This window comes from Heloderma suspectum, chromosome 4 (assembly GCF_057233095.1).
Source record: "Heloderma suspectum isolate Gila_16-S chromosome 4, 16-S_ref, whole genome shotgun sequence".
Taxonomy (NCBI): domain Eukaryota; kingdom Metazoa; phylum Chordata; class Lepidosauria; order Squamata; family Helodermatidae; genus Heloderma; species Heloderma suspectum.
Genome location: NC_139461.1, coordinates 239252112 through 239367110, shown reverse-complemented (window position 1 = coordinate 239367110; position 114999 = coordinate 239252112). Strand labels below are relative to the sequence as shown.

The 114999-nt window shown below is 45.2% G+C and overlaps 1 long non-coding RNA gene across 2 annotated transcripts; it reads left to right on the top strand.

The window, feature by feature from the left end:
• The first annotated feature begins 34314 nt into the window (after positions 1 to 34314).
• On the top strand, positions 34315 to 104369 carry LOC146348326 (uncharacterized). 2 transcript variants are annotated; one of them, XR_014789925.1, is made up of 5 exons: positions 34336 to 34497; positions 80152 to 80218; positions 98818 to 98910; positions 99487 to 99517; positions 102820 to 104369. It is a non-coding gene; the product is annotated as an uncharacterized LOC146348326 (long non-coding RNA). The 2 variants fall into 2 exon arrangements; XR_014789926.1 differs by lacking the exons at positions 80152 to 80218; positions 98818 to 98910; positions 99487 to 99517; positions 102820 to 104369 and adding exons at positions 63960 to 64094; positions 70341 to 70704 and having other exon boundaries at positions 34315 to 34497.
• Positions 104370 to 114999: the final 10630 nt, after the last annotated feature.

The window sequence follows — 114999 nt, the reverse complement described above, 5'->3', positions numbered from 1 at the left end:
CATAAGCACTCCACTTGTATCAGAAAAGCAGAGCCTTTATGAACATTTTGTTAGCTACCTTTCACCCCCCAAATCTAAGCTCATACTAGGTTAAACTTCATGTTGCACTTAGCGCACCTTGGCATTTGTGGGTATGCAGTGTCAGACTCTGGGCATATTAGCCCCCACTGATCATTGCTGCAGGTGTGGATCTAATTCACTTGATGTGGGCCTGCCCAACAGTGGTCCCCTTTGGGGCTGGCACTTGGACATGATACTCAGCTCCTCCTAAACATTTCAAAGGATCCACGCCATGCTTGATTGGAACCCAGCAGACTGGACTCACATGCATACCCAGAAGACATGGCTAATGAGATCATTTTAATCAATCAATCAATCAATCAGCAACATTTATATACCACCTCATTTGAAAGAAATCCTGAACCACTAAGCATATGGTTAGGCACTGGAAGTCTCAGTCCACACCGAACCATACAAGGCGGGCTGAAAAAGCGCAAATGCACGCAGCTTGGAGCAGTTGGCATAGGCAAGGCAAGTTGGAAAAATTCAATAGTGTTTGGAGTGGATTTTTCCAGCTGTACATGGACTAGATACCACTTGGACAATGCCGGAGAGGGATGTCACTTGTGTGGATTTTAGCTATAACTCAGGAGTGTTTGGTATGATATATATTTTTGCTGCATATACATTTTCTCCTTCTTTTGTTTAGTTATTTGATGCTATATATTGTGTGTGGAAGGAGGGAAATGGGTGGAGAACTGGGGATCATTTGATTATATATACAATCAAAAACCTTTCAATAAAATATGAACAAACAAACTCACACACACAAGATAGCACCGAAGAGGGCCTCAATCTGTATCTGGAACACAGCATAGGTGGTAAGGCATTAACCCTTTCCCCGAGTCCTGGTCCCACTGACACCGCCCCCCTGCAGCAAAGAAGCTGATATTGGTGCCAAAAGCAGCTTGTGTCCCAGGGCAAATAGCACTTTGTAAGGGAGAATTTTCATCAGAACCACAGAGTGGGGGGGGTGCCTATCCCCTCCGCACCCTACCCCCACCTGTGCCATAGTTTGGATCTGGGTTGGGGGATTTTTAAAACAAGCACACATGCAAAACGTGAAAATGCATTTAATGTAACATGCTAGTTTGGCCCTCAGTATTTCAGCACTGTATTGCATAAACTTTTATTTGGAATATCATATCCACTTGCCATCATTCATATTCAGGATGGAGAAATTCAGCCTGGAATCCAGGCAAAGAAGAACAACTGGAGTGACCAAAGGATTCAAATTCAACAAGAAATTACAGTCACTAGTCCTCCATGTCATTCATTCATTCATTACATTTCTGTACTACCCAATAGCCAAAGCTCTCTGGGCAGTTCACAGCATGATGAAAGATAATATAAGACCTCTGACATTCAAGAATTTAAAACAGTTTAAAAACTAATTAAAAACAATTAAAAATAAAAGTACCAGGACATGATAAAAAACTGAACTGCCCCATCATATGCCATCAAAGCCCTGGGAGCAGAGGAAAGTCTTAACCTTGCACCAAATAGATGAAAATGTTGGTGCTAGACAGACTTCACTGGGGAGAACATTCCACGATTGGGGGGCTACCGCCGAGAAGGCCCTCTCCCTTGTTGCCATCTTTCAGACCTCCCTTGGAGGAGGCACCAAAGGAGGGCCTCAGATGTTGATTGTGGTGTCCAGTTGGGTTCATGCCTGGAGGGGTGCTCCATCAAGTACTGCAGTCCAGAGCTGTGTGTGGTTTTATAGGTCAAGACCAGCAGCACCTTGAATCCGGCTTGGAAACGTACAAGCAGCCAGTGCAACTGGGCCAGAATCAGTGTTATATGCTCAGACCTTCTGGTCCCCACTATCAATCCAGTTGACACAAGCTACAGCTTCCAAATGGTCTTCAAGGGCAGCCCCACATGGCGCACATTGCAATAATCTAACTTAGAGGTAACCAGAGCATAGACTACTGAGGCCAGGCTATCTCTGTCCAGACAGGAGCACAGTTTGGTTACCATCCAAAGCTGGGAGAAGCCACCTGAGCCTCAAGTGACCATGATGACTCCTTCAGGGGCAGTGCAACCTCATCCAGAAGAAGTTGAGCAGCCTCCATTTGGCCAAAATGTGTTACTCATGTGAGGGGGGATCATGTGAATACTGCAGAATGGGGCTGCACTTACCCCCAGTGTAAGGGAAAAACTGGAGGCTAAAATTTCAGGGTCCCTGGTATTGGGAACCTACGCACACCTACTTTAAACAGCCTGAGTTTGGCCCTGATGTGGTAGGCGTGGTTCCTTTGGGGAGTGAGACCAGAGTGTTCACATTCACCCAGATTTACTTAAATGCTATAAATAACGACTTAACTAAATGCATTTATTAAAGAAAGATAAAGAAAAGTTTAACAAGCACACACAAACCTTCAACCAAGAAAAGCCATACTCACAAAGCGCTACTCTACCCAAACCAGTAAAGGGACTCTCTCCCACTCCGAACCCTGGCTTCAACCATGGCCTATAACATAGACCACAGTGTAGCAGGCTTGGCCCACAGTATAGAAAGAAGACCTAGATCTCTTCTGTGCACCCCATTATATACCCTCTCAAAGTTGGTGTCCCCCTTCTAAAACATATTCCAGAATCTTTACAACTATTGGTCCATGTCATTCTATACATCCCATCTCATGACACATTTCCCAAATATTCCCTCCTACTCTTGTTTACTGTAAAACAGGTCTAAGTTCTCCTTTTATGTGGTCAACAGCTCCTTTTTTCTTCCCTTTATTTACAGACAGTGGAATCCTAAACCACAACGTGTTTTTATCTATGACCCCTTACCTTTCACCCAGTTTCCTTATAAGGAAGACACAGGTGATAAAGTTGGAAGGTTATCAAAACATCTCTTATCAGCATTAGCCTCTAGCACACTTTTAATACAGTGGATCTTACTCCCCTACTCGTCCCATTGCCCATTAGCTTTAACTCCCTCCCCATATTGTACTCAAATGTAAGTTGCAAGGCCCAAGAAAATCCTTACAAGTCCCCCCCTTGATACTCATAAAACCACATGATGAAAGAATTTTGGTTTGATGATGTATCAATCTCCTTTTCCCCTCCTCTGCTTTGCTCAAAAATACCCCCGTAGCTTTCGTGCCCCCATATAAATTCCGTAACCCCTATAATCTCTGTAACCTCTATAAACTCCATAACCCCTCCTTTTCTCACTTGGTCTCACTTGTCCTCCATACCCCCCCCTTCCCCACTTTTAAGGCGTCCCTTAAAAGTTTCAAAAACTTCTAACTTCAACAAAAAGCAGCACAAGTAAACACTCACTCTGGAACACGCTGCGATCTAAATCCCACAAATAAGAACCACCTGCGGAAGGATCATTAATCTGTAAGGGAAAACTGGAGGCTAAAATTTCAGGGTCCCTGGTATTGGGTACCTAGGCACACCTACTTCAAACAGCCTGAGTTTGGCCCTGATGTGGTAGGCACCAGCACTAGACACATGACTTAGCTCCACCTTCAGAAGTCCACCTGTTAGCATGGTCATCTGCAGGGAAGAAGCTACACATGAGCTTCCACATGATTGAGGCTTCCGACTGTGCCGGTGTTCTGATCACAGGGATTCTGCTCATGCGTAGGTGTCGTCCCTACAGATGATAAGGGTAACACGTGGCCATCCGCTGGCAGGGAGAAACTGCATCTCCAATGGGATGGGTGGGGCCAGGACCACTGTCTCACTCCTCAGTAATCACATGGTGCCGCTTCATGCAGGCAGCACATGAAGGAGGTGCCACATTCCTTTGTCCTCCCCCTTCACAATCAACACACTCCAGGATACCAGGCTACAGGTTCATTAGTTAACACCAGGTTCCTTACAAATGCAAATTCTAGGGATGTATGAAAGTCACTTACCTTTTAACAAAATTGATTTGCGGTGGGGGGTAGGCGCTCCGTCCCTCCCTCCCGAAATTCTAGCCGGGGGGTAAGCGCTCCATCCCTCCCCCCCCCGAATCCTGGCCGGCCGGGTCCGCAAATGGCGGCGGCCGTAGTCACCGCCATTTGCGTCCCTGCAGTCAGCCGTGATAGGCTACGTAAATGTTTACGTAGCCTATCACGGCTGATTTAAAAGGGAAAAAAATGCGCATACGCAAATGGCGGCGCCCATGGGCGCCGCCATTTGCGTTCCTTATTTTGACACGTCTTAGTCTACGTAAACATTTACGTAGACTAAGACAGCGAAAATAAGGGGAATAGTCTACGCTATTTGCGTTCCCCTTATTTTCGCCGTCTTGGTCTACCTAAATGTTTACGTAGACTAAGACTTGTCAAAATAAGGAACGCAAATGCCGCCATTTGCGTATGCGTGTGTGTGTTTTTTCTTTTAAATCAGCCGTGATAGGCTACGTAAACATTTACGTAGCCTATCACGGTATTTTTTAAAAATCTAGCCATGATTGGCTATGTAAATCTTTACGTAGCCTATCACGTTTTTTTGTTTTTTTTACTGGAAATGGTGGTGGTGGCAGCCGGTCGGAAGACCGGCCGCCGCCGAACCACCGCCGAACCGCTGCCGAACCGCTGCCAAACTGCCGCCGGAGCCGCCACCGCCAGGAAGATTTGCCCAAGGTAAGTCCCGTCCCGGGGGTGGCTGGGGGGTGGCAGACCGTTTCGCCACCGATTTCAGGGGGCCGAATGTGCTGGCATTCGGCCTCCCCGAGATTCGTGGCGAAATTCTCTGACATCCCTAGCAAATTCTAGGAAACTCTCAGGCTACAAAGGAAACAGCTACTCCACACAATTACGAATACCAATAGAGGAGCTGAAGTGGAAGTTCGAGAAGGTGCCGGCAGTTTGAACAAGAACTTCCTGGCCAGACTAGCTTAGGGGGGGTTGCTCTTATGTAGGCTATCACGCATAGCCAACCTGGAGGAGCGTCTGAGCTCCACCTCTGACTTTTCCTGCTTCGCTCTGCGATGGACCCTAACATCCCTCAAGTCACGCCCCTCACTCTCCTCCCCCCCACCCAGGCCTGATTCTCATGGAGAACATAAAACTGTGATTCGCCCAGCAGCCCTTTGATAAGCTTTTCTTGCTGGTAACTGGTGGCATTAACTCTGCTGTGTCATGTTACCGGAAGTATTGTGCTGCCATTTTGCATCTCTGATGTATTCTGATTCTGCAAACACGTTCCTCTCTTCCTTCAGAGATTTAACTAGGGATCTGGGGCAGTGAGGGTTGAAACCTGACATGTTCTAACACATATATTTGGAGGCTGGCAGAAGTTTAAAAAGGTTTCCCAAAGGCAAACATAGGGACAAGTATAAGAAATAGGCCCTGTCCCTTGTCAGTAGGAACCATTCTGGAGTGTATGCACATTTGAGTAAAACAGGTCATGGGATTGAGAATAAAATGCTGAGGGTGCTCCCAGATGGAGGGCTCCTAGCAGTACCAATCAAAAAGCATTGTGTAGCTATTCCACCTTTCCCTCCTTACTGGATTTTTAGCAGAAAGAGAAAAAGATGGAAGGAGTGGAAAAAGCATGGGAGGGTTACTAGTTGAAGATGGTCTCATCTGAAGCCCACCCACCAACCCCGGGTTAAAATTCCATAAATGAGACAGCGTGATTGCACAACAAAAGCCTGATCTAGAAGCACCCTGACTCTAGTTAAAGGCATATAAGCGGTCCTCTTGTGACAGAGCTGGGGCTCTGCATGGACAAATCAGTCAGTTTTGCTTTGGAATTTTTTAAATCTTAAGTTCTTTTCCATCTTGTATATGAAGAAATGTGTGCATTTTGGTAAATGCACATCAAAGATGAACCAAAATAAAACTCTCATCCATCTGTACTCGCCAAATTCAAAAGGTACAACTATTCCCAGCCACGCAGCTGTTAAAGATGAGGAGCCTGTCAGAAAAAAGAGGTGGGAGCCCAAAGCACCACAAACAGGGCTGAATGCACAGGGATTCAGACACAGGCTTTTAAGAGCTAAGCACTTGAAGCTCTATGCCTAGATAAACAAATCTCTCAATTTTGTTTTCTGCGATGTTTGATTTTTTTCTTTCTGTCACACTTACTAAGAAATTTGCAGATTTTGGTAAATTGTTGTCAAAAATGAACTGAATGCATTTTTCATCTATCACAAGCTGGGGCCAGGGCAGAAGCAAGTAGGCATCAACATTAAAGAGGTTAGTAACTGAATAAGCTATGAAATTCCAAACACTGCAGCATAGCAAAGGAAGACAGGCAGACATAGCCAAGTAAGTGCTTTGTAAAGGAAGCTGGGGCAAAATCAATTCATATTAAAGTGTTTGCAGGTTCCAATGAAGAGGAATTATTGTAACTAACTGCTAGGATTATATATTCTGCAAACCTTTTAGAAGATTAGTTTTAAATGCCCAAGTGGAAGACTACTGTGCAACACGGCATTGTGCTTATGGACAACTTAAAGAGGGGGTGGGACTGCATCACATCTGCCTTTATAAGTCCATCATGCACTTCCCATGACTTTCCCTACTTCTCTTCTATTACCTTTGAATGTCCATCTTCTACATTCACACTAGATCATTTAGACATAGGATATGTACCCGTGCCTAATGTGCAAGTTCAAATCAGTTAGAAAACACATATAACAAATAGCTTCCAGGTGCTGCTTTCTCTCTGGAAGTCTGGTTGTCAAGGGGGTGACCATTGGTAAAACCAACAACAGCCATTCAGGTTAATCAAGAGGCCAAGTGAGATGTTTCCAGAAGGAAGATACTTTCAGTGTGAGGAGTGCTGTCCAAACACTGGCAAGGCATAGGGGGAATGTACTGATCCGAGTGCCAATCCGAACAGCAGGCTGGGAGATTAGCAGGGTCAGCATGGGCATGCAGGTCATATGAGAAGTTGCACAAAACAAACCAATCAACCTTGTGCCTCATTTTATTCTGAATCCTGATTTCTGTACTTCTAGTTTAGTGTTAGGCCTGATCGCATGGACTGGGTTAAGTAATATTGGGTCCTTGTAGGTTGGATGCAGCCATAGAAGCAGCAGACATAGCTTTGATGCACCCATAAACAGCAACTATAGCGCCACTGCACATTGTATGCAAATGTGTGACTGTAGCACAATGGCCCTTTTTAAATATTAGTTTGGGAGGTGGTGATTGAGAGCAAAGAGGTGATCTGGGGAGGGGACACAACCCTCTCCTCACCCACAGTTTCCAGACTCCAGAGCAACTCCCCTAAATGGCTTCTCCCCCACCCCATGGGTTCCAAACATACATCTGCCCTTGGAAGCAAAGGCCCTCACAACCTCTCCTCATTGCCTTTAAAAAAAAAAATCCATCCATGGAATCCCAGAAAGCATAATATTTCTCTGGAAACTGTGGCCACCTGAGTTTTTGAGGGGTGGGGTGGGAGACTGGAAAAAAAGTCAACTTGATTGGCTGTGTATCCATTGATAAAAGAGAAGCCTAAAGAAGCACCGGAGCTGAGGTGGTTATATCAGGCTTGGACTGCTACTGTTGGTTTGGAACTAATAGTACGTTTGCTTGCTTTTACATCCCTGTCATTCCTTTTCACCCTGAACATTTGTAAAATAAAAAATGTAAACACACCCACTGCAAATTTCTAGGGCATTTGTCCTCCACAAGACACTTTTCTTAGGCTGACCAGGAATTTCCATTGCTTAGGAGAAGCAAAACATCTCTCTCTTTCTTTCTCTCTCTCATGCTCACACACACTAATTTCACTGCTGCCTGCTCTAATGCTGTTAACTCTCCCCTCCCTGAATGCCTGGGAGAATTCTCCCTCCCCACACACCTGGCATTTCATTGTTTCTAAACGGGCAATCCAGATATGGTTGCTGAACAAGCTATTAAGTAGCGGCAGGCAGGGTCAAGAAGGGTCCCTTGCTTCTCTCTTTCCCTCCCTTTGGTTAAAACCCATCCCGTCTAGCCTTCTAACACCTGTTGTACATCTCCACAGTGACATCTGCTGGCCAATTCTGTGAAAGAGACATGTCTTCAAGCAAAGCTCAAAGGAAATGCTTACCAAAAATATAGGAAAAAATGTAAAAGATTTGTCCAAATGCCAGATCTTCTACACCCACCTTCCTAAAGCTAGTGCCCTCCAGATGTGTTGGACTGCAACTTCCATAACTCAGCCAGCATGGTCAATGGCCATGTCTGCTGGGAACTGTGGGAGTTGCAGTCTAACACATCTGGAGGGCACCAGGTTGGGGAAGGCTGGTGTATATCATCTCTATAGCTCCACCTGGTGGGGAATTCTAGTAGTGCAGAAGTTTCACCCAGCGCAACAGGCCATTGCCTTACACATCATCTTCCTCTTGGTAGAAGGTATCTAAGATCTACAATGCAGCCATACCTCCTCCCATCCTCCTAGTTCAGGGGTGGGCAATACACAGCCCACAGGCTGCATATATCCCCTGCTGCCCAGGGCTGGCCCTACCATTAGGTCAAGTGTAGCACTTGCCTCAGGCGGCAGGTGCTGGGGGATGGCAGCAAGGTACAGGAGGAGAGTGCCCCCTAAGTGAGCCCACTACCTTCAGGTGCAGTGGAAGATGCTGTTCTGTTGCCAGTGTTGAGGTAACATTCAACTGCCAGTCCAGTAGGCTTTTGAGGGTGGAATGGGAAGGGGCGCCATCTTGTCCTTTGCCTTGGGCAGCAAAATGTCTTGGGCCACTGCTACCGCTGGCCCCCTCCCCCGCTGCCAATACAAAATGGCAGGTGGTTGAGCCTCCTTTTGTATCCATGCTTGGACTAGATGGCCCTTTAGCCCCTTCCAGCAATAATTCTCTGAGTAATCCCAGGCCAGATCTCCACTGCTCGTTTCTTCTCCTCTGCAAGCAGTAATAAGCCAGTCTGCAGGCGAGGACTCTGTCATTACTCCTGGGGAGGGGGAGGGATTGTAGTCAAATGCAGTGTTGCTATGGCTCCCAAGGAAGAGAAGAATGCCTGTGCAGTAGCTATGGAGACTCATTCCTACAGTCCCTCTTGGTGCTTTAATGATGCTGGATGGGACACAGATCTTTTGCCTCTATTTGAGGGTAACAGTCTAACAGAAGTAAACCCTCCTTTGCAGTAGAACAAGCCTAAGTGACCGTTTTCCAGCCAAAAGCGTCAAGACGTTTCTCCTCTCACACACCTCCATTTAATCAATTTTCCTGGAAGAGGAGGAGCTGCCACCACAGCAGCAGGGGAAAAGCCAGAGCCAGACAGGGAAGGGAGAACTGCCGGATCAACCAGTGAACGCCATGTAGCCCCGTCGGCGGGAGGAAGCTGCATGTGGGACGTAAGGGCCACAGGCTCCCCAGGGGAAGTGTCCGAGTCCTCCCATGCAGAAAATGTCCAGACTACTGCACGCAACACATTTCTGTTGTAATTGCTTAGTTTTATAGTCACGAAGTGATGAGCAGCACATGCAGATTCATCGCAAGGCAGCTTCTCTCCTTGGGAACGGAGTGAATGGTGCAAGGTTCTCACTTCTGCTACGCGCATAGCTGTTCCGCAACAGAGGGTGTAGGGCCAGCCCTGCCATTAGGGAGAGTAAGGTAGCTGACTTAGGTGGCAGACGCAGGGGGTGGGGGGCAGTGGCTCCTCGGCTCCTCTAGCAACTCTGCAAAACAGATACCAGTTATTAGAGTTTGTTATTAGACTGGGATATGCACCTTAAGCATTGTCTATAGGAGGTCCTGATTAAGACTATGCATAGTCGAAACGGGAATATACCAGGGTTCCATATACTGATATGACTCATGTGGTTGTTATATGACATTGGTATGATTGTTTGTGTACCATCAGGTGCTTTATTTATAAACATTATCTAAAATTATCTTAGTGCAGTTATCTTAGTGCAGTTCTCTGAGGTCTCTTGCACCTTGAGGGTGCAATCCTATGCATGTTTAGACAGAAGAAAGCATGGCTGGCTGGGGCATGCTGAGAGTTGTAGGACTTTTTTTCTGTCTAAACATGCATAGGATTGTGCCCTGAGTGTTTGTTGTGAGCTCCTCTAGCAACTCAACAGGAGAGGCCTTTTTTGCATTTAGGCTGTTATTTCTATAGATCAGGTTACACAGATACGCATTTAAATGCCACACCACAAACCATTGGCTTCTTCACAGCAGGGACCCCTCAACTTGACTCTGGGAAGGTAACTTTAAGTTAAAATCCTTTCAGTGTTGTAGTTCCCAGCAAAAGATTGTCATACATGAACTCAACACCAAGTTATCAGAAACAGCAGTTCATAGAGTGATTGAGAGAATTCAGACCTGGTAGGTATCCAAGCATAACAGATGTTGATCTCCATGAGGTCTCAGTAGCTAGGGCCTAGTAGCCTACTTCAAATACCAGGGCAGGCCTAGTTAACAGCCCTCTCCTGACCACCGTTCCCAATCTGAACCTTCAGCCCATAAACACAGAGAATGCCGCAGGGAGCGTCGTTGCTCCCCCCTCTTGATTTGATGTCTCACCCTGGGTGAGATCCCCAATTCCCCTTGGGGGAGGCACTAAATCATCTTGTTGTTCTCTGGTTCCCATCACCCAGGGCACTAAATCATGGGCATGACATGATGCCTTCTCTTGCAGCTAGGCCAGTTCTGAAGCTACACTCCCCATTGCCATGGAATCAGTTGCAGAGGCAGGCTGCACCAGGTTCCCAGGCCTTGAGGTTTCCATTACAATACTGTAGTCAAAATCATCCCTCTCTGATTCGGAATCGGATCCAGACTCCTCAGTGTTAAGGCCTGCTGTGATGCTTGGGCCAGGCCCCACAGGCATTGGAGGACAGAACTTTCTGTGTATGCCCTAGGATCTGCTCTGCTCCCCCTAAGCTAGCCTGCTGCCCTCAGGGGCAGAAGAGGATGCGGCCCCATCGCCAGTGTTGAAGATTCACGCGCCAGTCCAGTCAACATCTGTATGTGGAGTTTGTAGGTGGAGGCACCATCTTGTCCTTTGCCTCAATCAGCACACTGTCTTGGGTCGCCCCTGGAATCAAGATGCTCTTCTTTCTTATCAGAAAGCCGGCTTTCTGGCAATGAAGCTCACTCCCTGGGTGACTTTGGGCCAGTCACTGACTCTCAGCCTAACCTACCTCACAGGGTTGTTGTGAGGATAAAATGGAGAGGAGGAGGATGTGTGCCTCCTTGGAGGAAAGGCAGGATATATGGGCAACAAATAAATACATTTAAGGCAGAAGCCAAATTACGGTCCAGCAAAATGAGGGGCAACACCTGGCTACCCAGTATATCTATTTAACGGGCTCCCAGCAGGGAGTGCTGCTGTCCAAAATGGGCCACTAAAAATTTTTGCTCATCAATGCCAGACTGCAGCAGCTGCTGCTGCTGCTGCTAAGCATTACATGCTTCCGACTACTTTGCATTCCTGGTAAAGCTTGTGTGTGTTTGTTTAGTGAAGATTCCTGGCTGGAAGGAAAAGTTTATTGGGGAGGGAGGCATATCCCTGTCACACCATAAGACTCAATGTGCAGCAGTGAAGAAGGCACATTCCACGTGAGGCATTATAGGAAAGCGACTGAAAATTAAGCAGCAGCCAGGATCATGATGTCTTTATCCCATTTCCTGCATCTCATTTTCCAAAGCAGTGAGAAATTTAAAGGGAAGCACCATCTGGGTTTGGTTTCCTTTGGATGAGAGAACACTGGAGACTTAGGGTGTTTTTGTAGTAATAGTAGTATTAGTATTAGTAGTAATAATAGTAATAGTAATAATAATGATAATTACGTAGCAACAACCCTGCACGGTAAGTCAATATTATGATCCCCCATCTTGCAGATGGGGAAACTGAGGCTCAGAAAGAGTGGCTTGCCTAAGCACACCTCGTTAGTTCATGATAGAGGTGAGCTTCAAACTACTATGCTACACAGCTCTGATAGCATGTGATTTATTATAGGAGAGCATAAGTGGAGGCAGAGGCTATCCTAAAAGGCAGCAGATCTGCTCACCCATATCAGATTCCCAGAAGGAGGGTATGTGCCCCAAACGTCCGTTTAGCCAACTCTCGGTGCTTTCTCTCAATTTGCCTCTTTCTGACTCTTACCAATTGCAAAGTGCTGTTTGTCTTTATTACTCACCAATACTTGCCCCAAGCTGTGTGTGTACAACATTCTCCAAGTTCTGATGTGTATATATCATTGAAACACACAGATCCAGATCTATCAGGAAACCATCAGCTAATGATTTCCAGAGGTGTAGCCGGAATAGCCTGCTACAGTAAAACAACAAAGAGTCTTGGGGCATCTTAAAGACCAAGGCATCTTAAAGGTACCAAGGCATATGCCTTTATGGACTAGAGTCCACTTCATCAGATGAATATAAGTTGCAGGTATCTTATGCACATGGTTATGTGGGGAGGGTGTTGTAAACAGTGAAGTCAGTGGGAAATAAAATGCAGAGTGTACAGACAGTGACAATTACATTAACAGTAACCATTACCAAAGCAGTGTTGCCAAACACCCTGTCATTGGTAAACCAACTAGCACATGCCGTGGAATAAAGCCTCATTATCCCAATTCAGCCCAAAGATGATAGAACATAACTTGTCCCCATTCATTCTTTTGTCTAGAGACTGGCCTGCTTGTCCTGTGTAGAATGTGGATGGACATAGCTTGCAGATGATGGTATATATTACATTGGAAGAAGAGCAGGTGAATGAACCCTTGATATTCTGGCTGACGTATTTAGGTCTTGTAACAGTGTTGCCTGAATAGACATGGGGCCAGAAATGGTCACTGGTGGGATTTGGGGTTCTTGGATCTGCCTTGCTTATGAGGGAGATGAGGAATGTGTGTGAGTGTTTTTCATTGTACAGTCATTTGCCTAGTAGCTGGCAGCCTCTCCAGCTTCCCACACATTAATTAAAGCCTAGGGAAGACATCATGAAGTAACTCCTCCCCCACCAGGCATTTTCAGTTGAGGAGGCATGGGCAGCCAGGGAAGCTGCAGAGTGATGGAATGATGTGTAAAAGAAAGAGAGAGAAAACATACAGCATGCTCAGCTGCCTCACAATTATAAGGAAGCTCAAAATACCACCAAACTAAATTCTAAAGTGCCATGGGAATGATGCAAAAACATGGAAGCCTCTTTCACAGGAGAAGAATTTTGGGGTGAAATTGGAAGCCACATATTGGCACAGCATTCACTCCACCTCTTTCCCTGAACTGGATGCTGCCCGCCCTCACACCCACTACAGGGCTTGCAGGGAAGGACTGGTAGTATAAGCATCTGCATTAGAGACAATATGCATCCACAATGAATCCTCAGAAATTTAAGGTTTGGGTCCTGGGGAAGATGCTGAACCCTGAAGAATGACCACTAGAGCTGCACCAAAAAAATTCTGCAGATGTTTTTCTGAGAAAAGTTCTCCGATTTTTCTTTTTCTTACCCCCTAGAAATAGAAGGCCACTTTGCAGTATTTTCTCCAAATTTCCTCCATCATGCGTGTGTGTGTATGGGGGGGTCACCTTTCCCCACTCCCTGATGCCCTGGAATGACAGTAGGTATGGGACATTCTAGTGGATGCAAAGTGGGGGGCAGGCTTCTGACATAGTTGGCACAAAAAATTGTTAGGAAAATAGAAATATGCGGTGCTACAATCACCGTTAATGGTGAGCGCCACCTCTGACAGCTTTTAACCTGCCACTTTACCGAGGCTTCTGCTGCTGGATTCTTTGTGGGGTTAAGATCGACTCCTTTACCTATGTTTTTTTCCTGGGGTTTTTCTTTCTCTGCCTTTCTCTATCTTCTATATCTACACCACAACCACTAGGTGGCATTGTGGTATAGCAGAATTGCAGAATTGAGGGTTTCATGCTGCCATTCCCAGAAATGCCAGACTTTCCTCGCAATGGCATCCGCAAACTACTGTGAGTGGGGAATACCAAGCGCACAATAAATGCCATGTGTAGAAAGTCTCTGAGGCACTGCTGGAGAATTTCTATGCTCCCTGGAAGAATTTGGTGAGATGGTGCCCCAATTTCACTGCCCTCAAATAGAGTGGAGAAATTCAAGAGGAGACTTGCATAATTTTAACAAAGGATATCTATGTGTTTAATTATTTATATTCCATTTTGTCACAAAATTAGATTTTGAATTTAATTAAAATTTTAATTACATTTAAAATTTAAAATGTTATAATGGTAGTGTAATTTACATGAATTGTTTCGATGACTATATTTTGTTTTGAAATGAAGATGAGCTGTTTTGACTTCCTTGTGCTCTCCTTCACTGGAGATATTTAAGCAGAGGCCAAACAGCCTTCTTTCAAGGTTGTTCTAGTTGTGCCCTGCCGTGCAGAGCCTGCATTGATCAGATGCAGGGGCATCATTTAGAGAGGCCCACCTGGGCATGGGCCCCAGATCTTTTTGAGCTGTTCTAATGACCTTTTTTTTTTTTACATTTTGCCATTGACTTGCATTGGAAAACAGAAACGGCCATAACTTTTTTAATTTTGTATGATAAATACATGAAATTTGGAGATCTGGTAGTCCCCATGGAGCTGATTGAATCTGCCCATTTTCAGGCAGTTAGGTTTTTGTGCTAGCCACAGGTAAAATTTGCTATTTTCAAGAAAATCTGTCAAAACAAGGAGCTATATTTTTGTGTGCTTCCACATAAGTGTATAGAGTGTGGAGACCTAGCAGCCCCAGTATAGATGACTGAATCTGCCAAATTTCATACAGTTAAGCCTAGTGGCTTTCGTTCTAGCCACAGGTAAAATTTGCTTTTTTCAAGAAAATGTGTCAAAGCAAAGAGCTATAATTTGTTTGTTCTTCCACATAAGTGCATGGAATTTGGGGACCTAGCAGCCCCCATGGATCTGATTGAACCTGCCATATTTCAGGCAGTTATGTCTGGTGGCTTTTATGCTAGCCACAGGTAAAATTTGCTATTTTCAAGAACATCTGTCAAAGCAAAGAGCTATATTTTTTGTGTGCTTCCACAGACATGGTTGGAATTTGGGGACCCCACAACCCCTGTGGAGCTGACTGAACCTACCAAATTTCAGACAGTTAGGTCCAGTAGCTTTTTTACTAGCCATGCCTAAAATTTCCTTTTCTCAAAGACTAAAACAAAATGTAAAAACTGCCAAGCCTCACAGGGGATTAGAGATCCTAATCAAAAGGTATTTAAGGTGACCCTTAAGAGGTCACTATCTCTAATCTCTGGTGTAGGTTTTTGTTTTGTTTTGTTGAGGTGCAAAAAACTTCTCCCCCCCCCCTACTTTTCTGCTCTTACATGCCCACTGTTGGGAGCTTGCCTGCAATGAAATTTTGAAGAGGGAGAAGGAAGAGAAGAAAGAGCTTCATGTGAAATACTGGTATTTCACACAGCACCTGATTTTACTGCCCCAAAATGGAACCTTTGGCTTCTGAAGAAGTTTAGTAGCTTCAGTACAGCAAAGGATCCAATCAGCCTCCACAAACTTCTTTCTCCCCCTCCATTTTAATTTCTCCTAAATAGCTGTAGGACTCAAATTATTTCAAAAGGAGGGTTAGGACTATGTGGCATCATGATTGAGGAACTGCTAAGGCTTTTAAACAGGTTCTACAGTTTTAAAAAAGCTAGAAAAAGTCCTCAGAAAACTTATCTCATAAAGTTAATTTAAGTACATGCAATCCTTACAAACCCTCCACAGCCTCCTAAATTCCTCTGAAGTATTACCTCTCTGAAAGGAGCCACTTGGCTTACGGAATTCTCTCTACCCACCCACCCCTCCTGCATTTCCAGTCACAATTCTTCTTTTCTTCTTCCCTCCCCTCCCCTCCCTGTCCTTTCTTTCTCTTCTTTATGCCACTAAGGGCATATCTTGGGGAATTCTTAAAGAGAATTCTCTTCGGTGAGCAAGAGAAGTTCTGAACTGTATTTGACTTTATACAAACAGACAAAAGGGTTGGGTTTTCTCCTTCTCACTCAAGTCTTTGAGAAAAGTTGTTTTACATGGTTGCAGAGAAACAAATCTGGGGCTGTTTTGTTTGTCATTTGCCATTATCCAGCAATAGGAAGGGCTGTAGTTCGGTAGCTCAGTGGCAGAGCACATGCTTGGCATGCAGAAGGCCCCAGGTTCAATCCCCAGCGTCTCCAGGTAGGGCTAGGAAAGAATCCTGCCTGAAACCTAGGGATGGCGGAGAATTTCTCCCCGAATCTTCGGGGGGCCGAGCGCCAATGCATTCGGCCCCCCGAAATCGGCGGTGAAATTCTCCACCCCACCCCCCCGTGATGGGACTTACCTATGGCGAATGTCCCTCCTGGCAGCGGGTCCCGGCGGCGGTTCGTCAGCCTTTCGTCGGGGGCGGGGGTGGCAGCCAGTCTTCCGACCGGCTGCCGCTGCCGCCATTACAAAGTAAAGTGTAAAAAAACCCCAAAACCCCATGATAGGCTACGTAACGATTAACGTAGCCTATCACGGCTAGATTTCCAAAGTCAGCCGTGATAGGCTACGTAAATCATTACGTAGCCTATCACGGGTGACTCTGAAAAAAAAAAAGCGCGTACGCAAATGGCGGCGCCCTATGGGCGCCGCCATTTGCGTTCCTTATTTGGTCCCGGTAGTCTACGTAAAGATTTACATAGACTACGTAGTCTACGTAAATCTTTACGTAGACTACCGGGACCAAATAAGGAACGCAAATGGCGGCGCCCATAGGGCGCCGCCATTTGCATACGCGCTTTTTTTTTTCTTTTCAAAGTCACCCGTGATAGGCTACGTAACGATTTACGTAGCCTATCATGGCTGACTTTGGAAATCTAGCCGTGATAGGCTATGTTAATCGTTACGTAGCCTATCACGGGTTTTGTTTTGTTTTTACTTTTTGTTTCGCGGCCGGGGAGACGGGGCGCTTCTCCCCGGCCTGAACTTCGGCCGGGTGAGGCGGAGCGCCTCCCCCCCCGGCCTGAATTTTGGCCGGGCGAGGCGGGACGCCTCCCCCCCTCACCTGAACTTCAGGGGGAGAAGCGAAGTGCCTCCCCCCCACCCCGAAGCACCCCTGCGAAAAGGTAAGCGACTTTCGTACATCCCTACTGAAACCCTGGAAAGCCACTGCTGCCAGTCAGTGTCGACAATACTGTGCTAGATGGACCCAGGGTCTAACTCAGTATAAGGCAGCTTCCTATGTTCCTATGAACAGAAAGCTTTAATAAAAACAGGAGTTTTGGGGTTGTTTTTTTAAGTGGAGGTGAGATAAATTGTTGTTCAGTCGTTCAGTCGTGTCCGACTCTTCGTGACCCCATGGACCATAGCACGCCAGGCCTTCCTGTCCTGCGCTCTCTCCCGGAGTGTGCTCAAGTTCATATTCATTGCATTGGTGATGCTATCTAGCCATCTCATCCTCTGCCGTCCCCTTCTCCTTTTGCCTTCAGTCTTTCCCAGCATCAGGGTCTTTTCCAGTGACTTTTCTCTTCGCATTAGGTGGCCAAAATATTTGAGTTTCAGCTTCAGTATCTGTCCTTCCAATGAGCACTCAGGGTTGATTTCCTTTAGGATGGACTGATTTGACCTCCTTGCAGTCCAGGGGACTCGTAAGAGTCTTCTCCAGCACCACAGTTCGAAAGCATCAATTCTTTGGTGCTCAGCCTTCCTTATAGTCCAGCTCTCACAGCCATACATTACTACTGGGAAAACCATAGCTTTGATTAGACGGACCTTTGTTGGCAAGGTGATGTCTCTGCTTCTTACTATGCTGTCTAGGTTTGCCATAGCTTTCCTCCCAAGGAGCAAGCATCTTTTAATTTCATGGCTACAGTCACTGTCTGCGGTGATCTTGGAGCCCAAGAAAGTAAAATCTGTCACTGCTTCCATTTCTTCCCCTTCTATATGCCAGGAAGTGATAGGGCCAGATGCCATGATCTGAGTTTTTTTAATGTTGAGTTTCAAACCAGCTTTTGCACTCTCCACTTTCACCCTCAACAAGAGGCTCTTTAGATCCTCTTCGCTTTCTGCCGTTAGGGTGGTATCGTCTGTGTATCGGAGGTTGTTGATAATTCTCCCAGCAATCTTAATTCCGACCTCTGATTCATCCAGCCCGGTGTTTCTCATGATGTACTCTGCATATAAGTTAAATAAGCAGGGTGACAATATGCAGCCTTGTCGTACTCCTTTCCCAATTTTGAACCACTCGGTTGTTCCATGTCTGGTTCTTACTGTTGCTTCTTGACCCTCGTACAGGTTTCTCAGGAGACAGGTAAGGTGGTCTGGTACTCCCATTACTTTAAGAATTTGCCACAGTTTGTTGTGATCCACACAATCAAAGGCTTTAGCGTAGTCAATGAAGCAGAAGTAGACGTTTCTCTTGCTTTCTCCATGATCCAGCGAACATTGGCGATTTAATCTCTAGTTCCTCTGCCTCTTCAAAACCCAGTTTGTACTTCCGGTAGTTCTCGGTTCGCATACTGCTGAAGCCTAGCTTGTGGGATTTTGAGCATCACCTTGCTGGCATGTGAAATGAGCGCAATGGTGCGGTAGTTTGAACACTCTTTGGCGTTGCCCTTCTTTGGAATTGGAATGTAAACTGACCTTTTCCAGTCTTGTGGCCACTGTTGAGTGTTCCAAATTTGTTGGCATATCGAATGCAGCACTTTAACAGCATCATCTTTTAGGATTTTAAATAGCTCAGCTGGAAGACTGTCATCTCCGTTAGCTTTGTTGTTAGTAATGCTTCCTAAGGCCCACTTGACTTCACTCTCTAGGATGTCCGGCTCACGTTTAGTGACCGCACTATCATGGCTATCAGGGACATTCAGCTCTTTCCTGTATAGTTCTTCTGTGTATACCTGCAACCTCTTCTTAATCTCATCTGCTTCTGTGAGGTCCCTGCCTTCTTTGTCCTTTATCATGCCTGTCTTTGCACAAAACATTCCCTTGAGATCTCCAATTTTCTTGAAGAGATCTCTAGTCTTTTCCATTCTGTTGTTTTCCTCGATTTCTTTGCATTGTTCATTTAAGAAGGCCTTCTTGTCTCTCCTTGCTATTCTCTGGAACTCTGCATTCAGTTGGATATATCTTCCCCTTTCTCCCTTGCTTTTCGCTTCCCTTCTTTCCTCAGCTACTTGTTAAGCCTCATCAGACAGCCACTTGGCTTTATTGCATTTCTTTTTCTTTGGGATGGATTTTGTTGCTGCCTCCTGAACAATGTTACAGACCTCCGTCCATAGTTCCTCAGGCACTCTGTCTATCAGGTCTAATCCCTGAAATCTATTCCTCACCTCCACTGTATATTCATAAGGGATATGATTTAGGTCATAACTGAATGGTTTAGTGGTTTTCCCTACGTTCTTCAATTTAAGCTGAAATTTTGCAACAAGAAGCTCATGATCTGAGCCACAGTCAGCTCCAGGTCTTGTTTTTACTGACTGCATAGAGCTTCTCCATCTTTGGCTGCAAAGGACATAATCAATCTGATTTCGATATTGACCATCTGGTGATGTCCATGTGTAGAGTCGTCTCTTGTGCTGTTGGAAAAGAGTGTTTGCTATGATCAGTGTGTTCTCTTGGCAAAACTCAATTAGCTTTTGTCCTGCTTCATTTTGTACACCAAGGCCATGCCTGCCTGTTATCCCAGTGATTTCTTGACTTCCTACTTTAGCATTCCAATCCCCTATGATGAAGAGGACATCTTTTTTTGGTGTTAGTTCTAGAAGGTGTAGGTCTTCATAGAACCGATCAACCTCAGCTTCTTCGGCCTCAGTGGTTGGGGCATAGACTTGAATTACTGTGATGTTGAATGGTTTGCCTTGGATTCGTACTGAGATCATTCTATTGTTTTTAAGATTGTACCCCAGTACTGCTTTTCCCACCCTTTTGTTGACTATGAGTGCTACTCCATTTCTTCTAAGGGATTCTTGCCCACAGTAGTAGATAAGATGGTCACCTGAATTAAATTTGCCCATGCCTGTCCATTTTAGTTCGCTGATTCCCAAGATGTGGATGTTCAATCTTGCCATCTCATGTTTGACCACCTCCAGCTTACCTTGATTCATTGATCTGACATTCCAGGTTCCTAAACAATATTGTTCTTTACAGCATCGGATTTTCTTTTCACCACCAGACACATCCATAGCTGAGTGTCCTTTTGGCTTTGGCCCAGCCGCTTCACTCTTTCTGGCGCTACTTGGAAATACCCTCTGCTCTTCCCCAGTAGTATATTGGACACCTTCCAACCTGAGGGGCTCATCTTCCGGCATCATATCTTTTAGCCTTGTGATATGTTCCATGGGGTTTTCTTGGCAAGAATACTGGACTGGGTTGCCATTTCCTTCTCCAGTGGACCACATTTTGTCAGAACTCTCTGCCATGACCTGTCCATCTTGGGTGGCCCTGCACGGCATAGCTTATGGCTTCACTGAGTTACGCAAGCCCCTTCGCCACAACAAGGCAGTGATCCATGAAGGATAAATACTGCTCATTTATACAATCCTATGTATGCCTACTCAGAAGCCCCATTATGTTTAATGAGGCTTTGCCTCAAGAGAAGTGTGCATGGGATTCCAGCACAAGTTACTTTTGTAGGGAGATGTGCACCTTGATGTTCTGCATGTTTACTCAGAAATAAGTCCTGAGTTGTGAACATGGTACTGCAGGCTTAATAAAAGTGCCTACCCAATTCCGTCTAATTAATTGACTACCCTTTCAGCTCAGTCCTATGCATGTTTTGTCATTTGTGTGTGGGGGGGTTGTTTTTTGCATGATCTCTAGCTTCAGTGGTAAGGGAAAGGCACTTAGTACATGCTCAGAGTTTCTCTATAAATGAGTCCTAGTTTTAAAAACAGACTCATTGGCTGAAACCTGGTGAAGTCTTGGCACAAATGAAATTATGGGGAGGAAGATACAATGAGAGCTTGTGCATAACAAGGAGGAGGTAGAGGAGAGTTGCATGAAACAAGAAATCTGTTTTGAATAAGAGTTGCTGGAGGATGGTACGATGAGGTTGCATGGTTGCAAAGAGGGGAATAGAATTGGTAGGGGGAGAATGTAAGTGCTCAGTGGTGAAAGTAAAGCATTCTGCACATGCTCAGAGGCACTCTATATTTAAGAACATAAGAAGAGCCATGCTGCATCAGACCAAGGTCCATCTAGTCCAGCATTCTGTTCACACAATGGCCAACCAGCTGTCCACGGGAAACTCACAAGTAGGACATGAGTGCAATAGCACCTTCCCACCCATGTTCCCCTGCTGCTAACATTGGTGAAATGTAAATAAATCCTAGTAATTCTAAACTAGAATGCATGTATATCCTTCAGAAACTTTGCAGGTTTCTTGCCTGGGAGACACTTCTAATGACCTGTGCATTTTCATACAAATTTACAAAAAACTACTGGGAAAGGGGTGAAGGGAAAGCAAATCACTCCCTCCCCCAAATTGGAGAACTCCTCTTCCACATGAACTGCTGCACCTTGTAAATTCGGTCACGTTTAACCTCAGAACCTGCACCAAATGGGTCCGAAGTACCCCAGTGGGTAACCAAGCTAATCCCAATGGACAAACATCACTACAGACAAAATTGTACATTGAAATCTATTCAAGGCTTTATTTTGGGAAAAATACAAAATAAAGAAAGTGGCATGGTGGTTATATGAGTGTTAGAAACTTTCTCTATAATTACAGGGAAAGAGAATGCAACAAAAATAGAAGATTAATCACAAGAATTGCAATTGCCAAAGCTGGTACTATGAATTTGGCCCATAAGATAACGGTTTGAGCTTCTAACATTGTTATGACTCCTCCTTCTAACTTTCTCCTGTTTACTACTTGTGGTTCAAAGCTAAACTAAAACTACCTAAACTAAGTGTTAACCCTCCCATTACCTCCCCCTGCTTCTTACTTGAATACAAAAGCTATGCTAAAGCATAACTAAGTTCCACAAGGCATATGAAGAATAGAGGTAGGAGTTAGAGTGAAAGGAAAACCCAAGTCCTGGAAATAATTCCATTTGCCACCTCTGAAGATGGGATTCCAAATCCCCTCCTCAGAAATAACCTCCAAGTCTCAAGCTTAGAAAGCACTCTAAGTCCTAAACTCAGAAATAACTCTAAGTTCTACTTGCAGAAAATATCCTAAGTTCCAAAGTCTAAGAGTCTAAAGAGGACCATAGTTACCCATATCCTTGGGTCTGGTGGCACAGCAGAAAGAGTGAAGTAGCAGCAGCAGCAGGAACCAGAGCAACAGGAAGAAAAGCACCCCCTGCCCCTGTGTTCTCATTCCCTGCGCTTTTATACCCCTGCTCTGGTCAAAGTTGGGGCCCAAGGAACAATGAGACAATCAGCTTCCAATCAAAATGGGGTGCACATGGTTAGAGCATTTGCTCACCAATCAGAAACAAGGTGTCTCATCTATCTCCCACAATTTCATGTGTCTTGGGAATGTGTCTGGCACCATTACAAATGGGTTACTTTGAAATGTCCCAAAATATGACCCAAAGTGTGCCTTCTGGGCATATTATCTTGATTGATGCATTTCTCTCTGGTATATCTTCTTTGAACTCCCGGTCATCTTTGGCCATTTTTGGTCATATCCGCCCAAACACCTCCTCCTAGTTGTCACTCATGCTCAGGGCTACACTTCCCCGCCCAGCTAGCATCGAATAAGGACATTCTCTTATCAGCAGGTGTACACCATGAGATGTCAAAACAGTACTTTTCCTCCTCTTAGTAGGCATCTGAGCATGCTCAGTTCTGCTGTTCATCTCACTTAAACACTCTGCCAGCATGTTGTGGCCTTGAGAAAGCTCTGTGAAGCTGCTTGTAAAGGCAGCTGCATTTTTTTTTCCTTTCTGCAAAGACAGTCCTGCAAAATCTCAGTTAGAGCCTCAGTTAGTGAAATAATATCATTTAGCATAGAATCAAATTTCAAGGTCTTCTCACCCAGGGGTCAAGAGTCTGGAATATAAAGCTGGTTACGAGTCTGGGCTCTTGTAGGGGCTCTTCTTGTAGGCCTCCTCCAGATCAAATCAGCCATCTTTACTCTTTGTTAACCCTTTCAGTACCAGATTAACACACCTAGCCTTCAGAAACTTTGCCGGTTTCTTACTTAGGGACAACTCTAGGCTGTTTGTAATTTTCAGAACAATGGTCCACAAGGAAAATAAGGACAGAAGTATGTCCTCTTTTGGAGCCCTCAAAATGTCAAGGCCACCCTTGCACAAAAATCCTTGTAGCTATCATTCTGAAATTTGGAGACATGATCTCCTCTGATGGGGCAATGAATCCTGAAATGTGTATCCAATTCTTCCAAGTAATAAAAATTTTATTGGCAGTTCCCTTAAATATATATATATATATTAAAAAAACCTGCACCTATTTTTCTGACATTGGGCAGGTGTAATCCCCTTCTAGGGGGCTACTATGCCTGAAATGATCATCCAGTTCTGACCAAAAGAAAAAAGTTACTTAAAAAAAAAAAAATTCTAATGGTAGTCAACAGGAAGCATAAAGACTCATTTTTCCGACCCTTGACTCAGGTTTGGTGCTGAGCAGAAATGCTCTGACTACAAATTGGCCTGAACAGAAGCGGGATGTTTTCCAAAATGCTGAATTGGGGTCTGAGTTGAAGTGGGTTGGGGGGTCAGTGCACCCTTCTTATGTATGTAATCTATACACACATGCAAGCACACCACATGTACATGCCACACGCACACATATATATATTTGAGGTGCATTTAGACTCGGATATATATCTATATATCTGCAAATTTGTGTTGTGAGCCTGTGCCCCAGATCTTTTAAGAACCTAGCAATGCCCCTGATCAGAGGGCTCAGTGGGATGACCTCCAATGCCCCTTCCAACTCTGATTCTGTGAATTGGTTCTAGACTCTTTCTTGTAAGGATGCTCTGGTATGCATTCCTGTTTTTGTCATCCTAGTCTTATGTTGTGAGCTGCTTTAGGCACATCTATGTGGTGAATTGGCCCCTAAATTAAACAGAACCACAGAAAAAGCTGCACCTGCTCAATTGTGTCTGTTTCAAAGGACACAGGGCTCTCTTCCAGGAAAAAACGCGGCAGCCTTACTCAGCCAAGGTGGCAGCAAGCACAGCTGACAGTTCTTCTTTGGCCTGGCTGTGTGACATGACGTGACATGGGAATTTCCTTTTGAGGGAAGGGCCTTGTGGGAGGTAAGGGAGCTGCTGCGCTGTGTGACCCTGTTCAGACAGGATGTTTCTTCTCTCGTTAAAAGACTGCAAGGATGATACAGTGACTCTTCTGAATTAATCCGAGCATGTTGGTGCCTCCTGCCTACTTTTTCTTTTTTGACTATTTCCTTGATGAGTATTTTGCAAATTCTTTTTCCACGAGTCCCTGCCAGGCAGAGGCACTTGCCATTCGACCGAGGAGAGGGCTCCTCTGCTCCCAGACTCCCCCTCACCGTGGGAATGGGGGCTGAACTGTGCAAACCACTTCCAGTTCTGTAGACGACAAGGCTGGGTTGAAGGAGATGATTTGACAGACCTGTCTAGAAAGGCACAGGATCTGGGTGCTTGTCTGGATGATGAAAAGCTTCTGGGCTTTTCCTTTATCTGTGGACTCTTGCTTGACCCTACTCAGGGGCACGGGCTGGAGCGGGGGTAGCCATGCAACAAAGACAATTGGGTTTGTGTGGCAGGGGATCATCCGTTTGCTGTATTTTATAAAACAAAAAAGTCAATCTAAAATAAAAGTGTCACAAAAAAAGAGGGACATGGCTACAGGGGAGGAGATAGCCTCGCTGGGTGTCTTCTTCTTCTTCATCATCGGGCTACAGGAGATCTATCAAAATGAAGGACAGATATTTGGTCTGCCTTTGTTGAAGTTTATGCATGATTCTTAGAAAGCTGTATTTTCATGTGTGTGTATATACATAGATCTGAATATATCAGTTTCGCTACATACATATGATGTAACTATATCTATCTATCTATCTATCTATCTATCTATTTATTACATTTCTATACTGCCCCTTGGCTGAAGCTCTCTGGGTGGCTTACAAAAGTCAAAACATTAAAATACAATATACAAAGTTTAAAAATCATTTACATAAAAGTATATGGACAGTATATCCGAACAACATATAACTAAAAACAACTTCGAACCAAAAACAATTCATATGTATGTAGTGAAACTGATATTGTCATATCTATGTAAATACTTTTCTTTTCCTCTTGTTGTGTTGAAGTTTTATAATAAAATTAATTATTAAAAAATCAAAATGCAGTGATCCTATGTACACCAGTTGCTGGGGAACATGGGTGGGAGGGTGCTGTTGCGCTCACGTCCTGCTTGTGGGTCCCTGGTCGACAGCTGGTTGGCCACTGTGTGAACAGAATGCTGGACTAGATGGACCCTTGGTCTGATCCAGCAGGGCTCTTCTTATGTTCTTATGTTTTTAAATAAGATTTAATATATTCTGTTCATTGCTTTGTAAAAATAATAGTTATATTTTCAGATCAGTTTTTAACCACATTAAAAGGGCTAAATGACGGGGAATAGCAGTGATGGGGGATACATCCCCTACACGAGTTCTTATGTGTTTGGTTGGTACAGTGGAGGAGAGCTCAGCTTCAAAATAACAGTAGAAGCAATCATGATCATCCTCAACATAACATTATAATGATGGACCCCTGGAACCAAAGGATGTCAGTCATACCTAAGCCCAGCTGCTCTCGATAGGACTTTAGACAGCTGCCCACATTTATGCAGATGTTCCATGGAATTCAATATGACTCAACAGTACAACTAACTTCCTCTAGGTCAGGCTAGAATGATGAAGGTGATGATGATGATGATGATGATGATGATGATTTAAAAAAATTAGGTGTAGACACTGGGGAGAGGAGTTTGCATCTGTCAGTACTGCCGTGAAGGGCACTATACACTAGACGACACACCCATGAAGTTGTCCACGTTTTCCACATGGGAATGAAAAGAGCAATAGATAGTCTTCTAGAGGAACTCCATGTGGGGAAGAATAACATTTCCCAGCAAGACAGTACTGAGGTTTCATAGAATCATATAATAGTAGGGTTGGAAGGGACCTATAAGACTATCGAGTCCAACCCCCTGCTCAGTGCAGGAATCCAAGTCAGAGCATCGCTGACAGATGGCTATCCAGCCTCGTCTTGAACGCCTCCAGTGTGGGAGAGCCCACCACCTCCCTAGGTCATTGCTTCCATTGCCGTATTGCTCTAAGAGTCAGGAAGTTTTTCCTGATGTTCAGCCGGAATCTGGCTTCCTCTAACTTGAGCCCATTCTTCCATGTCCTGCACTCTGGGATGATCGAGAAGAGGTCCTGGCCTTCCTCTTTGTGGCAACCTTTCCCGTACTTGAAGAGCGCTATCATATCTCCCCTCAGTCTTCTCTTCTCAAGGCTAAACAGGGCTGGGAAAATGTGAGAGCCTCACAAACAGGATGCTGCCTCACAACAGGATGTAGCTCAGCCTTCCCCAACTTGGCACCCTCCAGATGTGTTGGACTGCATGATGGGAGGTGCAGTCCCAACGCATCTGGAGGGGGCCGCATTGGGGAAGGCTGATATAACTGAATCCCCATCAGCCGGTGAGTAACAACTGCACTATTTATTGCTCAAAAAATGCAATTGTCCATGATGGCTTTCCAAATTGGAATTGGAAACGAACTCATGGGTCATGATGTTACACCACCTGCCTTGATATCAGATGCTTACAGCACCCTTGGAAAAAGCCCCATCCAGCCTGTTCTTGAAAACCTCCAAGGAAGGCGATTTCTCTTCACCCTCTCTAGGAGCTTTTCTACACAAGGCTATTAATCGCTGTATCTACTTTCATTTTCATCACAGAACCGAGATCCGAGCTCTACACAAACAGCGTTTCCTTTCCTGCTTTTCCACTACATAACCTCTAGGTGGAGCTGTGCTATAGCAGAATAACGCAAATACAGAAGTTATTCTTCTGCTTTCAGAAATAATACTCTATTTTCCCCATTCTAAAAAGAAAACGGAAAGCACTCTGAAAAAAACTGAAGTGAAACTGGAAGATCACATCATTGTCTAAAGAACCCATAAACAACCATGAGTAAGGAATCACAAGCGCACAATAAATGCCTTGTGTAGAAAAGGTCTAGATGGCTATTCCTCAACTGCTCCTTTCATTAATAAATTTCCCCTAATGTTTAACCAAAAGTATTCCTGACTCTCTGGTCATTTACCCACTGCTCCTTTCTCTGTCCTCAGATGACAAACAATTGTAAGCCTTGAATGCAAATTCTTGGGTTTTGTTCACTCTCACAATTGCCTCCTTCTGCACCTGTGCTCATTCTTTCACAGCAGCATCATACGCAACCAGCTCAGGGACATTCCTTGGAGGTGAACATTTCCCAGCAATCACCCCTTTCACATCAAGCATCACTGACCCCAAGTATATCAGCTGCCCCTCATGTCTCACCTAGTTTAAAGGTAGTAGGTAGGATGGGATGTGTAAAACCTATCCTTTTAGTTCTATGGAGTTTTCCAGTTGGCTTCCTCATACTCTTGGATATCTATGTCAAGTCCATGGAGTGACTCAGAGATTCTTGTTTTTCTGCATAATGTCTGTGCATGTGGAGTGTGTGTGTGTGTGTGTGTGTGTGTATTTTAACCTGGAAAAAATAATTGTGCAAGCTGTTGGGCATTATATTATGTATATATTTAAAGCATTTTTACCCTGCTGTTCACCAAAAGAAGACTCCCAGAGTGGCTTACGAAGATAAATAATGAGATAGTCCCTGCCTTATAATCTAAAAGACATGTCACAAAAGAAAAAGGGATTGGGAGGGAGGAGGAAAAAAACAGCTAGGGGTGATGGGAGTTACAGACCAAAACATTGGGAGGGCCACAAATTGCCCACCCCTGCATTATGGCAAAGGGCCTGTGCTTGCGTCTTGATTAGTTGCAGTAGCTGCAGATGGGTATGCACACGTGAATGTGGATCCTTTTAAGGCTAATGTAGCACTGACAGATGTCCACACAGATATTCACTCCGATGCACATTCTGATATGCATCCACACTCTGCTTTTTCCTCTCTTTGCCTAGCTTGCACAAGAGTATTGTGCATGATTGGCACTGATACTTAGTCCAGTCAGATTTAGGCCTGGTCAAAGTCATTTTGCTTTCTGAAGAGAACAATGGCCCTTTCACCCCATTTCATGTTCAAAAGCCAACTAGGGCTGAATCTACACATAGCAGTTATACCATTATCATACTGTTATCACAACTATTGGTGCCCATTGGTGTCATGTGTACCAACAGATATGATAACAGTATGATAACAGTCAGTTAGAGTATAACTGCTATGTGTAGATTCAGCCTTGATTGGCAGTTGATTCAACATTGGTGATGTGACAATATCCTTCCCCTGAGGGCAACAGGCTAGCTTAGGGGCTGCAGGGCAGACTGTGTGTCACACGCAATTCTGTGTTCCAATAACATTATGCCTGGTGCGCACTGGTGCTGCTGTCCTCCAGCATCTGCCAGCTTGAGATGGCTGCCTCACTCTGGCCAATCGTAGGGCCAACCCTGGCCCAGGTTAGAGATAGCGATGCTCTCATTTTGGATGGCTTTTGCTGTGAGGGAAAGACAGAGTTGTCAGGAGCTCCACCACTTCAGGCCCATCCTGGCCTGCCCAGCTGGTTGTTGACATGGCTGGGCTGGAACGGGCCTGGTGCCACAGGCTCCTGCGCATGATGGCCCAACCCCTGCCACAGAGCCTAGTGGGCTCTTGCTCTCTCCTCTGACAGCAGGAGGGAGGTGAAGGAGGAAGCAAGGACAGACTGGCAAGGGGAGGAGACTGAGGGCTCCTCCACACCGGGCTTTTATCCTGCGACTTAGATTGCTCCTTCATGGAAGTTTGTCAGCTCTTTACATGATGCCGTGGTCATCCCAGGCATCTCCTGCACTAAATGCCCTTTGTTCCATTTCTAAATAGATCGCAGATCATAAGCTATCAAATTACCCCGTTGTGTTCCGCTTGAGTTTCCTCCGTGAAAAGAGTAAAAGCGGCAAGAAGAGATGGAAGACTCAGATATGGGGAGAAGAGAGGGGGAAGGGGAGAGGGGAAAGGGAATCAGTTGTGATCCTGCGTTTAAAACGGAAGCAAAGAGCCCCATTTTAAATGTAGGATTTTAGGCTGGTGTAGAGAGGCCCAGGGAAAAAGAGCAGGCAAAGAGCCGTCATTTCCTCATCAGCCATATGCAATGGATTAGACCTGCCCCAAACAATAAGAGCAGGAGGTCCCATTGCAGCAGCAGCAGGTGCCCTTGTGTCCTGACACCCAGTGTCCTGAACAATTATGAGGTGCGGTGAGCTCCCTTTCCACAGCCCATCTCAAAGAAAAAAGGGTGTCTGACTAGCACTAGCCATAGGATTGCGGCAGTGTCCTTTGAGGCTTCCCCAGGGAAGGGTGCTACGCAATAGGTCTCAAAATGGATGTTGAAATAAGGCTGCATCATTTGAGGGCGGGGGTGAGAGAGAGAATACTTGGCCGGTCTTCAGAAGACCAAACAGCTCCCATGCCGAATAGAAGGAGTCTGAGATGTCATCATACCTTTGGTAAAATTCCAGCCCTTTTTCTGGAACTTTAGGCCAAACCAAGACGACATGTCCATTTATGGAAGGCCAGGTGCAAGGGAGAGACAAGATGACTCATGCTTAAAAAAGCAAACATAAGAATGGCCATCAACAGATTAGAAACAAGAAACAAAAACAGGCTGTTAATCTCTATATTTGGATAACGGCTTTCTAGCAGTTATACATGCAGCTGAGTGGATTATCAATCCTACAAAACTGGAGTGAATCAGTTATGAACCAATTGTAACATCACTTTGAAAACCAGATTAACAAAATATTGAATCCTTGGTGTGCCATTTTACTTCTTAAAAGAATAATTTAGGGGATATGATCAAGTGATCACTTTTGGAACGAACAATAGAGTGACCACTGCATGACAGCATTTTTAAAAGCTGCCTATTTGGTAACTATGACACTCATGGCCAAATTGATTTGGAACCTGTAAATTAACAGGCATTTATAATCATATTTAATCTAGCTAGAAGCCCTGTTAGTCTCTTGATAAGGTCAGACTGAGGCTGCAATTCTATGTACACTTACTTGGATGTAAGCCCCTCTGACCTTAATGGGATTTACATTTGAGTAGATATGCATAGGAGTTTGTCAATAACCTTCCTGATTAAATGGACATCTCTTGTTTATAAGGACCATGTGAGATCCATCATCAGAACTCCCAATTTTTTTAAGACTTCAAACCAGGGCTGAAAGTATGGGGAAGACAGCAGGGTGGGGGTGGGTCAGGTCTGTGGTGCTCAGAAAAGAGGGGATTAACCTTTCCCTTTTGCACCTTTTCCGTGATTTAAATCCCCCCCCCCAGCTGTTATTAGCTGTGGATGTACAGTATGAGTACTTGCCTCTCCCCACCCCTTCATGGCTAATAGCAGTTTGGAGCAAGGAGTGGCATTTAAATCAGGGAAACGGAGGGGGGGGAAGGGTTAACCCCAACCACCAGCAAGGCAGCCTCACTTCAGTTCATCCCTCCCCCATCATGGCTTCCTTTTAATCTAAGAACAATTGATCATTTTCTTTTCCAAGTCTTGTCTAGTTTGGCCCTCAGTCACATGCCTTTCTTTCCCTCGATTGTTACTCTTAATTCATGAAGTTGCTTCGCCATCATCATTTATCTGCCCACTTCATGTGTAAGCAAACATTAATTCCTTGGATCATTGCAACAGGCTGGCTGCAGAAAGGGTAAACCATTTAAGCTTTCTACCTGGTTTGATTTATGGTTTGGGTTTGGGCACTGCAGGGAACCAGAGTGCACTACACTAGTCTGACTCTAGTGGAAGGGAACCCAGTGACCTCTTGCAAGATCTCCACCACCCAACCACATCCAGCTGCTGATTAATTTTCCCATAATACAAAGTAAATGGGATGGCGTTCCATCAGGAAGGTTCCATCAGCAGAACAAATATCTGTGTCCGTGTCAGATATTGAACTTAAGATGCAACATCTCTAGGTGGAGGATTCTCTCTTTTTCTGCTCTCTCTGCCCACCCCAGCACCATTGTGCTGCCTTGCAAAAAGCCCTTCAGCCTTTTTTTCCCCCAGTGGCACAACTAGAGGAGTCTTTATGGGTGCAATCCTACGCATGTTTAGACAGAAGATAGTCCTACAACTCCCAGCATTCCCCAGCCAGCTAAGCTAAGCTGGCTGGGGAATGCTGGGAGTTGTAGGACTGTCTTCTGTTTAAACATGCATAGGATTGCGCCCTTAAAATGGTAAACATTTTTTGTGCATCATTTGCTTACAAAATATTATATTTGGTTTGCTGAAGGCTGTGGGCTTTCGCCTCTCCAACACAAAGTGTTATATCTGCCCTTATACCAGTCTGGCTGTCCTTCTGCAAAAATACCACCTCTTGCCAATTATGCATGAGCTGTATAGATCACCATTACCTTTGAATTGGGACCTGGGTGACTTGAGGCTAAAAGGTGCTTGTGGCAGGATCATTGATTGGCCTTTTACTCATTCTAGGTAAGGGCTGAAAACAGCAGGCCAACGCTGGGCCTTCCATAGTGTAGAGGTGGAAGGCATCACCAATTCCTAACCCATCTGGAGCCTGGGGTGGGAAGCTTCCTTCCCCATAGAATGCTGAATGGGCACAGATGAGGTGCCAAGGACCACAACCACAGCAGCTTCCACATTTGGGAAATTTTCGTATGTCTTGCTCTGCCACAGCAGGAAGTGGTAGGGAGAGTTATGAGGGGCTTGCTAAAATATAAAACAGGAAAGGTATGAGGTGGGAAGAGAGTGCTCACTGATGCTACTCCAAACTATGCAGACAACAGCCATGCACCAGCATCAACGATGGCTCCAGTCTACCACTTGCATCCCATGAGTCATTCGTCCATTGGCACAGAGATGGCATACAGCCCTTGGAGAGTTGCCTAGAAAGCTTGCGAAATATATCATTTCGGGAAGGTTTTCAGTAAATGGATGGGCAGCAGCAGGCATTTATTTGAAATATTTCTTGGCTGCCTTTCAGGGCAGAAGCCCTCCCAAGGCAGCTTACAACAATAAAACACGTAACCATTAAAATATTAAAAGCAGTAAAAACATAAATGCAATAAAAACCAGCCATACAACAAACCAATGATAAAAACCAGCAACAGCAACAACAACAATCAGATCAGGAGAAGGCATTGCATAACATGTCCTATCAGAGGACAAGAGCTTGGACTAGGAGATCCGCTGAACCCCACCCAGTGCCGTGATTCTGTGGACCAGTGCACACGTGCTCTTTTTGATGAGGCTGCTACAAGAAAAAAGAATGTGGCTGGGGGCTGTCCATGTGGCTATGAGGATGTTCACATGCTGTTCCTAGGTCATGCAGGTCTCTCAGAACACATGGGAAATAACTGTGATGGAACTGGAGACTAGCAATGCCAATGAAGTTAATTATTTCTCACATGATCTGATGGACCTATGGTAGAAATGTTATTGTGGCATTAGCTGTACAAGCACAAGGGCTCTTGGGGGAAATGTGCAAATGCAGTCTGTAGCAGGAATGGGCAGAAAGTTGGCCTCCAGATGTTTTGGACTTCCATACACAGCATTCCTGACCATTGGCTATGCTTGCAGGGGCTTCTGAGAGTTGGTGTCCAACACATCTGGGAGTCTAACTTCTGCCCATCCCTGGTCTATAGGTGTGAGTAGGGAATAAAAGTTAATTTAATTTTCCACTTCCAGCATCATGTCCAGCCTCTCTGTTAACATTGCAGTTCTGGCTGCCATGTGGAGCCCCCTGAACATGCGATGATTTTCAGTGATGGCAATGCTGAATAGAATGTCGGAAGAGGCTCTAAGAAATGGGTTGCTATGATTGGGTGTGGATTTGGTCAACTTGTGGATACTGATAGATGATGATGGCTTGCAGCTCCTAGAAGAACTTCCATTTAATATTTTAATCTGTTTCTCATGATAGAGAGAGAGAATTTCTGAAGGATCACTTGTGATGAGTAAATCCATGTCACCCATCTGCAGGCCCACCAGACTTACCCCAATACCTATGCAGTATCACACAAAGCAGGGCTTCATAACAAGGTTGGGGAACATCGAGGGCAGAATTCAATTTTGGAGAAACTCTCAGGAGCCACATTCTAGTGACAGGCAGGCTGAAGGCAAAGGGGGTGGAGCCGAAATACAAAAATACCAGCCTATCGTAGCTGAAAGCACTTACTGCCAGTGACTAAGCTTTAGGAGAAGCATTTCAACCTTTTAGAATGGGGCGGGGAAGCTACACTAAAACCAAATGATTGGTGGGGGGGAAAGGAGTGGAGCCAAGGGAAGGGGTGTGGTCATCTGGGGAACACTGGAACGCCAGATTGGAACTTTAGGAGGGCCGGATTTTCCCCTGTGCCTGAGGTTCCCCGGCCATGCTTTATAACATCCTTCCCCAACCTGGTGCCCTCCAGATGTTTGGACTACATCTCCCATCTGCCCTGAGCATTGGCCATGCTGGCTGAGAATGATGGGAATTGCAGTCCAACAGGGCACCAGGTTGGGGAAGGCTGCTTTATAATATAAGCAGTTCTCCTTTATCCCCTTTCTTCTCCTGGCAGTTTGGAGGGTCCTCTCATCCAGAAGGCCAAAGTGATTAAACGCAAAGAGCACCTTCAGACAGTGAACGAGAGGTTGATCAAGGTTCCTGGGAATAAGGGTGCAAATCAGGATGGGCGGTAGTGGTGTCCAGACAAACAGCCCAGCAGTGCTGCCTTCTGACACACATGCTGGTCATGCCCCCCGCTGGCCACAATTCAGCGAGTGTCAGATGGGGCCTGACGCATGCATCAACATATGTGGGAGGAGCTCCTCCAGTCATGTGAAGGAGGGAGATCCTGCGCCAATCGGAACCCTCTCCCTATTCACAAATGTCGCAACACGCATCTTATGCTTGCCAAATGCACAGCCGGCAGGGGATATGGCTGGCATGTATGGTGGTGGCAGGGCTAGCTTGCACAGCCCTGTGGGCCCCCGCACATGTGATTTGAATGGATGAGGAGGTTCATCTGAGCCTCCTACTGGGGAGAGCCCAGGTTCAAGAATGGCAGGTGAGTGATACTGGGCTGGCACCCCTGGTGCGAAGGAGGGGGAGCCCACAGTGTGGAACTCTAGAATGCAGCCACAGCCAGGTATTATGAGAGTTACATAAGAATCTTTCCCCTTTCACAGGAATCACATGTTGCTGCAGGTAATAACTTGCATAACAGAAGGTGGAAAGGTCACTCGGTATTACTGGAGAATGCGTCATGGAGTTTTCATGGATCAGGAAGCAGCGGACGAGTTCATCCTCAGGACGGGATGGAGAGCAGTAGATTGCAAGCCAGGAGCTGCTGTGAATTCTTGCGGCTTTCCGGAGGAAGCTGGAGGTTTGCAGACCCCAGCCGGTGATTTCAAGATCTGAGGGTAAGTAATCACTGACAGTTTCAGGCAGAGTTGCGACCTCCCTTTTTGTTTGCTTTGGGGTTACTCATCCAGCTGCTGTGGTTGATGGAAGGACAGCTACTCATACCCCTCACATTAGAGCTGTGGCTCATAAAGGAGCGCTGAAGTCCTGATGAATGCTGTGCTGACAATGTCATCCACATTTTCCAGACTATTTGCATTCAGTTTGATAGAAAAGAAATAGCTTTCAGGAAAAAACACATTTAAAGGAGAATAAAATTTTAGAGAAATTCTCTTGAGGGTCCTTGTGCCTGCCTTACTTATGAGGTGGCTGAAGAGTATGTGTGACTCTCCAGTCTAATCCTTATACAGTCATCTGTCTGCTGCCTATCCAGCTTCCTACACTTCATTTAAAGCCCAGGGGAAGACATCATGAAGTTACTCCTCCCCAACCCGGCTTTTTCAGTTCAGGAAGTCTGGACGCTGCAGAGCAATGGAGAGACAACAGAAATTAAAAACACACCTTACATTCTCGGCCACCTTGCAATGATAAGGTAAGTTCCAAAATGCCACCAAAAGAAATTCTAAAGACCTGAGAATGAGACAGAAAAACAGAAGCCTCTTTCATGGAGGAAAGCACTTCAGGGAAATTGGAGTACACTAGTCCTGATTCCTTCGCTTTCCATCTGGTTTGTCTGGCCCAAGGTGGGTGGCTGTTTCAAACTCTAGTGATGTCAATTTATCTGGAGAATCAGATAAAATAATTTGGACCAGATGGGAAAAATAACTTGGACCAGGACAGGCTTTAGCTGGAGGCTGGACTTAGTTTCAGAACTGGTTGTCAGTGTTAGGATGATGATGATGATGCCTTTGAGCATGTGCTGAGTGCCTTTCCCACACCACTGAGTAACCACGAACGATCTCAACTCACCTTGAGTTATGGATAAAGATTTCCATGGTAGAGGATGTGGTTTTCAATCATGCCATTACATCTTGATGTGTGCCATTTTAAGAAGAATTAAGCACTTTGCTTGGTCCAGGGTTATGGCAAAATACAGCTGCATGAACAGCTCACTAATGCCAGTATGAGATGTATTTCACATGCAGAGATACTAAAGGCCCCACATGCCATCAAAGATGCATTAAGATCAGTGCAGTATCAACATTTCCTCCTCCACCCCAATTTGCTTTCTAGAAAGTCAAGGATTCAAATAATATGTATGTATGTATGTATGTATGTATTTACAACATTTACATACTGCTCCACATCTAGACAGATTCCAGAGCAGTGAACAATAAAAGATAAAAAGATAAAATAATAAAACACCATATTAAAATTTTGTTATTTTAAAAAAACACAATACCAGTAAAAACTGTGGCTGGGCAGTCAAGGAAGGCTTCCTGAGATAAAGATGTTTTCAGGAGGCACCAAAAAACAACACAGTGTTGGTGCCTTCCTGACTTCTGGAGGCAGGGAGTTCCATAGAAAAGGGGCCACAACACTGAAGACTCTTCCCCAGGTGGTCTCCAGTTGGGCCATAGGTCCATACAGAACTACCAGGAGCATGCCATCTGATGACCTCAGTGTTCAGGTAGGTTGGTAAGGGAGAAGACTCTCTCTCAGGTATCCTTATCCCATGTTGTTTAGAGATTTATACACTAGTACCAAAACCTTAAACCTGGCCTGGAAGTGATTAAGCAACCAGTGCAGTTCCTTCAGCAAAGTTGTTGCATGCTGAAAACACATAGCTCCTGACAACAGCCAACCTTCTGTATTCTGCACTAGCTCCAGCTTCTAGTGCAGCTTTAAGGGCAGCCCCACGTCGAGTGCACTGCAGTAATCCAGTCTTGAGGTTTCTAGCACCTGTACCACTGCGGCCAAGCTATTTGTGTCCAGGAGAGGCTGTAGCTGACGAACCAGCCGAAGCCGGTAAAAGCCACTCTGAGCCACAGTGGCCATTTGGGCCTCCAGCGACAGTGGTGGATGTAGGAGTACCCCCAGACTGCGCACCTGATCTTTCAGAGGGAGTGCAACCCCATCCAGAACAGGCAGTGAGCCTATCTCCTGGACTCAGGAACCACTCACCCACAGGGCTTCCGTCTTGCCAGGATTCAGTTTCAGTTTATTGTCCCTTATCCAGCCCGTTACTGAGTCGAGGCACTAATCCAGGACTTGCACAGCCTCACCTGATTCAGATCTCACAGGGAGATAGAGCTGTGTGTCATCAGAATACTGATGGCATTTGGCTCCAAATCCCCTAATGACCATTCTCAGTGGCTTCATATAGCTGTTAAGCAATATTGGGGACAAGATGGTACCCTACAAAACCCCATGGCTCAATTGCCAAGGGGCCAAGGAGCAGTCACCCAATGTTACTGTCTGAAATCCACCCCATAGGTAAGATTGGAAGCACTGCAACACAATGCCTCCAATGCTCAGCCCATGGGTTGATCCAGGAGGATATGATGGTCGATGATATTAAAAGCTGATGAGAGGTCGAGCAGAATTAACAGGGTTGCACTGCCTTTGTCCCTCTCTCAGTAAAGGTCATCCATCAGGGTGACCAAGGCTGATTCCGCCCCATAACCAGGTCAAAACACAGAATGGAATGGGTCTAGATAATTAACATTAACCCCCTTTTACAGGTGGAGTGATTAATCACTTTCAGCAACTTTCCCAAAGTCAATCTATGTGAGTCACAGACAGCACCGTTTCTCCAGTGCAGCCTAGCTCCTAAAGTCTGGCCCTTTGCCTGTCTGTCTACAACTCACACAGAGATGTTTAGTAAACAGTGAGGAATGATTTCTGTGGAACTCTTTGGAGTGCCTCATACTACACTTAAGAGCCCTGCCTGACTGCTGCTTTATAGTGACTCAGCTCAAGGCCTGTTGGACCAAAGGCAAACACATGTTAAGGGCAGAAGCTGCAAAATCAGGCCTTGAGCAGCAACAGCCTGACAGAGCAGTCCGCAGCTCCTTTACCTCTTGTCCTCCAAATCTTCCTAACCTGGTCTGCCAGTTCACATGGGAGGTAGCCTTGGCTAATACCATTTGGGCCCAAGTAGATGTGGTGATGGCAAAGGTAACACCTGTGCAATCCAGTGGATCCACATGGGGAACGCATATAATCATTCTTGCAGCTGCAGGGAACTCCAACCATACAACCACTGTTTGTACTGGCAGCCGTGTCACAATAAAACATTTTTTTTTAAACTCTTCTAGCTCCTGAAGGATGGGAGAGCAAGGAAGCATCCCTCCCAGCAACACTCTTAAAGAGTCAGGGTGCTTTCCTATCGTAGGAGCTACCTTCTACCAAGTCAGACCATTGGTTCATCTAGCTCAGTATTACTATCTAGAAGCAGCCCTCTTAGCTATCAAGGAAGGATCTTTCATGGTCCTATGACCTGAGATCCTTCTAACTGGACGTACCAGACGCTGAGACTGGAAATCTGGAACCTCCTAATCCTGCAGTCACTTTACACAGGTTGGTCGAAGCACATAGAGCACTGAAGCAGCTGTATCTCCCATGCTTCTTCATCAGGGTTTCTGGTTTTCAAAATTTACGAGTGGAGGTTAATCTATACAGCTCTGCATATGTGCCAGAATATGGGATGACACTATGCAGGCTGAGTTTGTGTGAGCTGGACTTTACTATATGTCCAGAAACCCATTAATGGGTGCCTATATTTTACTGTACAACCACTGGCCAACTATTAGAAGCCTTTTTAGTGACACAGTGAAATAGGTAGTCATGCATTGAAAAGTTAGGACCAAGAAGTGCAGTGACTCAGAAATGCAGTGATTCAATTACATGATCCCTTTAGTAGTGAATGCAGTACCTGAAAACCTTTTCATTTTGGCATACATGCAGGGTTGCAATGGTTTCACAGTCTCTGTTAGAAGCGTGCAGATTTAAAACCTGTAACTCTAATGTGCATTTGCTAGCTTTTGTTGCTAAAATGAATCCTGAAATTGTTTTAATTTTATCGCAGAGACAAGAAATTATTGCACTCATTTCTGTGCCCAAGCAGAAATTAACGAATGATCGCCTACTCCATTCTGTTTCTCGACAGGGTTTTGCCTGCCCTTTCCCTTTCAAGTTTTCAATCGTACCTTCTGTGACTTTCCCTGCAGTTGTGCCTGGTGTTTTGGGTTGCTTTTGTAAGTAAGCCTTTTGGGCAGGAATCGTTCCAGCTGATATCCAGGGCTGGACGAAGACATTTTGCTGCCTGAGCGGGAGCAGCTAATGGTGCCTGTCCACAGGTGCAGAGCACCTATGCTCAATCAAGGGTGCAATCCTATGCATGTTTAGACAGAAAAAGTCCGACAACTCCCAGCATTGCCCATGCACAGGATTGTGCCCCAAGTTATTTTGGCACCTGAGGCAAAAAATCTGAGAAATACCTCTCCCTGCTCCCTGGCAGTAAAAGTATGACTAACTTAAATCCTGTAAAAATATTTACCTGGCGGATGACGCCGGAAGATGAGCCCCTCAGGTCGGAAGGTGTCCAATATGCTACTGGGGAAGAGCAGAGGGTATTTCCAAGTAGCGCCAGAAAGAGTGAAGCGGCTGGGCCAAAGCCGAAAGGACACTCAGCTGTGGATGTGTCTGGTGGTGAAAAGAAAATCCGATGCTGTAAAGAACAATATTGTTTAGGAACCTGGAATGTCAGATCAATGAATCAAGGTAAGCTGGAGGTGGTCAAACATGAGATGGCAAGATTGAACATCAACATCTTGAGAATCAGCGAACTAAAATGGACAGGCATGGGCGAATTTAATTCAGGTGACCATCATATCTACTATTGTGGGCAAGAATCCCTTAGAAGAAATGGAGTAGCACTCATAGTCAACAAAAGGGTGGGAAAAGCAGTACTGGGGTACAATCTTAAAAATGATAGAATGATCTCAGTACGAATCCAAGGCAAACCATTCAACATCACAGTAATTCAACTCTATGCCCCAACCACTGAGGCCAAAGAAGCTGAGGTTGATCGGTTCTATGAAGACCTACAACACCTTCTAGAACTAACACCAAAAAAAGATGTCCTCTTCATCATAGGGGATTGGAATGCTAAAGTAGGAAGTCAAGAAATCACCGGGATAACAGGCAGGCATGGCCTTGGTGTACAAAATGAAGCAGGACAAAAGCTAATAGAGTTTTGCCAAGAGAACATGCTGATCATAGCAAACACTCTTTTCCAACAGCACAAGAGGCGACTCTACACATGGACGTCACCAGATGGTCAATATCGAAATCAGATTGATTATGTCCTTTGCAGCCAAAGATGGAGAAGCTCCATACAGTCAGTAAAAACAAGACCTGGAGCTGACTGTGGCTCAGATCATGAGCTGCTTCTTGCAAAATTTCGGCTTAAATTGAAGAATGTCGGGAAAACCACTAAACCGTTCAGGTATGACCTAAATCATATCCCTGATGAATATACAGTGGAGGTGAGGAATAGATTTCAGGGATTAGACCTGATAGACAGAGTGCCTGAGGAACTATGGACGGAGGTCCGTAACATTGTTCAGGAGGCAGCAACGAAATCCATCCCAAAGAAAAAGAAATGCAAGAAAGCAAAGTGGCTGTCTGATGAGGCTTTACAAGTAGCTCACGAAAGAAGGGAAGCGAAAAGCAAGGGAGAAAGGGGAAGATATATCCAACTGAATGCAGAGTTCCAGAGAATAGCAAGGAGAGACAAGAAGGCCTTCTTAAGTGAACAATGCAAAGAAATCGAGGAAAACAACAGAATGGGAAAGACTAGAGATCTCTTCAAGAAAATTGGAGATCTCAAGGGAACGTTTTGTGCAAAGACGGGCATGATAAAGGACAAAGAAGGCAGGGACCTAACAGAAGCAGATGAGATTAAGAAGAGGTGGCAAGAATACACAGAAGAACTATACAGGAAAGATCTGAATGTCCCTGATAGCCATGATAGTGCGGTCACTGAACTTGAGCCGGACATCCTAGAGAGTGAAGTCAAGTGGGCCTTAGGAAGCATTAGTAACAATAAAGCTAGCGGAGATGACAGTATTCCAGCCGAGCTATTTAAAATCCTAAAAGATGATGCTGTTAAAGTGCTGCATTCAATATGCCAACAAATCTGGAACACTCAACAGTGGCCACAAGACTGGAAAAGGTCAGTTTACATTCCAATTCCAAAGAAGGGCAACGCCAAAGAGTGTTCAAACTACCGCACCATTGCGCTCATTTCACATGCCAGCAAGGTGATGCTCAAAATCCTACAAGCTAGGCTTCAGCAGTATGTGAACCGAGAACTACCGGAAGTACAAGCTGGGTTTCGAAGAGGCAGAGGAACTAGAGATCAAATCGCCAACATTCGCTGCATCATGGAGAAAGCAAGAGAATTCCAGAAAAACGTCTATTTCTGCTTCATTGACTACGCTAAAGCCTTTGATTGTGTGGATCACAACAAACTGTGGCAAATTCTTAAAGTGATGGGAGTACCAGACCACCTTACCTGTCTCCTGAGAAACCTGTACGAGGGTCAAGAAGCAACAGTAAGAACCGGACATGGAACAACCGATTGGTTCAAAATTGGGAAAGGAGTACGACAAGGCTGCATATTGTCACCCTGCTTATTTAACTTATATGCAGAGTACATCATGAGAAATGCCGGGTTGGATGAATCAGAGGTCGGAATTAAGATTGCTGGGAGAATTATCAACAACCTCCGATATGCAGACGATACCACCCTAATGGCAGAAAGCGAAGAGGATCTAAAGAGCCTCTTGTTGAGGGTGAAAGAGGAGAGTGCAAAAGCTGGTTTGAAACTCAACATTAAAAAAACTCAGATCATGGCATCTGGCCCCATCACTTCCTGGCATATAGAAGGGGATGAAATGGAAGCTGTGACAGATTTTACTTTCTTGGGCTCCAAGATCACTACAGACGGTGACTGTAGCCATGAAATTAAAAGACGCTTGTTCCTTGGGAGGAAAGCTGTGGCCAACCTAGACAGCATAGTAAGAAGGAGAGACATCACCTTGCCGACAAAGGTCCGTCTAATCAAAGCTATGGTTTTCCCAGTAGTAATGTATGGCTGTGAGAGCTGGACTGTAAGGAAGGCTGAGCGCCGAAGAATTGATGCTTTCGAACTGTGGTGCTGGAGAAGACTCTTACGAGTCCCCTGGACTGCAAGGAGGTCAAATCAGTCCATCCTAAAGGAAATCAACCCTGAGTGCTCATTGGAAGGACAGATAATGAAGCTGAAGCTCCAATATTTTGGCCACCTAATGGGAAGAGAAAACTCCCTGGAAAAGTCCCTGATGCTGGGAAAGACTGAAGGCAAAAGGAGAAGGGGACGGCAGAGGATGAGATGGCTAGATAGCATCACGGATGCAATGAATATGAACTTGAGCACGCTCCAGGAGAGAGCGCAGGACAGGAAGGCCTGGCGTGCTATGGTCCATGGGGTCACGAAAAGTCGGCCACGACTGAATGACTGAACAACAACAGGGGTGCAGTGGTGGGGGGTCTCTTTGGGACCAAAACCCAGGACTCTTTTTAGAGCCAGGTCTCAGCCAGGTCCCTCCCACTCCCAGCCTACCGCTGTGGGGCAGGCGGCTGGAAGAGCCTGAGATGCCGTTGGGAGTGGGCGCTGCTGCTGCTGCTCCTACTCTCCCCAAAGCTCCAGGCAGGGGGCAGGAAGAACGGCGAATTCCCCCCTCCCTCGTCCTGAGAGGTCGCCTGGGCAAGGCAGCCTTGCCTGGCAAAGGGTTAATTTACCCTCTCTTGCAGCCCGCCTTCTCTCGCTGGGGAGAGCACGTGAGCTTGCTGGAGACGCTGATCCTGGCCATCAATCCTGTGCTCGCTGGCCAACATCGGACTCAGATAGGTCAGCTCAGTCAGTTTGTTGGGTGGCGGCGGCGGCGGCGGCAGCGGCAGCGGCAGCCAAAAAAGGCAGCGGGATGGGGGTGGACGGGGGGAGGCCAGAGAGAAGGAGGAGGAAGTCTGTAGGAGTGAAAAATAAATGACATTTTAAAAATTAAATCAAAATGATAAGAAATACCTGGGAATAAATCCCACTGAATTCTATATGTTTACCTCCGAGAAGACATGTACGTGAATATTGGGAGCCCTGATGCAGCGGCCGCCTCGCCTGCCTCCACACAGCTCTGGGCAGGGGCCGCAGGACTTCTCCATTGTGTCTCTCACCCAGCCTTTCCCAACCTTGTGTCCTCCCGATGTGTTGGACTGCAAATCCTATCATCCCTCCACCCAGCCAGCATAGCCAATATGCTGCCTGGAGCCAATGGGAGTTGTGGTCCAGCAATCTGGAGGGCGCCAGGTTGGGGAAAGCTGCAGCCTGCTGCATTTCTTCTTGGCTATTCCTGCAGAGGGTGAGGGCCTAAAGTACACACTACCAGTAACCCTGATGGTCTTTAAATACATTTGTTCAGTAAAGCAACTTTTCTCTTGTTTTCCCTCTCCACACACGTGCGTGCGTGCGCGCACACACACACACACACACACTCATTTCCTCCATATATTTGCTTTGCACTTACTTGAGAGTAAGCCCATGGCCATGAGGCCTTATTCTATCCATATGATAGGGTCACTATTTTATCTGAGGTAGAAAAACTACTTTCCCAGTAGTAATGTATGGCTGTGAGAGCTGGACTGTAAGGAAGGCTGAGCGCCGAAGAATTGATGCTTTCGAACTGTGGTGCTGGAGAAGACTCTTACAAGTCCCCTGGACTGCAAGGAGGTCAAATCAGTCCATCCTAAAGGAAATCAACGCTGAGTGCTCCTTGGAAGGACAGATACTGAAGCTGAAGCTGAAATATTTTGGCCACCTAATGCGAAGAGAAAACTCTCTGGAAAAGACCCTGATGCTGGGAAAGACTGAAGGCAAAAGGAGAAGGGGACAGCAGAGGATGAGATGGCTAGATAGCATCACTGATGCAATGAATATGAACTTGAGCACACTCCGGGAGAGAGCGCAGGAAAGGAAGGCCTGGCGTGCTATGGTCCATGGGGTCACGAAGAGTCGGACACGACTTAACGACTGAACAACAACAACAACAACAACAACGAAAAAACACATCATTAATGTTGTCCATATCTGATGTATTATTTATTTAATTATTTGTGGATGTATAGTCTCATCCCAAAGGCTCAGGGCTGGTAACAATATGCTAACCAATCTATTTTATCTTTCCCTGTTGCTGGTCACCAAAAGACAGTTTGAATAAAATATGTCTTTAGCTGCTTCCAGAAGATGCACAGACTTTTGTGTTTACGATATATGTGGTACTTTACAGAGAATCATAAGCAAAAATGTCAGGTCTCTGCCTCTAGAAGCTTACAAATCTAAATTTAAATTTAATTTGTAATCTAAAGTAACAAAGCTGTTTGAGACTTTTGATTATACAAGGTATTACCATCATCATTATTATATTTTCCTTTTTCCTCACACCATTTAGATATAATGTGCCGTTAGGAAGTAAGGGTGTGGAGATGTGAATGGCCTAGACCCTTGTCCTCCTTTTGAAAATATGCTCCCATTGTTTTGTACCTTTTATTTAAAAACACACATAAAGCTGATTTACATACCCTAAACTGAGGTTTTTTTGGGTGGAGGGGCTCATTACTGCATCACCCTTAAAACTCCTGATGCTTAAACTTGTTCTTGGCAGTTCTCCAAACTATACCCCAGTACCAGCAACCAAAGCCAGCTAGAGCACCACCCTATCCCACTCCCACAATCCCAGGGCAGGAAAGGAGAACGGCCACAGCAATACACCAGCTCCCTCAGTAAGGGTGTACAAGACTGGTGTCTTTTGTGCTTTACAATGGGGGGAGGCGGGGGGCTGGAGAAATGTAACGGAAAAGTTTCACATCTTGATGAACATGAAAAAGAGGGAGGCAGATGGGTGGTGCAAATGAGAAGCAAGATGATGTCTTATTCAGGTAATGAATTATTAATATTCATTGTAAGAGTTGGCTTGTGCCAGTTTTTAGGATTTATCACACAATCCTATGTGTGTTTACTCAGAAGTCAGTCCCACTATGTTCAGTTGCCAATTGGGCTTTCTCCCAGGTAAGCATGCATAGGACTGTGGCTTTACCTGCCTTCCCAAGATCTCTGTAAATTTAATTCGAAATAAACGCCCATTGGATTGTACTGTTAATTCTTGAACATTAATTTCTACACTAAGTGGAATTGCCAAATGCAACCTGCTCTGTCAGCTACAATTTTTGGTACAAGGTTGGCATGTCTCTGGGCAAACAAACCCTCGTGGATGGGAGGGAAAGAGAAAAAAATCAGTTGCGGGGAGGGAAGAAAGAAGGGGTGTGCATGTGTGGTTCAATCCAGCTGTCTGTGTGGATGTTTCTGTTGGAGCGGGAGGGGGGAGATATAATGGAGTTTAGGGAAGGCTAGTGGGTAATGTTGGGGCACTAAGGGAGTGTGCAAGGGGGCTGCTTAAATGAGAAGGGATCTATCCATGAGGGCTGAGTTGAGAAGGTGAAGAGATTTGTCCTCCAGATGTGTTGGACTGCAAATCCTATCATCCCTCCTCCCAGCCAGCATAGCCAAAATGCTGCCTGGAGCCAATGGGAGTTGTCATCCAGCAATCTGGAGGGCACCAGGTTGGGGAAGGCTGCAGCAACTGCCCAGAGTTGAGAGATACTTCCATGTTGTTGTTTATTCGTTCAGTCGCTTCCAACTCTTCGTGACTTCATGGACCAGCCCACGCCAGAGCTTCCTGTCGGCCGTCGCCACCCCCAGCTCCCCCAAGGTCGAGTCCATCACCTCCAGAATATCATCCATTCATCTTGCCCTTGGTCGGCCCCTCTTCCTTTTTCCTTCCACTTTCCCTAGCATCAGCATCTTCTCCAGGGTATCCTGTCTTCTCATTATGTGGCCAAAGTACTTCAGTTTTGCCTTTAATATCATTCCCTCAAGTGAGCAGTCTGGCTTTATTTCCTGGAGTATGGATTGGTTTGATCTTCTTGCAAGATGGGAAGGTCATGGCAGAGAGGTCAGACTAAATACGATCCCTGGGGAAGGAAACGGCAACCCACCCCAGTATTCTTGCCATGAAAACTAAATGGATACTTCCATAGAGTATCATATTTTGAAAACCTAAAATGTTTGTGAGTAAGTGAGTGAGTGAAAAAGATTTTATCACCCTTGCATTTTTCTCAGACATCCAGTTGAAATACTCCTGCCTTACTCTCAGCTGCACTGTTTTTGGATCCCAGTTGCAGGCTGTATATCTTACAAGGTTGTACAATCTTGGAAGAGGCGTGGCTGCGAGGGGCCATGGCTGTGACGGTCACGAAGGGACCCTGCACTTCTGAATTTGCCGCTACACGACTGCTGGCAGTAAAAATATGATTAACTTAAATATGTCTAACTTAGCCTGGATCTAATCCAATACTAATAGATTAATTAACAATTCACTGCCTTTCCATGACACCCAAAACCTGCTGCTTGAGGCATGCACCTCACTCTGCCTAATAGCAGGGCCGGCCCTGCTAATACAATTTTTGGTGTATGACTGGTGCTCAGTGTTATGTAATAGTAACAAGAGTTCCTTCCAACACACCCTGCCCCTGTGGCTTCAGTCCTAAACACCCTTACTAGCAAGTATGCCCCATTAAATACAATAAGACTTCCGAGTAAACATGTACAGCATTGCTCTGACAGCGTTTGATCTGTGATGATGGTTTTATGTGTACACATCATCACTTAAGGCTCATGAAGCAAGGATTATGTGTGTTTAAACCTTGGCCCATAATAAACTCACTGGAAATAAAACTGACCCAATTTTTTAATCCAGATCATCTGTCCCTTGCACAGAAGTGGGCAGCAGCTTCAAAGTGCCTGTGCACACGTTTCCTTTGGCAATCAGCACATCTCCTTGCACTTCAGATTTTCTAACACTTACACTTGTTTTAGGGGTTTTCCCAGGAAGCTATTTACCTCACTTTTCACTGGTACCTGCTGCTAGTGAATGTGGCCTAGTATTCTGCTGCACAGATTGCCTCCGCGGTCTGCATAGAGTGTGGCAGAAATGTGACCTTGGTGGCACAAAAAGTAAAATGATGACGTCTGGCTGCTGGGAATCCCAGATGAGATTCCCAGCACACACACGCACACACACACACACACACATATACCGCATGCATCTTGTCAGCAGTCCCTAACACAACTTGTAACATAAGCCAGTGGCTGAAGGCCACTGGTTTTGCCATGGTAAACAAAAGACTATCAAGGAGATGTGTGTCTTTAAAGCAGGGATGGGCAACGTGGCCCTCCAGATGTTTTGGCCTACAGATCCTATGAACCCTCACCATTGGCTATGCTGGCAAGGCTGAAGGGAGTTGCAGGCCAAAACATCTGGGTCCACAAGCTGGCTACCCCTGCTCTAGAGACCCGGGGTCATGTCCTGGGGAGCCACCATTGGGGAGCTGCACATGGGGGGCAAAGGGAGGGACATAGGTCACTGCTAGAGGTAGGAGAAAAATTAAAAGGGGGTGTAAAGCTGGTATTATGCTATGTTACCACTTAATACCAGATCACAAACTCCATCTATCTGTCTTTTATGGTCAATAGAGCAAAATTAAAAGCATTACACAATCAGTTTTAGTTGCAATTTAAAAGAACAAAAATATAGATATAATGCAATTCTAGCAGACATCATGATAACCGCCACCACAAGGTTAGTTCCCAGGACAGTAAGAACTTCCTCGTCTTCTCAAGTATTGACAAGAATGTTGCCTCCACCAAAGAAGCTCCAGGAACTTTGTCCACTAATAGATAACTTGCATAGAAGCATACGAATATTTCAGGCAAACAGGCCAGAAAGAGGATGATTAATTGGTTGAAAATTCCACCACAAAATTACAAAAAGGGAGGATGTGACTCACCGTTTCCACCTCTACCTACCCAGTTGGTAGGGTACCTCTCCCACCTCTACCTCTCTAGATGGACAGATTCTCAAAGCCAATGGAGTGCCAGCAGACCTCCTCAACAAGACTTGGGAAGGCAGGACCTTAAGGATGCTACCAGATGAGACTTTTCTTGTGAAATCACCCTGCCTCTTCCATGGAATTTTATGGGGTTTCTGGGCATTGCACTCTTCCATTTCTAACCCTCATATGTTTTCCCATCACTTCCTCCATCTTTTTTCTTAGCACAGAAAATCTGTTAAGGGCTTCTCCACAAGCGGCTTTTATCCTGCGATTTACCGTTCCTTCTTCTTCCAGATTCTTTGTGGGATTTTAAATTGGCTCTTTACACAGCGGGCTTTTCTTTACTGCATAACACTACCTGCCGTTTACACTGGTGGGTGGAGCCTGGCGGGATGTTTTTGGATGTCAGCAGCATTATACGCCCCCTGTCCACCCCCTGTGGGGCAGACCCTCCTCCCTCTCAGCATGAACTTTCGCTGCCTCCTTGGCAACTTCTGTATACAGTCCACAGTACTTTCGGAACTACAGAAGTCTCCCCCCCCCCCCCCGCAATGTGCACAAGTCAGTATTGTCCCTATAAAAGCAAGCAGTAACACTTTTCTTTTTTGTGTATACACTGGGAGAAGGGATTGAGGGGATTGAGTAGAAATGGGTTGTATGTGCTCACGTTTGCCTGTATCATGTAGGGGCCATTGCAACACCCCCACCCCCTGCTCCCCATCTGCTTAGGCATCCCCGAGATGTGAAGCTGAGCACAGCTTGATTCCATTTCGCTCCTGTCCCTTACTCTCTGCCATGCTGTACTAGTGAAATGCCAGGATAGTGCACCTCCGGAATAGCAGAATGGCAGAGGGGCAGGAGGTGTGGAGCTAGGCTCCATTTTGCTCCTGTCCTTCACTCGCTTTTTTGTCTCCCCCCAAGGGTCTCCTGGTGCTGCCAAGAAACCCCATGGATATTGCAGGCAGGCAAAGTGGCAGCTGGCAGACAACCAGCAATATCTGTGTACTCAGCTGTGCCGTATTAGTGCAATGCCACCCTGCTGCTCTGCCAGGAAACAATAACAAATGATGAGGAGGCGGAAAGGCACAGGTGTGGCAGGGTGACACTCGCAACCTGTCATCGTCACTGCTGTCATCGTCATAACTGCACCCCCCGCAAATGCCCACACACAGCGCCTAATTTCACCATCGCACAAGTACACAGACTGGCACTGGCGCTTCCATGGCACAACAACAGAAAAAAACCACATTTTCCCCGTTATGAAATAGTACGGGAAAACCAGGAGGAAAGTGCTGAACAACCACTGGAGGACAACGATGTCATGTAAGCGACCCGGAAAATTTTGTGGTTGAGGAATGACAAACACATAATAAAACACTGGTGTAGAGATGCCCTAAGGGAAGAAAGATGGAATAGCTGCACAATGCCTTTTGACGCTAATGCTGGGAGCTGTCTGTCTGGAAGGCTTTTATGACACCATTGCCCTGCCTCATTCATCCAGACATCATTATCTAGACATCATTATCTTCTACTTATAACCCTCTTGTGTTTTCCCACCATGTTGTCCATCTTTTTTCTTAATACAGAAAATCTGTTAAGGCTGCACAATGCCTTCTGGTGTCTAGCACTAGGAGCCTTGTGTCTGGAAGCATCCATTGTCTAGCACAGGTGTAGGCAACCTTTTGGATCCATGGGCACATCTGGAAATTTGAGAAACTGCCCTAGGCACAAACTATAAAATGGCTGCCATAAATCCGCATGGCTAGTCACAAAGGAGAAGTAACCTGCCCAAAGGCATCCATGGGAAATTAAGATGGCAGCAGCTAGAGGCTCTCATTTTCCTTTGAAGCAATCCCAGCTGCCAGTAAAAAAATATAAAATATTATTTAAATAAAAATTGGGAGGAATAGGGTGTTGCCAAGCCCTGATGTAACAGAAGTAAAAGCAATATGGTATCATGCAACATAAAGATCCTTAAGGGTGCAATCCTATCCATGTTTAGACAGAAAAAAGTCCTGCAACTCCCAGCATGGCTGTCTGGGAATGCTGGGTGTTGTAGGACTTCTTTCTGTCTAAACACAGATAGGATTGTGCCCTAAGACAATCAACTAGCTGAGAACAGTTATCATATAGAATACCCAAAGAAAGTGGAGAACAGGCTGCATTAGCATGAACCAAAAGCTCTTAAAAGACTGTATCCCTAAGTTTCTGTTGTATGAGTTCTATTGCACTATTAAACTCAGATTGGAGGAGGAAATAGGGAGAGACTCCAATGTTTGGACAGGCTTTCTGAGAGGCAGCCTTCATCCATAAAGTATTAGAGCTGTCACTTGGAATAAGAGTTAATAGACCTGAGACATTGTTATAAATATGGATCTTGAGCCACGCTTTTACCACAGCTAACTAACCATGCCCTAACTTCTAGGGGGAGTTGACTGATTTCCAAAAATAAGTACTGCACTTGATACTTATTTAAGCTCATGTAAAAGCGTCCATAGAAACCAAGCTTGTGTACAGTTTAGGTCTGTAGTAACACCCTTGACCATAAAATAAATATAGATTTATGAATGGATTTATATCCCACACTTCCAATGCATTTGCATCACTCAGGGTGGTTAGCATGGGGAAAAATAAAAGCACAAAATCAGCATATCCAGCAATAAAATGACAGCAGGCACACCTAAGGGTTCACATAAAGATATACAATATTTCTATATACATATACACGAGAGCTTCAGATGCTAGCCATATTGTAAATGGATGATGCTTTCTCTCCACCTTCAACTGAATAAATCTCTTACAGAAAAATATATATCATAATTTGGCCACACTTGTTTATTATATATATATATATATATATATATATATATATATATACACACATATACACGCGCGCCAATAAAGTGTGCCTGAAGCAATTCACATTGACTCAGTTTCCACACCTAGTGGGATGAGTAAGTATTATGAACAGGTTACTTGGAAATGATTTTCATAATGAACAGGAAAGGGATTTCCCCATTTTTATATCTGGAATATCAGAGAATATAGAAATGCATTGTTAACAGCCAAATCAAGCTGGATTCTGCTTCAGAAACGTAACATGAAACATAAATTCATTATATTTTTATGACTCTGATTCAACACCCTATCAGCATTAATTAAATAGTTTTGTAATAGATTGGTTATTTAAGTCAGGTGCAGGCAGACTTTAGGCTTGCAGGATCTGCTTTGCTTTTCCCTAGAACCCTGAAGTCCACCGACCTTTTGCCAGGTGCAAAATAGTGGTTGTCTAAAGTGACTCTGCATTCAACCTCAGGGCAATCATTTGAATATGCTGGTGTTCTACAAACCACAGTGTTACTCACCAGTGTCACTGGGGAGTAGCGAAAGCAGAGGAAAACTGGATGGTCAGAAATACCACTGTGCTTTCATTATCTTTCATTATTTTGGCTGGATTTCATTTCAGAATCCAGCCAAATAAAGTACTTTTGCAGTGCAATCCTATACCCACTTACCTGGGAGTAAGTCCCATTGAACTCATGGGACTTACGTCTGAGTAGATATATATATCGGATTGCACCGTAAGTGAGATAACTTTAAACGTGTTTAACTTTCAGATGAAGGTCAATAGGAAATTTAAAGCTCTTAACTTTGGCTGGATCACTCCTAGGTTTCCTGTTCTGATGGGATGAGTAATATATTAATAACAGGATATTTTCATAATGAACAAGACAGGGATTTCCCCATTTTTATATTTGGAATATCAGAGAATGGGGAAATGCATTGTTGACAGCCAAATGGAGTTCAGTTCTGTCCCAGAAACATTAGATAAGATGTAAATTAGTTATAGTATTATGACTCTGATTCAACACACAATGAGCATTAATTAATTAGTTTTTCCCTACAATCCTAAAGTCCACCCATGTTTTGCCAGGTGCAAAATACTGGCTTGGTGGGGTGGGGGTTGGAAAATAGAATTAAGGAACAAGACTGCCTCTGAGCACACGCTGAACCCAGGCATTTGTTTTCAGTACTAGAACTGAGCTCACAGTCCAGTCACACAAAAAATCCACTCCTGGTTGCCCCTGCCACCTACCAGATATCCTCCATCTCTGCAGCCTAATTTAGAAGGGGGGAAAGAAGCCTTTTGTTGTTGCCACTGATAAACAATTGAGAATCATAAACACTTTGTGATCTACTGCAAATTACCCAAAGATCTACTGGGGAGTTCCTGGCCTGCTTTCTGTCCACCTCTGATTGAAATAATCTCAGCTATAATGATGGGGAAATGAGTTGGATCCAGCCTTAGTCATGCTTAGAGCAGACCTATTGAAATAAATAGAAACGTCTATTTCTGCTTCATTGACTACTCTAAAGCCTTTGATTGTGTGGATCACAACAAATTGTGGCAAATTCTTCAAGTGATGGGAGTACCAGACCACCTTACCTGTCTCCTGAGAAACCTGTACGAGGGTCAAGAAGCAACAGTAAGAACCGGACATGGAACAACCGAGTGGTTCAAAATTGGGAAAGGAGTACGACAAGGCTGCATATTGTCACCCTGCTTATTTAACTTATATGCAGAGTACATCATGAGAAACGCCGGGTTGGATGAATCACAGGTTGGAATTAAGATTGCCAGGAGAATTATCAACAACCTCCGATATGCAGACAATACCACCCTAATGGCAGAAAGCGAAGAGGATCTAAAGAGCCTCTTGTTCAGGGTGAAAGTGGAGAGTGCAAAAGCTGGTTTGAAACTCAACATTAAAAAAACTAAGATCATGGCATCTGGCCCCATCACTTCCTGGCATATAGAAGGGGAAGAAATGGAAGCTGTGACAGATTTTATTTTCTTGGGCTCCAAGATCACTGCAGATGGTGACTGTAGCCATGAAATTAAAAGACGCTTGCTCCTAGGGAGGAAAGCTATGGCAAACCTAGACAGCATAGTAAGAAGCAGAGACATCACCTTGCCGACAAAGGTCCGTCTAATCAAAGCTATGGTTTTCCCAGTAGTAATGTATGGCTGTGAGAGCTGGACTATAAGGAAGGCTGAGCGCCGAAGAATCAATGCTTTTGAACTGTGGTGCTGGAGAAGACTCTTACGAGTCCCCTGGACTGCAAGGAAGTCAAATCAGTCCATCCTAAAGGAAATCAACGCTGAGTGCTCATTGGTAGGACAGATACTGAAGCTGAAGCTCAAATATTTTGGCCACCTAATGCGAAGAGAAAACTCACTGGAAAAGACCCTGATGCTGGGAAAGATTGAAGGCAAAAGGAGAAGGGGACAGCAGAGGATGAGATGGCTAGATAGCATCACCGATGCAATGAATATGAACTTGAGCACGCTCCAGGAGAGAGCGCAGGACAGGAAGGCCTGGCGTGCTATGGTCCATGGGGTCACGAAGAGTCAGACACGACTGAACGACTGAACAACAACAATTGAAATAAATGGGACAAATTAGTCATGACGCATTGATTAAGTCTCATTGATTTCAGTGGGTCTACTGGATTCAAATCCAGTTTCAGTGGAAAATTCAAAATACTGGGAGCTAAACTATCACTTTTTATTTTAAATATACATCATTATATGTAGAAGAGTTCTCAATAATGAATGAGAGGAGTTCTCCAGCCCGTTTTGAGCATTGTCAGAAACTGTAGCTCCCCCTGCCTGCTCTGAGGGCATGCTCTCTTGTTTTTGGAGTAGATGCACCAGCTCCCCAGCTCTCTGACCCCATACAGCTCAAACGGGACCATCATTGGACCAGTATGGGCTATGCATGCCACCTACATGGCTATCTTCAGACTTTTGAGGGCAGAGATGTTCCAGATAAAAAGGTACTTATTCTTCTTTGCAGAGCAGTTTCCCACACTAATGCTTGTATTCCTTGGTGACAATTTGGAAGTAAAGACAGCAGCTGTTTGGACATGCCCTTGCCTAGATGAAGGAATCTGCCAAATCCAAAGTTCAGGCCATTGTTCTCCCATGAGGATTAAATTGGTTTGTTTTTGTTTTGTTTTTTGCTTAAGTCAGCCTGTAATGTGAATCTATAGTGGCCAGAATGTAAATCCAATTTTAAAACGTCTTTCTTCTGCCATCTATCTTGCATTAAGAACATTTACACGTGCCACAAATAATGATAAAGAGGCATAAAGACACTGGTCAAATCTGAAAACAGTCTAGTGGCAGCCAGAGCTAACTGTAGCTAGGAGGATATCCTGGATGGGCCAGTGTTCACACCCTTTTCCCTCTCCTACTGCATTGTCACACTTTCTCTCAGATCTGCTGTACCATTTCCAGGGATGCCATTGAGAAAAGGTGAGGGGGGCAGCCCCCTCCATGTTTCAAACCATTTCTGATTATTCCCGAAGAGCACCTATGAGCTTTTCAACACGAGACATTTTTTGTGCACTCATGATTCCTTAACCACGGTTGTATATGGGTTCTTTCAATGACATCATGATCCTCCACTTTAGCGTCTGTTTTTTAACAGCACTTTCAGCTAGTTTGTGGGTTTTTTTAGAGCAGGCAACACGGAGTATTATTTCTGAAAACAAAAGAAAAGGTATTTTCCTACTTTTGTACATGATATATATCTTCTATAGCACAGCACCACCTAGAGGTTATCTAGCAGAGGTTAAATGTAACCACTACAATGCTCTTGGAATGCTGTTAGGTGTGTACCCAACTTCTGAGTGGTGAAAATTTCAGGGGCTCCAGCACTTACCTGGGGTTTCGTTTCTGTTATGTGTTCCAGGGCTGGGGTGGGGTACTGTGGGCTTGTTATTGTTTTGAACCTTGGCAGCTCCTGTAGAGTGGGGAGTAGCAGCAGTGGGCAAAGCTTCTGCTAAGTTCTGCAGTTCTGTGTGTGAGAAATAAAGGACGGTTGTGTTTGAGGCCTGCTGAGCCTTACAGTCACTCCTTCTACCCATACAACAGTTTCCTTAGAACAGGGGTGCAGAACATCAGGCATGGGGGCAAAAACTGGACCCCCTGGGGTCCCAATCTGGCCTTCGGGGCTTCCCCAGACAACCAGGCTCCTGAGCCTGGCTCTGCCCGCTTTCCTCTGGCTGCCCATCAGCTGGTGGTTTCCCAGGTTCTCTGCAGTTTCTTCCCCCTTCTCAAAGGGTGAAATGCCTCTCCTGAGACTTAGCTATGGCAAGAGGAGCTCTAAGCTGAAATGTGCCAGTGTCTGGGGTATTTTGAGCCTATCCCTTTTTCCTTTGGCTGCATCCGCCCCTGCAGCGTAGCCTGGAGAGCTTCTCCAAAATGGAGTTCAGCCCTTAGCTGAAAGTGTTTCAGCACCCCTGCCTTAGAAGGAAGCCACTGGAAACTTGTGGCATTTCTGTGATATCAGCTATATTTACATGTATAAGGTCTATATCATATTTCTGTGATACAAGGTTTATTTACAGGGTGAGCATGAGTTGACGCTTCATAAGAACATAAGAAGAGCCCTGCTGGATCTGACCAAGGGTCCATCTAGTCCAGCATTCTGTTCACACAGTGGCCAACCAGCTGTTGACCAGGGACCCATAAGCAGGGCATGAGTGCAACAGCACCCCCCCCCATGTTCCCCAGCAACTGGTGTACACAGGTTCACTGACTCTGTTACTGGAGGTAACACATAGCCATCAAGACTAGTAGCATTGGTAGAGGCATTCAGAGCATTGTCTGGTCCAGTTTTATTGCATAAGTTTCAGTCATTTAGGCCTGAGGATACGGACTAGGTGCTTGGCCAAGTCTGATTGACGACTTGCATGCTCGACCCTTGCCCTTCATGATTACATCAAACAAGAAGGGGATGTCTGGCTGGGTCCAGGAGGTTGTAAATTCCTCCTTGAGAGAGGGAGTGGTGCCGGCCTCTTTAAAAGAGGCAATAATCAGCCCACTCCTGAAAAAACCTAACCTGGACCCAGAGGATGTTAACAATTATAGGCCAGTGGCCAACATCCCCTTCCTGGGCAAGGTGCTTGAGCGGGTGGTTGCAGGACAGCTCCAGGCACTCTTGAATGAAACGGATTATCTAGATCCATTTCAATCGGGCTTCAGGCCTGGTTTTGGAACAGAAACTGCCTTTGTCGCCCTGTGGGATGACCTTTGCTGGGAGAGGGACAGGGGGAGTGCGACCCTGTTGATTCTCCTGGACCTCTCAGTGATACTGTCGACCATGGTATCCTTCTGGATAGGTTGTCTAGGTTGGGAGTTGGAGGCACTGCACTGCAGTGGTTCTGCTCCTACTTGGATGGCCGATTCCAGAAGGTGGTGCTGGGGGATTATTGCTCTGTGCCATGGCAATTATGCCATGGGGTTCCACAGGGCTCTGTTTTATCCCCCATGCTGTTTAACATCTACATGAAACCGCTGGGGGAGGTTATCTGGGGGTGTGGGCTGAGGTGCCATCAATATGCGGATGACACCCAGCTCTACCTCTCTTTCTCATCAAACCCAGGTGAGGCAGTGGCTGTTCTGAATCTGTCTGGGCATGGTAATGGACTGGATGAGGGCCAATAAACTGAAACTCAATCCAGACAAGATGGAGGTACTGTTAGTGGGTGGTTTGTCTGCCTGGGTAGGTGATATTCAACCTGTTCTGGAGGGGATTGCAGTCCCCCTAAAGGATCAAGTTCGTCGTTTGGGGGTGCTCTTGGACCCAGACCTGTCACTTGAGGCACTGGTGAACTCAGTGGCATTGAGCACTTTTTGTCAGCTTAGGCCGGTATACCAACTACGCCCTTATCTGGACAGTGATAGCCTAGCTACAGTTATCCATGCTCTGATAACTTCTCATCTGGATTACTGCAATTCGTTATACATGGGGCTGCCTTTCAAAACGGTCCGGAAACTTCAGCTGGTCCAAAATAGGGCAGCAAGATTGTTAACAGGGACTGGCCAGCGAGATCACTTTATGCCAGTATTTTTCCAGCTGCACTGGCTGCCAGTCCATTTCCGGGCCCGATTCAAAGCGCTGTTATTAACATTCAAAGCCCTTAATGACTTGGGGCCAGGTTATCTGTAGGATTGCCTCCTCCCATATGTGCCTGCCTGGACCTTAAGATCATCCTCAGTGGCCCTTCTCCATGAGTCCCTGCCAAAGGAAATGAGGCAGGTGGCTACTAGGAGGAAGGCCTTTTCTGCTGTGGCACCCCGGCTGTGGAATGAGCTCCCTAGTGAGATTCGCCTGGCACCTACATTGTATTCCTTCTGGCACCAGGTGAAGACCGTTTTATTTTCCCAGGCATTTTAGCTTTCTAGACTTTTAGCTTTGCTGTTTTGAATCTGTATTTAAAATCCCTGCATTGCTGCTAGGTTTTATTCTGGTTTCATTCTGGTTGTATTGTTATATTGTGGTTTTAATGTTTTTATGCTTTATATTGTTTTACTGTGTGCTTTTTGGTTTTAATTTTTGTGAACCTCCCAGAGAGCTTCAGCTATTTGGTGGTATAGGAATGAACTGGAATGAATGAATGAATGAATGAATGAATAAATAAATAAATGCTATTGATAGCCATTTGCTATTGACAAATTCCTCCAGGAATTTGTCCAACCCCCTTTTAAAGCCATCCAAATTGGGGCCATCACGACATCCTGTGGTAGCGAATTCCATAGTTGAACTATGTACTGTGTGAAGAACTTCCTTTCACAGCATTATCACTCCAGCAGATTCCTATTTGCCAACAGATTTCTAGGGGAACCCATAGTGCCACAGGATTTGCTGCAGGGAGCAAAGCCAGCTCTCTGCCTCCTTTCCAGCCTCAGTTCCAGTGCAGACTCTTGCTAGACTCTTGTCTCATTTGTCTCATGGGGCAAATTAGTCATCTCTACCCATCATCTATGCTGCCTTGGACCATCCTAGCTCTCATCGAAACACATCACCAGAATGTTACCGCTGCCCTATGCCAGCAGTGGAGGCTGGTGGCTCCAATTTCGGTGGGGCTGTGAATCCATTCCAGGTTTCAGTCAGAACCAGCCAGAACTCCAAAGGAGCTATCCAAGGTGCTGAACCCTATCCCCAAAATGAGTCTGGCACCTTGGATAGCTCATTTAGAATTCTGGCTGGTTCCGACTGAAAAACTCAGAATGGATGCACAGCCCCAGCTAAATCAGAGCCACCAGCCTCCACTGTATGCCAGTTCCTAGAGCAGGGGTGAGCAACTGTGTGGGGCATGGTGGCCATTTTGCCCCTCCCCCACAGGCCATACTCCACAGGGTGACAGGGGAAAAAATCGCCACCTTGCCACTGAAATTCAGCAACCAACCTAAAGGGCTAAAAGGATGACATTTAGTTTGTACACAAACAAAATTTATGGAGTGCTAAAAGAAGTTAAATCTGCCCCCTTTAGCACTTGGTAAAACTAAAGCCAACATTAAAAACAAAATTGTCCTTAGAGTATTGCCTCAAGGCATCCACACTGATTGTTCTACTTACAGAAATCTTAAGGTCAAGAATTAGAGAGTGTGAAGGGAATCTGAATCTCTTTGCAGTCACAGGCACTGGGCTGTAGGGAACCCTAAACGATCATTCAAACCAATACCAAACCCATAACAACACAGTATTTTGCCACTGAATCATGAATGTGTCCAAGAGCAGACCTTTGAATGTTGCTACAAATCTGGCCCCCTCTATTGAAAATATTTACCTTCTCTTTATGAAGCAATAGGGACAGAGGGCAGGGTTTCATTTGCGCAGAGAATGTATGGGCTGGCACAACTGGAGCATCATCCTTTATCTGGGAACTTTATCAGGTCTCTGCCTTCATAGCAAGCTGAGAACTGCTTTGTTTCTGGTGTGAAGAGCATGCATCAACACACCAGCAGCGCCACCTGTGTGCATTTGTGTGTGTAAATATATACACTGTCTCACCTAAAGTTGGTGACCCTTAACCACAGGGTGCTGACGCTCCTTCATTCAAACATGGCTTTAATCTCATTTTGCAATGTCCTTCTGACTTGCACGTTCGGATGGCTAATTAAACAAACAGCCTGCTCTGTGACTCTGCACCCCTAAAATCAGTGGAGGCTGGTGGCTCCAATGTCAGTGGGCTGGTGAATGCACCCCGGCTTTCAGTCAGAACCAGTCAGCCAAGGTACTTCCACACCTTCCGACTTCTGACTGAAATCTGGAGTGGATTCCCTGCCCCACTGATATAGGAACCACCAGCCTCCACTGCCTAAACCAGTGTTCTGCATCCTACTCCAGGGGTGTTGCCTCACCTGAAGAGCTCCTGTCCCCCAGGCAGGCAATGCCAAAGAGGTGACATCTGATCAGAAACAGATGCAGCCACAGCATCGGGGAAGAGGCTGGGACACATCCAGCTAAGATTAACCACTGGCATGTCCCACAGCATCCCGCAGACTCTCTGTCAGCAAAGCCAATATCCGCCCTCACGTCAATGAGGTGAAGTGTGAGGCAGCGGTTAGCCAAACCTGCAGCCTAATTGCTAAGGCCCAGAAACCTCCAATGAAAACAATAACTCCTCGGAATGGTTGCTGTGACTCGGCCCATTTCTGCCAAGTCACCCTTTCATAAGTGGGAACCGAGGCTGGGGAGGGAAGCTTCCTTGGCTACCCATCCTTATATTTTTCATCCAGGCATGCCCTTTGCAGGCTTCTTCCCTCCCCTCCACCCCACTATGACTTGGGGAACCGCAAGTTCCTCAGATAGCCTTACATGAATCATATAATGTCTGCTCTCCTCAGTGATCCCAAGAACCCATGTAAAAAAAAGAAGACGACAGCTTGAGACCACACTTTAAACACTAACAGGCGTTTGAGCCATCTGAGACTCTTGGTTGCTTTTGCTGCAACAGATTATCACAGCTACTTCTCTGGAAGTTGGTATCTTCGGTGTTAGCCAAACCCTTTTTCTACCGTGAGCCTGTTTTACTGGAATGATGCAGCTGCCCCCTTCCTCCGTCTCTATACTCCCCCCCACCCGACTTGGCCAGCTCCTGCTAGGATTTCTAGCTGACCACTGTTGTACACCCCTGTACAACATGAACATGTCGCTAAGACAAACAAGGGGCAGGCAGCAGTGGGGTGGCGAAAGGAACTCCACTGGGAATATACGCAGGCGCAGCAAACAGGGCTGAAAGGTGCTTTTCAACATCACTGACTTCGATATTGGATAAAAACCAAGGCAAGATCTGTACTGAACCACCACTGCAGCAAGAGCAAAATTGCAGCAATACATGCTGATTCCCTGTGCTTTTGTTTTTTTGGTGCGGTAGCCCACACTGAATATGAAGCAAGCCTCAGATTTCTGAGGATGTCACCTAGGCCCAGCCGGTGCTACACTCCCTGTCTCACCTCTAAGCCCCAGAACTTTCTGCTTGTCCCCTTTTCTATGTCCCTTGCTCTTCCCAGCCTGTCATTTTGGTCTGTGTATGCTTCCTTTAACGCCTTGCCCCCCCTGCCCCCCGCCACACACACACACACACACACACACACACACTCTTTCCCCACACATACTTTACTGCTATCTCCTGTTCCCAACAGCTCTGCATTTCCTGCTTTAGGCATCCAGTCTCTGTCTTGCTGCTGGGCTTTGTTCCACTGAACACACTGACCAAGTAATTAACCACAGCAAACTTAGGTTTGACCTATTCAGGATATATTTTTTATAGTCATTACAAAAGTGGCCATTGAAAAGTCTTTCTCAAGCATTCTCTTTAATCTTGATACAAGAAGGAAAACTATTTGAAGGCACTGAGGCTTTTCATTTGATTTCAGATGGATGAAATGAGATCAATTATTTTCTGACCTTGGATGAAATCCAGCTGCTGTTAATTTCCTTATACTTCCTGAACCCAGCTCCAAATCTGTGCCCCTCTTCTCCTCTCCTGGAAACACTATTGCTTTTTGCAAAGCTCCAAAGCAATTCAGTAAACATGAGCCCTGCAATTCCAATTTCTTTCTGGAAGTATTTCACCCTCAAGTTCAAAAGCACTGCTAAGAAACTGCTCACTGTTTAACTAAAAGCTAAGAGATGAAGTGATGGCCACCAATTTGGAGATTAAAAAAAGGTAAAGGTGTCCCCAACCAGTCATGTCCGACTCTAGGGTGCGGTGCTCATCCCCGTTTCCAAGCCGAAGAGCCAGCGCTGTCCGAAGACGCCTCCGTGGTCATGTGGCCGGCATGACTGAACACCGAGGGAGATTAGGATTAGGCAAATTAATGGAGGATAAGGCTATCAATGGCTACTAGTCATGATGGCAATATCCCTTGAAATGTGCTGAATTACAATCCCCATCATCCCCACCTAATGTGGGTTGGATGGGGATTGTGGGACTTGTATTCCAACACATATGGAGGATGCCAAGTTGGGAAAGGATGCTATCTATCACTTGTAGTATCAGAGGTGATATACCTCTGAATACCAGTTTTGGGGGAAATTGAGCTGGAGGATGTTATTGCACTCATGTCCTGTTTGTGGGTTTCCCATGGGCAGCTGGTTGGCCACTACATGGACAGAATGCTCGACTGGCTGGACCTTGGTCTGATCCAGCATGGCTCTTCTTATGAAGTGTGATAAGCACTTTATAGAGCTGTGATAGGAGTGTTACACTTAGTAGCACAAAGGATATGAACTAATACAGATGCCTCTATCTTTTCTCCCAGGGGCAGCTGGAGCAATTTTGTTCAGAAAAATAGCCTGTAGGGAGAGGCTAAGCACGCTTCTAATCAAGTTGGTACACTCAAGGAGGAAAAGCGTCATTTAAAAACAAACTAATCAGCACTTCATTACATGCATGTAAGAGCCTTTCTACACAAGGCTTTACACAACGTTGTCATCCTCCAGGCCCTCTCCCGCTCTTTGCAACCATTTCCCCAGCTTTTTTTAGATCAAAGGAAGTGTGCTATAATTTAGAAATGGTGGAATGAGATTCCCGTGTGTTTGCAGAATTCTGCTATACTGCAGCACCATCTAGTGGTTATGTAATGAAACATATAGAACGGCAGAGAAGGGAAACCCCTGGAAAAAAAAAAGTGTAAAGGAACCAAACTTAATTCTGCAAAGAATCTGGAAGCGGAACCCTCGGGAAAGGTGTAGGTTAAAATCCTCATGTAGAAAAGCCCTAGGTGTAACATAACTTTCCCCCTCGATTAAGATCTCAGCAGTAATAACTTCGCAATCCTATCCATCTTCTTTTGTTTATAGTATTTATATCCCTTGTCTTTGGTGCAAAATATTCCTGCGGTAGCAGTTACTAACAAAATCGTAAAATACAGTAAAAACATCACAATGGTTACCAAAAAAAAAGTGGCCACATTAAAATAAATAGCCTTGATAATGCCACCCTGTGCCTGCTTACTCAGAAGCCCCATTGTGTCCTCTGGGACTTACTCTCTAATAAATGTCTTTAAGATTACAGGGTGAGGGACCTGTGACCCTCCAGATGTTGATGGATTGCAACTGCCATCAGCCCAAACCAGCATGGCCATTGTTCAGGGATGATGGGAACTGTAGTTCAGCAAGACTTCTGGAGGGTAACAGGGTTCCCACGATCCTGTAAGCCACGATACAAGCAATTAATCTTTCAGATGCCAGAGGAAACTTGCCTTCTTGGCAAGCTTTTGGAACTAGCACTGTGCTTATTGGCTTCTTTGTCATACTGACTTCTCTGAACACAGAGAGATCAGAGCACTACATGGAGCAAATCAGCAGTAGCCACATTGATTTCAGTGAGCCTCAGGGACTAGCGTATAAAATGCAACCACCGCTATTAACTGAAGTGCAGAGTTCAAGACCAGTTCAACATGTGATCCTCTGTGGGCTTCAGTCGCAACTGCAGCATCGTTTTGTTCACCTCACACTGTGCTGTGCCCTTTCTGCACCATCAGGATTGTTTGAGGGTGTTTTGCAAAATAAATACATGTTTGCTTCTCATTTGTTGCATGCACTCAACATGGCTTCTCTCATGGTAGCCCTTTTGTTGTGGGTAGGTGATGATCACATTTTCTGAGGAGTCAAAACATGCTGTTTTGTATACGGGGAAAATCTGATTCTTCTAACAGAGGATAGATTATCTCCCCTCTACAGAAATTGTATTCTAGCTCTTGTCTGGAGCATGGCTTCATGAGAGACACAGGGACCTTTGTGATTCAGTTAGTGATGAGTGACACAACTCTCCATCCATTACATTTACAAACTGGTTGTTCAAGTTTTGTTTAAAATGTTCTTTAGGGGCTGTGTAAACTTCCTTACTGGCACAAGAGTATAAATGTAGCTAGAAGGGGGCGGGGTGGGGCGGGGCGGGGAGGAGAGATAAAAACAACCAAGGCTGTTTCTCCAAGGCACTATCCTCATAATTTTGTAATACTTTTGTTTAGTTTTATTTACAGAGGTCTTTCCCCCCATGATTCAAAGGCTGTGTGTTGCATGAGAGATAAAATCTACAAAAACTTCTAAAAGAAAAGGAAGGCAAAACGAAGCACGGCTTTCTGTTCTCTTCCCTTCTGTTACTGGGAAGTTCATCCATGCTGGCTTTCACAAATTATTTTGGCAAGCACCTCCCCCCCCCCCCTGGGTGTGCCTTGTCTAATATGTTTTTATTGTTCTGGAAGGCTGTTGGAACAGAAGGCTTGGAAGCACCTAGGAGCAAAAGGATGCTGATAGTAAGGTACAAGCTACTATTGCCTGATGTACTTAATGTTAATGACCTATGTGTAGGATGACCATACGTACCATTTTAAACGGGACAGTACCGTTTTTTTCATATTTCCCGACCATCCCGTCATTTTAATATGTCAATTTTGTCCTGTTTTTAATTTTTTGTAAAAAACTGAACGCGTTTATCATAAGGCTCTATGCTACAGTGCGTGCAGTAAAACTACTACGGTGACGAAAGAGGAAGTTCCATTTCCTTTATCCAGTCAGGGCCAGGCTTTTTGAGCTAGAGACGATCGGACGCAGCCCCCTGGCTTGCCTGCAGTGGCGGGGAATTCAAGAGGTGGCCGCTAAGCCCCATTCAGCATGTGGGAGCCAGGAGGGTGAGTCTTACTGTTATTTCTACCATCATTCCGCCCATAGAGATTCTTTCTGCCCTACATTCAGTTTGATTCGGACTTTTCAGCCTCATATTTCCATTCAACAGGCTGTTAGCTATTTTTTTATTACAGCGGAACTCTCCGGTGGGACATTAGCATATACCGGCTTGTGATAGCAGTCGGGGTGTTCATTCCTTTTTTTTTTCTTTTGGGTGTATGTTTATGATTTTTTGCAGTCTGGCCACTGCAGTCCTGCATTACAGTGTTCAGTGTGGTATGCCATACAGATTTGTTTACTGCTCATGTGATATTTTATAAGTATTTATATATGTATATTTATGAGTGGGTTTTTTTGTGTATATTCAATAAATTAGTGTTATTCATTTGTGCCCCTTTCCATGTTCTTTTGCAGTGAGTTTAGGTTGTTTTTTAGGTCTCTTATAGCCTGAGAGACCACAAAAGGAGCTGCAGTTGTTTTGTTATATTGTGGTTTTATTATTTTTTTTACCTTAGTGCAGTTTTCTTTATATATTGTAGGGCCAGGCTTCTTGCCCAGAGAGAGAACCCCGTCCCGTTTTTGTCATCCCAATATCCCATTTTTGTCTCAAGGAAATATGGTCAGCCTACCTATGTGTCCTCTATCATCACTGAATTAACAGGAGAGGCTCTCATGTGAGTATGCAAAGAATGGGCATATATGCAAATGCCTACCTAACTATTAAGTCACTGTTTACAGCAAAGCCACCTGAAGGGTAACTTGAATGGGCCTGTCTAAAGCCTTGTTAAGAAATATTGCCCAATCTTGAAGCATCCCTATCTCTGGAAATGTTATGAGCAGCTGATGATGATCATTAGGTTAAAGCACCATCAGTTTATTTATTACATTTATATCCCACCTTTCTTCTATCATGGAACTCAAGGTGACTACATGTGGTTCCCAGGTGGTCTCCCCTCCAAGCACTGACCAGACCCAAACCTGCTTAGCTTCAGCAAGGTGGCTGCCTCATGTGTGTTCAGACTATGCCCTGGGACCTATGTCCAGTTTATCCCTCAAGGCCTCTTTTGTTCTAGGAACCTCCACCTATTTGTCCCTTGGATTGAAAGCTGTTAGAATTTAAACCAGTGTGCTTGGAAGCATGGCTGTTGTAAAGCCTGATTGAGCAGCCCAAATTCAGTCATAGAACTGGGAGTCTTAGAAAGACTCCTGTTCACTCCAGGAGCCAAACCACTGAATCTTTTGTTTAACTGCATCCTGAACATGCCCAAAATTGTTGTCTTCTCAGTGTTCCTTGCCTGTACCCTATAACTGAGTCCAGCCTTTTAGTGTGATCACAGGAGCTAGTGTACACCTCTGTTGTGTGAATCTATAATCAATGTAAGGTCCAACTGGCACACTGCTCGTTCCTAACACCATCCCTCACTCTGGAGCTGAACCCATGTTTCCAGGCCCAGAACTCTACCTGCGCCACTTTGCCACCTTGTTTTCCCAGACAGAGTCTCACTTTCTGTGAAATACCTATTGCTGCATTTAGGCAATCTTCATTTCAGTGGTGCTGCCACACCACTACATTAGATGCTTCTGCCTGAGATACTCAAGGGACTTCCACCCTGTGGATGTTGTCAGTGGCAGGCACCACTAGACACAGGCCATCAGGTGGAGATCTGGGGCCCTGCAGCCTGGGGGGGGCACCTGGAGGGCCCCCAAACCATACCAGAGAGGTGGCAGTGGCACTCGGGCAGCAGCAAATCACACCGTGGAAAGCAACCTGCTGTGCTGGAAGCCAAGACTGCAGCTGAGCACTGTTTTAATTTAAAACATTTCCCTCAGAGCAAGAGTGGCTACCAGCTTAACCAATCAGACTCCACCTTTGGAATCACGCAGCCAATAAGGGCACTAGAGTAGCAAGGGGGCATACCAAGCCCGCTTATCACCACCCTTGCCACTTCAGTGCCTTCATTGGCCCTGGACCCCCAAAAAGTAGCATCTGATTGGGTGAACTCTCTGCCAGTGTTGCTGGGGGTGTGTGTAGTACGTGGAACAATTTAATTTAAAATGGTGTGCAGCTGCAGTCTTGGAGTTGGCCAGCTCAGCACTTTCCTTTCTAGTGTATACCATTCAGCAGGCAATAGCTTTACCTACCTTGCTAGCCAGCCAGTTAGGGGAAAACACTGCCCCCCAAGAGGTAAAGTGTAAAAAAAATTATTATTGTGTACCCCTCTGGTATATTTTTCTTTAAAAACTCTGAGAGGAAATATTCCTGCACATGCCCAGTAAAGGAGTGAGATAGGGAGTGGCCACTATTTTAGGCAGTTACCAAAATGCAGTGTGGAAGAAGCCTGCATTCTCCTCTCTGTAAGACCCTGAACCCTTGAGACAGGGCTGTTTACAAAGTTGTTCCTGTGTTGCTGAATCCTGGTCCATTTTGAGAAGATTGCTGTGAAGCTGGAGTGAACTGAATAGAGGCTGTTGTTTTCTTTCTTTGGTCAGCTGAAAAAATCAAGCTTCAGATAGAAGTTTTATTTATATTTTTGTTGTGGACTCAAGCTGAAATACAGAACTTTGGGAGGGCTGCGCTCTGTTTTATTGTTTTGGTGATAAGTGAATGGTTATGCATGTAGAATTATTACATGTGATTCCTGCTTTTAATTAAATTAAAATGATATATCTTAATTGTCCTTGTACAAGGCCTTTGCTGTGAGTCCCTTTAGAGACCCTGAGGAAAAGTGTTACTCTTGCTCTGTGCATTAAGTGATGAACTCCATTTTCTTCCTGTGCTCTGACTATGTGACCACTCCATTTGAGCAAGCTGAAACAGCATGTGGTGATGTAACCACTTGTGGGGTCTTGAGATAGCTCTAGCCATCAAGGCCAGAGTAAGACTCAGTTAACTAGGCTGAATGATCTAAGCTGCATTCCTGTGGGAACTTCCTCCCTCCCCTCTCTTTCAGAATTCGGGAACGCTGCTGGAGTAGGCCTGTGATTGGCTAAATAAGATTTTCCCAGAGTTATCAAGGGTCTGAGCATAAAAGGCAAGGGCTTGGGACTGCCCTCTTTCTTCATCTACCTGTGCCCACTTGTCTCTGGCCTGATGAGGTTTTTGGATTGGGCGATCCATACTTAAGTAATGTATAGGATAGGCTTAGGTACTGCTTTGTTATTTTTGCCTGGAGCATTGTTCCAACAGTTCTCTCTGATCGTTCTTTGTATACTTTCCCTCCCTTTTCCTTTCTCCTTTATAAATAAATGTTACCTTTACCTCTAGAGCTGTGCGTGCCTTCTTCCCGGGAAGCCTCAGTACTAAATTCAGAGCCTTCTGCTTGGGCTACTTGCTACTGTGTAATGTTTCAAGCTTGGGGGGCTGGAAATAGAGGGTGCTAGTTTGACCCTTTATTTCTGTGCCCTAAGTGTATCCTGAAAGGCCTGAGAGTCCCCTAGCTCGGGCTGAGGAGGATGGAAGGGGTCGTGGTAGTCTTCCTGGGCATGTCTTTGCCCTGCCTACACTGCAAGGCGTCAGGTAACCTGCTTTCTCCCTTCACTTAAAGAAAAGAAAGTGGGACAGCAGCAGCAGGGAGGGATCAAGAAGAGTGGCAGTACTGCTCAACAAAAGATTTAAAAAACCTGAGGCAGCCAAGGTAGCAGAGCAAGGACAGGCAACATGGGGCTTGCAGGCACCAATGTGCCCCAAGAATGATGAGAAAAGTGGGGTCTTCAAACCAGGACAACCTGTACTGTATGTACTGACTCATCATTTTTGTCATATTTAGTTCACTTCCAGTTATTAGTTAGCGGTATATTGTGGGAAGTGTTATTTAATAACAATTCTTGTTGCTGATTTTTTCTTAAGTAATGTTTGGTTAGCGTTCAATGAACCATACTGTCCAGGCTTGGCAAATAAACTTTTTTGAACTCAAATGAAAATGGTTGTGTTTGTCTGCCTCTTCCAGGCTAAAAGGCTGAGTTGAACCACATTTAGACTTTGACACCTGCAGGTGAATCCCATTACAGTCTTCTCTACTTCCTTCCCACAACTCTGCTGCTCCACCCCCACTCTGCCCCCACTTTTAATCTTGTTAAAGGAAAGCAGCCAAACCTACATATCTCCAAATCTGGGAGCCCTGTGTTTGCATATTCAGTTTCCTTCAGTCACGTTTTAAGCAGCCACTGAGGTGAACGGAGTTTTGTGTTTGGAACCAGCACGAAGCTACGCTGTCTCTCTGTGGCTTGTCTGCATTGCTGATTGTTTCATATCAGTTGTGTCCATTCCATAACACGGCTTTCCACTCCAGGCATGGTTGGTTCCTCTTGTCTCAGGGGCCTAGGTCATTTAAATTGGCACTCTTTGCATCAATTGGGTGCCTGCCCGGCCAGTGCTCGCAACACTGAGGGCTTTTTCATGCAAACTGTTGCACGATAAATGAGCATTTCTTTTTCAGATGTCGTGCGCAGTCCACATGTTTTCCATCAAGGTTTTGCTTTTGTTGTTGGGACATTGCATTGCCCAAGCATTCATATCTTATCCATATTTGGGGAAATAGGATTGCTATGTGAAATGTGCACGAGTGCCCCGAGCACCTGTTGGAAAATGTTTGTGGTCAGATTAGTAAGAAGCAATAAAATTTCCTCACTCTCATGCCGTTATCAGTTTATGAATCATTCTTTTTTCTGGAGGTCTGCTGTTTAACTTCTGGGAGCACTTATTTAACAGTTACTAAACCACCCCTCAGCAGATTCCAGCTGTTTGGAGAATATTCACAGCACGATCCCATGCATGTTTACTCAAAAGTAAGTCCCATTGTCAGGGCTGGGTTTAGGCACAATGGACACAGTGCCTTAGATCTACGAAACTCCAAAGGGCCTATGGAAAAGTGTGGGGCCTACAAAAAGATTCATTCATTCAGTGCAGTGCAGTGATTACATTTCTAAACCACTCAATAGCCAAAGTTCTCTGGGTAGTTTACAGAGACTAAAAGCCTTAAAAATACAATATTATAAAATAATATAAAAACCGCACACACACACTTTTAACAATCAACAATAAGAAATCCCAGGATCTGTTAAAAACTTTATATGCTGTCAAATGCCTGGGAGAGGTTGGCGCCAAGCAGACCTCAACTGCAGGGCCACCACTGAGAAGGCCCTCTCCCTTGTTGCCAGCCTCCAAAGCTCTGTTGGAGGAGGTACTTGGAGAAGAGCCTCAGATGACAATGGTAGTGTATGGGTAGCCTTCATACCAGGAGAGGCACTTTGCCAGGCATTGCAGCCCTGAGCCATGTAAGGCTTTATAGGTCAAAACCAGCACCATGGAAATGTACAGGCAGCCAGTGCAAGCAGCTCAGAATTGGTGTTATATGTTCTGGTCCCTACTTTCAATCTGGCAGCTGCATTTTGCACAAGCTGCAGCTTCTAAACCATCTTCAAGGGTAGCCCCATGTACAGTGCATTGCAGTAATCTAATTTGGAGATTACCAGAGCATAGACTACTGAAACTAGGTTATATCTGTCCAGATAAGAACGTTGCTAGGCCACCCACCGAAGCTGGTAGAAGGCACTCCATGCCACTGGGGCCACCTGAGCCTCAAGTGACAAAGATGGCTCAAGGAGAACCCCCAAGCGATGAACCTGCTCCTTCAGGGAAGTACAACCCTATCCAGAGGAGTTTGAGCATCCTTCATCTGGACAGAAGAACCACCCACTAACACCATCTATCTTGCTGTTGTCTGGACTGAGCTTCAGTTTATTAGCCCTCATCCAGTCCATTGCGCAGCCAGGCATCATCTAGCACATCCACAGCCTCACCCGATGAAGATGAAAAGGAGAAATAGAGATGTGTGTCATCAGCATACTGATGGCAACACACTCCAAAGATCTGGTTGACCCCACCTAACAGTTTTCATGTAGATGTTATACAGAATGGGGGACAAAACCACCCCCTGCAAAACCCGATACTGGAGAATCCCCAGGACTGCTCAATATCCCCCAAGCACCACCTCTGGAGCCGACCATCCAAATAGGAGTGAAACCAGTGCAAGGCAGTACCTCCCACTCCCAACTGAGATAATCGCCCCAGAACGACATCATGGTTGGCGGCTTTGAAAGCTGTCAAGCCATCAAGGAGAATTGACATGGTCACACTCCCCCTGTCTCCTGATATAGGTCATCATACAAGTCACCAAGGCTGTTTCAGTGCCAAAACCTGGCCTGAACCCTGACTGAAGTGGATCCAGAAAATCAGTCTCATTCAAGAGAATTTGGAGCTGGCTGGCAACCACCAGCTCAAGGACCCTGCCCAGGAAAGGAACATTTGCCACTGGCCTAAAGTTGTTGAGATCTTCTGGGTCCAGGGAGGATTTCTTCAGGCATGGTCCCACTGCCACCTCTTTCAGGCAGCCCAGGACCACTCCCTTGCATAAGGAGGCATTGATCACCTCCCTGGTCCAACTGGCTGTTCCTTCCCTGCCAGATTTAATAAACCACAAATGGCAACAATCTGATATCGTCCACATGACCTAGTCCAAACACCTCGTCAGCCTCACTGAGCTGTACCCACTGAAATTTATCCAACAAAAGTGGACAAGACTGCTCTGGATACCTCACCTGATCCACCTGCTATAATGAAGTCCTAGCAAATGCAAGAGATTTTATCTTTGAACTGCCTTGCAAATATATCACAGTGGGCCTCTGATGGATCCATAGCCTCCTTAGGGCCAGCATATACTGTAAGTATCCCCGGGCAACCCTTAAAATGTTCTGCTGGGCACCATATAGAGAATTCAATATGGCAGAAAGACAGTGTTTCTTTGCTGCCTTCATTGCCCCTGAATATACTTGGGCATAGGACACATCGTTGTTTGATTGCATCTGTTGGGGTTTTTCCTCCATTTACACTCAGACCATCTCCTTTATTTCATTGCTCTCAGCTCCAGGGTATACCATGGAACCATGTGAGCGCTATGCCAGAGAGGGCATGAAGGGGCAATTGTGTCAACAGCCTGGGTCATTTCTGCATTCCACAGATCAACCACGGTTTCTACAACAGAGCCTGCTATATCAGCTGGAAAAACCCCCAGAGCCCTCTGGAAACAATCCTGATTCATTAGCCTCTGGGGGCTGACCATCTTAATCGGCCCCTCACCCTTGCAAAGAGGAAATGCTGCCATAAGTCAAGAAGTGATCTGAAAATGACAAAGGGACTAAACAATTCAATTAAAGCTAATTATTATATAATTTAGCAGTTTACTCAGACAGATGCAATATGTCTTAAATAAATGTAAATTAAACATTAACTTGGAAGCTCTTTTTGTTAGCAAAATCACAAATTGCATCTTCTAATTGCGTTTTTTGCAAAAGTTTCCAGCATTGTGTAGTTTCCTCACAGCTGGGTGGTGTAAGTTCCTTTGCAGCAGCATTCTTATGGACTAGGTCCACATTATTGCAGGATGGCTAATAAGCCACGGTGACTTGCTAACTACCCTGCGCAGTTGCATGCCCCTTGATTTACATAATTACCCTTGCCTGGTATGGCTTGTTGTGACGTCCACACCTGGCGAGAGTGGCTGGCTATAGTGGTTAACAAACTACCCTAGAACCCTACAACAGCCTGTGGGTTCTGAGTGGTTTGTTAACCACCCAACCTGCTCACCCTCACTTGGTTTGGCCATCACAACATGCCACACCCAGCAAGGGTAATTATGTGTAAATCAGGCAGGCACGCAACCAGCACGCACAGGTTGTTAACAAGCCAGTGTGGCGTATTAACCACGTTGCGATCGCGCAAACTGGCCCAGTGGATAATGGCTAGGCAAGGCTTTCAGAGCTTAGCCTTGCACATTTTGTTAAGAATGGGTATAGCCATATCTCCTGTCCTAATTGGGTAGTGTTCCAAACTTTTTGAAAATTGTTTGCCCTATCTGAAGGAGGATTCGTCTGAGGAAGAAGAGGAGGGGGAGAGGCAGAACAATGGGCCCCAGCCAGAGCAAGGCAAGGAACAGGAGGCCTTGGCTGACAGTCCTCCCCTAGAACCATTACAGGAGCAACCTGGCCCCTCTCGAACAGTTCATGACTTCCCCCAAATGCTGGAAGCTGCACCTGAGATAATTCATCCCTCTGAATGGCATAGAATCAGACATGAGCAGCAAAAGAGCAAAGGAAGTCACAGCGTGGGGCCTGCCTTAAAAGCAACACACTGACCTAATTAGCCAGCTGTGCTGATTAACAACCAGCTATAAATCAGCACAGCTGAAGCCAGCTCTGTGCTACAAACAACAGTGCTGTCACCTCTGTATTTCACTGCAAGACACCAGACCTGGCAGATTCCTAGACCCCTGGCTATCCATCTGGACCACCCTCCAGCCTTGACGCATGATAAAGTGGCCTTGATGCTCAATAAAACTGACTCTTGTGGATTGACCTCTGGACTGCTTTGACCTCCTCTCTGCCTGTTCCTGCAAAACCTCCTTGGAATTCCTGTGCATGACCCTGGACTGAACTGGTTGCTTTCTCTCTCTCTCTCTGCTACTCCTAGGACTATGTACATCTTACCCGAGGCTCTTGCCAGCACTGAAACAGGAAAATTGAAAAAAGGGAAACTACCTGGCAATCCCTGCCCCCCCCCCCGAGATAAGGGATAGGACCTCTCTTTAATCCTGCCCTGCCCTTTGTGTTCAATGGGGCCTACTCCATAGTAAGTGTGTTAAGGACTGCAGCATCAGATTTATTTTATCTTTAGTATTTTGGGAGGATGTATGCTTTCCATAGGGGCCGCGGTGGCTTAGTGGTTAAGACACTGAACTGCAGATTGGAAGGTCGACAGGTCAGCAGTTCGAGACCCGAGTGCTGCGTGACGGAGTGAGCTCCTGTCTTCAGTCCCAGCTTCTGCCAACCTAGCAGTTCGAAAGCAAGAAATTGCAAGTAGATAAATAGGTACTGCCTCGGCGGGAAAGGTAACAGCGTTCCGTGCACCTCGGTGTTCAGTCATGCCGGCCACATGACCACGGAAGCGTCTTCGGACAGCGCTGGCTCTTCGGCTTAGAAATGGGGATGAGCACCGCACCCTAGAGTTGGACACGACTGGTTGGGGACACCTTTACCTTTTTTATGCTTTCCATGTGTCTGCATGTGTGTTGGAAAGCACATCCAGCTCTTTTTTTTTCCTGTTAGAGAAAATAGGTAGTTGGGTTAAACTATAGTGTGCCTATTTTTCCAGCAGCAAGACTACATCTCTGCCCCGCTTGCTTATATAGCATTGACATGTGCGTGCACACACACACAAACTAAAATGCATTTAGGGTACACATTTTCTGACTGTGAAAAGGCCCTCACAGTGGGTTGATAGATCTGTGAGAACCAGGTAGGCTGAAGTAGGTAGGATTTGCATTATGAGGCCTCAGCCAACTAAGAATATGGCTAAGCCAGACATGATGCAGGAGATCAGTGAACAGGATTTTCTGTTTAAAAATAAACAAAAAAGCAGCTACGCTGGGATACCAAAATCAGATGGTAGCTGCGTGTGTGTTGGGGGGGGGGGGGTTCTAACACTTTCCCCATATTACATATTCCTGATGCAAATTGTATAGTACTGGTATGTTTCTGTATACAGGGCAAATAACAGCTGGAGTTCAGTTTTGATTGGAAAAACAGAGTAGGGAGAAATTGTTACATCTTCTCTTCCAGCACTGTGGCTGAAATACAATTTTACACCATCACCCCACAAGCAGGTGGTTTGATCTAAAACACACAGACAACAACCCTGAATCCACAGGAGTTCCTGTTTATGGATCTTCAGCATCATACCTGCTTTGGACCTTTAAAAATAGCTTTCAAAATATGACAGTATACTAGAAGGTGAGTCCAAAGCCCCTTCATTCCTATACTGGAAGGTGGCATGACCTGTATATAAGATGAGAAAGAGAATTTGCTGCACGTTTGTAGTTCAGTCTGGGAGCATTTTCCATTTCAAAAAGCTGGTTCTGCATAATATGCTAAGCGGCTGGGCTGTGAGCTATTAGCTGAGATGTTCTCCCAGCTGTGTACTGCATTCTCCACATGCCATGGAATACTGTGTATGAATTCCTCCCTGCTTTATCAGTTCATTAATAACTGCTTCCGTAGACTGACTCCTTTCACTGAAGCTGCAGGTTGGTTGTTTTGGTCAGTGAGTAATCAAAGAAAAGAAAAGAAAACCTCTTCACTTATGTAATTATAGATACCCCAGATCCCATGTACAGATTTTTTCCTTTCCTGGAAATAAAAAGAGGGCTACCAAGATTAATCAATTAGTTAGTTGACCACAATTTTTTTGGTTATTTCAAAAACAAAAAAAGTGTCTTGCTTTTTACAGAGCATCATAACTCAGGTGGGAGAGTGAAGTGACCGATGATCCGCCATTTCCAAAGCTCTGCTGGATTGTTTTGGTGACGGTGGGAGGAGTGGGTGTTTTCTTCCTTTTTTGTTCCAGCGTTTCTTCTTTTTTTCCAATCCTCCCTGCTCCCCTCAGTTGGATCCAAACCTGAACCCTCAAATAACCCTATAACAGACCATGGGTTATTGGAAGGTTGTTTCCCCCTTTAACAACCCGTCACCCAGGTTTGGATGGCACAGAAACCATGGCAAGCACCCATCAGGGGTTCAATATTCAGGCAGCCCTGCCTGCCACAATCTTGAAGTGGAGTCACATTACCTTTGTCCAATTTCAAAGATGATGGATGATTTCTGCAATAATGGTCCCAGCTGAAGTTATAAAAAAAAAATTGTATCATTAAATACAACAAAATAATGGTCCATATGTTAATTTTTAAAAAAATGCATGCCAGCTTACAAACAATGCTGAAAGGAAGATACTGCCCTTAACCTCCTCCCCTCAATACAGATCCATTGGAAAGAAAAAAATAATACCTTACACAACTGAATGGATTAAAAAACGATGTACAGAACCAGTAAAAAAAGCCATTCCATTAAGGCATAGTTGCTGTTGTTGTTCAGTTGTGTCCGACTCTTCATGATCTCATGGACCATAGCACGCCACGCCTTCCTGTCCTGCGCTCTCTCCCGGAGTGTGCTCAAGTCCATATTCATTGCATCGGTGATGCTATCTAGCCATCTCATCCTCTGCCATCCCCTTCTCCTTTTGCCTTCAGTCTTTCCGAGCATCAGGGTCTTTTCCAGTGACTTTTCTCTTCACATTAGGTGGCCAAAGTATTTGAGCTTCAGCTTCAGCATCTGTCCTTCCAAGGAGCACTCAGGGTTGATTTCCTTTAGGATGGACTGATTTGACCTCCTTGCAGTCCAGGGGACTCATAAGAGTCTTCTCCAGCACCACAGTTCGAAAGCATCAATTCTTCGGCGCTCAGCCTTCCTTATAGTCCAGCTCCCACAGCCATACGTTGCTACTGGGAAAACCATAGCTTTGATTGGACGGACCTTTGTCGGCAAGGTGATGTCTCTGCTTCTTACTATGCTGTCTAGGTTTGCCATAGCTTTCCTCCCAAGGAACAAGCGTCTTTTAATTTCATGGCTACAGTCACCGTCTGTGGTGATCTTGGAGCCCAAGAAAATAAAATCTGTCACTGCTTCCATTTCTTCCCCTTCTATATGCCAGGAAGCGATGGGGCCAGATGCCATGATTTTAGTTTTTTTAATGTTGAGTTTCAAACCAGCTTTTGCACTCTCCACTTTCACCCTCAACAAGAGGCTCTTGAGATCCTCTTCGCTTTCTGCCATTAGGGTGGTATCGTCTGCGTATCTGAGGTTGTTGATAATTCTCCCGGCAATCTTAATTCTGGCTTGTGATTCATCCAACCCGGCATTTCTCATGATGTACTATGTATATAAGTTAAATAAGCAGGGCGACAATATACAGCCTGGTCGTACTCCTTTCCCAATTTTGAACCAATCAGTTGTTCCATGTCCGGTTCTTACTGTTGCTTCTTGACCCTCGTACAGGTTTCTCAGGAGACAGGTAAGGTGGTCTGGTACTCCCATCTCTTTGAGAATTTGCCAGAGTTTGTTATGATCTACACAATCAAAGGCTTTAGCGTAGTCAGTGAAGCAGAAATAGACGTTTTTCTGGAATTCTCTGGCTTTCTCCATGATCCAGTGAATGTTGGCGATTTGATCTCTAATTCCTCTGCCTCTTCGAAACCCAGCTTGTACTTCCGGTAGTTCTCGGTTCACATACTGCTGAAGCCTAGCTTGTAGGATTTTGAGCATAACCTTGTCGGCATGTGAAATGAGTGCAATTGTACGGTAGTTTGAACACTCTTTGCACTGCCCTTCTTTGGAAATGGAATGTAAACTGACCTTTTCCAGTCTTGTGGCCATTGTTGAGTGTTCCAAATTTCTTGGCATATTGACTGCAGCACTTTAACAGCATCATCTTTTAGGATCTTAAATAGCTCAGCTGGAATACTGTCATCTCCACTAGCTTTGTTGTTACTAATGCTTCCTAAGGCCACTTGACTTCACTTTCTAGGATGTCTGGCTCAAGTTCAGTGACCACACTATCATGGCTATCAGGGACATTAAGATCTTTCCCTCTAAAACATACCAATTATACGAACATAGATGACAGTAATACGTAACCATCAATATTCCCAAATTAATGTTTGGCTATTTTAGAACTTAAAAGATAATTGCGTATGTGTCTATTATACTCCTTCCCCTCACATGCCACATTTCCTCTTCACTCAATGGCAGTTTGGTCCTTTCAGCCATTTTGGAATATACCTTAATTGTGAGTTATACATGTGTGAACTCTCCCGACAACAATTCATGTATTCAGACAAAACAGAAGCAACACTCATTTACAATTTAGCCAATCTATTCCCCAGGTGTAACAATTTCCTCCAAAGATTCAAAGAACTTCATATAGCAAAATTGTATTGTTACAATATTAACAATGCGATTTTGCAATGCAATGAACATTAGTTATTGGGCAGATAAGAAATTAAATAAATATATATATTAATAGTAGAGGATATATGTAATACTCTCGACTCTCTACTGAAACAAGTACTATTACTTACACGGCTGCTTCAGGGTACACCTCGGTCACAGTTCAACTCACAGTTACTACACTGCAGTAAAGAAGGTTTACTAAAAGAAACATGAATGATGGTGTAGTAGAGCTGGGTTGGGCTTTAAGCTAGGGCATGGTAAACCCACATTCATAACATGCCAATCCGGTTGTATGAAACGAAATGCTCCTTTTGTGTTATTCGTATAGCCCTAGCTGGTTGCCCCGACACCAAGAAAACTTGTAGGTAGTATCCATTCTCCCATGTCCAGAACAATTTAGCCTTGTTAAGGAACAAGTATCATCTGTCCACTTAAGGAGCTCCCAAAACACAAGGCACCAGTTAAAATCCAACAATTGTATGTGGCTAGACTGAAAAATCCTGATGCCATTGATTGCTCTGATCTCACCGTCCCTCTTAGCACTCAGCTGCCTGGTCAGTTGCAGCGAGGGAAGTGAAAACAATGCTTTCCTACTCAAGTCCTCAGTCATGTCAGAGCAGATATACCAAAGGTATCTAGAGAAGTGGGGTGCAGACCAAGGCAATTTCTTTATGAGAGAACAAAAATACAACACTACGTCATTGCTACATACAGACAGGATTACAATGCATTTATATCCATCTTTGTGTATGTCTGCATATACACATCTGTTTCCAATAGCCTTCTTTGGTTGGAAATCCCCAGGTCAGGAAGATGCAGCTCCACTTAACTAACGTGGGTTGTTTTATTGACGCCATGGAGAAAAGTAGAAGTCCTGTCAAACCACTTGCTGATGCCCCGGCATAGTCAGCTGGAGGACCTGGTGCAAAGGGCTCCTGCCCATCTGTCTTGGAGAAGTAGTTTTTGAGAAACTGTCACCAAAGTGATGACATGATCCATCCTTTTTTTTCCTCAGTAGAGAAGACTCCTTCACAATTCTAACTAGAGCTGTGCACAAACGGCCTCTCAAATTTTTGCACCCTATTTGTGGACAGAGAAACTGTGGGCGGGAGGGGGGGAGAGAATTTCACCAAACTTCTCCAAGGGTAGGAGAAGTTCTCAAACAGTTTCTCAGAGGTGGGGCTCACCGTTAGCAGTGGCTGTAGCATAGCTTTTTTCTTTTTCCCCTAAGGGTTTTTGTTTTTTGTGTGGCAGAAGCACCAACTGTGTTGGCAGCCTGGCCAACATTTTGCATCCTTCACAATGCACCATATCTAGCGATAATCCAGGGCATTCTGGGGGAAGATGGCCACCGCACACATGAAAACAATGGGGGAGAAAATGTGGAGAAAATTCTGCAAAGGGACCTTCTATTTCTAGGACCCACATTCTTTTGTGGGGTTGAGCTTACCTTCTCATTGCTAAGTGGCTGAAGGTACTGTGGTTGTTGTTGTTTTCTCTACTACATATTTGTCCTTCATGTTGCAGCCTCCCTGCCTGCCATGCTTCTTGAACTGAAAAAGCCCTGTGGGGGAGAAATCACCTTATGACATTTTCCATGGGGCTTCAATCAAAGTGTAGGAAGCCAGAGAGATGGCTGTGTAATGAAAGATGAGACACTCACACACACTCCTCAGCCACCTCATAAGTAAAGCAGGCACAAGAACCTCATGCCCAATCCATGAGAGTTTCTCTGTAATGTTCTTCTCCGTTGAATGTTTTTTTTCAAAAGCAATTTCTTTTCTATCAAATTGAATGAGAATAGTCAGAAAAAATGTTGACAAACTTTTTGGCCCAGCACTAATTCTAACCTAATCACAGGAATTCTTGGAAGGAAACAGTGTCTCACTGAGAGCTGGTCATCAGAACACACACCCTCCTCCCCATCTGTTTGTGCTACCGAGCAGAAATTTGTGCTGGGTAAAATCACTCTCACAAGAGCTTTCATGCGACTGCATACAACCGGCCTCAGCAACACTTTTGGCTGCATAAGCAGTACTTTTATTCTGATGGACAAGGGCTAAAAAGCTGTGAAAGTGAAAGCAAAACCTCTCAATCCCCGATTTTTGGTCTATTTTGTTTGCTACAATGTCCCAGATCATTAGATTCTGCCAGCTCAAAAGGAGCTTTTTTTGGCGGTTCGAGATGGACAGCTCCTAACACTGCCAAGCGAAGACACTGTGGAGCCATTCTGCCTTTCCCTCTTTAACAGAATTTTTGTGGTCAGAGAAAAGACAGACGAGGCTGTGGGAAAATATAGGAGGATTACAAATGGAAGGCAACAATGTCTCCCCCCCCCCCCCCGGTAAAATTCTGTGAAAGAGGCAGGTCAATTGCATAATAAAATAATCATCTGATAGAACCCGCTGTTTGTTCCCTAGCAAAATGGGTGATTGGTAGCTTCTTTCAGCAAAAATAGATCTCTTGCATTTTCATAGGCCTATTCATTTAAATTTGTTATTACTCATTGCTTAGCTTTGAGATTGAGCTTAAAAAAAAGTCTGGAAAGCAAAAACCTACCGAGACCAAGCAGGTGCCTCTTCTTGGCTCCTAGAAGTCCTGCTCTCCAGCAGTAAGGCTGTCCAGATGGATTGTGGCATGGGAAAAACCAGTGGAGAGTTGTTGCACAGAAATGAGTTGTGCATTTTGCACTTACTTGTGAGTAGATATGCAGAGGCTTGATATCTGGGATACTACTGGAAAATGCTGCTGAGTGATTCAGTCCTGCTTATTTCTCTGTAGACAGGCAGAAGCCTCATCCTGCTTGCTTCTAAATTGGCTTAAAATGAGAATAGTCACATTTGGCCCTGCCCACAGATGGAATGCCCCCACCCCTCAACCTTTCCCATTTTGCAGGTTGGTCCTTGAGCTTGAAAAAGGTTTCCCACCGCTGTTTTAAAGGCACATTTGCAAAGACTGGACAAAACACTGGCAATGCTATGCTGTAGTCTTACTCGCTGCCTCTTTCCTTCCCACCCCTTGTCTGTCTGTATTTCATTTCCATACTGCCCAATAGCCGAAGCTCTCTGGGTGGTTCACAAAAATTAAAACCAAAAACCACACTGTAAAACAATATAAAATATAAAAATATTAAAACCACAATATAACATTACAACCAGAATAAAACAAGTATAAAACCTAGCAGCAATGCAGAGATTTAAAATACAGATTCAAAACAGCAAAGCTAAAAGTCTAGAAAGCTAAAATGCTAAAATGCCTGGGAAAATAAAAAGGTCTTCACCTGGTGCCAGAAGGAATACAATGTAGGTGCCAGGCGAACCTCACTAGGGAGCTCATTCCACAGCCGGGGTGCCACAACAGAAAAGGCCTTCCTCCTAGTAGCCACCTGCCTCATTTCCTTTGGCAGGGACTCATGGAGAAGGGCCACTGAGGATGATCTTAAGGTCCAGGCAGGCACATATGGGAGGAGGCAATCCTTCAGATTACCTGGCCCCAAGCTGTTAAGGGCTTTGAATGTTAATACCAGCACTTTGAATTGGCCCTAGAAATGGACTGGCAGCCAGTGCAGCTGGAAAAGTACTGGCATAAAGTGATCTTGCTGGCCAGTCCCTGTTAACAATTTGCTGCCCTATTTTGGACCAGCTAAAGTTTCCGGACCATTTTCAAAGGCAGCTCCACATATAACACATTGCAGTAATCCAGACGAGAAGTTATCAGAGCATGGATAACTGTAGCTAGGCTATCTCTGTCCAGATAAGGGTGTAGTTGGTATACCAGCCTATTTAAAACACTGGCAACATTATTGTTAAGGCATTGATTGTTAATCTCTTTCTATAGGGAGAACACCATTTGCTTGAATACAAATGTGCCATGTATATCAGAACAATTAATTTGAAGATCATAGGTAAGCACCTGACTGCCAAAATACCTCACTTACTTGTATGGTTACCAACTAATCAGAAAAATAGTCTGTTCTGTTCCTTGTGCTTTTAACAGTGATATGATTTGCACACAAAAATTGTCATGGCATGCAGATAAATATTACCACCTGCTAATTTCTGCAGATCAAATTGCTGTGGGACAGCTACAGAGGCCAATTGAAAAGTTGGCTACCCAACTTTTTGCACAAATATTTCAAAGGAACTCTTGTGGGAGAAAATATTTGGAGGTTTAAGAGCTCCGTGGATAATAAAATCTTCAATCCTGTGGCTTTACTAATTTCTTCTGAATGTTCTACATGGTAAGGACAGATATTTCACATGCAAAGGCTAAATATTTTGAAGAGATGACTATATTAGGCACATCCTGAAGAAATGTAATCCATCAAGACATATGGTTGACTTGAAATTGATGTGTTAAAAATGAAACTGGCTAATAGTTTGTTCTAATATACTGCAATTAAATTAGAGTGTTTGGAAACTCTCATTCCTGAGGCATCAGTTGGAAAATAAGCTAACTAAAGCAGAATCTGTTATTTCCTTGAAATTGGGACTTGAGGTCTTGCAAAGGGTCAGTTTCTGGTCCATTAGTTCTACCAAAATACCAGAAAATGTGTACGTTCTTTCTGTAAAACAGGGGTGGGCACACTTCAAGTATGCAAGTTCTCTCTCTCTTTCTCTCTTTTTACAAGATCAACCAACCGGGACCTGGTGTGCAGGCCACATGAAAGTAGGATGAATGCTGCAGGTTGCCCACCCCTGCTTTACAGAAAGAACATATGAAGAGCTAACTGTTAGGACAGATTCATAAGAACAATATAGTCATATTGCAATCACCTGTCACATTTGAGCTCTTGGCCTGTTGAGAGCTACACATAATTACAAGGCCACTGCACAGGTGACCTCCATTTGACGTGGTTTATTACCTGATCACTATAATAATTTGAACAACTTAGAATCCTCGAATCATAGAATAGTAGGGTTGGAAGGGGCCTATAAGACCATCAAGTCCGACCCCCTGCTCAATGCAGGAATCTAAGTCAAAGCATCCCTGACAGATGGCTGTCCAGCCTCGTCTTGAATGCCTCCGGTGTGGGAGAGCCCAGAGTGCACCCTTATACAACTTAGTTGTATAAGGGTGCAATCTTGTGCATGTTTAGACAGAAATGTTTATTGAAAGAGAGCTTTGGCTATTGGGCGGTATAGAAATGTAATAAATGAAATAATAAAATAAATAAAAATGTTTAGACAGCATGGCTGGGTGGGGAATGCTGAGAGCTGTAAGACTTTTTTCTGTCTGAACATGCATAGGGATGTGCCCTAAATTAGCCAGAGAGGGCTGGTGGCTCCAATGTCAGTGGGGCGGTGAATCCATGCTGGGTTTCAGAACCTTGGATAGCTCCTTTAGAGTTCTGGTTGGTTCCGACTGAAACCGCCCCACTGACATCAGAGCCACCAGCCTTCACTGAAATTAGTTCTAAGTAAAATGAAATATGCACAAGAGACGTGCACATATTCAATTCAATACATGCCCTATAGAGAAGAAATCCTGGAAGATCCATCTACATTCATTCTAAATAAAGCTAAAGGGAGATCAGGACCTTGCTATGGTCTCTCCTCGTGTGTATCCTTTTCTGTCTGTCAGGTGAAACATGGAATGGTTGTTATTTCACCTCCAGCAGCGTCTTCCAATCCATATAATTTTACCCAGGAATTTGTTTCAGCGAGACCATGGGAACTGGGCACATGAACTGGGTGGTTTGTTATTTGTGGTATGGCAGCTGCTAAACGAGTGCATTTCCCACCACCAGCCTTGATAGCTTCCTGTTTCCCATCCTATCCCACTCAGTGTTTCCCACCAAGCTTTGACATAGCCAAAGTCCACATAATCTTAGGGAAGTAAATGGGATGGATACATTCTCTGAACTAGCAATCTTCCATCAAATGATGAAGCTGCGATTCCCAGGCTGCTTACCTCTAAAACTGATCCACCAAAATCAGTGGGCCTGTTTTGGAATGAGTGGTTTGCAGATCACTGGATTCCTCCTCCAACGTCCTGAAGTAAGTGGGAGTTCTCCTGCATCATTCACTGTGAAAGGAAAGAACAAACTGCAGGGCCAAATCCTGTCTCTTAATGGAGAATTCAAAAGGGATAATGTCATAAAACTGCCCTGGTCATTTGAGGGGATTGGGATTCTCCCTCACAGGGTTTTGTGTATTGACATAACTGACTTCTCTGAGCTATGCCTCATCAGATAGAGGTAGCTGCCTCCACCAGCCATAAATTATCCTATTCCCATGTAGGGCAGCACAGGAAGCACTGGATCTGAGGTCTTGCAGATAGTCGATTAATATTTCAAAGAAATGGATAGTAGATAAGTAGAAAACATTTACTGGCCCAGAAAAGGTTTGTCCTACATTGGAAATTTGACAAAACATCTCTCAGAAATTCCCAAGTCAGCGATATCTTATAAAAAAAGAAGACTGAGATTATAAGAAATGGCCACTTCTTATGTGATGCTTCAGCCTGCTCTGATGGTAATCTGGACTCAGTTTGGAATGAATTTATAGGTGGCTGGCTAAGATATCAACCCTGGGTGCTTCCAGACAGAGGGCTCCTATTGTTACCAATTACAAGGCATTGAGCACTGTTTTGTCTCCCCCACCCCACCCCTTAATGGGTTTTGTCCTAAGAAAAAAGATGGAAGAAGCAGTTGGAAAACACAAGAGCTGAGAACTTTTTTTTAAACAGTGACCTTCTGCATATGACTTTAACTCTTGCATGTCAGGATGCTATTAAGTAAGCAAAGTTTTGTCATCGTATTGAGAGAAGGCTATAGGATAAGCTTAATTTGTCAGACTCTTCAAGAGGCTGCTGTCAAAAGCATAGGAATAGCAGAGCCAGTAAATGCTGGCAGCCTTAGTTGGAGATCTGCTACTCTATCACTTTTGGATCTTATCTCTCACCTTGTCCTCTGCTTTCTCTCTGACCTGTTTCATCTAAGAAGCTACCATTTAAATGCTGACCATTTTTATTTTGGCTATGGAGGCAAATAGCAGCCACTAGGGGGAGGGGATTTTCAGCAGGAAACTACCATATGCCCCTGATCAGGATCATGTTCCAGATTGGGACCCCAGGGCTGCTCCCGCCCCCCACACACAATAAACCTAGCCAGCTTAAGCATGCCTTTTTGTAAAATCATGAATAACATTACATGCTATTTGGCCCTGAGTAGACAGTTCCAGGATTTATAGCAATTATGTCTCTTGTCTCTGTTAGTACTTAATACAGCCTTTCCCCATTCACTGCAAGGGAATATTGGATCACCATTCCTAGTATAGTGTGGCAAGGGGGGGAAACCCCAGTGCAACTGAGGATACATTGCAGCGGGAATAGTTCAGTGTGCACTTGGATCAGAAGCAAAGTGATTACTTTGAAGTTACCCTGAGAGTAGATTTAGATGTCATTACTGTCCCAAGGCCAAAATGTATGTGTGAATTTTGAAACTTTCTGTGGCAATGATGGAAGAAGGGTTTGGTTGAATTTGGGTGTTCTGTTCTTCTTTCCCTGGCAGGTCCCCAAGTTCTTTTCTGTCCAGTGTTGACAGACAGCAAATGGCTTAACTGAATCTTGTCTAAGATGGGGGCTGGAATAATGTGGTCACCACACAGGGACCCACAATTCTTGATCTGGAGTGGCTTCAGGTCATTGCGACACACCTTGGGGCAGTTTAGTTAGAAGTGGACTTAGATGATCAGAACAGTGAAACGGAATCCCCAAGTTTAGGAAAGCAATGCATTGTCTGTGGCTTGCTGTGAGGTTATGTTGTTTGTGTCATGCACAAGGATTTGGATAGAGCTGGGGTGTTAAGAAAACAAGTTTCAAATTTAGCGACACTTGTTCTTTCTTCCGGAAACTGTGTGTTCCACAACAATTATGACTGCCCTTAAAAAAATAAAAATAAAATAAAATACAGTGCTTCCATTTAGAGAGAAGAATCACCATCATGTGATATAGTTGGCACCAGATAGTTAAAACGTGAGCTGATCAACGTGAAATTAGGCATGCAGAGTTCATGTGCAGGTTCTCAGCATTATCACAGTTGTTGAATTTCTGCCTGCTGTGCAGGCATCGAAGGCAAAGGATCTCAACAAGGTGGTGGGGAGGAGAGGGCTGTCTGGAATGAAAGCTCTTTGGCCACAGAGTTCAGCTTATCTATTTTTGTGAAAAATCCACTTACTAATGATCACATAGTGGGTGGAGGACAGTAATTGTTTATAGGTTGGTTTCCACATATTCAGGCAGAACTAATATCTCTAAATGCCTTCTAGAGGAGCCAAGCCAGTGGCAGGGTCAAAACAGAGCCAGCACGAATGATGAAAAACAAGAAGAAGGGGCGACTCACCAAATGGACCAAGTTAGGTCGAGAACATTGCCTCCCAGCCCCATGGCCAGCCAGATGAGTTTTCGCCTAAGAGAACTCCAGCTGAGGTCAGCATCTGCTGGACAGGATTTCAGAGCAGACTCTCAGGGGAATGTGAATCAGTAACAACCCAGCTGGGCTGAGACTAATAATAAACAGGTTTGAAACTAGCTTGTAGAAATGATTGCATTCTCAGCAGACAGTACCAGCAGCATATTCACACCCAAGTCACATGTGAAGTCATGGAATTTACAGCTTGTTACTACCTGGCAGTAGTTTTCTGGTAAATGTTTCAAGGGTGACATACATAGAAGTATTATATAACATGGGTGGACTACCTTTTGGGGTTGAGTGGGCTGCATTGGCCCCTGCAGAAGCCTTCAAGGGCCCCTGCAGAAGCCTTCAAGGGCTGCACGTCTGATCAGGATTGCTGGGGACGAGATTAAAGCCTCCTCCAACCTATCCTGATCCAGATCACAGTTTCCCCACTGTGAATAGCAATAGAGAAACAGCAATCTTGCCTGCAGCGATTGTGGGGAGGAGGCAAGGTTAAAGCCTTCCCTTTCTGCCATTAATCTTAAGACCATTGTTTCCACATTGCTAATGGGCTCAGGGAAACTGCAATCTGCTCCCCACACCCCAGCTCCCATGGGCTGTACAGAAAGCAACTGAAGGCCGCATATGGAGACATGCTGGATCAAATCAAGGGTCCATCTAGTCCAGCACTCTGTTCACACAGAGTGTGGTCTGGGGGACAATAGCATGTTCCTGATATTAGATTAGTTTCGGAGTCCAGTATTGTCACCCACAGCGCTTCTGTGGAAGAGCCTGCCCCTTTCAGGTTTTCTAGTCTGCTCGACACTATGCCCTCTGTGGCGTACAGAGCAATAACTCCTCCAGTACACCCTTCCCTGTCCTTCCTGTAGAGTTTATATCCAGACATGACCATATCCCACTGGTTCTCCCCATTCCCCCAGGTTTCCATAATGCCCACTATATTGAGGTTCTCCCACAGGCACTCCAACTCTCCCATTTTGGCTCAGGGTTAATAACAACATGGCTTTTCCTCATGAATAATTCATGATAAAAAGGGCAATTAAAAATTAAAAAAACACTGTTACAGAATTAAGAGATGTGGTCAAGAGACAATTAACAGGCCATCCATTCCTTAAGCTAAACTTAATAGGAAGCAATAACCTGCAAGCAGGAAACTTTAATTAAAGGCACCGGCAATTGCATTATTGTCCAGAATTAGTCAGTAAAGGCACCAGGGGACTGAAATGAAATTATGTCATCTTGATTCTTTCTAAACAGTGAGTGAGCGAAGGATAGCAATTCTAGAGAAAAGGCCAACACAGAAACAATCTAGGAATGTACTTTGCCCTTCAGATGTTTTAGAGTACAACTCCCTGTTGAGCACTTTGCCCTCCAGATATTTTGGACTACATTTTCCACAACCCTGAGCATTGGCCGTGCTTGCAGGGGCTTATGGGAGTTGTGGTCCAAAACATCTGGAAGGCATCAGGTTTTCTCCTCCTGGGTCCCTGGACAATAGTAAAAAGAATCTACCAAGTCAATGGTGATGTGTCTGGGTGTGGAGAGCCAAAATGAGATGATGCATAGAATGCAATCAACTTCCTGTTATGTCAGTAGAAATCTTGCCATTGCACAGATTTGAGGGTGGTAATTGTACCATTTTAATCAACAGTGGCTGAACATGAATTGTGTTTTACTTCTAGACTGTATCTTTACAGTGCATATCTCCCCAGTTTGGAACACACAGCCTGTCTATCCCCCCAAAGCAAAACTCACTTTTGCCCCATTTCTCCCCACCCCAGTGCCATATAATCCTAAAACTTCCCCGAAGTATTAATCCTAGCTGTTGAAAATAATGAAAAATTCATTCCAATACAGCATTCTTGTAGTCCTGCCAATTCTTATTTGAAAACTTGGGGCTTTCCACAGAATCAAAACATACAACTCATGTTCTGCCATTGTTTATTAAAATGCAACAATTACCACCCACTGACTTAACAAGAAGCTGAATGCTTTCTTAGCGCCCTCCCATTTTTCTTTCCTGCATGCAGAAGTATCACCATTAGCACCTTTCGACTGCCTTTGCTGGCTTTCACCCTGGACATAGTTTGCTTTGGTAGTCATAGAGGATAAGCAAAATGAAATGGGTAAACTTAAGAACCTCTATTTGAAAAATCACTTTTTATTGGTGTATGTAGGCTTTCAAGTTACATAGAATTCTTTATCATGCAGCCTGTCATATATCCCTAGACACAGCAGTTAGGCCAATAAAATATATAACTTTTCGTGTTTGCATTTTACAACCTTCGCCCTCCTAGTAATCGCACAGCCAGGCTAAACAGCTCTTAGGCTGTGTCCTTGAGGTGCCACATTATTACACGCCTTGCTCCTGTGTGAGAGCCTGACACACAGAAATTTAACAGGTGGAAGCTTTTTTCCTGGTATGGGGCTAATAATTAGTGAGAAAAACTTCCCTTGCTTAATTTCTGTGTGTCAGGCATCCAAGTTGTATTCGTGCTAACTTGGATGCCACTGTTCTGACAGAGTCTGATATGGGCGGGGCTGGTGCACCATCTAGTCATGTTATGGATACTTTTCAGCTTGTGCAACCTGAGGATGTGGACAAACTGCTTGGAGGACTGACACCTCCTACTTGCCCTTTAGATCCTTGTCCATCCTGGCTTGTAAAATCTGCCAGAGCTGTGCTGGATATCTGGAACTCTGAGGCAGTAAATGCCTCCTTGAGGGACAGTGAGGTCCCCACAACCTTGAAAAAAGCTGAGGTGAGGCCCTTGATGAAGAAACCAAATTTAGATCTTATGGTTTCAGACAACTACTGCCCTGTGTCAAATTTGCCATTCTTGGGCAAGCTGCTGGAGCATGTGATTTTTGGCCTTTAAAGCCTTACACGGTTTGGGACCAAGTTACTTGAAGGACTGCCTTCACCCATATTAGCCACCCGTACTTTAAGATCAGAAAGAGAAGCCCTTCTCATTTGCTCACCCATGAAACAACGGGACCGATTACCTAGGGAGGTGGTGGGCTCTCCCACACTGGAGGCATTCAAGATGAAGCTGGACAGCCATCTGTCAGGGATGCTTTGGCCTGGATTCCTGCATTGAGCAGGGGGTTGGACTCGATGGTCTTATAGGCCCCTTCCAACCCTACTATTCTATGATTCGAGGATTCTATGAAAGTGGTTAGGTGAGTGACCACATGTGAGAGGGCCTTCTCTGCAGTTGCCCCACATCTTTGGAACAAATTGCAATCGGAGGTCTGCCATACTCCATCGTTGCAAGCTTTTAAGAAGGCCTTGAAAACACATTATTTTACCATGACCTTCTCTAGATATGACTGCTGTTATTGCTGTTATTGCCATTGTTGTTGTTGCTAGTCTTGCTGTTGGCATTTATTCTTGCTTTTATTGCTATTTCACTGTGTTTATGTTTTTATCGCTTTTAATATTTTAACTGTTTTTATGTATTTTCTTTCTGTAAGCCATCTTGGGAGGGCTTCTGCCCTGAAAGGCGGCCAAGAAATATTTTAAATAAATAAATAAATAAATAATGGAGGCATAAAGTGTGTCCATGTCACACAACACTTTTGTCACATTTCATTTTATTTTGTCCCCCACCCCTGTTGCTGTCCCAGAAATGGTCTTACATACTCCCACCCACCTCGACACAAATGTATTTTCTTCTCCTGGAATTGGAAATTGGGGCATATTTTTTAAACACTGAATTTATACCATGCGCTTATGCATGAATGCACACTTTCCCTAAATCTGATGCAACAGTGGAAACAAAGTAGGACCTGCTTTGAGCTAGGATCATGAAGTAGCCGGATTCATGATTTATGAAGTGTCTGGAGATCATGAAGCAGCTGCTGGTAGCAGATCAAATGAGTGAGGTGCCACCTGGGTGAAGTAATGCATGGATGCAGTGGTGCAAATTCAGCCTCCTTCCTGCAATGGTGCTTGAGCATGGTTAATATCACACTTCCCAGGAAAAAGAGAAGTGCTCCTGGAGAGAAGAAAATGACCAGAAAGGATAGAACATTGTAAGTGATCCACAACCAAGGGACAGAAGAATACAAGGGGTCTTGCTAACCCTTTAATGAGCCAGATGGCATTAATGCTGAAGAAACCCACGTGGAGCACACACAAGCATAACATAGGATGCAGTGCACGTTGCATCCCTCATCTACACAAAATGGCGGCAGATGACATGGAAAAAATAGCTGCAGCAATCATAGCCTTGAGACACTTCCGCACATGATAAGAAGAACTGTGCTGGATCTGACCAAGGGTCCATCTAATCCAGCATTCTGTTTACACAACTAGCTGCCCATGGGAAACCCATAAGTAGGGCATGAAGGCAACAGCATCTGCCCGCTCATGTTCCTCAGCAACTGATATACATAGGAATACTGTCTGGAGATAATATATGGCCAACATGACTAGTAGCCATTGACAGCCTTCTTCTCCATGGATTTGTCTAATCCCCTTTTAAAGCCATCCAAATGGGTGGCCATCACTACATCTTGCAGAGGCAATTTCCATACTTCAACAATGCACTGCGTGAAGAACTAGCTTCCAGCTGTCTGTGACAGAAACACTGAATGAGTGTGGAAGCTCAGAGCTACTTCTGCTTTGGTGTGATGGGTACCATGCCACCCATGCTGATCCTGCTAGTTCATCTGAAGCGATCAACATGAAGATCAGTGCATTCCTTATGCAAGTTGTGGGTTTCCAGTGCACCGATTTGGAACATAGGACGCTGCCTTATAATGCATCAGATCATTGGTCCATCTAGTTCAGTATTGTCTATACTGATTGGGTCTCCAGGGTTTCAGGCAGGAGACTTTCCCAACCGTACCTGGAGTCCAATCCTCGGAATCTTTTTAATGCACTCACCTATGGCCCTTCCTCAAGGATTCGGTACATGCTGCCTTGAGAGGGTTTTATCCTTAAAGGCAGTCTAATTTTTAAAAAAACAAAACAAACATAAATACCACAATCACCCATGAAACTCTTTGGAAGTTTCCTTAATCTTCCTTCCTCAATTAGCTGAACCAGCCAATGACCCAATTAGCACAGTTGGCTCATCATAGGCATTTAACCCACGATGAGCTGCGTCAAAAGTTGGCTGCATGCCGCAGCTATTTTGATTGCACTACCCCCAATCAAATGTTTAACCCTCAAATAAGCCACAATGACTGGGTTCAGAATGACACGGCGCACCATCGTGTCATTAAACAACCTATGCTTAACCCACAATTTGCAGTAGGGGTTCAACAAGGGTTATTTAACCCCTGAATAACCCATAATGGCCAGTTCGAACAACATGGTGCAATACCCAATTGGCCTGATCAGGGGTTGCACAATCAAAATGGCAGCTGCACATGCCTGGCACGTGATGAGCTGGTCATGTCGTGCAAACAGGCCCTTTGAGTGACATCTGCTGATTTTCCACGCCTTCCCAACTCTCTGCCCTTCTTTCCCTCCCATCAGCTTCCTGTGTTTTGCTCTTCCTAAGGCTCTTCTCAGTTCAAGGCTTTGCCCTAAGCACAATGTAAACTCAGCCCTATCTGGCTGTATTATGACACAGACCAGAGGCAGTTGGAAAGGGATCCCTTTGGGACAGGGCTAATAGCAGTGTGTTGATAAACATGGCATCTGAATATTATAAAGCAATTCATCATAGAAGGAAATGAAATGTCATCATATAAACAGATAAGGAAGGGGGACCCCCGGCAGTGCGCAGCTACAGCTGCTTCTGTGGGTTCTTCCCAGGCAAACACATTTTGTCAGGGAATATAAGCAGTCACATTTTTCGGGGGGGGGGGGGCTTTGCCATGCTATAACCTGTGAAAAACGAGTTTAAAAAAGAATCCACGCCCTTGACCAATTTTGTACCAGAGGACATGTCTGCACAGGGTTTTTCTTTTTAAGCTGTTATAGGGGTATGATTATTTGGCATACATGATCCATGCAAGCAACATAGCAAATGTGTGCAGGCAGTACTGGTTTCCTTGCTAGAGCTGCCACCATTTTTCTGACAGAGGCTTAATTATTAGAGTCTAATAGTTACACAGGAAAGGAGAAAATCAAGAGGAGCAGCTTTGGCCCTCGGGGAGATGCACTGCTTGAAAAAGCTGCAGCCCCGATGAACGTCTGCTTCTTGTGCTGCTTAGGAAGACGGTGGCAACAGTGTCCTATCCAAAGAGAAAAAGCAGAGAATGTCAGGCTGTGCATGGATGAGGCAACCCATATGTGGGAAAGAAACACTTCTGGTACTTCTTCTGATCCCTAGGGCTGCCAATGTTTTTCTGGCAAGCCGTCTATGCTTTTAATGGCTTCCTGACACAGACATTTTGCAGGTGAAGCTGATCTCTTTGTCAAGAAAAAAACCCCTCACTATTAACTTTCTGCAGAGAAGGAAGTTGGTAAAGATACAGGAGCCCTGCCAGAAAAAAAAAAAAAAGCTGGCAAATCTTCTCCCATTGCTTAATTAGCACAGAAGCACGAAGCGATGCCGAAAAATTGTGGATGACAAAAGGGATATTTTTTTCCCACCCCACGTTTGATTACCAGTTCTATGTTTTGTCTTTGCCTGAAAGCAAGAGTATGATAATGGCCCATTCTACAAAAAAATGGGCTATGAGATGAGCTGAATCAAGTTCAAACAAGTTTTACAACTTCCTGTAATATGCTGGAAGAGAGCTGTGGCACCAGAGAATTCCCTATTTGCATGCAAGTAGGACCATCACCATTGCAGGGTGGGTTTTTCCCCCCTGGCAAAGCACCTGTGTCTTTAACAGCCATACGAAAAGCAGAAGTGCAACAGGTACAACTTTTCCCATCATCACAATATTTCTATATTGGTGAACGCCTCACCTCCTGAATTTCTACTGGGATGTGGCAGGGAAGACACCTGACTCTTAAAAGATATTTGGAACAGGTATAAGAGAACATTCTTGACGTTTTAATTCAGGATAGTGGTTTACAAAACTAATAACAATGGAAGCGTTATACAGTAGATGGAGCCATTTCACTTTATTGAACCTCCCCCTGCTGACAGGACACCTACACACCACATAGCAATTGTGAGGGAGGCTTCTTCAAACAGCAGGCTGGCAGGACTGCCAAGAGCAGTGCCAGGGGCACAGTCGAAAAGAACGATCACAGCAAAACACCCCCACCTGACATTAAAAGGTGCCTTCTCCTTTTGGTGTTGTCCTGCAGCTGCCCTCTCTGCTAGGGTTACCCTTTCTTTTTTTTACTGGCCCTGTTCCTATATCTTTAATAGAATCCTGGCACTAGGTAGGTCTTTATATTTTCCTGGCATGGAAGGGTCAGTAAATAAGAAAGAAAAAAGGCATCCGTACCACATCTGCTGTAATGCAAACCAGCTGAGAGGGCAGCTGCCACCTGGACAGGGCCTTATTTCATTTGTGGATGCTGCTGCCCGTATTTCACTGGTGCCTGTCAAACTGACGCTAGACTTCACACAATAGTTGTAGAAACAACAAAGCAAGAGAGGAGTGGGGAATGAATGAGCAACACCGCCCCCCTCCCCCATGAAATCTATCCCATTCTCTTCATTTTGAAAACCCAGAGCTTGCTTCCCATGTTGGTTTTTCTGGCCTGAATATTAACATATGTCTGGGAGAAAGCATTAACATAAACAGTGACCTGGTCCACATGTCACAACTACCCATGGGCTGTTTAAACCATGGGTAGTCGTGACTGTGTGGGAGCAAGGGGGCCAGCTCCTAACCCCTCCTCCGCTTTCACTTTGCTAAACAACCCAGAAAGACCCTGTTCTTGGATTGTTCATCATGCCTGTTCCTCCCTACCCCTGCGATGGATGAAACATACCAGACCTCTGTGCTGCTCCTGCATCAGAAATGAGCCCTATTTTATTCATATATACCATACCATCAATATAAATAGCAATTTACACAGCGGCATAAACAAAAAGAGGCAGTTCCCTGCCCTCAAGGAGCTTACACTCTCATGGAATGATTCAGCACAACCTTTTAAGCCTTGAGTAGGACAGTTAAGCCTGGTATGAATTTTAGAGAGAAAAAACCTTTTCAAAATGTAATTGTTTATATTTTGGCAACAAAAATATAAGCTTTCCTCTATTAAAAGAATAAAGAACAACGTTTTTATAAATTCAACAATGTGGGAAAATTATATCCTCCACAGCAGGAATGACCCCAAGGAGTAGTTTCCCCGGCCCCCTCTTTCTCCCTCGCTCTCATTTGCTCCTCCAGCTTTCAGTCACAGTATAGTAAGGCCATATATAGTGGGGCTTAAATCCTTGCTGCCCTAATAATAATCTTTGCCACCCCTTCATTCTCCCCAAACTAGTTTTTCTAGAGTTGCCCTGCTCCCCAGAAATTCTAGCTGCTTTTGAAACCTGGCTAAAGGCATAGAGCAGCAACCTCTAGCGTGGGGCATCTTGGTCACATTTCCCAGCCATCACACCCACAACCATTTCTGTCAATTTTTATCCATGTGCATCTCATTTTTTCCGTTGATTTTTATCCATTTTTTCTGTTGATTTATTTATTTATTTATTTATTATGTTTATGTTTATTTTATGTTTATGTTTATATTTATATTTTATTTATTCTGTTGATTTTTATCCATTTTTATCCAGATTTTTATTCTGTTGATTTTTATCCATGCGCATCTCATTCCTGCATCATGTTTCCTCCATATGAGTTTGTATTGGGTTCTTCCCCAACCTGGTGCCCTTCAGTTGTGTAGGAATGCAACTCCTATCATTCTCAGGTGGGGTTGCACTGTATGTGTAAAATACATATCTCTACATAGAAATACAGGAGGATGAGCTTGGTAGCCCCATCGAGAGCATCTCGATCAAAATAAGTGGAGCAAACAATAAAAGGAACCTGGTGGTCGGAGTCTACTACCGGCCACCCAATCAAGGAGAAGATGAGCATGAAACTTTTGAAAAGCAAATAGCCAGTGTTTCAAGGCAGCATGATGTAGTAGTAATGGGGGACTTCAATTTCCCCGATATTTGTTGGGAGACACATTCTGCAAAACATGGCCCCTCCAGGAAATTCCTGGCTTGTGTGGTGGATAACTTCCTCCTATAGAAAGTAGAGGAAGGAACTAGAGGATTGGCTATCCTTGACTTGATCCTAACCAACAGAGATGACTTAGTGGATAAAGTAGCAGTTACAGGAACTCTGGGGGAAAGCGACTATGTTATGCTTGAGTTCTTGGTTCTAAAGGAAGCAAAAGCCGAGTGTAGTCAAACACGTACCCTGGATTTTAGGAAAGCTGATTTTAATAAACTCTGAACAATGATCAGGAAGGTCCCATGGCAAGCGACTCTAACAAGAAAAGGAGTCCAAGAAGGGTGGGAGCTTTTAAAAAAGAAATTCTCATGGCACAATTACAAACAATTCCAACAAGAAGAAATGGTGGAAGACAACAGAAGAAGCCAGTGTGGCTTCACAAAAAGCTTAGAGATGACTTGAAAACAAAAAAGGACACATATAGGAAGTAGAAAGAAGGCCAAGTAACAAAGGAAGAGTACAGGCAGGTAGCACAGAATTGCAGGGATGGCGTCAGGAAGGCTAAAGCTGAGAACGAGCTGAGGTTAGCGAGGGATGCTAAAAGCAACAAAAAGGCTTTCTTCAGTTACCTGCATAGTAAAAGACAGAGGAAAGAAAAGGTGGTTCAGCTATTAAATAAGGATGGCAAAATGATAACAGATGACAAAGAAAAGGCAGAGGTGCTCAATTCCTACTTTGGCTCAGTCTTCTCCCAAAAGAGGGTCTATGACCCCCCTGGCAAAGGCGAAGTACAGGCTGGAGGGGCAGGATTGCAGCTTGAGATCGATAGGCATATGGTCAAGGAACACCTAATTACTTTGAATGAGTTCAAATCTCCAGGGCCAGATGAACTGCATCCTAGAGTAATAAAGGAACTGGCAGAAGAACTCTCAGAACCGCTCTCTATTCTCTTTGAGAAATCATGGAGGACGGGGGAAGTGCCAGATGACTGGAGGAGGGCTAATGTTGTCCCTACCTTCAAAAAGGGTAAAAAGGAGGAACCTGGGAACTACAGACCAGTCAGTCTGACGTCAATCCCTGGGAAAATTCTGGAGCAGATGATAAAGCAATCCATCTGGAAGCACCTTGACAACAATGCAGTGATTACTCGAAGCCAACATGGATTTGTCAAGAACAAGTCCTGCCAGATGAATCTGATCTCAGTTTTTGATCAAGTAACCTCCCTTGTGGACTGTGGGAATGCTATAGACATAATATACCTCGACTTCAGCAAAGCTTTCGACAAAGTGCCCCATGATATCCTGATGAGCAAACTAGCTCAAAGTGGGCTAGATGAAACAACGTTCCGGTGGATCCACAGTTGGCTACAGAATCAGACTGAAAGAGTGCTGATCAATGGGATCTTCTCCAACTGGGGAGCGGTAATGAGCGGGGTAGTGCAAGGCTCAGTCCTGGGCCCAGTGCTCTTCAACATGTTTATTAATTACTTGGAGGAGAAGGTGCAGGGAATGCTGATCAAATTTGCAGATGACACAAAATTAGGCGGGATAGCTAATGCTTTGGAAAAGAGAAACAAAATTCAAAGTGATCTTGATAGACTGGAGCACTGGGCAGAAAACAACAGAATGACATTTAACAGGGATAAATGCCAAGTTCTGCACCTAGGAAAAAGAAACCAAATGCACAGTTCCAAGATGGGGGATATGTGGCTCAACCACACTACAAGCGAGAAGGATCTTGGAATTGTTGTCGATCACAAGCTGAATATGAGCCAACAATGTGATGTGGCTGCAAAAAAGGCAAATGCTATTTTGGGCTGCATTAATAGAAGCATAGCTTCCAAATCCCGGGAAGTACTAGTTCCCCTCTACTCAGCACTGGTTAGGCCTCATCTGGAGTACTGTGTCCAGTTCTGGGCACCACATTTTAAGAAGGATGCCAACAAACTGGAGAGGGTTCAGAGGAGGGCAACAAAGATGATCAGAGGACTGGAAACAAAGCCCTGTGAGGAGAGACTGAAAGAACTGGGCATGTTTAGCCTTGAGAAGAGAAGAATGAGGGGAGATATGATAGCGCTTTTCAAGTACTTGAGAGGTTGTCACAGAGAGGAAGGCCAGGATCTCTTCTCGATCATCCCAGAGTGCTGGACGCGGAATAATGGGCTCAAGTTACAGGAAGCCAGATTCCGGCTGAACATCAGGAAAAACGTCCTGACTGTTAGAGCAATACGACAATGGAACCAATTCCCTAGGGAGGTGGTGGGCTCTCCCACACTGGAGGCCTTCAAGATGAGGCTGGACAGCCATCTGTCGGGGATGCTCTGACTTGGATTCCTGCACTGAGCAGGGGATTGGACTCGATGGCCTTGTAGGCCCCTTCCAACCCTACTATTCTATGATTCAGCCAGCACTGGACATTCATTGAGGTTGGGGGCGGTTGTTATAGACACACACATACACACACAGGATGTTGTATGAGAAACTGGGAACAGTTTTGGTTTCCCCCCAAAAGGGCAGTGTTAAATATTTCAGCTGGGTTTCTGTTATGGTCCTAATTAAACCAGGACATCTTGTAACTGATAATAGTTTTCATTCCCCTCATCCCCCAGTTTGTTTGCTCTTGTAGGATCTGGACATTTGACATATGTTGCTATTGAACTTGTTTTCTTTCTTTCGTTTATTTTTTTGTCAATTTTGCAACAATTGGGAGAAATATCTTGTTTATAAACAACAGATAGTTTGCCCTTTAAAATGTCGTTCCTGTTCTGCCCTTCTGCAGTGCTTTCCTCACTTTTGGTTTCTAATTACTGCCTTCACCCTAGTTAGCTCTCTTGGTGGTGTGGTGCCTGAGGCCATCGTATCCCCTTGCACCCTCTGCAGATTCCATTCATCAGAGGCATAATTGCTGATTGCAGGGAAGTGCATTCTTGATTCATGGAAAAGCTCAGAAAAAAAGATTCCAGGATCCTCCGTGGTTAGCAAGAGAAAGGAATGTGTATTGCAGATGCTGAGTGATGGTTATGGCTTGTACACACCATTTAACAGCAGGTGGAGTGAGTGCTGAGCAGCCAGGAACGCCTAACCTTATTCCAAACTGGGTTCCTTAAGAGGCTGTAGCCCTTCTCTGCCCCTATAATAAATAAATTGCCCCCAATTTCATTGAGTGGGATGGAGTATTTTAAATTAAAAATGTGATCCTGCCCAAATACTCCAGATTGAGGGAGGACCAAGTATGTTCATTCAGTGTACAACAGATCCCAGCAACCCGCAGGTGGCTCAGAAGATCCACAGGCTCATTCCCTTCCCACCTGGACAGCAGTAGAAAACTATAGTGGGTTGTAATGCTCACATAAATGAAGGTGTGACAGTGGCAGAGGATTTTCCCATGTCAAATATGGTATCTGATTCCCCCCTCCATGTTGCTAAAGCACCAAACTGAAAGCAAAAGAACACCCCATGTAGAATCACCCTTGAATGAAGCTATTTTTATTTACTGACTGACTGACTTTTATTACATTTCTGTATGACCCATTAGTTGAAGCGCTCTAGGCAGTTTACAAGACCAAGCTTGAAACCATGAAATACAATAAGAATGAGGTCCTACAACTCTCAGCCCTAGCACAGTAAAACATAATATAAAACCATAAATTTTAAATAGAATAAAGCCAAAGTAGTAACCAAAATAAAAGCCAGCAGCAGTGCCAAGATCTAAAAATGCACTAACTCAATGTTTAAAACTAAAGGGCTAAAAAGCCTGGGAAAATAAAAAGGTCTTCACCTGGTGCTGAAAAGAATATAGTGTATGCACCAGGCAAGCATCTCTGGGGAGATTATTCCACCACTGGCGTGCCACCATTTTATGCCATTTTCCATTTACATAGCACACTGTGGTTACCTCGGCGCTCGTCTTATCATAGCTCACTTGTAGAACACTTTCTCTGCGGATGTGAAGTCCCAGCTTCAGCCTTTGACATCTCTGTATAATAGATCACAGGTAAGCAGCAGAGCTGGGAAAGAGACTCTGGAAAGTTGTTTCTAGGCAATCTTGGATGAGATGTACCAGCGGTCTGTCTTGGTACAAAGCAGCTTTTTATACCCTGTATACCCCCTGAGTGGTGGCTCCAAGTACGGAAAAATCAGACAGTTACTGAGGAGGGCTTGGTCATCATTTGTGTCAGATGTCATAACCAAGGGTGGATTATAACTAACTAACTAACCAGCCATCAACTTGACATTCTCCATCCAACTACAAAAACCCTCACTGTCATCTGATTGCACCTAATCTCAGTCAAGACAAGCACGTATTTTAAGAACTTCAGAAGAGCCCTGCTGCTGGATCAGCCTCTAGTCCAGCTTTCTGTTTCCCACTGTGACCAACCAGATGCCTCTCAGAAGCCCGCAAGCAGGACATGAGTGCAATAGCACCCTCCTGCACATGTTCCCTAGGAACTGGGATTTACAGGTATACCACCACTGATACTGGAGATAATACATAGCAATAGGACTAGCAGCCCTTGACAGCCTTCTCCTCCATGAATTTGTTTAACCCCTTTTTAAAGCTATCCAAATTGGTGGCTATCACTGCATCTTGAGGAAGTGAACTCCATAGTTTGACCATGTGCTGTGTGGAGAAATACTTTTATCTGTCCTAAATTTCCCACCATTGAGCTTAATTGGATGACCCTGGATTCTAACATTATGAGAGAGGAAGAAAAATGCCTCCCTATCCCCCTTCTCCAACCCATGCTTACTTTTCTGCACTTCTCTCTTGTCCCTACCTTTCTTGCCCTTTTTCTAATCTGAAAAGCTCCAAACACTTGTAACCTTTCATCATAATGGAATTGCTCCAGTTCCCTTATAATTTGGGTTACCCTTTTCTGCACTTCTTCCAGCTCCACAGTATTCTTTTTGAGGTGCAGCAACCTGAACTGTACAAAATTCCAAGTGTTGTCACAGCCATAGATTTGTATAAAGACATTACAATATGAGCTGTTTATTTTCAGACTCTCCTAATGAACCCTAACATGGATTTTGCCTTTTTCACAGTTGCCACACACTGGACTGAAGCTTTAATTGAGCCATCTACTACAACCCCCAGATCCTTTTCCTGGTCAGTTACTGTCAGCTCACATCCCTTTGGTAAGATTGTGATTGATTGCACCACTTCGCTTGCGCTGCACTGTCTTTGTCATTTTAATGCCCATTTCCTCCATTTTGGAGAGATGCATTTTAGAGGTCTTTGCAATCCCTGAATAATTTGGTGTCATCTGCAGATCTGGCTGCCTTGCTGCTTACCCCTAAATCCAAATCATTTATGAACAAGTTTAAAAGCACCAGTCCCAATACAGAGCCATGGGGAACCCCTCTTTTTTACATCCCTCCATTTTGAGAACTGTCCATTTATTCCCGCTCTCTGATTCCTGGGGGTGCTTCTAGAAGGAGGGCTCTTAGTGCTATCTGGTCCTTGCTTTTGTGCTTTCTGCTGCAACTGGAATGGCAACCGAGTATTGAGACCTTGTAGGTATAGCACTTCTTTTCTCATGTCTGTCTTGCCACTCCCTACGTTCCATCCACATGGTGGGTGAGACCTCTCCCCAGGGCTGGCCCTACTATTAGGCAGAGTGGGGTGGCCATCTCAAGCATGATTTGGGGGGGTCATGAAAGGGCAGCAAATGATTAGTTATTAACTTTATTATTGTTGTCTTTTATTCCCAGGGAGAAGCACTCCTGGGGTTTTCTCCCTCAGGTACCAAAATAACTAGGCCAGTCTTGGGTATTGTGCACTGGGGGGGGGGGGCATTTGCTGTTCTGCCTTAGGCAGCAAAATTACTTGGGCCGGCCCTTCTCTTTCTCCAAGCAGCAGGGGTAATTAATTTGTTCCCGAAGGTGCTTCCTCCTCTCACCCATGCATCTTTGCCCCGACATTAGTGGCACTCATGCACAACTGCTCTCCTTGCAGCAGAGTGGAGATCTGGAACTACCAAAGTGTTCCCCCTTGTAAAATCAGATCTGGGAGGTATAGGCACAGGCTCAGACACTCCTCTGTTGCCACACACAGAGGTGGCTGCTGGCGAGAACGGTCTCGCTCCCTTCATTCTCCACCGTCTTTTCCTTTTGCCTACAGTGCAAGTACTTTGGTATGATCTTGTGGCCAATAATAAATCCAGGGACCAGAAATCACATTTGTGTGCCTTGAAGAAACAATGGATGCTTTAACGGATTGTTTCAATTAAAAAGATTTTTAGTTTGCTCAGTTTTGCTTCAGCAAAATAGCCCCTATGAGAATTTATATAGAGGGGGGCACCTTAGCACAAGTTAAACCATTGATTTAAGGCACATTCCTATGCATGGTCAGGCAGAAAAAAGTCCTACAATTCCCAGCATTCCCCAGCCAGCTGGGAATTGTAGGGAATGCTGGGAATTGTCAGACTGTTTTCTGTCTAAACATGCATAGGATTGCACTCTTAAGGAGAAACAGAAGTTGACCTCTGAGCCAAGACACTCTAAAGGTCCTTTACTCTCCCTTCTTCCCACTGTGAAGCGCAGAGCTGCAGAGAAGGGAGGGCAAGGGGGTGTCCAGTCAATCTACTTTTCCCCTTGGTTTTGTGAGGCACACCGGGACCAAGCTAAGCAAAGGTGCAGTTGCTTTGGAGGGGCAGAGTTAGAGCCTCTGTGTCCTGCCGAAGGGAATAAAGATCCTAGGAGTGACTATATTTTATAAACAAAGAAACACACACACACACACACACACACACAGCATGGCACAGAGGAAAATACAATGGTATACAAATGGGAAATGAAGAGACACAGGGCTCTCTCTCCCCAAATGCCACTGCAAAACCAGACCTGCTTCAAAAAGACAGAACAGTAACACCAAGGGCATCTACACATGCAGAGACAGCACTGCTCTCCTGTTCTTTCTTTTTAAAAAATTGGATATTCTGTATTATGGGAAAAGGTATCACGGACAAAATATAAGGGGGACACAGATGGATGGCCACATCAGGTGGATGCCCTGTAAAAAGCGAATGAACAAAGTGTGGCTTTTGCTTTAACAACTGATCCATAAGAAGACCCATCCTCTAACCCCATGACTTCTACATTTGCTCAGGAACAGTTGATTAGGGACTTTATCCAAAGCTTTTTTGAAAATCCAAGTGCACTGTTTCTACCAGGTTCTCTTCAGCTGTTGTGTAACATTTATCAGAATGCCTCAGTTTCTTTCCCTCAGGGGTTAACTAGTACAGGCATGGGCAACTTGTTGCCCTCCAGATGTTTTGACCTACAGCTCCCATCATCCCTCACCACTGGCTATGCTGTCTAGGGCTGGTGGGAGTTGTTGTAAGCCAAAACATCTGGAAGTTTGCCACAAGTTGCCCACTCCTGATCTCATGATTGGGGCAATTTCTTGTAATAGTTTAAACTAAGAAATGGAGGCTCAGTTCCTGGCTAGTGGGAGTCCCCAGTGGGCGTGAGGTTACAGTTGAGGGCCTAAGAGTGGTTTAAAAGTAGTGTAAATAAAGAAATATAAATAAATAGAATGCCCCCAAACACTGCTCTTGCTCATAGGTATTATATTCCAATCTTTTCTCCATATGGCAAGCTTTCCTTAACCTAAAACATCTGGAACAGATGCTTACACAACTTATTAGGATCTTCAGCAAAGTGATTGTATGACTCTCAGTGGCAACTGGTTTCATTGTCAAACCACAAAGAAACTCGGCTTGGTGTTTCATGAACTTCAGAATAAGTGTTCCAATTTGTTATTCATTCTTCCCCATACAGCTACCACCTCTGTATTACAAGGATTTTTTTCTTTTTAAAAATAGCTCCAAAGTAAACCACTGTGAGAAGAAAAATGTTATAGCTAAAATCCTTATTCCTTAAAAATCAGTTGGCGTTTGTTGTTGATACAAGTAACGGAAGGATTGTAAATGTGTCCATGTGGAATGAAAAATCAAAGGCTCTTCATCAAGGGTATAATCTGTCTGCAAAAGATGCACTCATACCTCCCTACTAGCAGAGCTTTCCCCAAAACCTTTTGACCTTTTCCTCTTCAGATGTGTTGGGCTACAGTACAGCTCCCATTAGCCATGCTTACTGGGGCTGATGGGAGTTGTAGTCCAACACATCTGGAGAGTGCTGCACTGGGGAAGGCTGTATTAGCAAAATGTCTGACATGTGACAGGTGGGGAATATGGTAGATGGGGGGTTCATATACAACCAGAAAAGATCTGCAAGCAGACAGGATGTGTCTCTACATTCTCTGCACACAGACAGATATTGGGCTCTACTGTTGCAGGGCCTGTCAATGTTGTCAGTGGCATGGCGGGGTGGCGGGGGGGGCAGAGGTTTTGCCCTCCTTGCATCTGTGTTCCAAATTGCAGCCTATTTACTTTGTTCATCAGTCTGGGAGCCCCAGAGGACTGAGCCAGGCCTTATCTGCAGAATCCTCTCCTGTGTATATTTTCTAGGTCACTTGAGTGTGACAGAGATGGAACCTAATAACCCCCACACAACCAGCCTTCACATCTAACCGGGAAGTGTCCTAGTATCTCAGTTCAGTTGCCCACACAATCCTTTCCTGTGCAATATTTCAGCTCCCCACTCCCAGGAAACCTAGAAGCTTTTTTGTGCAGACCCAACCAGTGTTTAAGGCAGCCTTCCCCAACCTGGTGCCCTCCAGAGGTGTTGGACTGCAACTCTCACCATTCCCAGAAAACAGTCATCTTCAGTGGGGGTTTAACGGCATGGTGTTCCATGAACTTCAGAAGAAGTGGCCCAGTGTGTTATTCATTCTTCCTCATACAGCTGCCATCTCCATATTCCAAGATTTTTTTTCACTGGGACATGTTTGCTGGGAAAGATGGGAACTGCAGTCCAACATATATGACAGGCACCAGGTTGGGGAAGGCTGGGCTGGATTTCCTCAGAACCAGTGTGATTGTCACCTTGTTTCACTCCATTCATGTTTGCTTGAAAAATAAATACAAGGATCATCTGCCCCCATAACCTTTCCTTGTGTTTTCTCCACATTTGGGCTTGTAGGAGCCAGCAATGTTGCCACACCCTAATGAAATAACTGTGGAGAGATCTGCAGAAGGCGTTCAGATGCTGGAAAATTAATCAACAAACCTGTCAAAGAGAGAATGTGTAAAGGGATACTGGCTAGGAATCTTGTAAAATACCGTTGCAAGTGTTGCGAACAAACAAAAACCCAACCCCAAACCTGTGCTCTGCTATTAGGCCTCCTCTCGCTCCTTTTTGGTCTAGCCTGGCATTGGATGGGAGACAGCAGGGTCCTGTCCTGATTAATGGGGGTTCTGGTGCTGATGACAACTACAAGCCCTAGGAATGTGTCACACCCATTTGCCTCAGTTGGGGCTGAAAGGAACAGTCTGTGCAGTTTGAAGTTGGCCAGAAAAGGGGGAAACAGTTTGAGTGTTGGAGCTGGCTGGGAAAGTTGCCAAAGGGTTTTCCAGCTGGCAAAATCAGCTTCTTAGGATCTCAAGACTGGGATGACTGCTTCCCACCTTTCCGATCTGCATATTTGTAGAGTAATAGATATGACAGCAAGAAGACCCCAACAACCCCCTCCCAAGTATTTTGTTGCATAAAACACAACTTAGGGCACAATCCTATGGTTGTCTGAGATGGGGGGTGGGGTTGTTGTTGTTCAGTCGTTCAGTCGTGTCCGACTCTTCGTGACCCCATGGACCATAGCACGCCAGGCCTTCCTGTCCTGCGCCGTCTCCCGGAGTGTGCTCAAGTCCATATTCATTGCATCGGTGATGCTATCTAGCCATCTCATCCTCGCTGAAGTCATGATTTCTGTATGGTCGGAGTCTTAAGATGATATGGGGCAGGAGGGTTTGCAGACATTCAAATTGGGCTGTACCAGGTAATGTGATGGAAACCTGAAACCATCACATCACTGGTGGAGCTCAGTATGACTGACTGCAAACCCTCCTTTCCATCATCTGAAGATGATGATCTGAAGATCTGAAGACTGTGACTATACAGGCACCATTACTTAAACACCTATCTGTCAGTCACAAGTTGCTTCAGGACCTGCAGTGGTGGATCATTACCTATTCCTCTTTAATGTGTTGTAATTTTTGATTTGCCAGAGGAAGTGAAGTTAGAATAATATGCATATAAGCTTGCATTTCAGCCTCCAGAGTCTTTTTTTGCTGCATCAAGGGGGTTGGCTGCCCTTGAAAGTGTGTCAGCATTAAACAAAACAGCCAAGTAATGTTTCTGGGAGTTTGATTATCATTTGTTAAATACATAATGTACAATCAGTCAGTAATTTGCTGGGCTTGTGGTCTGTTTCCACAGCTAAATATATTGACTGAGGCTGTACATACTTAGTTGGGAGTCCACTGCATCTTAAGGTTCTGCCCGTGTCTTCAGCACCTCAACAACAAGTCAACCTTTTTTTCTTCTTCTCCCCCGCTCTCCACCCCAACTTGCTTTACCAAACATCTTGCCTGATCAAAGAGATATGGAGATCTCAAAAGCTTGCCTGAAATTTTGTGCATATTTGGTTGGTATACCTAATAAAGGTTTTGCCTGTCTGTGGATTTTGGCATTTATCTTATGGACTGGCACCTCTTTTATCAGTTAGTGATTGTTGGATCTATAGCCTTCTGGTTACCAGCAGTCATCATGTTTTGATAAGAGGACTGCACTCAGTCCTGACTGGGATGTATCAGCTGAAATCTTGAGGGCCAAACTAAACGGTCTTCCCAGCACGCATTGTGCAGCTAAGCGTGCTAGATCACTTTACCTCTGTGTAAGTATGCGCAGACCCAATTCAGATCGTGACCCACTTCAGGAGAGGAAGCTTTAGGCTTCCCCCAATTTTCCTGGTTGGTTTGGAGAACTTTAGCACTGACTGTTGTATCAAGTGCTGCTTCAAGACTTTGGCCTGGTTTCCACCTAACAACAACCCATGGGTTGTCAGAGCTGGGCACAAGTGAGTGTGCTGTCTCCCACATGCTCATCGCTTCCACTTTGCATCCACTTTCCAAAACCACCCAAGAACACCTTGTTCCTGGGTTGCTAGTTCTGACATCCTACTCTGGGTTGTTGAGGATTAAACAACCCAGCAATTGAAACCATGGTTTGTTGTTGGAAAGTGGATGCAAAGCAGAAGTGGTGAATGGGAGGGAGGCAGGCAGGCAGGCAGCGTGCTCACTTGCCCCTGGGTGGCTTGGCCAATTCATGGGGTTGTTTAACCCATGAACTGGTGTTTTGTGTGAACCAGGTCTTTCAGTAATTCCTCCTGTTCTGCATCCCAGCGCCATTCTTTTTCAGAAGCAGCCACAGAGGAGCTGCTTTTGTGGACAAGTTAGGGATATATTTTCCAAGATAATTCACCATCCCCCAAATCGCTGAACATTCTTCTCAGGGTGGTTCTAGATGAAGCTTTTGTTGTGTAATCGTTATGCCTCATTCAACTACCAATTATTGTTTCTGCTGTCTCTCTGTCCCTTCCCCTCCACTGGAAGCCTTCCCTACTCTCTGATGGATATCTCATTCAGAAAGACAGAAAGATTTCCCACAGACCATCTCCTAATAGCCATTTGTTGTTGTTGTTCAGTCGTTCAGTCGTGTCCGACTCTTCGTGACCCCATGGACCATAGCACGCCAGGCCTTCCTGTCCTGCGCTCTAATAGCCATTAGCTCCCACTGATGAAAGATCAATCAGCCATCCTAGACTAATAGCCAGCAATCCATCTCACAAAGGAATGGTTGGCCAGCAGTCATAACACTGCCCCCCCCTTCCAAAGAAGATTTGGTCTCCAGAAAGTTATAAATGGCCTACAGCTCTTCTTGGAAAAGAGGATTTCATTTCATTTCATTCATTTCATTTATTATATTTCTATACTGCCCCATAGCCGAAACTCTCTGGATGGTTCACAAAAAATAAAAACCATTAAAATACATTATATAACATATTAAAAAACATTCACATAATGACATAAAACAAATAACACACACAGCAACAACATATATCTAAAACAATTTAAAACGATCAACCAGAGACAATCAAGAGACTCATTATACTCTGCCAAATGCCTGAGAGAAGAGGGCAGTTTTAACCTGGCACCAAAAAGATGACCGTGTTGGCGTCAGGTGGGCCGTGTTGGCGTCAGGTGGGCGTCAGGGAGATTATTCCAGAATTGGGAGCCACCACCAAAAAGGTCCTCTCCCTTGTTGCCGTCCTCCGAGCTACCCTCGGAGGAGGCTTCCAGAGGAGGGCCTTAGATGCAAACTGTAGTGGGTGGGTCGGTACATGCTGGGAGAGGCGTTCCATCAGACCCTGAGCCACGTAAGGCTTTATAGGTCAAAACCAGCACTTTGAATTGGGCTCGGATAGATATAGGCAGCCAGTGCAAGCAGGCCAGAATTGGTCTTAGATGATCAGACCTTCTGGTCCCTGTTATCAATCTGGCTGCTGCATTTTGCACAAGCTGCAGCTTCTGAAATGTCTTCAAAGGCAGCCCCATGTACAGCACATTGCAATAATCTAACTTGGAGGTTCCCAGAGCATAGACAACTAAAGCCAGGTTATCCCTGTCTAGATAGGGGTGTAGCTGGGCCACCAACCAAAGTTGGTAGAAGGCACTCCATGCCACTGAGGCTACTTGAGCCTCAAGTGACAAAGATGGCTCCAGGAGGACCTCCAAGCTGCAAACCTGCTCCTTCAGGGGGAATGCAACCCCATCCAGAACAGGTTGAGCACCCTCCATCTGGTCAGCAGCGTCTCCCACTGCAATGCAGCGTCTCCCACTCCCAGCTCAGATAATCACCCCAGAAGGATACCATGGTATCGAAAGCCGCCAAGAGATCAAGGAGAATCAACAAGGTCACACTCCCCATCTCTCATTTGACATAGGTTATCATACAGGGCGACCAAGGCTGTTTCCATGGCAAAACCTGACCTGAACCCAGACTGAAATGGATCTAGATAATTGGTCTCATCCCAGAATGCCTGGAGCTGGTTGGCAACCACCCACTCAAGAACCTTGCCCAGAAAAGGAACATTTGCCACTGGCCTAAAATTATTAAGATTTTCCAGGTCTAGGGAGGGTTTCTTTAGGAGTGGTCAGCTAGCAATTAATCAGAATCAGGCAAGATTAATTGTTAGCTACTTATTTACATATTACAAAATTATTTCTCATGCCAACCCATGTGTTTCTGTCTAGCCTAAAACTATCCCCTTTTTTGTTTCCCATTCTGATTATCAATATACATATTTATTTAAAAATTTCAAGGCTGCCTTTCAGGGTTGGAACCCTCCCAAGGCTGCTTACAACGATAAAGTCCCATATAGTAAAAACCGATACAGTCCTAAAACAGCAAATATTCTTAAAAAAACAAAAACACAAACAGTAAAATATCTGGCCTAGGCAATACTAAAATCTACAGCATAACTGCAGCTACAAGTCAGAACAGTCAAATAAAACATAATCAGGCCAGATAAAACAAGTAAGTACTTGGGGCCTTCCTAAATGCTTGCTATGATGGGTCCTGATAGGTCCCCAACTGCAGTAAAGTCCCTCTCTCATGTATTTGACCACCTAACTGTCCTCAAAGATGGGCAAGTGAGAAAGGCCTCTGTTGCTGATCTTAACGTGCAGGCAGGTTGATATGAGTGAAGGTGGTCCTTCAAGTAATTTGGTTTCAAACCAGTTAAGGTTTTAAAGGTCTCAAATACAATAATAAATGCATGGCAGAAAGTAAACATGCGGTTTATTTGGGTGAAAAAATGCCCAAGGGTTGCTACAAGGTCCTTATTTATAAGTATGAACAAAGGAGGTTTAAGTGTGACGAATATTAGTCCATAGCAACTAAATTGGCCTTTCTTTATAGATGGTATCATTTGGATGATTTGATTAAATTAGAACAAGAAGAACTTAAAGTAATATTGCAAGATCTTTTATGGTTTACACCAAGAAATATTTTTAATATACTGGAATTAACACCTGTAAATGCAGCTGCTTTGGGAGTTTGGTATAAAGTGAAAAGGAACACTTAGTCCGGGTTTATTACCTTATACATCTATATTTTGTAAGAAATGTGTTATGCAATTAGATTTGACTGGAGTTCAGAAAAAAAGTCTGGCAGTTATATAAAATGGATACTCTCCATGATGTTTCCAAAAATAATATGATACTATCATAATCGGAAATTATGTGTTTGGGGTCAGTCTATATTACTTCCAGAGATCCTTTACCATTCAGTGCTGCTGAGTGCAAAGAGACTGAGGGTTCCCCCAAATGAAGTCTTTGGGGCAACTTACCCACAGATTATCTTGAATTGGTAATCTTTGTTCTACAAGGCCTGAGGGGGTAGGAGGAAATGGATCTGGGGGAAGGCTGAATCTAAGACAAAAGGAGAGCAGCTTTTGTCTTGCAGAAGAAGATCTGCTGGGCATCAAGGAGGAAGCAAGGTTTTGCTTGGAGTTCTGATGTAGGCCTTCATCCTGAGCACAGTGTAAATAAACCATTGTAAAAGAAACACTACAAGCCTCCTTCCTGGAAACGGAAGCCTGAGTGAGTGCTGAAGCCCCCTGGAAGTTCACCCCTCTGAGGACTGGGGTGCAGGAGCATAAGAATTAGGGATGTATGAAAATTCCACCATGGATCTTGGGGAGGCCGAATGCCAGAGCATTCGGCCCCCCGAAATCGATGGCAGAATGGCCTGCCACCCTCCCGCCGCACCCGGGACGAGACTTACCTTGGGCGGATCTTCCTGGTGGCGGCGGCTCCGGCGGCGGCTCCGGCGGTGGTGGCTGCGGCAGCCGGTCTTCTGACTGGCTGCTGCCGCCGCCGACATTTCCATTTAAAACAACAACAACAACAACGTGACAGGCTACGTAAAGATTTACATAGCCTATCACGGCTAGGTTTAAAAAAAACACGTGATAGGCTACGTAAATGTTTACGTAGCCTATCATGTCTGACTTTTTAGAAAAAAAACAAAAAACGTGCGTACGCAAATGGCGGCGGCCGTGGCCGCCACCATTTGCGTTCCTTATTTTGGCACGTCTTAGTCTACGTAAACATTTACGTAGACTAAGATGGCAAAAATAAGGGGAACGCAAATAGCGTCTGCTACGCTATTTGCGTTCCCCTTATTTTCGCCATCATAGTCTACGTAATCATAGTCTACGTACGGCCAAAAAGAAGGAACGCAAATGGCGGTGGCCGTAGCCGCCGCCATTTGCGTACGCGGGTTGTTGTTGTTTTTTACCCAGAGCCCTCCGCGGCCGGAAATCTGGCTGCGGACGGCTCTGGCCTGGCTGGGCCTGGCTGGCTGCTCCACGGAGCTGCTGTGGAGGACAGCCGGCAGCGGAGGATTCCGGGGGGGAAGGAACGGAGCGCCTCCCCCCCCACCATCAGCATAATCCGCGAAAGGTAAGTGATTTTCGTACATCCCTACCCAGCACATCCCCTCATTCCAAGTAGAGACCAGGGCCTCAGCAGGACTTCCACCTAAGCCTGAAAAAATCCTCCAGAAACCTCAGAAATCCATCCAGATTCATCTGCCTCCAACTTGGTACCCTCCCCTTGCAAAGGTTACAGGTAGCCTGAAAGTCAAAACTGAACAAATCTATCCACAGGGTAGCCTGTCTTTACCCAAAGTTATTGATCCACCACAGTTACACACTTGTTCACATGCAGGATAATAAATGTTGCACCCATGTCCAACGTATCCTTCTTCAGAAGCCAGCACAGCACAGGTTTTTTTGCAAAGCAAATGAACAGCTGGCAGAGAAAAGATTTAAGTAATGTGTAATAGTGTGCTGGCCAGGCCTCACACAGCAAAACTTGGTATCAGAAAAAGAATGTTATAAGTTCACAAGAGTGTCCCTGTTTTCACCTGTGAAATGTGGGCGGATACACAGTGGTGTCACTCCGGATTTCCTAGGCAGGAGAATGAGGCCTGTGGTTCTGTGTAATAACATTTTGGATGCGTTCCCACAATTTCCAGTTTTTACAGCTCATCATTACAAGTTCGGGAATTGTTTCCCCTCCATCTGAAAATGAAGCTAGAAACGATACCAGTGAGCATCCCAGCCTGATTAGCCTCCCCAAGTCAGTGCATTCTCCTGTTCTGATGAGGTTTTTGATGTGGCTGCAAGGAAGATCCATACAAACATTCCTGAGGGCCTCCTTCCCCCACTTCCCAACAGGCTGGCAGTTCATCCAGTGCCAGAACCTGAATCACCAGGAAAGCATCCATGGAATGAAGACACTGAACTCTGGACACCAATGAAATACACAGAGCAGGCACTCAGGGCCAAGCTAGCTGTGATGGGGGCAGCCACATGTCTTCTCCACATGTCTGGTCTTTTCACATTTACTGAAGGGGATGGAGGAGATCTAAAAAAAAATCACAGCAAAAGGTCACACAGGTGAGGGCCACTGAACCTGCCTTACCTCTTTGCATTCTGTCTCTGTTTTCTTTCACCCCAGTTCCAATACTAGAAGTGAGCAAGATTGGGGAAAAAGTAGTTCAAGTGACAAAACACAGCTGGATGAGAAGGGATGTTTCAGGCCCTCTCACCCCCATGCACACTTTCTTTGCCAAAATGAGACTCCACCCCTCCACTTTAAATGTGAATGGGACAGACATGTGGCCTAGAAAAAACCAGGATGGTGGCAGCCCTGTTTGTTTAGTCCAGGGGGTGGGGAATCCCTTTCAGCCTGAGGGCGAAATTCAGTTTTGGAGAAGTTATTGGGAGCTGCGTTCCAGTGGTGGGCAAGGCCGAAGGCAAAAGGGGTGGGACCCAAAAAATTAATAACCCAGCATATTGTAGTTTAAAGCTCTTACTGTCAGTAACTAAGCATTAGGAGAGGCATCTAAACCTTCTAGAATGGGAAAAAAACTGCAGAAAAACCAGGAAACCACCAAACATTTGGTGGCTGAGGGCCAGGGGGTGGACCCAGGGGAAGAGGCGTGGCCATCTGGGGAACCTCGGGGGGCCAGATTGGGACTCCAGGAGGGCTGGATTTGGCCCCTGGGCCTGACGTTCCGCACCTCTGGTTTAGGCACATATTCATTTGGCTATCACTTGAGGGTGCTATGAAGATTGCATAAAACACAGAACCCTGGTTTTTCTCACTGTCTTTCCCCCTCATTCTACTTTTGCCTACTTAGGCATTTTCTGCCTAAGTATTTTTTCACAGTATATTGTCCCCACATATTCTGGGGTTTTTCACATAATCATCTGGTATTAACACAGCCAAGTCTTGCACTCTTTTGAATAAAAGAGAACAGTCTGTATTAATTGGTTTACAAATGCTCCCATTATATGCAGCTGAGTCATGATATACAAACCTCAGGATGAGAGCTGTTTAGAAAGGAAGCAAGAAATTATAAGCAATTAGGAAAGTCATATCCAAACAGTGTTCCAAAAACTATCGGTCAATGTGCAGAAGTTAAGTAGTTTGCCCAGGCAATCAGGAAGAGATTTGAACGGAAGTCTGGCTTTCAGAGGACCTATCTATTACCATTACCTGAGATAAGATAAGGCAAGCTATAAATCCAATGAATAAAATAACTAGAACCCAAGCTTTAGATCTCCCCATCTATGTGAACTATTACCATAAGAACATCCCTTGAGGGTTCCTTAACAGTGCTTTCACACCAAAACTGCACATAAGATCCATCATTTTCAGGTAAATTTAGGTTGTTACGCTCAGCATTGCTGAATAAAATTCATGTCAGCATTCAAAGTCTTCCATGAATGTTCATGGAGTCTGTGCCAAACTTGATGTTTGGAGTGAAACTTCTGAAAAGTGCCTGAAATCTGTGGAAGTTAGATAACAGTTTGGAAGATTTCCCCATAACCTTGGGATAATTTCAGCATTTCTCTCAACCCATTGCACAGGATTGAATGGATTTCAGCTACAAAGTTTGGGCCCAGTAAAGAAGGTTTTGGTCTTATGCCACAATTTGAGTTAGATGTTTGAACTAAAGTTGCTGTCAGGAGCGCCCTAGCTGCCTCTTGCAGTCCCCACCAATAGCCAACTCAGGACACAGACGACAAGGAATTCTTTCCGATACTTTATTCCTGTATTACTTTATGACTCTTTCAGAATACTAGTCGCTAGCGCCAAAGCAAGGAACAGCACTGGGGAAAGATAGCAGAGTAACCTAAGCTCCAGGTAAGGCAGTTGGTCCCCGTTTGAAGGAGAATCATGGGAAGACCCTGAACTTATGGGCTAGGGAGAGATCCTCCCTCTTTCCCTTGGGTCCTCTGGACACGACCGTTGTTTGCGCACCAAATGAGCGTTAACGCCTCCTTTCCGCACCCTCCATCTGTCGTCATTCCCTGCGTCTTCACTGAACGTCCAGCAAGCCCCCCTCCAGCGCTCTCTCACTGCCAGGGTCACTATCTATCCCAGGAATGCTGGCAGGAGGAATCTCCGCCAGCTGCTGTGCTTGTGAGAGATGAGTGAGCTCCTCTCCCCCGGATTGCTGTTCCTCCTCAGAATCAGAACTGCTCTGGAGCTCTATTGGCTCAGTTTCCACCCTGACATCATCCCCGCTCCCATGAGGCCCCCCCTCATGCTCCTCCCCTGGGGCCCTGGGTTTGTGGGGGTACAGCTGGTGGAACCGCCTCAGCAGCAATGGAGCATGCACATTTTCCGCAGGTTCCCAGGATCGCTCATCTGGCCTGTACCCCTTCCAGTCCACCAGATACTGCAGGCGGGCGCGAGAAAGGCGAGAGTCCAGAATCTCCGCGACCTCAAACTCCTACTCTCCCTCCACCAGCACTGGCAGCGGGGGGGAGCCAGCCGAGTGATGAGGGTCGCCAGAAACCAGGGGGGACAGCAAGGACCGATGAAAAACAGGATAGATCTTCATGGAGGGGGGGAGAGCCAGGCGAAAAGCAACAGGGTTAATCTGGGCCATAATCTGGAAAGGCCCCATGCGGCGAGGCGCGAGCTTCCTTGTGGGCAAGTGAGAGGGGAGGTATTGGGTGGACAACCAAACCCAGTCCCCCAGTTGCAGAGACGGACCTGGCTGGCGCCGCCGGTCTGCAGAGGCCTTGTAGGCTCTCTTGGGTTGCTCAAGGGGGTCCCGTAAGAGGTGGTGTACTGCTCGCAACTCCTCTAAAAAGTCATGGGCTGCCGGCACCGAAGAGGGAGCTAGGGTGGACGGGAAAGCCTTGGGGTGGTAACCAAAATTGGCAAAAAATGGAGTTTGGTGGGTGGAAGCATGGCAGGCATTGTTATAAGCAAATTCTGCGAGAGGCAGCAAGGAAAACCAGTCATCTTGCTGGTAATTGACATAACAGTGCAAATATTGCTCCAGAGTCGCATTGGTGCGCTCGGTCTGACCGTCCGTCTGTGGATGGTGGGCGGAGGAACGACGGAGCGTCACATGGAGAAGCCCAAGTAGCTCCCTCTAGAAATGGGCAGTGAATTGGGCCCCCCTATCCGAAATGAGACCCTCGGGCCATCCGTGGAGCTGGAAAACATGTGCCAAAAAATGGTCTGCTGTCTCCCTGGCTGTGGGCAACCCAGAGCAGGGGATGAAATGGGCCATCTTAGAAAACGAATCCACCACCACCAGAATAGTGGTCTTACCGTGTGAGCGAGGCAAGTCAGTGATGAAGTCAAGGGAGAGCAGTTTCCAAGGTCCTGAGGGGGTAGGCAGGGGGTGAAGCAAGCCTGTGGGCTTTCCTGAGGGGGCCTTTGCCCACTGGCAGGTTGGGCAGGAGGCGACATAGGACTTGACATCCCGACACACACGAGGCCACCAAAAATCCCGCATCACACCGTGCAGGGTCTTTGCAGGATCCATCCTGATACCATCAGCTGAGATAATGTAGCCAAGATAGTCCAAAGAGGTTAGGTCAAACGCACATTTCTCCAGCTCGGCATAAATGTGGTGCTCGCAGAGGTGCTGGAGGACGGCGGAGACATGGTGCTGATGGGCGTGGGGGTCCTCAGAAAATATAAGTAAATCATCGAGATACACAATGAGGAAAGTCTCCAAATAGTCCCGGAAGATGGCATTCATAAAACGTGAAAATGTGTGTGTGGGGGGGGGGGCACAGGCAAGCCCAAATGGCATCCCTAGGTATTCATACGCTCCATACTGGGTGCCGAAACAGGTCTTCCACTCATCCCCCTCCCGGATGCGAATCAGAATGTAGGTGCCACGCAGGTCCAACTTTGTGAAAATCTTGGCTTGCCGGAGGCACTCCAGCATCTCCAGTATGAGGGGGAGGGGGTACTTGTCGGGGATCGAGACCGAATTCAAAGCTCTGAAATCGTGCACCGGGTGGAGTTCGCCCGATTTCTTGCGCACAAACATGGTAGGGGCACAGGCGGGAGAGGAGGAGGGGTGAATGAAGCCACGTCTGAGGTTCATGTCCAAAAACTCCTGCAGAGCTCGAAGCTCCGGCTCCGACATCGAACACAGCAGGCCAGCAGGGATGGTCGCCACAAGAATGAGGTTAATGGCACAGTCAAAAGGGTGGTGGTGGGGAGCTGGTCAGCCTCCTTCTTGTCGAAAACATCCCAAAAAGCCGCATACTTCTCTGGGAGGATCACGGTAGCTGAAGAACTGCCAGAAGCAGACGAGGAGGGGGAGGAAAGGGTTAATGCCTGGGCTGGGACTGGCGCCTCGGTTGGGAGGCAATGCTCCCAGCAGTAGGGAGAGGCAAACTCCACTTGCTGAAGCCCCCAAGAAATCTGAGGATTATGCTTAGAGAGCCAGGAAACACCTAGCATGATTGGGTATTGGGGAACCTTGGCCAAGTGAAACTGAATCTGCTGAATGTGGGACTGGGTGCGCAGAGTGAGTGGAGCTGTAATCTGGGTCACCGAGCCCGAAGAAAGAGGACGCCCATCGATGGTCTTCACTGCCAAGGGGGCAGGAAGAGGCAGGGTAGGAATCTTGTGGAAGAGAGTGAACGTTTCATCCATGAAACTGGTCGTAGCCCCAGAGTCCACTAAAGCTAGGGCCTCCACCCCACCCCACTGGGAGGAGCGGAGGTGAACATGCAATAGCAGATGGGAGGGGGGGTTGCGGAAGGCATCCACCTGGTGGGGAACCGACCCCCACACTGGAGACCCACAACAGGCTTGGGGGGCAGCCTAGTCAGGCCTGGGGATGAGGAGGAGGAGGAGGAGGAAGGAGAGGAGGGGGAGGCAGTGGGGCTGCGGGTCTAGCACGGCAGGTTTTGGCGAA